General features: G+C 35.8%; 1 protein-coding gene and 1 long non-coding RNA gene across 2 annotated transcripts; both read right to left on the reverse strand.

Annotated features, from left to right (window-relative positions):
- Window positions 1–19426: 19426 nt before the first annotated feature.
- LOC131157928 (uncharacterized) lies at window positions 19427–58953 on the reverse strand. Its single transcript, XR_009137352.1, has 3 exons — window positions 58911–58953; window positions 26552–26617; window positions 19427–19569 (listed from the first exon to the last, which is right to left on the reverse strand). It is a non-coding gene; the product is annotated as an uncharacterized LOC131157928 (long non-coding RNA).
- A 40-nt stretch (window positions 58954–58993) lies between these two features.
- Window positions 58994–95506, reverse strand: LOC131157929 (alpha-galactosidase-like). The gene is made up of 15 exons (XM_058112397.1): window positions 95063–95506; window positions 94145–94203; window positions 92627–92683; window positions 92390–92424; window positions 92161–92264; window positions 91600–91675; window positions 85825–85883; window positions 85675–85740; window positions 85214–85297; window positions 77404–77468; window positions 77070–77152; window positions 76822–76912; window positions 76688–76737; window positions 59373–59513; window positions 58994–59254 (listed from the first exon to the last, which is right to left on the reverse strand). Exons 1-15 carry the CDS (start codon window positions 95248–95250, stop codon window positions 59159–59161), a joined length of 1254 nt encoding a protein of 417 aa, XP_057968380.1. The 5' UTR covers window positions 95251–95506; the 3' UTR covers window positions 58994–59158.
- Between the last annotated feature and the right edge of the window lie 48673 nt (window positions 95507–144179).

Here is a 144179-nt window from a genome sequence, read left to right on the forward strand (position 1 = left end):
ATCAAACAACTAGCTTTGGTACCCAGATTTTCTTGGGTCCAGGGGGGTTAGTGTTATGTTCTCCTTTGACTCTAAATACTTTCTTGATTTTGACATCTTTATTTTTGAAAGGATAGTCAAATTGTATGTGACCCAACCTTCTACATTTAAAGCATGTAGTATTTCTATAATAATTCTTAGTTGGAACATATGACTTTTACTCTCCTATAAAATAACTCATGTAAAGATGTCTATTCTTTAGATTTTCCTTCCCATTAAAGCCAAGTCCTTCCTTTTCTAGGGAATTTCTTTGAGATCCTAGGAGCTTTTCAAAATTATTTTGTCTCTCAGTAAATTTACAAATAATTTCAGATTTATTTTTCAAATCCTTTTCTAACTCCTCAATTTTCAAATCTTTATCTTTTATGAAAGATGCATGAGATTCATTTTGGCGTTCAACCAAATTTGAAAGTTCTTTGACTTTTCTTTTCAACTCAGAAATTTTCTTTATTTTCTTCTCAAGCATTTTAATAGAGTATAGGTATTCTTCTTTCAGTTCATCATATGAAAATCAAGTCATTTTCATTTTTAGACTCACTAAAATAATATGAAGATGATGAAAATGATGATTGTACCTCAAGGTCATCATGTGCCACTAGACACAGATTGGCAATTTCATCGTCACTTGATTCAGATTCTGAATCGCTAGTGCTGTGAGTATCCAGACCGACTTTCAGCGCCTTCTTCTTTTTCTTTATGGCTTTCACCAGTCTAGGGCACTTAGGCTTGATGTGTCCAACTTCTCGGTAGTTGTAGCATGTTGGAGGGTTCTCCTTCTTTTTCTTTATGCTTGACTCTCCTTTTTCTGATCTTGAGTTCCGAAATTTTCTGTTGAACTTCTTATTCTTTTTCAAGGATTTCATGAACTTCTTTGTTTGCAAGACCATTTCATCATCCGTTTCGGAATCAGTTCCTTCACTTGAGTAGCTTGAAGATGCCTAAGTGCAGTGACCTTCTTTGCTTTTCCTTGCTCAATCTTCCTCCCATTTATTGCCAGCTCATAGGTGATGAGCGATCCAATGAGTTTGTCCTCCAATATCACCTTGCGATTTTTCCCTTCTACTATTGCCATAACTTTTGCTTCCCACACTAGAGGTAATACCCTGAGTATTTTCCTGATCAACTTGCAAGTAGGGTAAGTCTTTCCAAGTGTATTTAAAGAATTAATGATGTGTGTGAATATAGTGCACAGGGATTGTATAGATTCATCAGTAGTCATTTTAAATGCTTCATATTCACTGGTGAGCATGTCTATCCTACTATCCTTGACTTCCTTAGTGTCTTCATATGTAACTAATTTTCCCAAATTTATTTAGTCGAGTTACATGTCATTACCCTATTAAATTCATTTACTTCTAATGCATAGAAAAGCAAGTTTATAGCAGTAGCATTGATTCGTACTGATTTTCAGTATTCCTCTATATATTCATCTTTAGTTTTAGGTACATTAGTCTTATCAATTACTTTCATGGGAATATGATTTCCCTTAGTCACTATTTTCCAAACCTTCTAATCTACATTCAGTAGATATACGCTCATCCTACATTTCCAGTAGGTGTAGTTTAAACTACAGAAAATTGGTGGTCTATTGGATGAGTGTCCCTTACCGAATGGAGTTACACCGATGTGTGCCATGTGATTTTTACAAATGAACGATTAATTCTATGCAAACTTGGCTCTAATACCAATTTTTGAATTAGGTGCAATCCCAATAAGGGGGCTGAATTGGGTATTTTAAAATTATTTGAATCTATTTACCACTTAATCCCTACTTGTATATTTAGCAAACCAATCTCAGGGAATTATAACAAAAACAAATTCAATTTACCAATGAGTTCTTATTACCTAATTAATTGTGCGAAATGTTATTCAACCTACGGATGCAATGCAAACAATAAAAATGTAGTGCTAAAAGTAAAGAGTAAGGGAAGAGAGAAGACAAACGCAGTTTTTACAAGGTTCAGCCAACTCGGCTTACGTCCTCGCCTTGAGCAACTACTCAAATATTTCACTAAAATACTTGCTCCTTAAATTGGGATGGAGCTTCCCTTACAATTTGCTGCTTACAAGAGGTACAACTCCATCCTACTCCATTGCTTACAAGAGATACAACTCTCTCCTCAAACCCTGATTCACACACCGAATCGTGAATACAATAGAATCTGTAAAAGCACTCAAAAAATTTTCCAAACAAAAGCTTGTGAGTTTAATTCAAATTCCTAATACATTAACATATGATGTAACTTGAAGCTCAGAGTGTATGAAACGATACAATCGTTTATGTATGATGTGCTTCAACACACAATTCTCTTTTTATCAAATCTCCCAAATTGTTTGTATGAATCAATAATTTGGAGAACTTAGGGTTCAATCTTTGAATACAAAAATAGCTTTAAAGATTGCAAATATTTGAAGTACACTTTGTCAAAAAAACAATATTTTTCTTAAGATGTCAATCTCAAAGTGATCTTGATAATATTTGACTTAAAGTATATATCTATATATCTATATGATGAAAATAGCAAAGATCAACAAACTTAATATTTGATTTTGAGAAAATATCCTTCAATATATTTATATAGTTACAAACATAAATGATCTTCAAATAAGTAGATTTGTTATATTGAAAATATCAACTCTTTGAATGAAATCTCACTTGAATCAAAAGTGTTTAATCAATACCTAAAGCTTTTCTCAAGTGGTAATCTTCTTAATGAAATGATTTGCTATATGCACACACAAGATCAACTTCTTAACAAGAATTCAAAAGTAGATTTTGCAATGATATACTCTATGAAAAATGGATATCAACAAGTAGATCAGCTTATATAAGAAGAACTCTATCCAAGTAACTCTTAACAAAAATATGATTTATCAAACCTCAATACTAGAATGAAAAACCAGAAGAGTAACTGGGTCCCGCTTAGATATTCTGAGTAGATTTGCCCAAAGTAGATGAATATAGAGTGAAGAGCAGGCAATCGTATAGCAATCATCATAAGTTTTTCTATTCTCTTTCAATAAGATGTGTTCTTCTCTTCTTGTGTGTCTTAGCTAACGTACAAGGGTTTAGATATTCATTATTTATAGTGTCTTACCTTTAGAATTGATCTCAATCGTTGGATCAAAGAGATAGCTCGCGAGTTCTATTAATAAAAATCAAAATTTTAAGTTTTCCCGCAAGTTCAGGCGACTGAGGTCAAAGCCCAGGCGACCAAAGTCCCTTAAAGCTTTGAAAATTTAACTTGGAGTACAGGGTCAGGCGCCTAAGGTACACTTCAAGCTCTTGAAGTGGCAAGTTCAGGCGCCTGAAGTCCTAAGTTCAGGCGATCGAAGTGCCTTGGCCAGGTTCTGTGTTTTCCAATAAATCTTCAGGTGACTGCACTTAATCTTCAAGCTCCTAAAGAAATTCTTCAGGCGACTAAGGTTGAGTTCAGGCAACCGAAGTCCCTATTTTTTGAATTTTTCTTTTCTAATCTAAAATTCTACTTTGCTCTCCTTCTTGGTCTTTTATAAAACATATTTTCCATGAATTTAAAAGTATTTATAAGTCCATGAAAGTCCCCTAATGATATATTTGAAATGCAGGAATCCTAAAGTCCTTCTAAGTTATGTTGAGCCTCAAATTAAATCATACAAAAATGTAAATACATGAGTTCTAAGTACCCATTCCCAAGATGTTCTTGAACTTTGCTGCTTGCATATTGATTCTCGTTCTCTTTGAGTTCTTTGGATCTTGCCAAGATATGTATGCTTTACTTTATGGCTTCCATGACTCGTTATCCTTCCGTACATGCTTGATATAGTTCCTGTTCAAAAACTCAATGGACATATCAAATACCAAGTGATTTATCATTATCAAAATCGTATTGGACTCATAAAGTCAACAAACCACACGTTGATTTAATATATTGTTTCTTCCCTTACTGAGATGTGTCTCACCCGAATACAAATTCATCTTCTTCAAGACCTCCACATGATCAAGCTTAGAGAAGCTCGGCGTTGTTATAGAATTTTTGGATATAGAAAGAAAAATGGTATAAACTTTGATGATACTTTTGGGATGTATAAGTCTTACGTTTTATGTTTTCTGTTTTAAGTCTTCTGAGTTGTGAATACTGGAAGTTGTAGATTATGTTTTTGGACATATGTATATATGTGAATACAGGATGATGAATGGTTTATTTTGGAATGTAGATAGAGATAGAAAACTCTGGTAATATATTGTTGAAAGATTATATTTATGTTTTTCGCTACGTAAATGATAATAGAATGTCAAGTATCGGGTAAATGAATGGATGACGTGGCACTCGGGTCGCACCACGTGGGTTCAGGGTGCCACAAAATACAGTTATTCAGGTATAACACACGGGGCTAGGTTTTTGAGTTTGGGGCGTTACAGGAGTGTTGGTTGTGCCTTGGTCAAACTATTCTAAAATTCGATGGTCAATAGGAACATAGAGACTCGACGAGGTCGCACCTGGTAAAAGTGATGGTCGAGCAATTGTTGACCCATTCTGGAAAAGTTTGAAATTTTTGAGGTTTTAGCGGCAAAAATGGTTGACCTAGTCGTACCTAGTGACTTGCTGGTCGAGCCTTGGTTGACCTATTTTTTGAAGAAGGCCACATTTTTCTAATTAAAGACCTTGAGGGGTGGACCTAGTCGCACCTAGAGAAGCCCTAGTCGCACATTTGACCGAAACACTAACCTAAGACCTACTTTAAGGACTTTAAACTCTAATGGCTCACTCGAAAAAATGAGCAACTTGAAAGTTATCCTAAGTATAGGAGTTCTGTTGTGTAATATTCAGTCCAAAGGCCAGATTGTCTCCTCAAGGAATGCAGTTTAATCCCAAATTTTACATATTTCCAATCGAAAATAAAAAGTTACTAAACACAGTTCAAATTCGGGTTTTTTAGGATGGTTGAGATTTCTTTTGATAAATTAAATGAACATGCAATTAAACCCTAATTCCTAACATGCACTGAATTAAATAACGAGAAATGGAAATCCTATAATTAACAAGGGAAAAATTGAAACACGCGTTGAACTTAGGAATAAAAACTAAAGGTGATAACTTTAACACGTAATTAAAACATGCAATAATAAAAACTCAATCAAACACATACGTGAAAAAGAAAAACCGAACTTTTAACAAAACTAAGAACTTGAATCAAAATCAAAACTTAAATGCAAACAAAAACTCGAACAAAAATTAACGCTTTAACAACTTAAATGATAACTGAACACGATAAAAATGGGAACTTCAATAAGATCAAACCTAAACTAAATCGAACTTCAACAACAAAATTTAAATCTTAAAGAAAACAACTAATTTAACTTCTAAAAACAATATACATATATATATATATATATATATATTTGTATTTTAGGAGATTAAACCAAAATTTAATCAATTAAAACTAACTTAAGCAAAATTTAAGTCTAAGGCTAATTATTAATTAAGAGAAAAAAAGGAATAGTAACCTTAATAATAGTCCTCAAACAAGATTAAAACTTTAATTAAAATTTTATTAAAAAAAAAAAGAAATACAATTATTCAAATAATTAAAAACCAAAACAAACAAGTAAATGAAAGAAGAAACGAAGAAAGTAAGATTGAGAAAAGAAGAGAATAGGCTGGCCGTGGCTCGAGTTCAGCAGCTGTGGCAGCAAGGTAGGAGGCTCAGCTGAAATTCTTGGTAGCAGCCAAGATGGAGGAGGCTCTCGGGGTGGCTAGCTGTGAACTGGAGGGAAATCAGGATACGGTAGCAGAAGCACTGCTGGTTGTCTCGGTAGAAGGCTCGACTAAAGTTTTTGGCAATAGCCAAGATGGAGGAGAGGCAGCCGCAGCAACAGCATCAGCAGCCAAGATGGTCTTCTAGAGTGGTCTAGATGTAGCAACCACACACAGCAGCAGGGCAGCAACTATGGAGGATCAGGGAATTAATGGAGAGAGAGAGAAAGAGAGAGAGAGAGAGAGAGAGAGAGAGAGAGAGAGAGAGAGAGAGAGAGAGAGAGAAGGAAGAGGAAGGGAAGGAGACAAGAAAAGGAGAAGAGAGAAAGGAAGAGAGGAGAGGAGCTGGGCCTGAGAGAAAAGGAAAAGAAAAGAGAAAGGAAGAGGGAAGAGAAAAGAGGGAAAAGAGAGAAGGGTCCGAGGGAGCTGGGTGCGGTTGAAGAAAAGAGAGGAATATATAGGAAGAAGGGGGGGGGGCTGGTGCCCTACACCAACCCAACAAGTATATCTGGACCTGGTTGCATGGCCAGGTCACATCAAGTGGGTTATTTTATATATTTTTTTCGTTTTCTTTTCCTTCTTTCTTTTTCTTTTTATTTCTTAGAAAACAGTGGCAACTTTGATCATCCTAGGGTCCATATCTCTCAAAGCTTGGAACACAAAAGTTATAAATAATCTTCTCTTCTTTCTCTAGGATTTCGAATCGTCTTAATCAGAGCTTGTACGGGAAAATTATATGTAAATTACGAACTGGTACCGGTTTTAGCTCCCAATAATTTTCCTGCGATAAAAAAATGTCAAAAATTCATAAATTGCTCAGTAAAATCCAAATATTACAAATAGGACACCGTGTTAAAATATTGAGAGTAATTAGGTATTTAATTAAAAATATAAACCCCAATGCATGAATTAAAGTACCCAATTACGCAGTTTAAGAGCGTAATCATCTAACATACCCTACAATGTACAACCTAAATACTCAAAGACTAAAGAAAACAAGAAAAACAAGTGGGTTGCCTCTTATAAGCTCTAAGTTTACCGTATTTAGCCAGATGCAATGAATCTTCATGTCGAACTCACCTAGGTTCGATAATAAAATCTCCTCCTCTAGTCCCTTGCTAACCCTCTTCTCACATGTCTAATGTAACGACCCCAAAAATAATAGGTGTGTAAGTGTAGTCCTATAATAATAATAATAATAATAATAATAATAATAATAATAATAATAATAATAATAATAATAATAATAATAATAATAATAAATTAAATAATAATTATTAATTAAATAATATAATATTCTATAATAATATATTAATATAATATAATGTAATATAATATATATATATATATATATATGTTCATCCTGAAGCTTCTCAGCTTCAGGAACTAAATTCCTAAGAACCCCCTAAGACCTCTCTCTCTCTCTCTCTCTCTCTCTCTCTCTCTCTCTCTCTTTCCTCAATTTTTCGGTGAAATGAGCACCGATTGAAGAACGGATAATATCTCTGGGTTCTAATTTTTACCTTGAACATTTTAATCGAAGTGGATTCGCCATTGGGGCGTCATTAGCACCACTCCTAGGATAAGGGTTTTGTGCTCCGAATGCTGCAAACATTGTTTCAGGATCCCTATAGGCATAACCTTGGTAAACAGGTAAGGGGAATAAATTATGTTAGGAATTTTAAGAAATTTAACCGTATAAATTAAAGCATGTGTTTACAAAAATATTATATATGTTCTTTTGAATATTCAGACATGCGAAAATAGTGGGTTGGAATTATTATATGTGTATTTTGGAATTTAATTAAACTACATGGATTTGATTAAATTATATTTTTGGAAGTATTTTGGAATTTAATTAAACTACAAGGATTTAAGTAAATTATATTTTTGGGAATATTTTGGAATTTAATTAAACTGCAGGGATTTTGATTAAATTAGATTTTTGAGAATATTTTGGAGTTAAATTAAACTATAGGGATTTGATTAAATTATATTTTTGGGAATATTTTGGAGTTAAATTGAACTACAAGGATTAAATTAGATTTTTGGGAATATTTTGGAGTTAAATTAAACTGCAGGGATTTGATTAAATCGGGTTTTCCTGAAATATAATGGAATTAAATTAAATAAGTGAAATTAATCATACTTTTGTTTTAAGAAAAAACATATTTTTTTCTAGGTAGTTATTATACTGTGGATTATCGCTCAAACTGTATGACATGAGTATAACTATTTTTATCACCTGAATAAGTTTGTTAGAATATTTTATGTTTATTAAGAACAAGTACGATATGATAATTATTTTTAGAAAATATTATAAATATTAAGGAATTATGATATGACAATTTAATTTTGTTTTATGGTAAGTTGAACGTTGCATCGAATTAAGAAATATGAAGTGATTGAATATAAATAGTCTGTGTGGCATATGAATAGCCTGTGTGGCATAGCCTGTATGACATATGAATAGTCGGTGTGGCATAGCTTGTATGGCATATGAATAGCCTATGGGGCATAGCTTGTATGACATATAAATAGCCTGTGTGGCATAGCCTGTATGGCATATGAATAGCCTATGGGGCATAGCTTGTATGACATATAAATAGCCTGTGTGGCATAGCCTGTATGGCATATAAATAGTCTATGTGGCATATAAATAACCCGTGTGGAATATAAATAGCATGTGCGGCATATAAATAGAAACAAATAGCATGTGTAGCATATAAATAACTATGGCATATAAATTGAAGCAGATGACCCATGTGGTGTTCTGTGAATATAGAAGTGCTATAGAGGTGCGAATTAAATTATCTGTGATATAATGAAAACCTACATTAGTAGATTTATCTGAACTGCATCATATTATTTATACCGATGACATATTTATTTAGGGGCAATATAAGAAATATATATAAATGATTATACAATAAAACTCATTTTCCACACACTGATAATAATGTATTTCTTCTTATTGGGAGGTGTCTCACCCCATGATTGTCCAATGTTTTTCAGATGCCTTATGGAGTATAACAATGATCAGAGTAACGTAGTGAAGCATGGGTGGGATAGAAGGTTGAATTTATAATAGATCTTTATAAAATTATGTTTTTGATGTGTTTAGAATTTTAGGGATGTTAATTTTGATATTGTGAATGATATTGTTATATTGGGTTAATTAGTGCTCTAGTAATTTGCATGTAAAGGTCTTCCACTGTCTGTATCAGTGATTGTTATAATATGAGATATTCAGGTTATTTTCAAGTAGTATTATAGAAATTGTACAAAATTTTTGAGTCATCACATCCAAAGCCTTCTCCTTAAGCTAGAGGTCGAGTCATAAAAAGCACCAATATGCTCATACGGGCCTCTAGACCTAATAAGAAGGGGCAATCAAGATGAAGCATAACCTCAAGAGGATCTTTCAAAAAAAATTAGGGGGCAACCTCCATAAAACACTCATCGATTATATCCACGTCCACACATTAGATGTGTGTTAGGAGGCAAGAAACACATTCAGCTAGAGCTTCATGTTGTCGAAGGATACATCCATGGTCCTAGTCCGACAATAGGTACAAGCATATGCTATAGCTAAAAATGGTTGACCTAGAAGGACAAGAATAAGATTTTTAGTTGGGTCAGTAGCTTCCATGTCCTAGGCAAGGAAATCAACAGGGTAACAGAACTTATCGACCTTCACTAATACATCCTCAACAACATCTTGGAGTTTTTTCATAGATCGGTCAGCGAAACTCAAGGTGACCGAGGTAGGCTTAAGCTATCCTAGACCAAATTGCTTGTAAACCGAGTAGGGAAGTAGGTTCACACTCGCTTCTAAGTTTAAAAAGGCCCCATCGATGGTGTAATCTTTGATTACACATGAGATGGTGGCAGCACCGGGGTCCTTAAGTTTTGGATGACCTAAAAGAATGGAGCTTGACACTCTTAATCAACCTAACTGTCTTGCTCATGTGCACCCGAGATTTGCGCTTTTGGGTGCATGCGTCCTTGAGGAATTTGGCATAAGCTGGCACTTGCTTAATTGCATCTAAGAAAGGAAGATTGACCTTTACTTGCTTAAATGTGTCCATCATAGACTCTATATTTGCTTCCTTCTTGGACTTGGAGTTAAGTGAAGAGTTGCGGGATATGGCATCGAAGGGACATAGTGGGGCAATGCTCCATCATCAAAGAACGTGGGCATCATGGGATTACTCACCAGAATGGAAGAAGAAGGGTTGAATGGTTCAACAACAAGATCTAACCTTATATTCTCCTTACCCTTACCTTGGTCCAACTTTTTCCCGACCTTGTTATCTACCTCCTTGTCACTCCTAAGGATGGTCATTGTTTGGGCTTGCTCATGATATGTTGAATTACTAGCAGCCGGGTCACTCTCTACCCTATATTGGCCTTTTGGGTTAACAAGGGGCCGACTCGGAAACTTACCCTTATCCTATCTACTCAAAGATGTAGCTAGTTGGCCCATGGTGGCCTCTGGTTTTTCTAGGGACTAAGAGTGAGAATGAAATAATTGTCGATTGACCTAACCAATATGATTGGTGTAATCCCAAGAGGGGGGAGGTGAATTGGAGATTTAAAAACTTCCTAAGTCAATTTAAGATCTCAAATAGTATTTCGCAACCTAGGGTCTTTCTAAGCAGTCTCAATTCCCCCAAATAATTAAGTATGCAAATATTTAAAACAAATATGACATTCTCTACAATTTAAATATTTGCATACAAACATCTCATCATATCCCATTTAGGATTTAAAGCATGTATGTGAAATGATTAGCCGCTAAATGTAAACATACACGTGAAGCATATCTCATTTAAAAATTAAAGGCATGTATGCAAAAATAATGACAACGATAAACAAATAAGCAAGCATGTGTAGAAATTAAAGTGCTAAAATTTAAATGAGAGAGAGAGAGAGAGAGAGAGAGAGAGAGAGAGAGAGAGACATGATATTTGTTATTGAGGTTTAGCCAACCGACCTATGTCCCCGCCTTGGGCATACCCCTGAAGTATTCCACTAGCCCTACTCGCTTAACGGGTGGAGTAGAAATCATTACAACCTCTCCTTATGGGGTAAGGTAAACCTCAGCTCACATTCACAAGGCTAAGCCCAACCTTTACAACCTCTCCTTACGAGGTGAGGAATACCCTAGCTTAATTAGCAGGCTGAGCCCAGCTGGTCTCCCTTACAGGGCAGAGACACCCCAGTTCAATTTATGGGCTAAACCCAACATGCCTCCCTTATGGGACAAAGACTCTCCAGTTCAATTTACGAACTGAACCTAATCGATACATAAAAAAAAAAACAGTTTTTTTCGTACATAATATATGCTTCTAAATATAAGCAGAGATGTACAACAATGAAGTTAAAAAATACACTCTCAAATATGATATGAAATATGAGCTCAGTAGAGTAAGTGTGTTATTCTCAAAATAATATTTTCAATCTTTGAAAGATGATGCACATAATGAATAGTCAAAGATTTGAACCTAACAAAATTTTCTTCAAAAATAATTTTCAATAAAAATCGGGAGAACCTAGGGTTTGCTTTCAAAGGGTAATTTGCACAAATATGATCTTTGATTAAAAAATGAAGTATGCAATGAGTAGCTCAAAGATTTTCAAATCCTTAAATGAAATCTCCAAAAATATTATCAAAACAAAGTATAGGGGATTTTTAGAGTTTAAGCTCAAAAAGGAATTTGTGCAATAAAGCAAGATGATCTTATGAATCTTGCAATGGAAGTGCAAAAGATTCACAAGCAAGAAGATGATTTCTCCAATAAACATTTATCAAGAAAACATGTGGAGAGAATCAAGATTTACTCTAAAAATGATTTTAAAACAATGAAAGAATTAATGAGAGTAAAATGCTTTTGATGATATGAATGCCCAAATAAAATACTCTCTTGTAAAATGAATTTTCAAAGAATGAATGAAAGAGAGTTGGAGAGAGTGAAAAATTTTGCCCCAAAAGAAAATTTTGTAATGAAATTTTGTATTGGGGAACTCTGATTATAAAATATTTGAGAGAGTTTTTGAAATTAATCAAAGTTACTAATTTAGCTAATGTGAGGGGTATTTATAGATTTTTGAAAAATTTGACCGTTTGGGGACACACTCGGTATTTTTCAAATTGTTTAATTAAAAATTAAACATGATTAGCACTGGAAAATAATCGGAACCCAAGAGGTTCGGTCGGCTGACCCTAGCCTCAGTCGGCTGACCTCACATAACGAAGTTGAATTTCTCAATGGGTTCGGTCGGCCAAGGAAAGGGCCGGTTGGCTGACCTAGGGCAATTTTTCTTTCTTCATAGGTTTGGTTGGCTGGCAAAATGACCGGTCAACCAAGCTTTGAAGGCCGGTCGGCCGAGGCAATTTTGAACTGAAAGTTTCGATTAGATGAGGAAGGTAGAAAGGCCAAGTTCAGAGGTCGGTCGAGTGTGGAAGCTAAGTTCAAAAATGGTTAGTCAACCGAGCTTAGTCAAACTTTAACTTCTAGACTATGTTTGGTCGACTAAGCTGATTATAACTCTAACTGGTCGGTCGACCAAGGTCAGTGAATTTCTCATTTTTTGCCTTTATTTAATTTTGAAAAACCCTTGTATGATTTTAGTATTTTAGAAATTGGTTTTTCTTGAGAGGTTGGATCCCTATGGTCAATCTATGGTCATATGAGCTTTAGTATTCATATCATGCATGTTGAATTAGGTGTAATCCCAAGAGGGGGGGGTGAATTGGGTGTTTAAAAAATTCTTCGACACTTTTTCACCGCTTAAACTCTTCTTATATATTTACCAATGAATTCTTGTTACTCAATTACTTATTTGTAAAGCTATCCAACCTATACATGTAATATACACAATTTAAATGTAGTGCTAAAAATAAAGATTAAAGGGAAGAGAGAGGACAAACACGGTTTTACGAGGTTCAGCCGACTTGGCCTACATCTTTGCCTTGAGCAACAACTCAAGGATTCACTAAATCCCTGCTCCTTAAATTAGGATGAAACTTCCCTTACAATCCGTTGCTTACAAGAGGTACAACTCCCTCCTACTCCGCTGCTTACAAGAGATATAGTTGTCTCTTCACACACTGGTTCACACACCAAATCGTGTATACAATAGAATCTGAAAAAATAACACTCAAAAATGCTTCTAACAAAAGCGTGTGAGTACAAATCAAATTCTTAATACATTAACATATGATATAGCTTGAAGTTCATGAATATATGAAAACGATACAATCGTTTTATGTATGATATGCTTCAACATACAAAACCTTTTTTTTTTATAACCAAAACTCCCACGTAATGATATATTTAAAATACTTTGGAGTATATTAGGGTTCTAGTTCACTTTGTAAAGATGCCCAAATATATTTGATTTGAACCTATTAATAAAAACTTTGTCTTGAATATTAAGTCAATCAACAATACAAAGTTTTCTTTCAAGTATTCAATCACAACACATCCTTGAATCAAGTAATGATCTTGTTAAAATAAATATGTATATGTATGTGCACGTTCAAGATCAACCTTTTAATCAAAATATATTTTTCAATAATAAGTTCTATGAACAATGCATATACTTGAATCAAAAACCAATCAACCAAACGCTAACAAACTTTCTCAAGTAATGATCTTTTCAAAAACCAATTTTTATACGTATGTGCACACTCAAGATCAAAACTTTTCTAATTGTAATCAAGAACAAGGAATAAGATGAGAAGTTATTGAAAAATAATAACTTGAATGATCAAACCTCAGTACTAGAATGAAAATCAATTGAGTGAATGAATGCCCTTGATTTCTAAAGTAGATTTGCCCAAAGAAGATGAATGAAGAATGAAGTGCAGACAATTAGCCCAAGTTTCTCTATATTCTTGCAATAAGGTGTGTTCTTCTCTTGTTGTGTGTCTTAGTTTAGTTATAGGGTTTAGATATTCAGTATATATAGTGTCTTACCCTTAGGATTGATCTCAATCATTGGATCAAGGAAATAGCTTGCGAGTTCATTTAATAAAAATCACAATTTTAAGTTTCCCGCAAGTTTAGGCACCTGAGGTCGAAGGCTCAAGTGACCAAAGTTCCGTAACCCTTTGAAAATTTAACTTAGGATGCAGGGTCAGGCACCTAAAGATAGGGTCAGGCTCCTAAAGTGGCGAGTTTAGGCATTTGAGGTCCCAAGGTCAAGCGACCGGAGTGCCTTAGCCAACTTGTTGTGTTTCCTATTAATTCTTCAGGCTACCGAACTTAATCTTTAGGCTCCTGAAGAAATTCTTCAAGCGACTAAGGTGGAGTTCAGGCTACCGAAGTCCCCTTTTTCTCAAATTTTCTTTTGTAGTTTAAAATTCTGCTTTGCTCCTTTTCTTGGGTCTTTTATAAAACAACTTTTTCATGATTTTAAAAATATTTCTAAATCCATGGAAGTTCCCTAATGATGTACATGAAATGCGTGAATCCTAAAATCATTCTAAGTTACGTTGAGTCTCAAATTAAATCATATGAAAATGCAAGTACATGAGTTCTAAATACCCATTCCCAAGATGTTCTTGAACTTTGTTGCTCGCATCTTGATTCTCGTAGTCTTTGAGTTCCATGGATCTTGCCAAGATTTGTTAGCTTTACTTTGTGACTTGCATGACTCGTTATCCTTCCGTGCATGCTTAATATGGCCCTATTCACAAACTCAATGCACAGATCAAATACCAAGTGATTTGTCATTATCAAAATAGGATTGGACTCGTAGAGTCAACAATGCAGATACATGCATTATTACAGATTGAATATAAAAATTAAATGCAATACAAATTAAAATAGATGTCTTCTTCTTCTTCTTCTTTGCTCTTCAGTCTTCATGGAATACGCTGAATCGTATAGGCTTTAAGTCCTCCAGGCTTCCATTTTTGTTCCCTTATGTGTGTGTTAGATTAAAGGACCTGTTCACATGCTAAATACACACATAAGAGACTTGTACTTTGTCAGCATTAAAACAGGGATTGAACTCAAAAAATCAACACTAACGATCAGCCTCCATACCCTTAAGGGCTTTCAACATCATCTCCTGCATCCATTGCTGAAGCAAACTTGCCTAAGTATTTTTACCAAATTTGAATAAATCAAATACAATAGCTATCACTTAGTTAGGACAAACTATCCTATACAGATTTCTCTTAATCTATCTCTCGATTAGCATGCAAAATACAATGGAGCTTGCACTTGAGGCAACCTCTCCTTTGACACTTTGGGTAAAAAATTAATAAGACTACAAATGCACATGACTAGAAAGCATTCACTTAATCCTCCTGAGGAGCATTAGGAAAAATTGGTGTAAATCTTGGGTAAAAATCCAAATTGAATCACAAGATCTTTTAGAATACTAAAAAATGTTTCTCAAAGTATAAAATTGCAAAACAGGAACCAAGAAAAGCTTTTGGGTTCTTGAGAGCATCAACAAATAGATTTTTGGTTCTTTATAAATTCAGCACACACTTCTTTCTTCCTTTACTTTAACTGATATATTCTAAAGGAAGGACTCGGTACTAATATAACTCTCTTTTCCTTTTCTTTCTCATAAAGTTTACCCATTTTCAGCTTTATTTTTTAGTGTTGTAGTAGCTCTCTTTAAGCATCACAATACATCAAGCTAAGCTTTCTCTTTTTAGCATAACGTACATATTAATAGACAACACAAGGAAAGGGTTGCTTCAAACCATAAAAATTTAATGTCCAGCTGCCAAACAACAAGAATTAAATGAGAGAAATGACAAATTATAATTAAACCAAATCATATATGATGATAACAACTTGAGTAAAGCATTAGATACATTTAAATTCAAATTCTAAGCATTGCGAACTCAAAAGACAAGAAGTGATTATGATTAACAAGAAAAAAACTATTTTCAAGAGCCAACAACCATATTTGATGCATAATGCAATTTAAATTCAAATTTATAGCTTATGAGAACACACTGAACAACACATGCCGCTAGGATGACAAGCACAAAATAGTTACAAGAAGGTTAGCCCCACAAAAGTTTAAATTCAAAGAAACACAAAGTCAACATATTGAAAATCATTTAATCTTAAAAACACAACACATATAATCCTTTTTTTTAGAATAATTTGTTTAGAAAATAGATCATAGTAATTTGAGCTCAAGAAAAAATCAATTCATTTTTTAAATTTCCAAACAACGATGCAAAACACGTTTGCTGGACAAGCATCTGTAGATGCTCAATTAAGCTTCTCCCAGAGCTTCTTATAAAGCTTTCTATGGCACCTCTCAAGAATCTTGTTACTTACATTGCTTCTCATGAAACTTCTTATGCATGCTTCTTGTAGATGTTTTCTATCGAGCTACTCATACATGAAAAGTAAATTTAAATACATATAATATAACACAAACTCACAATATAGTTTAAGAATAAAACTAGTGTTTTGGAAATCATCAAAACAAACGCATATGCTCACAAAGTATTTCAATATTTTCTTCCTTTTGATGATAACAAAACATATAAAAACAAGGTTCCTGGGAGGAATAAAAAATTGAATGTAGGCTCCCCTTAAGTATACTCCATCAAATAAATATTACAATTTTTCTTCACATTTCCTTCAATAATTTCTCCTCATTTTTTTATTTTTTATCTTGGAAAATAGTACATAAGGGAAGAAAAATATTTAGAAAGCTCACCTTTTGTATTTGCAAGAAAATAACGCAACATTCGTTAAAGAAAAAAACTAAAACATATAGTACATTAATTCATGTAATATAACAAAATAAACATATAGCAGCAATTAAATAACACAAGCACATAACACAACATTCATTGTAGCATAATCTTACCATCTCCCTTTGAATTTGTTCAATAGAAAAAATATTCAAGATTCTTAATCTAAATTTTCATTATAATGTCCTTTGATTAAAATTTTAAAAATTCCCTTTAACTCAAGCAACTTTTTTTGAAATGTTGCAGGTTTAAACTCATTACAAGAGCAATAGTGTAGACTCCCAAAAATTACAAATAAACTCTCACTAGTTTGAATCACTCATCCATTATCAATATATGTCATACTCTTGTATCATAAATTCAAATGTACCACATATATATTCATCAATCCTAAAATTTATGCATTATAAAGAAATCTTTCATATATAAGCAATTTAGACAATGTAAGCAGTATAGATACATACATATATATATATATATATATGAAATTTATAAGTAATTATATATATATTTGCATCAATTACATATATAAGTACTTTAGGAAGCAATCAAAATTGATTAAAAAGGCAATAGCACAACATCAATACTAGATACATGTCCCTCTAAATCCAAATTTATATTGCCAAATAGATACCATAAAATCACTTCAATAGTTATCAAATGAGATTCTTAAGGATTTGATTGAAATTTTGCACATAAGCGCAATAACTTCAAGTCTGTTATTATAATAAACCATTAATACCATGATCAAATTTATTGTCTACAATCTTTCTTTTTTTCATTATAATTCAACTTTATACATTTACTTATAGGTGTAGCGCCCTGATGTGCCACATGGGTCCGGAGTACTAGTAAAACATATAAGTCGATTTGATACCGTCTATAACGAGCCAACAAATATTAACTTGCTATAATTATAAATACTCTCTAATACCACATACATACATACATACATATATATATACATACATACATATATATATATATACATACATACATATATATATATATATATATATATATAGATATATTGCAACCCACCCTAACTAGGGGATCCCGGGTGCACCTATCATTAATGGAATTAAACCATACAGCAAAAAATACTAAAATCTCAAAACATTTACCAAAGTTCTAACTGTTCCCAAATACATACATACAACTACCTGTCTATATAATGCAACCCCTCAAAATAACAAAAGTTAATCGCTGGTAACTCACCAGCTTTGTCTATCACCCCCAAAAATCTAATCCCTGCCCCATAGTACACTAGACAAGGCTCCTTAAAGGACCTAAAAAATGATTTGTATAATGGGGTGAGACACTTCTCAGTAAGATGGATTATATAATTATCAGTATTTGGCTAGCATGAGTTCCCATGTGAATATAAAACTTCCATTATTTCACTGTATATAAAAATGACAATTTAAAACTGTACTGCACTATTTATCTGAAAATACAATATTTTCGAATAACAAAATGCTGGCTCAATATAGCCCATTTTATAGTAAATTTGCCCATATATGGATAAGAGACACAACCTGGACTGCTAAATTAGCATCGTCGTGCTATCACATACTCATACGACATGCTTCCCCCCATGACGAGTTGTGTAGCCCAAAGGCTGGACTCGGCCTATAGTCGGCCGACCCTAGCTGAGTTAGAAAAAAGGTTGCAAGTACGATTGTGCCTACCAGTGTTCACCTAGAACAGCATCGAATGGGACCCCCCGGCACTGACCTCGGGGGTAGTACTATGGCCCAGGTCTCCAATCGACTATCCCGTATCACACTTCCATGCTCGTGTGATTACACTCACTGCCAACATATAGCTACGGTACCATGCTCAAAATATCACATATCACATATCCACAGGATTCTAGAATCATATATAGCAAATTTACATAATAAAAACTGCATTATAACTCATTTCGTATAAAACCTGACATTCAATAAAACCCGGCCCCCTACCGTTATATCAAAACTCGACTCTCGACAGTTATATCAAAACTCGGCCCCTGGCCATTATATCAAAACTCAGCCCCCGATTGTTATATCAAAACTCGGTCCCCAGCCATTATATTTAAACTCAGCCCCTGGATGATATATCAAAACTCGGTGCCCAACTGTTTTATCAAAACTTGGTATATAGTCGTTATATCATACTATACAGTATCAGTAAAAACATTCTGCTCAGATATGCCATTTAAAAACTGTTCTCATGCCACACAATTTTCATCTAATAACCATAAATAAAAAAACTTATGGGGAACATACAAGTCGCAGAAAACAGGATTTGAGCATCTCCAGGGTTTTATTTAACTCAAACTACATATTTTATTGAAAATGGGAGATTTCAAACCATTTGTGTTAGTTTTCCCCAAAAACGTATAAAAGTCCAAACGACCATTTCCATATAATCAATTCATTCAGAATATCATATATATCGTTTTCGTAAAAATAAATTGCAATTTAATTGGTCGATAATTCAAAAACAACTAACATAATATAATCCCCTTATTTGTTCCTGAAGAAAATGCCTAAAACCTTCAAAACCACAAAAATCCAACCGCACGAATTTGCCAAAGATTGACGACCTACATGCAAGGAGAAGGAAGAGAGAACATGAGAGCACTAATGGAGAGTTCCCGAGCTAGAGAGAAAGAGAGAGAGAAAGAACCAAAACCCTAATTTTTAAAGAGAGAGAGAGAGAAAATGATAGATATGAATGAAAATGAATAATGTAACGACCTGCTATTTAACTGGGGGTTTTTTTTATATATATATTTATACTATAACATTTAAAATACTCTGATACCAAACTGAATTAAACTCAACCATCAACAACATAAGCATATATAATTATATACATTACCAGAGTGTCTAAATATTCCACAAATATTACATACTTCACTGTACTTTCAAAAACTACTCTTACTAATACCAGGGTTAACAAAATTGAACCCCGAAAACTCACTCTTAAAAAGGGCAGACTAACAGCTCCTCTATCTGCGAGCCTGCTCCGCTCGCTCAACTGGCTAACCTGAAAAATAATTCAACCCTGGGATGAGCCAAAGCTCAGTAAGAAGAAATATGCTATTACTAGTGTGTGGCAAATGAGTTACAATACTATGAAAATATGTTGCTATATAATCATGTATAACTGAACTTGTAAATACAGTACAAATAATAGAAACCACCCCCATTTCCATGTTGCTTAGCATATCTATATTTTGGGTTTCTACTTAAAATAATTCTAATATAAATAAGTATACTATCTATCTCTATAAATCTGTATATACATAATAATAACTGAAAAACTTCCATGTGGATAACTATATGTCATGATTTAACCCCTCATGACAGGGTTAAGCAGCCCGTACGCGGGATCTACCCTGGCTGGCCGACCAGGGTAAATCACTATACTCCCTTATTCAGATCGGCCACTCCTCAACCTATATCTAATGGGGGGCCTGTCCACATCTAGGCACAATCGACCTACTACCATATATTATCTGAATAGGTGGTTGCACTATGAACTGAAATATCTGTAGCTACAGTACCGTGCTCTATAAACTGTAATGGTCCAACAAGGTCTGATACTATATAATATATTTCTATATACAATTATCTGAATTACCATGATTCGGAAATAACTGTAATAACCATGACACTGAAATAAACTATAACTGTGTCAACTGTATTTCTGAACTGAACTGTAATCTGTAAGTCATGGTATTGGAAACTGTATAATCATGGTAGTGAAAACTATATAATCATGGTATTATGTAATTACTATAAAACATAACCACTAGCTGTATATTCAATAAAACATAGCCTAAAAATACTGTAAGACATACTTCTGTACTATATTTATATTCTCAAGTCACATAGTAATTTAATACATAATATTCAAAATTAATAAACTGTATAAAGTCCTGCTATGAATAATATCCTGGTAAAAATATACATTTCATTCTGGAAATTATTTTAAAACTCCCTAGCATAGCATATTTGCCTTACCTGTTTTCTGCTAAAAACCCCCTACTGTAGCGGGTCCTACACCCGCAGGGCTCTCCACTCAACACCCTGAAAACAACTTTTCCCAGAACAGAATATCAATATTTCTTTGCCTATATCATTTCTTACAACTTCCAAAAGGCCAAAAATTGACTAAAAGGCCTAACCCTGATTCTAGGATGAAATTCGACTCAATCCCACCAACGATCCGCCCCAGTAGACTTGAGGAGAACTCTGCTAAGAGCGTCGTGATATCCTTAGATCATTAATTTGGTAACTGAAGGGGCCAAAATCGAAGAGAGATAGAAGAGGGGTCGTAGGAGAGAGAGAGGAGAGAAAGCGGCACTGGATTTCTGAATTAATCCAAAGTTTTGCACTATTTATACTGAGGGATTCGTCGACGATCCATGTCACCTCATCAAGGAGTCCTGTAGAAATTTCATCGACGAATCTGCACCCTCGTCAACGAATTTCAGACTTCCCAAAAATCATTTCTCGGTATCTTCTCGTCGATGAGATGGGACCTCTTCGACAAGGTCCTAAAGAACCCTCATTGACGAATGCTTGGAAAGTTTCTAGGGTTATTATATCCAAAATGCAATGCCATCGATGAACGCTTCACGTTCGTCGACGAAGTCTACTGCCTTCTTCTATTTCTGTTCCCATTTCCCTTTCTCTTTATTATTTAAATAACATTATTCTTTGAGTCGTTACATTCTCCCCTCCTTAAAAAATTTCATCCTCAAAATTTACTATCTGTATTACCTTCTATCATCCCATAAAGGCAAATGGTCTACTTATTTTATTACCTGCCCTCACTTATGGCAGAGGAATACCGTGGTTACATTGGTAGTTTTGGGAGATTACAAGTATAAAAGAAAATTCCCCCAAAACCAAAATACTACCTATCCTATACACTACATTACAATTCAATTATGTCAAACAAAATAGAATTACTATTACTTTAATCATACATCACTACAGTATTCATTGAACAAGTGGGGATATTTCTGTCTCATCTTATCTTCGAGCTACCATGAGGCTTCCTCAATCGCGTGGTTTCTCCATAGAACCTTTACTAATGGTATCTTCTTGCTACGCAATTCTTATTCTTTTATGTCTAAGATCTGTACTGGAGCTTCCTGATATGCTAGATCCCCACTGAGTTCCAATTATGCATAGCTGATAATATGCGAAGGAACTAGGATGTATTTCCTTAGCATAAATACATGAAACATGCCGTGAATTTTGAATAGAGATGGCGGTAAAGCCGGTCGATAGGAAACTGACTTAATCTTCTCGAGTATCTCAAATAGGCCAATAAACCTAGGGCTCAACTTAGCCTTCTTCCCAAACCTCATGATTCCCTTTAGTATTGCTATTTTCAAAAATACATGATCACATACTCCAAATTCCAATTCCCGACGGCGAGTATCTGTGTAGCTTTTTTGCCGACTTTGTGCTGCACTGATTCAATCTCGAATGAGTTGAACTTTATCGTATGCCTGTTGAACTATCTCTGGTCCCCAAACTCGCCTCTCACTCAACTCACTCCAGTATAAAGGGGAACGACACTTTCTACCATAAAGTGCCTCAAAAGGAGCCATGCCAATGCTAGCTTAATAGTTGTTGTTGTAGGAAAATTCCACCAATGGCATATACTGAGTCCAGCTACCCCCGAAATCCAAAACACATGCTCACAACATGTCCTCGAGTACCTGAATAGTTCTCTCTATCTGACTATCAGTCTAAGGATGGAAAGCGGTGCTGAATGCTAGTTGAGTCCCTAGTGCCTCCTGCAAATTTCTCCAGAACCGCAATGTGAAATGTGGATCACGGTTTGAGACTATGGATACTGGAACTCCATGGGGTCGAACAATCTCTTGTATGTAAATCTCTACTAACCTATTCATAGGGTAGCTAACCTTAATAGGCAAAAAGTGCGCTGTCTTCATCAACCTATCAACAATTACCCTGATGGCATTCTGATCATACGACGCCGACGGTAACCCAGTAACAAAATCCATGGATATGTGGTCCTACTTCCATTTGAGAATGAAAAGTGGTTGCAATTGTCCTGCCGGCCTCTGGTGCTCAGCTTTAACCTTTTGGCACGTCAAACACTATTGCACAAATTCTGCTATTTCTCTCTTCATACCACTTCACTAGAAATATTCTCGCAGATCCCTATACATTTTCGTACTTCCAGGATCAACAATGTATAGAGATTTGTGTGCCTCCTCTAAAATTGTCCTCCTGATGCTGTCATCTACAGGCACACACAATCTGGTGCGAAATCTTAGAGCCCCATCGTCAGAAATGCTGAATTGTTCCCCCTGACCATCTTGTATTCTGGCTATCACTTCTGCCATTTCTGGATCATCCCTCTGTGCAGTTTTAATTCTCTCATAAAGTGTAGGCTATTCCACCAGATTGGAAATAAGCGCCTGAGGATCATCTTCCACTAACTCCACGCCGAGTCTTTCCAAGTCCATCTGAATGGGATGCTGAACTACCGCTGCTAGCTGTGCTGTGTCTCCTGATTTACGGCTCAAAGCATCAGCCACCATATTTGCTTTTCCTGGGTGGTAACTGATGGTGCATACGTAATCCTTGATGCGTTCTAACCATCTCCTCTAGCGCATATTCAACTCTTTCTGTGTGAAGATGTACTTTAGGCTCTTGTGATTAGAAAATATTTCACATTTCTCACCATATAAAAAATGTTTCCAAATCTTCAGTGCATAGACATCAGCATCTAATTCCAGATCGTGAGTAGGATAGTTCTTTTCATATTTTTTCAACTGCCTGAACACATACCACCACCACCCTACCATGCTACATCAGTACACCGCCAAGCCCTTTCAAAGACGTGTCACTATAGATAACATAACCATCACCTCCCGATGGAATCGTCAGTACTAGTGCAGTGACAAGCCGCTGCTTTAATTCCTAGAAGCTCTACTCGCATTCTTCATCCCACACAAATATGGCATTCTTCCTGGTCAACCATGTGAGTGGTCTTAATAAAGCTAAAAACCCCTCAATAAAACGACGGTAATAACCAACCAGTCCTAAGAAACTCCAAACTTCCTGGACATTCCTCGGCCTGGCCCAATTCACCACCGCGTCAATCTTGTTGGGATCCACTGAAATACAGTCCCTTGAGATCACATGACCTAAAAATGCAACCTTCTCAAGCCAGAACTCACACTTGCTAAACTTGGCATAGAGTTTCTCTTCCCTAAGCGTCTGCAGTACCTACCTCAAATGCTTCTCATAATCCTTAAAACTCCTCGAGTACACTAGTATATCATCAATGAAAACTATTACAAGCTGATCTAGATGCTGGTGAAAAACTCTATTCATCAAATCCATAAACACCACTAGGACATTCGTCAAACTAAACGGCATAACGAGGAATTCATAGTGCCCATACCTGGTCCTAAAAGTTGTCTTTGCAACATCCTCTGCTTTTACCCTCACTTGAGGATAACCTGATCTGAGGTCGATCTTGGAATATACCCGTGTACCCTAAAGTTGATAAAAAAAATTGTCAATACGGGGTAGAGGATACTTGTTCTTAATAGTAACCTTGTTAATTTCTCTATAATCAATACACATCCTCAAAGACCTGTCTTTCTTCTTTACAAACAACACTAGAGCTCCCTATGTGGGTCGTCTAAACCCCTATTTACCAAGTCTTGCAACTAATTCTTCAATTCTCCCAACTCAGCTGGAGCCATACGATAAGAAACCTTAGAAATCGGTGCCGTCCTTGGAGATAGATCTATGAAAAAATCCACCTCGCGTTCGGGAGGCAACCCTGGTAGCTCCTTTGGGAAAATATCTAGAAATTCTCGTACCACTGGGGTGCTATCTATCTTCAATTCATTTTTAGATACTTCTTTCACAAACGCTATAAACCCCTAACCTCCGTCCAAGAGTAATTGGCTTGCTTGCATAGCGGATACCAACTGCGACGGCACACGTACACGTGAACCAGCGAATCTCAATTCCAGCTCACTAAGGGGTCTGAAAATTACTTCTTTCTGATGACAATCAATGCTAGCGTGATTGGTAGCCAACCAGTCCATACCCTATATTATGTCAAACCCACATATATCAAATACAAACAAATTAGCTGGTAACACTTTCCCCTGAATTTCTATCGGATAGTTAAGTACCCTCTGACATATGATCACTGACCCTGATGGTGTAGCTACTGACAGCGTTATATCTAATGTCTAGGTTTCACTTTTAGATAATTTAACATGAGATGCAGAAATGAAAGAATGAGTAGCACCCGAGTCAAAAAGAACAATAAATGGATATGATAAAACAGTAAATGTACCTGTCACTACATCCGCAGCAACCTTAGCATCACCTGGTGTCAAAGCGTATACTTATGCTGGGGCCACATTCCTCTGCTAGCCACCACAAGGCACCTGATATCCTCCTTGAGCTGCCTAATGTCCTCCCTGATGGGGTCTGGGAGCTGGGACCTAGTCTGGATGACCTGGGCATTCACGTACCATGTGGCCAAGTCTCCCACAGCGATAACATACACCTTTGCCTACCCGATACTCTCCCAAATGATGTCTTCCGCACATCTGACATATTGGGTAACTCGGCATACCCTGATTCCCACAAGGTCCTGTTATCTGCCTCTGATCTCCTTTATCATGACCTCCTCTCCATGGACCCCTACTGGAGCCAATTTGAAAGCCTTGATGCGCAAACCTCTTCCTTTGACTTTGAGCCGCTATACTCCTCTGTATACCACTCTCGATGATCACAGCTTTGTCTACAACCTTCATAAATGTATGCGCTCTGAAGCCAATCACCTGCTCAAATAAATTTTGCCTTAGTCCTTCTTCAAACTTCCTTGCCTTTTTCTCTTCATCAGGTGCTAGATGTGGAGCAAAACGTGACAACTTCGTAAATCAAGCTGCGTACTAAGATACAGTCATTTGCCCCTATACCAGGTGCATAAACTCTGCTGCCTTCATGCTCCGAACGATAGTAGGGAAATACCGCTCGAAGAATAGCTCCTTGAATTTGTCCCACGTCACTGGCACTGGAACCGACCTCTGCTCCTCTATCACTCGCACTAACCTTCACCAGCGCTTCGTCTCCCCTATCAGTTTAAACGCCACAAATACCACCTTCTGTTCATCCGTACATTGAAGCACAACCAGCATCTCTTCGATATCCTGGACCCAATTCTCAGCTACAATCAGGTTATCTCCTCCAGCAAAGGATGGAGGCTTCATCTGCTTAAACTGCTCAATCGAACAGCCATGCTCCCCAGAGCTCTTGGCCATCTCAGCCATCACCTGCTGGGTGATGCTGCGTAGAACGACATCAGTATCGATACCTCCCATACTTGAAGGTACTGCTCCATCCCTCCCAGCATTTATACCGCTACTTCCTGGATCCATCCTGAAAACAAGAAACACACTTAAATACCTCATCTCCTACACTGACCTATCCTATACCAATTCAAAATTAACCTCCTTCCCTGACCTTAACTCAATATCTAGTTCTGTCACCTAGACACACGACCCGACAATAGTTTACTATGATTTTCCTGAAATCGTCACCACAGGAAAAGAATAGAAACCACCACGGTAATCTTGTACCTAGACCACAGAACAAACCTCAAATCCTTTCCTATACTATGGTATTGTTTCTGTTGCATTTTAAAGTCTACAGAACCTAGCAACCTAGGCTCTGATACCAAATAGTAACGACCTGCTATTTAATTGGGTTTTATTTTTTATTTTTATACCATAACATTTACAACGCTCTAATTCCAAACTGAATTAAACCCAACCATCAACTTATGTAGCGAGAAGCGGAAATCAAATAAACATAACCATATATAACTATATACAATACTAGAGTGTCTAAATATTCCACAAATATTACATACTTCACTGTACTTTCAAAAACTACTCTTACTAATACCTGGGCTAACAAAATTGAACCTTGAAACTCACCCTCAAAATGGGCACACTAATAGCTCATCTATCTGAGAGCCTGCTCCGCTCGCTCAACTGGCTCACCTGAAAAATAATTCAACACTGGGATGAGCCAAAGCTCACTAAGAAGAAATATGATATTGCTAGTGTGTGGCAAATGAGTTACAACACTATGAAAATCTGTTGTTATATAATCATGTATAACTGAACCTGTAAATACAGTACAAATAATAGAAACCACCCCGATTTCCATGTTGCTTAACATATCTATATTTTGGGTGTCTACTCAAAATACTTCTAATATAAATAAGTATACGTTTTGTCTCTATAAATTTGTATATACATAATAATAATTGAAAACTTCCTTGTGGATAACTGTGTGTCATGATTTAACCCCTCATGACAGGGTTGTGCAACCCGTAGGCGGGATCTACCCTGGCTGGCCGACTAGGGTAAATCACTATACTCCCTCAGTCAGATCGACTACTCCTCAACCCATATCTGATGGGGAGCTTGTCCACGTGTGGACACAATCGACCTACTATCACGTATTATCTGAATAGTTGGTTACACTATGAACTGAAATATTTATAGCTACAATACCATGCTCTGTAAACAGTAATGGTCCAACAAGGTCTGATACTATATAATATATTTCTATATACAACTATCTGAATTACCATGATTGTGAAATAACTATAATAACCATGACACTGAAATAAACTATAACTACTGAAATAACTGTAATAACCATGACACTGAAATAAACTACAACTATGTCAACTGTATTTCTGAACTAAACTATAATCTGTTAGTCATGGTACTAGAAACTATATAATCATGGTAGTAAAAACTATATAATTATAATATTCTGTAATTACTATAAAACATAACCACTGGCTGTATATTCAGTAAAACATACCCTGAAAATACTGTAAAACATGCTTCTGTACTGTATTTATATTCTCTAGCCACACAGTAATTTAATACATAATATTCATAATTAATAAACTGTATAAAGTCTTGCTATGAATAATATCCTAGTAAAAATATACATTTCATTCTGGAAATCATTTTAAAGCTCCCTAGCATAGCGTATTTCCCTTACCCGTTTACTGCTAAAAACCCCTTATTGTAGCGGGTCCTACACCCGTAGGGCTCTCCACTCAACATCCTGAAAACAACATTTGATAGAATAGAATATCAATATTTCATTGCCTACATCATTTCCTGCAACTTTCGGAAGGCCAAAAAATGACTAAAAGGTCTTACGCTGATTCTGGGAAGAAGTTCGACTCGATCCCACCGACAATCCGCCCCAGCTGACTTGAAGAGAACTCCACCAGAAGCATTGTGGTGGCCTCAGATCGTCGATCTGGTGACTGATGGGGCCGAAATCAAAGAAAGATAGAAGAGGGTCTGTAGAAGAGAGAGAGGAGAGAAAGCAGTGCTAGATTTCTGAATTAATCCGAAGTTTTGCACTGTTAATACTGCGGGATTCATCGACGAGCCACGTCACCTCGTCGACGAGTCTTGTAGAAAGTTCGTCAATGAATTTGCACCCTCATCGATGAATTTTAGACTTTCCAAAAATCCTCTCTCGGTATCTTCTCGTTGATGAGGTCTTGAAGAACCCTCGTCGACAAAACCCCTGTGTTCGTCGACGAGTGCTTGGAAAATTTCTAAGGTTATTATATCCAAAATGCGTGTTCATCGACGAAGTCTACTGCCTTCTTCTGTTTCTATTCCCATCTCCCTTTCTATTTATTATTTAAAAAACATTATTCTTCGATTCATTACAAATAATTTAGCCCTTAAGTAAACAGGCCCGTAGGAAAACTGTCGCCAGTTTTTCTGAGCTTGACCAATTCGGCCACGGTTTGGCCTTAAACTTGCTCTCAGTTGTTTACCTATAGGAAAACCATAGACAATTTTTATAACCCTCACAAAACCGGTGACGATTTGGTCCTGGCCAAACCAAATTTCCTTTTTTTCCTTTCCTTTCTCTTTTTATTTATTTATTCCTTTATTTTCTTCATTCGGGTTACTACAATCTCCCCTCCTTACAAAAATTTTGTCCTCAAAATTTGCCAACTGATTTTCATCACATTCACTGAATGATTACTGATTTGCTGATCCGACTCTAGGAAGAGCCGGTGACCACCCACATAGCAGCCCCGTCCCAAATTTATTAATTACCATCACTTATGGTGGAGGAATACCATGGTTACACATACTGTCTCGGGAGATTACAAAACCATACACACTCTCCGAAAGACCATCCATATACTAAAACCAAAAATGACAATTAACCCAGCAAACTTACTATAACACCCGATATATACAAAACTAACCCTTTCCTACCATTTTACTTACCTATTTAGCGTTGAGCCTCTCTGAACAACTATGGATAGTTCTTATATATTTCTATCTTTAATTCCCATGATGCTCCCTCCACTGCATGATTACGCCAAAGTACCTTTGCAAGCGGAATCCTCTTAGTACATAGCTCCTGCTTCTTATGGTCTAGGATCTATACTAGTATCTCCTCATAAGCCAAAGTGTTCTTAAGCTCCAAAGACTCGTAATTGATCACATGCGAATGATCCAGAATGCAATTCCTTAGCATGGACATGTGGAAGACATCATGAATCCTAGACAGTGCTGGGGGTAATGCTATTCTGTACACCACTAGACGAACTCTCTCCAGAATTTCGAATGGTCTGATGTATCTAGAGGTTAGCTTCCCCTTTTCCGCAAATATCATCACCCCTTTCATTGGAGCAATCCTAAAAAATATGGCATCACCTATCTCGAACTCCAGCTCTCGCCACTTATATCCGCATAGATTTTCTACTAACTCTACGCTGTCTTAATTCTTTCCCTGATAAGTTGGACCTTCTCAGAGGTCTACTGAACAAGCTCTGACCCAAAAATTTGCCACTCATCGACCTCATCCCAATAAGATAGAGATCAGAACCTTCGACCATATAGTGCCTCATACCTATCCCGATACTTCACGATAATTGTTATTGTATGCGAACTCAACTAAACGCAGATATTTAATCCAACACACACCCACAACATATCCTCTAGAATTTGAATGGTCCTCTCTGAATGACCATCAATCCATGAGTGAAAGCAATAGTGAAAGTGAGTTAAGATCCCAATGCACCCTATAGACTCTTCCAAAATCAGGAAGTAAACCGCAAGTCCCTATCTGAAATGATGGACATAGCCACACCATGCAATCTAACTATCTCCTGCACATAGAGTTCTTCTAGCCTATTCATGGAATAACTGACTTAAAATGGAACGAAATGGGCAGTATTCATCAGTTTGTCAACTACTACCTAGATAGCATTCTGTCCATGAAGTGTCGATGACAATCCCGTGACAAAGTCCATGGAAATGTGCTCCCACTTCTACTTAGGAATGAGAAGTGGTTGCAACGATCCTGCTAGCCTCTAGTGCTCAACCGTCACCTACTGACACATCAGGCATTGGTCAACAAAATAGGCAATCTCTCTTTTCATGTTGGACCACTAGAAAGATTCCCATAGATCCCTGTACATCTTTGTGCTCCTTGGATGCACTGCATATAGAAAGCAATGTGCCTCTTCCATAATGGTTCTTTTAATCTCAGCATCATTTGGTACGCATATCTTGTGTGAAATCTCAACACCCCATCATCCAAGACATTGAAATCTGCCTTCAACCCCTCTTATACTCCATTCACAATCTCTACCAGCTCTGCATATTTTGTCTAAGCCATCTTGATCCTTTCCCGTAAGGTCGGTTTCACTATTAGACTAGCAATGAATACTTGTCGATTTCCTTCAACTAACTCCATACCCAACCTTTCCAAGTCCATCCTAATCCGATGCTAAACTCTAACTACTGAGACTGATGCATTCACTAACTTCTGACTCAAAGCATTAGCTACCACATTAGTTTTTCCTAGTTGGTAATTGATGGTACTGTTGTAGTCATTTATCAACTTAAGCCATATCCTCTACCTCATGTTTAACTCCTTCTAAGTGAAAAATTACTTAAGAATCTTGTAATCAGTAAAGATCTCGTACCTTTCACCGTACACATAGTGCCTCCATATTTTTAATGCATAGACTACTGCTATCAATTCCATGTCATGCGTCGGATAGATCTTCTTATACTCCTTGAGTTGGCAAGAAGCATATATGTTAATCTTTCCTTATTACATTAAGACACGCCCAAGTGCCTTCTTAGATGCGTCACTGTAGATCACAAATCCACTCTCTCCTGATGGAATGGTCAACACTAGGGCAGTAACTAGTCACTGCTTTAGTCCCTGAAAACTCGACTCACACTCACCAATCCATTCAAACTTCATGTTCTTCCTCGTGAGTTGTGTCAGTGGACTTGATAGTTTAGAAAAAACCCACTACGAACCATTGGTAATATCCTGTCAAACCCAAGAAACTTCTAACCTCTTGCACATTCTTCGCTCTTTCCCAATCAACTACCACTTCTATCTTGATCGGGTCCATAGAAACACCTTCTCTAGACACTACATGTCCCAAAAATGCCACTTGCTCTAACCAGAATTCGCATTTCTTAAACTTTGCAAACAACTTTTTCCCCCTAAGTACCTAAAGTACCAACCTCAAATGAATTGCATGCTCCTCAAGACTCCTTGAAGAAACTAGGATGTCATAAAAAAAAAAAAAAAACAACCACAAATTGATCTAAGTACTCGAGAAACACCCTGTTCATCAGGTCTATGAATGTCGTAGGAGCATTGGTCAATCTGAAAGGCATAACCACAAATTCATAGTGGTCATACCTAGTATGGAAGGCTGTCTTTAGTACATCCTCTGTTTTAACCCTCACCTAATGATACCCAGATCATAGATCAATCTTGGAAAAGACCTATGTGCCCTATAACTGGTCAAGAAGATGATCAATTCGAGGTAACGAGTACTTATTTTTTATTATCACTTTGTTAATCTCTCTATAGTCGATGCGCATCCTCATTGACCCATCCTTCTTCTTTACAAACAACACTGGTACTCCCTCGGGTGATACATTTGGTTTGATAAACCCCTTGTTAAGAAGCTGCTACAGTTGCTCTTTTAATTCCTTTAGTTCAACTGGAGCCATTCTGTATGGAGCCTTAGAAATAGACACTGTCCCTGGAAGCAACTCAATGGCAAATTCCACCTCGCGATCAGGAGGTAATCCTAGTAAGTCCTCTAGAAAAACATCTAATAATTCCCTTACCACGGGAATATCCTCTAGTTTAAGCTCCTCCCTCGGTGCTTCTTTTACAAATGTTAGGTACCCTTGGCATCCCTCCAGAAGTAGTCACCTTGCCTGAATGGCTGAAAGGATCTGTGATGCAGAGCACACACACGACTCGACAAATATAAACTCCTGCTCCCCAGGAGATCGGAACACTGCTTCCTTCCAATGGTAGTCAATACTCGCATAACTGGCTACTAACCAATCCATCCCCAGAATGATATCAAAACCGAGCATGTCAAAGATAATTAGACTAGCAGGCATCATTCTCCCCTAAATCTCCACTGGGCAATCTTGGATCACTTTACTACACACTACCACTGACCTTGTCGGTGTGACCACCTCTAACTAGGCAACTAACGATTGTGTTTCTACCCCGTGCAATTTGATAAATCCTCGAGAAATGAAAGAATGCATCGCACCTAAATCAAACAATACAATGATTTTAATTGAAAGCATGTAAATGTTACTTATCACCACATCTCCTGCATTCTCAACATCGCTAGGAGTAAAGGAATACACCCACGCTTGGGTTATACCCTTTTGATAGTTTCCATGCGATGCCTGGTTACTTCCTCGATACTGCTACTGTGGAGGTGGGAAATTCAACGTCGCATGGAAATCTTGCATCATATTTCTAGGCTTACCACATTGTAAAAAATCACTCGGTCTGCCCCTACACTCCCCTAAATGCCTCTTGCTACACCTAGGGCAAACAGGGTATGCTGAGGTACCCTGAAATGCTCTACCACCTATATCTTGTCGTTGGCCTCTGCTGCTACCATACCTTCTCCAAGGACCCTACCTCGCACCCATATGATAACTAGAAGGTATTGGCCTTTTCTTTGGGTTATGAACCTCCACATCCGCCTATAGGCTCACCTCTGCCACAGTGGCCTTATCCACCAATGTAGTCAACTTCTGCACCTGTAACACAGCCACCTACTTTATAATCTCCTGCCTCAGACCCCTATCGAACTTCCAAACCTTCATGGACTCATCAGGAACCATATAGGGAGCAAAACGTGACAACTCCACAAATCAGGCGACGTACTACTGCTGAACAGTTAGCTATCCCTGAGTCAGGTTCAGAAACTTTTCGGCCTTTCCTTTGCTGACAGAGGCTTGAAAATACCGTTCAAAGAAAACCTCTCTGAAGTGGCTCTATGTCATTGCCTCCAGTACCAGTCTCTACTCCTTTAGCAGCTTTACTGCTTCCCATCATCTCCCGGCCTCTCCAGTAAGCTTAAACATGGCATAGAGCACCTTCTGCTCATCTATGCATCACAGTTTAACCAAGATCTTTTCATTTTCCTGAATCCAATTCTCTGCAAGGATCGGGTTGGTACTTCTTGCGAAGGTAGGAGGCTTCAGGCAAGTGAACTTCTAGATAGAATCTCCCAGCTCAACAGTGGGATGATCCTACCCCCGAGAACTCTGCATAATTTAGGCCATAAACTGCTACGTGAAATCCCAAAGCACCACTGTAGAGTTGTTGCCACCCTCATGGGCAACCCCTCACTACTACTCCCTATAACGATAATTTTACTATCCTTGGGATCTATCCTGAAGATAAAACCAAAATGAATTTAGAATTCTAATATCCTAACATGTTTGGTGAAATTATAACGCTAAAATGCTCACTATATATAAATTCCAAATACTGGCCTAAATCTTCTTCCCTGATTTACCACATACTCTACCAATTTCAAATTTTCGTTCTAATTTCAAGTTCCTACCCCTCCGCTTGGAAACAAAACCTTTGACGGATTGTCGTGGTTTTCTAAACCCATCAACTCATCCAAAAAAACATAGAAGTTCATCAAGGAATTTCTGCCTCCAAGCTTACGAAGAAAAACTCAAAATTCATATTCTACCAATTCCTATCCTCTTCCTACTTGAACCTATACTCTGGTAAGATCATCTGACCTAGTCTACAGAACCTAGTAACCTGGGCTCTGATACCACCTATAGCATCCTGACCCACCACGTGGGCCCGAAATGCTAGTAAAACATATAAGTCACTCTGATACCACCTGTAATGACCTAAAAAATATTAACCTGCTATAATTATAAATACTCTCTGATACCACATACATACATATATATATATATATATATATTGCAACCTGCCTGTTAGGTTTGGTGTATTCCCAAGAAGGGGGCTGAATTGGTATTTAAAACTTATTCCTAGGTTAATCTATTCAGAAGCAGTATTTACACAACCTAGGGTCTATCTATGCAGTTTCCAAATGTGCAGATAAATATGATGTGGAAATTAAATAATACGCATCATTCACACCATAACATACACGTACAGTAATTATAAAGTGTAGAAATATAAACAGACACACGATATATTATCGGGGTTCGGCCAACTGTGCCTACGTCCTCGCCTCTAGCTTGTAAGCCTGAGGATTCCACTAATGGCTCACTTAACGGGTGGAGCGGCACCGATTGCAACCAAGTCAATTAGCACAGGGCTGACCTCAACCTTTACAAACTCTCCTTGCGGGGCGGAGAAGGCCCTAGGTCAAATTCACAAGGCTGACCCCAACCTGATCCTTCCGGGCTAGATAAAACCCCCTCAGGCCAAGCCTGGAAATACAACAGTATTTTTCACAATAAACTGGTACAATGATTATGCTTTCTTGTAAAGTAGATATGTACCCCAATACGTGCAGTACACTTAATCAATCACATACACATCAACAATGTAGGTAGATGTAAGCTCAATAATGTGTATATACGTGCAAATAACACTCAACAAGATATGATCACAATAATGTTTAAGAGTGTTCCAAACAAGAAATACTTTGAAATTTAATCAAAGCACAAATCAATAGCTTATCAATATTCCAAACATATCAATCAGATATTCAAACTAGTTCAAGGAGATTTTATTCAATGAAATAGGCACACTACTAGTTTGAAAATATTTTGCTTGTTTGAAAATATCTTTGCACAACCAAAAACAAAGCTATTTGACTCTTGCAATAACAATGCAAATATCCTAAGCTTACTAGGTTATCCCAACACAAGATTTATAGTATGAAAATTTGTGGGATAAACCTAAGCTAAACTCCCCAAAAACATGATCTTAATAACACAAGCACACTGGGAGTATTAGTAATAGTGCAATCACAAGCACACTCACTAAGCTCTTACAATACCAAGATTTATCAAAGGAATGAGTATTTGAGGGCATTTGAGCAAAGTGGGATTTTCAAATAGAGAGGATTTTTTGCTAATTGTTTTTGGCTAATCTCACCCTAATCCTCACAAATGAACCTATATTTATAGGCTAGGTCAAAAATATAATTGTTTGAGACCTACTGGGTATTATTATAAAAGTTAAAAAATGTTTAAACATAATTAACCCAAGATAACCTGTATTTACCTTAGTTAAAAACTTTGTAACCCGGTTAGGTTCGAGTAGTTGAACCTTGGTTCGGCCGCCTGAACAGACACAGTCATAAAAGGTCTTTAAATAGGTTTGGTCACCTAAGTTATAGTTTGGTGGCCCAAATTAAAGTCAACAACATTTCTTCGTAAATTTGGGTGTCCGGTCATAGGTTTGGCTGCCCAAACTCGTGTGTTCGAATGCCTGGGGTCTGATTTGAACGTGAAGGTTTGGTCGAACGGGTTGGTGAAAATTTCCCTTTAAAGGGTTCGGGCGCCCGAGGGAAGGTATGCACAAATATGTTCAGTTGCCCAAGAGCCTAAGTCAACTGTTGACTTCTCAACAGTTTGGGAGCCCGAGGAGTTTTGAACTCATGGGGTTTGGTCGCCTGAGCTCTCTTAATTTCCTTAGAAATATTTAATTTAAGTTCATATTAATATGTGTGTAAGTGTTGGGACCTAGAGTCTCACTAGGGTCTTTTTGAAGGTCGTTTTGAGATAGTTCCAAAAATCCAGTGTGCCCTAAGGTCATTCAGCCCCTATATGCATAAGAGACACAACCTAGACTGCTAAATTAGCGTTGTCACGCTATCACATACTCATACGACATGCTTTCTCCTATAGCCTTCTGACCATAGTTAAGTCAGAAAAAATATTGTAAGTACGATTGTGCCTACCTGTGGTCACCCGAAACTACATCAGATGGGCCCCCCCGACACTAACCTCGGAGTAATACTATGGTCTAGGTCTCCAATCGATTATCCCATATCACACTTCCATGCCTGTGTGATTGCACTCACTCCCAACATATAACTATGGTACTATGCTCACAATATCACATATTGCATATCCACAGGGTTCTTGAATCATATATGGCAATTTACACAATGAAAACAGTATTATAACTCATTTTGTATAAAACCTAACATTCAATAATACCTGGCCCCCAACCTTCAAGTAAAACCTAGCCCCTGATCATTATATCAAAACTTAGCCCCCGACCGTTATATCAAAACTCGGCCCCCGGCTGTTATATCAAAACATGGCATGTAGCCGTCATATCATACTGCATAGTATCAGAGAAAACATTCTGCTCAAACATACCATTTAAAAATTGTTCTCATACCACACAATTTTCATTTGATAACCATAAATATATAAACTAACGGGGAACATACAAGTTGCAAAAAATAGGATTTGAGCATCTCTAGGGTCTTATTTAACTCAAACTACATATTTTATTGAAAATAGGAGATTTCAAATCATTTACATTAGTTTTCCCCAAAACGTATAAAATTCCAAACAACCATTTCCATATAACTGATTCGTTCAGAAAGTCATATATATATATATATATATATATATATATATCATTTATGTAAACATAAATTGCAATTCAATCAGCCCATAATTCAAAAAAAAATTACATAATATAATATCCTCACCTATTCTTGAATAAAATGCCTAAAACCTTCAAAACCACAAAAATCCAACCGCAAGAATCTGTTGAAGATCGACGACCTACATGCCAGGAGAAGGGAGAGAGAACTAGAGAGCACTAGCGGAGAGTTCCTGAGCTAAAGAGAGTGAAAGAACCAAAACCCTAATTTTTAAAAAGAGAGAGAGAGAGAGAGAGAGAGAGAGAGAGAGAGAGAGAGAGAGAGAGAGAGCAAATGATAGATATGAATAAAAATGAATAACTTAGCCCTTAAGTAAACATGCCCGTAGGAAAGCCGTCACCAATTTTTCTAGGTTTGACCAAACTGGTGACAGTTTGGCCTTAAACCTGCTCTCAGTTGTTTACCTGCAGGAAAACCATCAACAGTTTTTCTGACCCTCACAAAACCGGCCATGATTTGGTCCTAGTCAAACCAAATTTCCTCTTTTTCCTTTTCTTTCTCTTTTCTTTTATTTATTTCTTTATTTTCTTGGTTCAGGTTACTATAATTAGAGTCCCAAAAATTGTGTAGTTTCCAATTCAATTTACAAGCTCTTTTTCCTATTTGAATTGACTTACAAAAGTACCATCTTTATATTGCTTAATCTATAGCCCCAGAAAGTAGTTTAATTCACTAATTATGCTCATTTCAAATTTATTTTGCAAAAGAGAATTCTTTGCACAATAAGTTCCTTGTGCCAAATATAATATCTTCTACATGGATATGTACAATAATTATTTCTCTATATTTTTATTTAGTGAACAATTTTTTATCAACATTTCCTTTGGAAAATGATTTTCCATTAAAAAATTACTTATTCTTTCATATTATGCATGAGAACCCTACTTGACTCTGTAAAAAGCTTTATTTGAATACATGACACTTAAAACAAAAAATTAGTGACATATAGGCTTCTTCTTAAGTCAATGAGTTTTTCTCATCTATTGATAACAATTTAAAATCCATATAGCATGAGAAAGCAAACAAGATAGCTTCTGATCTAGCCACTAGTACAAAAGTTTCACCAAAATCTACACCCTTTTGTGTGCATGCTTGTGTTTATTATCTAACCTTCTTTATTATTATGTTCTATATTCATAAATTTTATTTTTGAAAATCCATTTAGCTCTAGTAACATAATGATTTTTAGGTTTAGATGCCCCAGTACACATATTATTTACTTCAGCTCTTCCCACTTAACTATCATCTAGAACACATTATGCTCATTTTCCTAAAAGGTCTTAAGTTAAAGCTAAGATCTAGTTTGCACCCAAAAAAAAAAAATCTTAAGATACATATAGCTTGTACACTAGGATTTTTAATCCCCTAAGACCATGTTTAGAAGATGAGAATAATTTTTTCTTACATACTGCATTAGGAATGTGTTAAGATTCTATATACATTTGTTCCTACATCTAGTCTTGCATTTGTTCTTATATTTGTCCTTGCTTTTATCCTTGTGTTTATCTTTGCATCAATCTTGCTTTTGTTCCTTCTTTCATTCTTGTTTACAAAGAACTATGACTTTCGCCATCTGCAAATTCTTTTCTTTCAACAAACGACTTTCATCATATCTTACATTAACATTTTCTTCTATGACAAAGGTTATTTTATTAAAGATTCTATATTACTTGCTGGAATGGAATATCCTAAAAGAATTTCTCTAATAAAAAAATTCGTGCCTTGAAAAGGAAGACAATAAAATTGGTAAAAAACTTGATTTTGTATTGAAAAAAGAATAGGTACAATCTTTGTATATTTTTATAGTGAAGTAAAATGTTCTTCTGATTCAATCTCCTCGAAAGTGGATCCACTAACTTAAGGGCTCAAGGTTATTCCTAAATGAGTCGACAGTGAACCTTCCAAACAATCAATTTGATGATTTATAGAAGATGAGTTTATTTGATTTTGGATCTTTAAAAATTCTATCAATTAAGGAACGGTAGTTGATCTTCCGAATGTTTAATTTTATGATCTGTGGAATGTGAATTTGTTTAATCTTTGATTTTTTTGATGAGGTCTTCCGATTTAAGGGCTCAAAAGAGCGTATTCTTAGTTAGAGCAAAGGTGGATCTCCTAGATGATGAAGTTGATGATTCAGCGAAAGATGAATTCGTAACCAATTTCCATGAGTGCATGTTTGATCATGAGCAGTGGATGCTTGGAAGAAGAATTGATCGGCTAATACTGATCAAAATTTGAGTATTCCTTTATTACCAAGGTTGCCAAAGAATGAAAGCTTGATCCTTAATTTTGTGCTTGTCTCTTCCTTTTTACAAGCTAAGTCCATTCTTCTTTTTCTTGTCATTTTTGGGATCCCATTTGGAGAAGCTAATCAAGGTTTTTATAGGCCAAGACTAGGGTTGGCTAAATCCCAATACCTCCCACATCTTGCCATGTGTCCTTGTTTATGGAGCTTGGGCTAATGAGCTAGCTAACTGTATATTGATTGGTTAAGCTCATGTCCCTTTGTTAAGCCCACCATACATGAGGCCCAATGTAAAATTTTATTAATTTGAGCCTATTTGTAAAATTAGTCAAATTTTTATATACTTTCTTTTAAAACTTGGACCGAATTTTTTTTTATGTCCACAAATGCCCCCATTTCAAGGCTTGTCTATGTGCAAGGTTATTGTGTAGTAAAGGCAATGCTTGAAGAATTTTTTAACGTTCATATTGATAATTAAGAGATATTTAATAAAACTTTAATGAATTTTAGTGCAAGTAAAAATAAAATCTTTTTTTTTTTCATGTGAATTGCTCCACGGGCTTAAGACAGTTAGAAGAGAACCTTATTTCCTTTTAGCTCTCCTTAATAAAAGCTCTACATTTACCCAAGGTTTAATGTGAAAAAAAGTCTCAAACCTAGATTCTTAACCTTATATATAAAGGGTATTCTTTTCACATATCTATAATTTGTAGATACAATTGAACAAAGGGCAATGTGGGTAAAGAGAATTAGTCGATTAACTGATCAGTATATCTTTTAGCAAGACAAAAGAGGTACTTTTCTTTCTTCTTATTTTCTCCTTCTTCTTTTTTTGGCTCAATCTTATAAGATCTATTATTATTCCTCCAAATATTTGGAAATTCAACTCACATATTAGAAAACCAAGACTCCGACAATGAAAACGAGAGATCGTAAATCCATCCCTCATGATCATCATTGTTGAAAAAATGCGCTTTGCTTGATTTTTCTCTTGACTCTGACATTGATAGTGTGGGATTATCCAAGCCATCTCTCACAAACACATAATTGGTAAATTGATCAGCATCGGATATTGATTAGCCTCTTCTACAACTTTGGTTGAACCAATTTCATCACATCCAAAATGAAAAAGGAAAAGGCGAGAAATGGGTTGGATGTACCACGTGTCATACATCTGTGGTGACACATGACAACATATGAACGGAAAGATTAATTTATTTATTTATTTATTTATTTTTTGTGGAAGAAACCAAGGAAACAACACATGGTAAGGTGATGTCATCACGACATCACCTGCCACGTGGTGCTATGCTATATGCTTAAAGTTGTTCATAGGTATCACTAACATAACAACAATCCAACCATCCATAGAAAACACAAAATGGACAACTTGGATCACGTCATGTCACTGGGTGATGTCACCTAGAATGCAATGACTAAGATGCGCCATATGTCACCACTCAGTAGGTGACAAGTGGCCTATTACAAGAAGAATAATTTAAAAAAAAAAAACTTAAATATATATTTTTATTTCTTTTTTTTCATTTATTTTATTTTTCATTTTTTCTCTTTTATTCTCTCTCACTCTCCTAATTTCTCTTTTCTTCCCCTCTGTTTAACTTGCATGACCTCCACAGAAGCAACTATCGCCACCACTACCGGTGGCCTTCGCTACCTCCAATGGTCTCAGGTAACCCTACCACTCTCTCTCTCTCTCTCTCTCTCTCTCTCTCTCTATCTCTCTCTCTCTCTCTCTCTCTCGCTCTCTCATCTTTCAATCTCTCTTTCTATATCTCTCCTCAATCTCTTTCTTTCTCAATCTCACATTTTTTTCACTGACAAATTCATTTCTCTCTCTTTTGATCTTCCTTTTTCATATCTCAATTCAAAACAAAGTAAAGAGCCTCGAACTCTTTGCAAATTAACCCTAGACCCATAGTTTAGATTAAATCCCAAAGGTGAACCCTCTTTGATCTTTACTTTATTCTCTGCATCCTTCTTCTTCTAATTTTTTTTTCTTTGAAGTTCTAGTGTTTTTCTCATGATTTATCGCAAGCCAAATACGGTCCTAGGGTTTGGGTTTAACTAGGGTTAGGTTTACTCTAACCTAGGTTAGATTTGGAGTTGAGTCAAGTGCTCAAGTTAGATTCACCATGGGCTAGGTTTTTGGACTTAAGGACTTGGAGCCTTAGGTTGAGTTATGGGCTCGGATTCAATTGGGCATGTGTAGTTTGGGCTCTAGGAACTTCAAGGTCTAAGTTAAATTTGGGCCTGAGCTTAAGTTAAGTTTGGGTTTGGGCTGGGTTGGAGTTAGTCTTGGGCCAAGGGGGTTTTAGGCCTAGGTCTAAGATTAGACCTAGGTTTGTGGATTAGGTCATGTTGACTTGGGTCAAGACTTAAGTTGGGTTAAGCAGACTCGGGTCTTCGAGTTATTTTCACTTGGATTTGGGTCAAGTTGACCCGAGTCTTTGGGTTGGTTTGACTCGGTTTGGGTATTTCTGACCCAAGTCCATGGGTGATTTAACCTAGGTATTCCGGTCTATTTGAGAGATTCTATAGGGATTTTTGGTTCAAATTTTTGAACGCTAGCGTGATATTTTGAGGATTAAATTTTAGGATTGTGAAAAATTAAAGGAAAAAGAATATATATATATATATATATATATAACTCTATTAAAAAATTGTATTTCTTACAACAATTTACAACCCCTGGACCACTACATCTAATGAAAGAAACTGGTTTCACGCTGCGCTTTGTTAGTTAGAGTTTGGAAAGCAAACTGAGTAGCTTCTCTTGTCCACTATGGCTGACTTGACTTGGTCTTTTCAAGGAACGCAGCCATCCCTCATGGTAGGAAAGCATCACCTCCTAGACAAGGTGCAATCGCGAGCTTTCTATAATAAATTTCCTACTTAGGAAGAGCCCTTCTCAAAGACAGGCGAGCCGAACCTTCATTAGTTGACTTGGGAATGGAATTTTTGTACTTGTAATTGGGGAACAATGGAATAAATACAAAATTAATCCTAAATTAATTTCTAGCTCCTTTCTATAATACGAGATTTGCTAACTTTTCTCAAAAGAAAATATCACGTAATTGGGGCCTTATGTTTGCTCCTTGATTTGTGGTCTTCCTCAACACTCCCCCTCAAGTTGGCGTGGACATTTATAACACTCAACTTGCTGAGTAGGTAGTTAAATTGTGCTACTCCAAGAGCTTTGGTAAATAAATCAATGAGTTGCTAGCTTGTGTGCATATGGATTGTTTGAATGGTCCCATTTTGGAGTTTTTCTCAAACCACATGACAATTTATCTCAATATGCTTGGTTCATTCATGAAACACTGGATTTGAGGCTATATGTATAGCAACTTTGTTATCACATTATAGTCTGACTAGTTGAGAATATGTAGCTGGAAGATCTAAGAATGAAGATTTAAACCAAGTGACCTCACAGCATGTAGAGGCCATAGGTCTATACTCTGCTTCAGCTGAGGAGCAAGAGACCATTGTTTGCTTCTTGGTCTTCCAGGAAATGAGTGATTTTTTGAGTAGGATACAATACCCGATGACTGATCTTCTAGTGTCCTTGTAGCATGCCCAATCTGCATCATAGTATGCATGGAGTTGAATTTCACTAGAAGTTGACAAGAAAAGCCCCTAGCCTAGAGATTTCTTAATGTACCACAAGACTCTGTGTGCTGCATCCAAGTGTGGTATACGTGGCTTGTCCATAAACTGACTTAGTACATGTACTAAATAGGCTAAGGTTTGTCCTGTGACAGCCAAATAAATCAGTTTTCCAATAAGATGTCTATATGATGAAGGGTCTGTAATGAGTTCACCTTCACTCTCGTTGAGTGCAAGGTTTTGTTCCATGGGAAAGTTGCTCGGCTTAGCTCCAAGGAAACCAGTGTCTTCCTGTATCTCAAGGGCATACTTCCTTTGAGACAGAAATATTCCCTTGGCTGAATGAGCTACTTCAATTCCCAAGAAATACTTGAGAATTCCCAAATCTTTGATCTTGAAGTGGTCACTTAGAAGTTTCTTGACTGCATTTATCTGCTCCAAACTATTTCTTGCAATGATAATATCATCCACATATACTAAAATGGCAGTGAAATTGTTCTTATGGGATCGGACAAAAAGTGAGTAATCTTCCTTGGACTGTGAATATCCTACATCAATAGGGGTGGATGAGAGCTTGGCATACCATTGCATCGAGGCTTGTTTAAGGCCATAGAGATACTTAATGAGCTTGCATACTCTAGTCTCTCCCTTTCATCCAAATCCCAGTGGAAGCTGCATGTATACTTCTTCTTCTAGATCTCCATAGAGGAAAGCATTGTTGACATCGAGGTGATGAAGATGCCGGTTATGCACAGAAGCAAGTTCAAAAATGGGTGACTTGAGCAAATGTTTTGGTGTAGTCAATGCCTTCTTATTGACTGTAGCCCTTGGCACTGAGGTGAGCCTTTTATCATTCGATGGAACCATCCGGATTGTATTTGATCTTATAGACCCATTTACATCCAATAGGCTTCTTACCAGGAGGGAGAGGAGTGAGGATCCAGGTATTGTTAAGCTCGAGAGGATCAATATCAACACGTATAACTGTACACTAGTTTGGATCGGTCATGGCCTGCAAGAAAGATTGTGATTTTTTGGCAAGAAAGATAGCCATGGTGAATAGGAGTTAAGTGGGAATAAGAAAGGTAATCAGTGAGAGGATAAGGAGTACCTGATGAATGGACTAGTGCAAAGTCAGATGATTGAGTGGGCGGTCGAGATGGTAGAACCTATTCCGCATGAAAATCCTTCAAGTTTGTCGGTGGCTTAGTGGGACGACTAGATCATTTGGGCACTGGAGAAGGAGATGTTAATGGTGATGGTGATGGTGATGGTGATGGTGATGGTGGCAATATAGGAGATGGTGATGGTGATGGTGACGGAATGGGAGACAAGTCATCTAGAATATGGTCAAAGGAAAATACAGGACAAGGTAGGACAAGTTCTGTGGGTTCAATTTTAGAAGAGGCAAAAGGAAAGATATCTTAATGAAAAATGACATCTCAGGAAAAAAATACTTTGTGTGTGATAATATTATAGAGTCAGTACCCCTTTTGACCATATGGGTAACCAAGGAAGACACATTGGATGGCTCGGGGGTCAAATTTGGCTGGGTTATGAGAGTGAGTGGAAGTAAAACACAAGCATCCAAATACTTTCAAGTGAGTAATAGCATCCCCCCAGAAGTGTGTAGGCATATGTGCTTGAAAGAGTGAGGATATGACGATGTTTGTGTTCAACCACTCCGTTTTATTGAGGAGTGGAGACGCAACTAGTTTGGTGGACAATACCCTTAGGTGCATAAAATGTGGGCATGTGAAACTCTGGCCCATTATCACTTCGTATGATTTTGATGGTGGCAAATAATTGGTTTTTCATTGAGATGAATGAAATATTGCAAGAGAGAATGGGTGTCAAATTTGTGGTGCATTAAATAAACCCAAGTACTACGGGTAAAATCGTCCATAATAGTGAGAAAATAACGTGCACCAATAATAGAAGGGGTGTGATAAGGCCCCTAAATGTCAACATGTAGTAATTCAAAAGGTTTATGGGGAGAAATAGAAATAGTTGGAAATGGAGCACAGGTCTGTTTAGCCAATGGGAAAATTAAACACGGTTGCAAATCAAAATTACAAATTTCTGGTTCTTTATTGGAAAGAAAAGACAATTTTTTATTGGACAAATGTCCTAAATGTTGATGCCAAATATGAGAAGTCATAGTGGAGGTGGCTGCCTAACAACAAGCTTTTCTGGTGTTTACAAAGCAGTAGAGGTCATCCCACTCAATTCCTATCCCAATCATCTTCATCGAGCCCAGGTCCTAAATAAAACAGAAATCAAAAGAAAAGATAATGAGACAATGGTGTATTTTGCATAACTTACGAATGGAAATTAGGTTGAAATGAAAGGTTGGAACACAAAGAACATTATTTAAAGTGAGAGTAGGAGAGAATCGAACTGATCCAATATGAGTAACGGTGGCATGGGAGCCATCTGGTAATTGAACTGTTCAACCATGGATTGGAAAAGATTGGGTCAGAATAGTAGGTGTGTAAACCATATGGTCGGTTGCACCATTGTCAAGAATCTATAGATGATCACTATTAGGTGTACCTTCCAATGAAGAGTTGACACTACCTACTTGGTGTGCCATGGATTGCGAAGGGGTGGAATCGTTGAGAATAGCCATGAGCAAAAATGAAAACTCTCAAATGAAACACTTTTTCTTCTTTTTTCCTTTTTTATTTTTAATTTTTGGAAGAATTGATTCTCCACTCAGTTGAACATTTATTTAAAATATTGGTTTGACTTGATCCTTTGGAAGAATTGATTCTCCACTCAATTGATAATTTTAACTATTTAAAATATTGATTTGCCTTTATCCATAAAGCTGTTAGTGGCTCACTTTGGAATTGCTCTTCAAAGTTAAATGGAAGTAATGGCGGGATTCAGAGCCCACTTTTGGCATGGGTTGGCTGGGCGTAGATCTGTAGGAGGTCATCTTCAACCCTGATTCAGAAAAATCAATGTGTTTTCTACTTTGTTGAAGACAACAACGTAGATGATCAGGAGATGATGTCAAATCGGATGACATATCTACAAAGGCACAGATCTAAAAAAGCAACAAGCTGATTAAGGAAGAAAACGTTGGAAAGTTGATGGAGACGTCGATGACAATGTCGAATACTTCATAAAAGAACAACAATAGAGATAACGACGTCGGAGGTCATTGATAGCAAAGACGAAGATCAGATAGGCAGCAAAGGAGTGACAGTTTTTTCGTTGTCATCAATGGTGAAGCTAGTGGTGAGATCACCGGACAATCGGAGCAAAGGTTTGATGAACTGGCTCTGATACCATGTGAAAAATTAAAATAAGAAGAATATATATATATATATATATATATATATATATATATATATATATATAAACTCTGTTCAAAAATTGCATTTCTTACAACAATTTACAACCCCTATTTATACTTGTAATTGGGGAACAATGGAATAAATACAAAATTAATCCTAAATTAATTTCTAGATCCTTTCTATAATAATGAGATTTGCTAATTTTTCTCAAAAGGAAATATCACGTAATTGGGGCCTCATTGTTAGCTTAACAAGGCTTTTACCTCTTGTTTTGATGGTAACAAATGAAGGAAAGGTTTAATGTGTTGTGTGTTCAAGTAATGATGTTTTCAGGAAACCTAAAAAGCCAAAACCAACAAAGCTTTGAAAGATCACCAACAAGCTCAAAGGTGTATGATGTATTATGAAGTGATCAAAAAGGGAAGCTCAAAGACAGTTGAAGATGGAATAAACTCAAAGCTCAAAGATAACCATGAAGTTTTCAAAGAACAAGAAGTGTTTATACTTTTTGGAAATCTTCATGTAAGTACTTCGAAGGTAAAAATGTCATTGTGAATGAAATGAAGCTCATTATGGGATATAAATGGACTTAGAGACTCTATTTTAAAAACCCCGAAAAAATATTTTTCAAAAGTAAGAAAGCAAGGAAGCTAAACATCTTTGAAAACGAGAGAAGAAAACAAATTTTTTACTATTCACGCGACTGAGGTTTTACCCTCAGGTGACTGGGGATTTATTGAAATAAATCAAAACAGGCAGTGTTGCTTCAGGCTCCTGACCCTGTATCTTCAGGCTCCTGAACCCACTTTAGGCGACTGAGGTTGCACCTCAGGCAATCGAAGTTCGGCAACGACAAGATTTTTCAAATTTAATTTACTTATGCCCTAATCTTTTTAGAAACTTGGAGGGCACTCCAAGTAAACTTGGGCAGAGTGTTTCTAAGCCTGTAAATACATGGTTTTTGAAAATCAAACTTATCAAGAATTGAATAACCTCTCAAAGCTTACTCTCTCTCTCTCAAAGCCCTCCTGCTATTGACTTGCTAACTGAATTGCTGCGAAATCACTGAGATATTTTTGAGTATATCAAGTCTTCTCTAAAGCATATGATTTGAGTTCTTGATCCTTATCAAGAGAAGTAAACCAGTGATATTTACATTGAGCTTCTTGCTTCATTCCTTTTGTATTTTTGAATTGAAGTATATTAGTCTTTCAATTGTACTAACCAGCTCTATTTGAGAGCATTCTTTGTACACATCTATTTGATTTATATCTTGTAGATATAGATGGTTTAAGGTTATTTGGATCATTGACTAAGCGTGAGGATATCGCTTAGAGAGGCGGGCTCTATCCTAATTAAAGGAGAGACCGAACGAGGGTACATCGTTTGGAGAGGCAGGCTCTAGCCTACTGAAGGAGTGTGTAATCAGTGTTGTTCCACCCGGCAAAGGAACTAATTTAGTTGAATCCTTTGGTGGTTTGCCAAAGGTGAGGACGTAGGCTAGGTATAAGCCGAACCTTGTACAAATCCCGATCTCACTCCCTTTTTTCCTTACTATTTATTTTCAGCACATAAATTTTGTGGATGGTTTTATTGGTAATCATATATACTACGTATATTTGGAAATCAAGTAAACTTAAAGTCTAATTTTGATTTGGGTTGTAGAAATAAAAAGGGAGTACGTTGGTTAAACCATACTTTGCGAAAACCAGAGGGGAGTACGTTACTTGGTTAACATCCCAAAGATAAATTAACTAAGAGTTTATTTGAATTCTGAATTTTGGGAAGAGTGTGAATATTTTGTTAAATATTAAATTGAGAAACAAATTACATTCTCTATAGGGCTTGAATCAAACTTTCATATTTTCAGGTTTGCAAATAAACAAGAGTTAGAATCTTGTTTCTTATATATCTTGGTTTGAATATTGTGTTTTGGATAATTGGTTTGGTTGATTGATTGGTTGCTTGATTTTTTAAATAGTTGTGTTGTTGATTGTATAAAAGAAACTAATTTCTTGTGTGATTGAAAAATTAAACAAACAAGTCAAGAATGTGTTAAAAGAAGTAAAATAGGTTAAGAAGTCTTCAAAGGAATTAAAAGAATTTTTTTTAAATCCAGTTCACCCCCCTCTTGGGACTACATCTTAGTTTTTAATTGGTATCAAAGAGGGGTTATAGCAAATCTTAATTAGTAGCTATAAAAAGATCTTAATGACTCATATAGGTGTAGCTCCTTTTGGAGATTGACAATCATCAACTAGGCCTCTTATCTTTTGTGTACATAACTACACTTTTTGCAAAAAAAACATATGCAAATATATCTTCAAACTATGAATTGGAAGGCTTGGGAGGTTGTCACAGATCGTGACCTAATTCCCTTTAAATTAGTACATGGAAAACAAGTTCCTAAGGAGAAAAATGATATGACATACTTAGATCATAAGATGTTGCAAGTTAATTCTAGTGCTATGAATGCTTTGTATTGTGCTTTAGATGCTAATGAATTTAATTGATTAATGGCTTGTAAAATGGCTAAGAAAATATAGGATAAGCTAGAAGTCACTTACGAAGGCACTATAGATGTTAGGAATAATAGGATTGATATGCTTACAAGCGAATATGAACCTTTTAAGATGAACCCAGGTGAATCTATAACTAGCATGTATACTAGGTTCACTCACATAATAAATTCCTTAAATGCCTTAGGAAAAACCTACACTACCTATGAGATAATAAGAAAAATTTAGAGGGCTGCCACCTATATGGGAACCAAAGGCCACTGCAATAACGGAAGGTAGGAACCTTAAAACCACTTCTTTAGATGAACTTGTAGGTTCTCTCCTCACATACAAAATGGCAATGAATAAAAGGAGTGGAAAAACCAAAGCCCAAGAATCAATAGCCTTTAAAGCCTCAAAAGAAAACTCTAGCAGTGAAGAAGAAATGGATGAAGATGAACTAGTCTTCATATCTAAGAAACTTGCAAAAATCCTTAGAAGGAAAAAAAAATTCAAAAGAAGAATCCAAAACTCTGAATCAGAAGAAGAAGAAATCAGCAAAAAGAAATCTAAAAATAAAACCCCCACATGTTATAATTGCAACAAAGCTGAACATATAAAACTGAAATGTCCACTACTAAAGAAAGAGTTTAAGAAGGAAAAAAAAAAGGCCATGAAAGCCACTACTTGGGACAACATGAGTACAAGTAGTTTGGAATATGAATCAAGTGACCAAGAGGTTGCTTATACTTGTTTCATGGCATGGGACGATGAGGAAGGCTCCTCATCCAAATCCTTAACTAATTCTAGTAGTGATTCTTCGAATGAATCCAATGATGAGTGTATGTCATCTTATGATGAATTACAAAATGATTTATTCAAAGTGCATATAATCAAAGTAACTAAACAAAGCATATCATTGAAAAATAAGAACGATGGAATAATGAAAGAGCTAGAATCAATTAAAAGTGCTGAAAATGATAAAGATTCAAAACTCAAGAAAATAGAAAATAAGTATGAAGCTGCAATAAAAGAATTAGAAGCTAAAAATCTTACTGAAAAAGAAAAAGAATTGAAAATCAAGAAATTACAAAGCAAGAATGAAAAGATGATAGAAGACCTTTGATTCCTATCTTCTATGGAATATGAGAAAGACATATATATTCCTAGATTAGATGATAAAATAAGAAAACTATCTCAAGAATTAGAGAAATCACAAAAGAAGGTTGATGACAAGAAAGACATTGAGATAAATGATCTCAAAAATCAAATTGAAGATAAAGAAAAGATCATTTACAACTTCACAAAAGGAAAGGAAAACTTTGACAAAATGAGAGGCTCACAAAGGATGACCTTAAACGAAGAAGACATTGGATTTAATGGGGTTGAAAATAAAAAGAAAAAGAATCTTTACATGGGTTATTTTTCGAAAGCTTCCAAAGATTATGCTAGCACATCTTCTGCCTACACTAACACCATATGCTATCAATGTAAGAAAAAGGGACATATAAAGTTTGAATGTCCATTTAAAAGAAAGGGCGAGAAGACTAAACAAATATGGAGAGTAAAAGAAACATCCCTTGATAAATCATCCAGACCTAAGAAAATATGGGTACCAAACTGAAATAAATAACTTCAATTAATATTAAATATTATGGAACTTTCATACAAATATAAAATAGAAAGTACAAGATACATGAAATTTGGATGTTCAAATGAAAATCAAAAGAAAAGAAAATCTGAGCTTATTACATAAGTTTTTACTAAAAGAAAGGGGTGTGTCTACAAAAAAAGAAACTTGAACCATTATACAATAAGGGAAGTAAGTTAGAAAGTTTTCAAAACAAGAAAATAAGGAAATTTCATAAATTAAAGAGCTTAGGTTGACTGAACTGATAAATTCAGGCACCTACATGTACTTTAGGCGCCTAAGCTCTAGATCTCAGGCGACTGAATAGCTACTGCCTGCTGAATTTCATTCCAGAAAATCCTTAGGCGAATGAACTTATTCTTCATGTGCTTGAAGTCGCGAATTCCTTATATATTAAACACAAAAAACCCTATTCTTTTCTAAACTGCAAGCTCCTGAACCGTATCCCATCACTCACCCAAAGTTTCAACACTAGATTCTCCTCAATCTCTTGCTTTAAAACCTTCAAATCAGAGTATCTTAACACTATCATACCTATTCTAGGGTTTGAAAGAAACTATTAGCTTGCTCCAAAAACTTCACGATGCCTTGAACAAAATAAATGACACATCGTGGTTCGTCTTCAGGCAGAGATGATACCAACATTGAGCAATGGTTGGTAACTCCTCATGCAAAGCATGTATATTGAACTCATCTTTGGTCTACAAATCCTATATTCGGTAAGATTCATGATGTTCAATTCTTCAACACTGAGTTTCCTAAAATCCTACCGTTATTCCATAACATAGGTTGGAAATTTTTCATTGTATACCAAGCTAAAGGACTCTTTCCAAACCTTGTTAAGATATTCTATGTTAATATAGTTCAAGGGGAGAATATCTTATCAAATGAAGTCAAGGGTAAGAAAATAGCTCTCACTCCTCAAACGTTAGCTCCCATTCTCCACATTACTCTAGGAGAGTTTGAATGCCCTACATTTGCCCAATCTTGGATACTTCAACAAGGTTTTACACCGGAAGAATTTTTACCGTTAATCATGGAGAATGAATCTACCTATTTTGGGCATCCACCACTCTATAGGAAACTCAACTTGAAAGCCTAGATCCTTCAAAAGATCACCACCAATAACATTCTACCACAAGCTGGATCATATGACCATCTCTCGTATATAGACTGCTTTTGTATTGTGGTGTTTGTTAAAGGGGAAGAAACTTGATTTGGCTAGCCTTATTATGAAACAGATTTGGGCTAAGATGGATGCAACTCGAGTCACTCTTCCATACGGGGGAGCTCTTAATATGATCTTTGCGAATCAGAATATCACATCTTCATCAGATTTTTTTATCAAAAATACTATGTATGACCTCTTTACCTCCATGACCCTCAAACAGATGGGATATGAAAAACGTAATTAGGAGTGGTTCTTAAAAGGAGATAGACAACGAAGAGCGGCAACTGCACCTTCTCATCCACCTCAGGCTTATGGATCTGCAACTCAAGCTCCTTCTTGGTTCATACCATTCTATAATGAATTCACATCCTTCAGCCGAGATGTGCGTGATGGTCTTAAGTCTCTACAGGATAACTTCTCTTCCTTAGATCAACATATTACACGCATTGAGTAGATACAGGGTAGTTCTTCTCATGGTGATCCTATGGACACTAGCTCCATACCTCGTAGTGATGACTCATCAGCAGAAGCATCTGAAGAAGATAAAGAAGGAGATGAAGAAGAAGAAGCGGATGCGGGTAATGAAGAATTTGAAGATGATGGTGATGATAAGAATGAAGATGAAGAAAAAGAGGAAGAAGATGATGCAAGTAATGCCTCTGATGGTGCTGATGATGAAGGACATGATGATTAAGTTTCTTAGCTTTTAAGATGTAAACTTAAACACAGCTCTTTTTGTGATGCATTGTATTGTTGTAGGTCACATCTTAGTGATGTGTTTTGGTTTGTACTACTTATGACTCTTTTACCTTGATGTGTATTTATATGGTTCTTTACTCTTTGTATTACAATTTTGTATCCCTTTTTGCATGATGTCAAAGGGGGAGAGATGGTTTAGAGAGCAAAAATATATGAATGGTTTAAAGAAATGGAAAATGCTGAGCTGAATGTTGAAAATGCAATATGCTATGAATGTTGACTATATGAAATATATGAGTTATGAATGTTGACTATATGCAATATATGAGCTATGCGAATGCCTTGATAAAAATATTGATAAATATACAATATTATAATATGTTATAAAGATTTGCAAATGCCTTGTTAAGTTTTGGACTACTTTATATATGTTATAAGGATTTGCAAGTACCTTGTTGACTTTGGGACTACTTTGTAAAACATTACTTGAATCTATGCTTATTGTAAGGGGGAGCGTTCTAAAAGTTTTTCTCAATTTTCGCTGGACTACTTTATAAAACATTACTTGAATCTATGCCTACTGTAAGGGGGAGCGTTCTAAAAGTTTTTCTCAATTTTTGCTCATTATTTGTCATCATCAAAAGGGGGAGATTGTAAGCCCAACAAGGCTTTCACCTCTTGTTTTGATGGCAACAAATGAAGGAAAGGTTTAATGTGTTTTGTCTTCATGTAATGATGTTTTCAGGAAACTTAAAAAGTCAAAACCAACAAAGCTTCAAAAGATTACCAACAAGCTCAAAGGTGTATGATGTATCATGAAGTGATAAAAAAGGGAAGCTCAAAGACGGTTGAAGATGGAATGAACTCAAAGTTCAAAGTTAACCATTAAGTTTTCAAAGAACAATAAGTTTTTATATTTTTAGGAAATCTTTATGTAAGTACTTCAAAGGTAAAAATGTCATTGTTAATGAAATGAAGCTCATTAGGGGATATAAATGGACTTAGAGACTCTATTTTAAAAACCCCGGAAAAATATTTTTCAAAAGTAAGAAAGCAAGGAAGCCAAACATCTTTGAAAACGAGAGAAGAAAACAAATTTTTTACTATTCACGTGACTAAGGTTTTAGCCTCAGGTGATTGGGGATTTATTGAAACAAATCAGAATAGACAATGTTGCTTCAAGCGCCTGACCCTATATCTTCAAGCTCCTGAAGCCACTTCAGGTGACTGAGGTTGCACCTCAGGCAACCGAAGTTCAGCAACGGCTCGATTTTTCAAACTTCTTGTTTTCAAATTTAATTTACTCGTGCCTTAATATTTTTAGAAACTTGGGGGGCACTCTAAGTAAACTTGGGCAGAGTGTTTCTAAGCCTATAAATACATGGTTTTTGAAAATCAAACTTACCAAGAATTGAATAACCTCTCAAACCTTACTCTCTCTCTCGAAGCCCTCTTGCTATTGACTTGCTGACTGAATTGCTGCGAAATCACTAAGATATTTTTGAGTATATCAAGTCTTCTCTAAAGCATATGATTTGAGTTCTTGATCCTTATCAAAAGAAGTAAACCGGTGATATTTACATTGAGCTTCTTGCTTCATTCCTTTAGTATTTTTGAATTAAATTATATTAGTTTTTCAATTGTACTAATCAGCTCTATTTGAGAGTATTCTTTGTACACATCTATTTGATTTGTATCTTGTAGATATTGACTGTTCAAGGTTATTTGGATCGTTGACTAAGCATGGCGATATAGCTTAGAGAGGCGGTTACTAGCCTAATTAAAGGAGTGACCGAATGAGGGTACATCATTTGGAGAGGCGGGCTCTAGCCTACTGAAGGAGTGTGTAATTGGTGTTGTTCCACCTGGAAAAGGAACTAATTTTGGTGAATCCTTTGGTGGTTTTCCAAAGGCGAGGACGTAGGCTAGGTATAAGCTGAACCTCGTAAAAATCCCAATCTCACTCTCTCTTTCCCTTACTCTTTATTTTCAGCACATATAAATTGCGTGGATGGTTTAATTGGTAATCATATATACTACGTATATTTGGAAATCAAGTAAAATTAAAGTCTAATTTTGATTTGGGTTGTGAAAACCGAAAGGGTGTAAGTTGGTTAAACCATACTTTGCGGAAACCATATAGGAGTACGTTACTTTATTAACATCCCAAAGATAAATTAACTAAGAGTTTATTTGAATTCTAAATTTTGGGAAGAGTGTGAATGTTTTTTTGAATATTAAATTGAGAAACAAATTACATTCTATACAGGGCTTGAATCAAACTTTCATATTTTCAGGGCTGCAAATAAACAAGAGCTGGAATCTTGTGTCTTATACATCTTGGTTTGAATAATGTGTTTTGGATAATTGGTTTGATTGATTGATTGGTTGCTTGATTGTTTAAATAGTTATGTTGTTGATTGTATAAAAGAAACTAAGTTCTTCTGTGATTGACAAATTAAACAAACAAGTCAAGAATGTGTTAAAAGAAGTAAAATAGGTTAAGAAGTCTTAAAAGGAATTAAGAGAAATTTTTTTGAAATCCAATTCACCCCCCCCCCCTCTTGGGACTACATCTTAGTTTTCACTCATTTTTGCTCATTGATTTGTGGTCTTCCTCAACAAGGATTCTACTTTGGATTTGACAAAGCTCTTGTTCTATTTGAGACCTTTTGGACATTTGGGTTCATGCAATCAAATGCATGCTTAGGGGCAAAGTCAAAATCTCATCTTTGTTTGGATCAAGCCCACCATTTTCAAAATTACTTTTATTTCAAATGTACTAATATTGAAATTCAATCATGGTCTTCACATAGTCATATAACCTTTAACAACTTTCATTCAATTAACCATGCATTATATTACAATGACCATAACAAATTTATGCATACAAGGGAGTTAAGGGTACTGACTTGTTAAGCTTTTCTCTCCACCTCCTTTTCTACTTCCACTCACTAAGCTTCTCTCTGCAGTCCTCTAAATCCTTTACTGCAACTCTCTAACTTTTGTTTTTATCCTTGTGTATTTATTTTATGTTCCTCTCAAATTATTCCTATCCTGACCTCTAAATTTATTTTAGCCCAACATTCTCTCCAGAATTTCTATGAATATCTTAAGCCAAAACTCCCTTTAATAGTCCCCTCTTAAGCTCTCCAAAGCTCTCTACGGGATTCTTACTCTCTCTCTCTCTCTCTCTCTCTCTCTCTCTCTCTCTCTCTCTCTCTCTCTCTCTCTCTCGGTAATTTCTACCAATGCCTCACCTAATTTATCATTTTCCAACCCCTATAAAGTTTGAACCTTTGCCCTTTTTATTGGCTAGCTAGCATGGGAACCAGCTCCATGGGAAAATGCAGAATGTAGTTGCCCATGGGCACTAGCCATATGGGAAAATGATGCATGAGAAAAGAGCACAACTGCATGCCATGGTTGCTCCCCATAAGCAACCAATTGGGAGAGGGTACCAAATCCAACTAAAGGTGTAACAACCTGGAAAATTTTAAATAATTTAAAATAATAAGGAAGATGGAAGGGGAAGAAGGAATAAATTCAAAAGGTGGCAGCAAGCATTCGTCGACGAATAGACTGGTTTCGTCGAGGAATATTCTTCTTAGCTCGTTGATGAGGGTACGTGTCTCGTCAACGAGGAATTACCGAAAGGTTTTTTTCGCATGACTAAAATTCGTCGACGAGTTGGCTATCTCGTCGACAAATTGTGCACTAGGACTCATCGACGAATCGACGTGTCTCGTCAATGAGTCCCTGCGTATAAATAGTGGATTTCTTTCATTTCTGTGAGAATTCTCTGCATGTTTTCTCTTTTTGTCACTAAAATTTGGCACTACCACCTTCTCTCTTCGATTTTCGGGCCGGATTTCCATCAGTGACAATCTGAGGCCACCACGACACTCCTAGAAGAGTTCTCTACTAATCTGCTAGAGTGGATCATCGGGAAGACTAGTTAGGAATTCATCCCAAATTCAAGGTAAGGCTTTTTATGAAAATTTTGGCTTTACCCTAGTTGTAGGAAATATTATACGCGAAGAAATACTGAAGTTTAGTTTTGGGAGATGTGGTTTTCAAGGTGTTGAACGGGAAACCCTGCGGGTGTGGGACTAGTTATTTTAAGAGGCTTTTCAGGAATTAGTTAAGGGGAAATATTTTATAATAGATTTTAGTAATTATTAAAATGACTAATTTTGGGTAAAAATCCTACATATACAGGTATAATTTTCTGAGCCAAACTGATATTGAAAATACTGTTTTAATAAGTATTAAATTGGGAAAAATTGTGTGGTTGAAACCATTTTGATCATTAAATGATTGTTGAGCTTAGTGGAATAAGAAAATTGTTGAGACTGTGAATGTCATTTGACTGAAATTCTTGTCTGGTTGAATACACTGATTGGATTGTGAACATTATTTGGTTGAAAATACTTGATGGTTGATTATACTGTGGTATTTTCGTGGACATGGTTGATTGGTTAGGTTTGTGATTAATCTGTGGTATGGTTCATGTAAATGACGATATAATGTTGGCAGTGGTATGAGGAGGTCGATATATGGACGTTTATACTGAGAGGTAAACATTGGCAGTGGTATAAGGAGGTTGTTTACCGATTTATCATGAATGGGGTGCTTGTTTTGTAATCTATGTGGTTTGAGCAGTCCTGTGTGAACATTTATACTATGCTTGATTAGTCCTGTGTGGACGTTGATGTTGTAATTAAGCAGTCCTGTGTGGACATTGATGTTGTGCGATTTGATTAGTCCTGTATGGACCAGTCCTATGTGGACGTTGATATTGTAGTTGAGCAAACCTATGTGGACATTGATTCTGTGTGATTTGATTAGTCTTGTGTGGACCAATCCTGTGTGGACACTGATGTTGTGTGATTTGATCTTGTGTGGATTGATTATGATATGGGCGTATGCATGAAATTCTGTGAAGTGATTATATTGCCTATGTACGAATGTTAATTACTTAAGTATTTAGGGTAAAGTAGATTACTCCACCCGAGGGCTTGCAGAGAAAGGCGAGTACGTTGGTAATTAATTGTGGGTACCAGAGTAGAGGGAAGTCACTTGTATGGGCGGGTGATCTTTCCTATTCTCAGTGATTTTACCTGAATACACAACCCGAGGGCTTACTGAGAAAGGTGAGTGCCCTGGTGTTAGCACTAGAGCAGAGGGAACCCACTTGTATGGGCGGGTGGATTTCCCTATTCTTGGAAACTAACATTAAAATACTGATTGGTTATAGGTATGTGATTGGATGACAAGGACATTGATCCTGTGCAATTATGGGCATGTTATCTGGCTTCTTGTGAACTGTGTGTACACCTGAGATGGATATTTTAAATCGTATCATAAATACTTCAGCCACACACTATTATAAATTATTTCTTCCTTACTGAGAGGTGTCTCACCCATCATATGTTAAGTCTTTTCAGGTTACCTAGGTGATCAAGCTTAGATAGTTCCAGGGCGGGGTAGTTTTGTAAGTTAAATATAGTAGATCAGATATGTATTTAGTTTATGTTCAATATATATTAATTCTGCATTTATAATATAAAGGATTAGGTTGTAATTTTTATGGATCAATGTATGTAAATATAGTACTCTAGTATTTTCTATTGAAGATATTTATTATTTCCGTTGTGTGAATGGTATCAGAGACGCGTGTTGGTCTCTTAATACACCGAGCCCCGCATAGCATGTCTAGGGCGTCACAAAAGGTCCCCCAAGTTGGGCTCATTTATGTCCTCAGCCCAAAATTGGTTTCCAATTTAAAATAAAAGTCCACAATGGGCCTTAATCACCCAAAATAAGGCCCATAGGCTTCAAATAACAAATTTAACCCAAAATGGGCCAAAAAAATGCCTTGATATGTGAACTTAAGATTGAAACCTTTTGTGCATGCAGATGATGCAGAAGGCCTACAGCAAGCAACCCCAAGAGTGATGATTCAGTTTTCTTTTGATATTTTCTTTCTTGTTGTACTTACTTGTGAATGAATGTATAAAGAACTTTGTACAAAATCCATAATTAATGAAATCTCCTCTCAAGGTAGTGAGGTCGAGAGAGTCAAAATAAGAGATTCAATTAGGTGAAGACCTTGAAAGGCACCTGTAACTAATGGCTAGAAAGAACTAAAATAAAAAACAAATCTAAAACCCCTAAAGCATTTTTATATAATCGTCGGATAGAATGGGTGTCTACAAGGCTTATACTTTTACAGAAGCCGAATGAAAGCCTTTTCAAAAAAGGTTATGTATTTTCAAGGGATGTACACACATGCCTACAAGGCAAGCATGAGAACCATCTAAGAGAATGGGTCTTTTAGGGTGATAACTCTTTAGATTCTCAAGAATAAGAATTCAAAGTGTTACCTTCCCTATGCTCAAGTGTGCTTTCGAACTTAATCTCTTTTGAAAAAATATTTCCCTTTATTTTTCCTTTTCAAAAAATAAAATATAGTGGAAACTTCATTTTCAAAGATACAAAGGATAAGTTGAATGTATCAATGCATGGTTTGGTACTCTAAGTTAATTTCAAAATGGTCACGAAATGTTGGCAACCTTACGAGTCTTCAAAAATTGATGTTGAAACCCCCAAACAAAATATGATGTCAATAATTATATACTAAAATGGATTCAACAATGGATCCAATAGCTTTGGTTTTACATGATTTCGTGACTTTTCAGATGAGGGTAGTCTCTATTTATATAGAATTTTCCAATATTAAAAGAAATGAAACCAAAGAACTAAAGTCTTGACTAGTTAAGTTTAAAGGTGAGGCTAGACTTGTACCTTCGTGGAAAGGGTGTGCAGGGAATGTTAGTACTCTCTCACCATTTAACTATACTATAGAACCTAACTCCACTAATATAGACCATGACTACGTGCTCCTTTGACCTAGTTGTATCTAGACAATCAATTAATTGGTAGTAATTATTTAGGTGATCTGAACGCACTTAGGATAAAACAAGCAATTGGAGACTCCATTGACTTATATTTTAACTCATTCTCACACCAAACCATTTCACGAGTTTGAGCTCATCATCCAAATCAAGGCAGTTTAAAGATTTACCTTTGGTAGGTGTTGGCCCTATCGTAGATTGCAACAATCCTCGTCATTCACAATCATATAAAAAGCACCACAAAAGCACTGCGTACGTAAATTTATATATTTATTCATTATTTATTCACCATTGTTGAGTAAGTTTTTTATTTAGTTATAATGTATAACTATATCAATTTAAAATTTAGAAATACACAATAAATAAATATTAGGATCCCTCTCTTTTGAACCACCCTCATTTACAAATTTTACTCATTTTACTCTCCTTGTACTGGGATCAAGACATACATCTTACAAGCATGGGAGTCCACATTGGCGGAGAGTTGTGTGCTTATGAAGGATTGGATTGAATGCTGCATACACCAACATTAATTCAAAATTTAGATATATGGAAATGATTTAAGGGCATGTTCTAGTCAAATTAACCATAGAAAATATTATAAAAAATTTTTCAATTATTATTGAAAATACCTCCCATAAGTCATATGCATTGACCACAGTTGTTGAATTAAGGCCTATTTCATACCAGAAAGCAGTAATATTAGCTTTTGAAGATCCTCTATTCCATAGCACAACTACAACCTTATTATCACTAAGTGGACCAGCCCAAACCTGCATTGTTTAAGAATAGCTGAGTACAAAATATAAAGGGATATATGCATAGTGTAAACTTCTCATATATAAAAATAATAGTTTCATAGAGTTATAGAAAATATAATGGTTAATCATGAGAACTTTGACCATGTTGAAGATTTCACACTTAACCTGGAGAGCAAGGCAAAAAAGGTATCTTATGGAAAAGCCTATCTTCTTTAATGTAGCACACACCTAACAAATCTCTCAATAGGACAAATGTGGCAAATACATACTAAAGTTGTGATGGTTTTACGACAAAGCATGTCTAGTCAACCTAAGATTTTCACTATTTAAGCATGTGTGCAAAAATGGATATGTAAAACTCATGGGAGTGCACATGCATACTTAAATTTTTTAAAGTATCTTTTATTATAATACCATTACTTATCTAACATCGCGATTAATTTACATGGGATTTCCATACTAAATAGTTAAAGTTCAAAACTTTACTTATCTAACATCCCAATTATTTTACAAAGGACTTTCATACTGTTATGTTTGGTGGCTCATTTCTTGAGTAGGTTAACATACACAAGGAATAGAACCATAGTTAATATTAGCAATCTAGGGGAAATTGCCAACGGTTTCTCTATACCGTCGACGGTTTGGATGAATTCCAAATTTATTGATCTCAATATTTTTTCGTCAAAACAACCATCGATGGCTCTCTAAATGTTACTTAGACGGTTTTCTCTCAGTATCTTAAACCATTGACAGCTTTTTTTTGGGTAGTGAGGCTTAATTCAAAATTTGAATACGAACGTTAGGTTGGTCGGGATTTGGGAGAAACCACCAAAGGGAACTTTATTTATACACTGGTTCGAGTGTATTTTCATAAGAAGATCATTGTAAGAAGTATTGTATTGTGTCCTTTGACACCAAGATAGTGAAACTTTGCCAATTGCTCCCATGGATGTAAGCAATGCCGAACCACGTAACTCCTTGTGTTCTTGTGTTATTTAGTTGTTTGCTTTCATATATACTGTGTGGGTGTGTTCCATATTCATTATTCATTGATTGTTGCATTGATATTCCACTATGCAAATTCAAGTTTATTCACAACAATTGGTATCACAGCGTTGTTGTTATAGCATCAAACACTTCATATGCAAAATTTGATATTGTCAAATTTGATGGAATCAGTAACTTCAGTTTGTGGCAGAGAAGAGTGAAAGATTTTCTTGTGCAACAAGGGATGGTGAAGGCCTTATATAGTGTTCAATCAGAAGGTATGGATGTAGCTAATTTGAAGGAATTAGAGGCAAAGGTTGTTATTACAATAAGATTGTGTTTGGCCAATGAAGTGCTTTATCACGTCATGGAGGAAGATTCTCCTACGATTATTTGGCAAAAGCTTGAAAGCCGATACATGTACAAATCCCTTTCGAAAAAAATTTTCCTTGAGAAAAGGCTTTATTGGCTTAAGATGGTGGAGGGCTTAAACTTGAACCAACACATCAACGCATTTAATCAAATCATAAGTGATTTAATGTGGGTTGATGTGAAATTTGAAAATAATGATAAGACGTTGATGCTACTGAATTCCTTGTTAGTGACTCACACATATAAGAACCTGGTTACCACTCTTACATGGGGGAAAGAGACCATAAATTTGGAATAGGTGACAAGTGTGTTGTTGGGGTTTCATCAAAGGATGAAATTCTGCAATAAAAATTCACATGGAGAAGGAGTTATGGTGAAAGGTGACCATGATCGTCAGAGAGAAAATTCAGAAATGGATCGAGTCAAAAAATCCCAAACTCAATCCAAGAATAAAAATGATATCTAGTGTTATAAGTACGATAAAGTTTGAATGTCCATTAAAGAGAAAGGGTGTGACAACTAAACAGGTTTGGAGAGAAGAAGAATCATCTACTGATAAACCATCCAAACCAAAGAAGGTATGGGTACCAAAATGATAGCCTAGTTCACGAACTAAAAACTCCAAAGATCTTAGGATTAATTATTCTCCATTTAGGAATTAAGAAGATTCATTCCTACTAAAATGAAATGGGTTAATGATGACTTAACAACCTATAGAGTTTGAGTTAGCTAATCGTAAAACAAGAAGAGATTCAGTAAAAGTTAAAATTGTGATCTGATAGTAGATAATTCTTAAAACATAAATTACTAATAGTTATGTCTACTATAGTAGAGACCTTGAGAAGCTAAGTAAAGATGATGAATTCAAAGAATCAATCTAAAGCCAAAGTCAATTGACCATATCATGGTTACAGTGCAAAAGATAAGATAGCATACTCAAGTTGATTAATTCCTCATGGATAGTAGTTATCTAAGTTCAGATCAGAAGCTAGTACTAAGAAATTAAAGAAGTTCACAAAGTCGCAATTAATACAAGAGTGTTGAACAAAATTAAAATGAATTATTACTTTCTTGAAGATTAATTTCCAGATTTATTGAGGACATTTAGTGTGAAAATCAAGAATATAAGAATAACATTGTTGGCCAAAATCAGAGGATGAATTGTACAAGGCTTAACTTCAAAATAATTAAATTCCAAGAGTCATATGCATCAATTGTTAATTTGGGAAGAAATATGAAATTTCGGGTATTGATAAGCAAAAGAATAATCTGAAATCAAAAGAGAGAAAATCTGAAGTAAACTAGGCTTATTGCATAGTAGAGAAGTAGTCTAGAAAGGAAAAATTAAATAAGTGTGAACTCAGCAAGTGAAGTCAAGCAACTGAGAATGAATCACAGTCGACTGAGCCCTCTCTAACTTTCTAAAGTTTTGAGGATCAGGTTTATCAGGTGACTGACTCTCTGAGGCACAGTCAACTGACTCATTACTGTTTTGTGAAAATTCAAATAAATACAATTGTCAGGAACTGAATTTTCGATATCAATTGACTGACTGACGGCTGTTTAAATACCAACAGTACGAAACCCTAATTTTTAAAACCCTCAGTCTACTAACCCTGCTTCTTCTCTCTTCCAAACCCTTTCCTCCTTCATTTACCAGCCTTCCCTCATATGAAATCTCTTGATTAATCTTCGAAGCTCATCATCCTACGTTGTTCTCACTTAATTTCATAGGACCTCACTAATTGTTTTGCTTGGAATCATCATGCCTAGAATGAAAACTACAACAAACAAAGGCTTTACTTCTAGAAAAGATGATAGCAACAACATAAAGAAATGTCTTGCGACTCCTCATGCAAAGAAGATGTATCGGGATCATATTCGATCTACTGAACCTATTTTCGGTAAGATCTTAGACACTACATTCTTCGAAAATGATTTTCTTGCCATTTTACCTATGTTCAAAGCATTAGGATGGAAGAAGTTTATTACATTTTAGGCAAAAGGCATGTATCCTAATCTAGTTAAAATCTTTTATGCCAATATGGTAAAAGGGGACATGGTAATCTCTACTGAAGTTATGGGAAAATTGATTGCTTTTACTCCACCAACATTAACATCCATTTTATATATCAAGCAAGGAGAATTTGAGTGTCCATCTCTTAGCCAATCTTGGATTATGGATCAAGATTTCTCTCTTGAGGAGTTTCTCCCACTAATTATAACTGAACCACCTATTCAGTTTAGTCATCCTCCTTTCTACAAACAACTAAACCTACAAGCTCAAATTCTCTAGAAGCTTATCACCTACAATATTTTACCACAGGTTGGATCACACGACCACATTTATTATCTTGATTGTTTCATTATGTGGTGCCTACTCAAAGGTAAAAAGCTTGACTTACCAAGCTTGATTTTGAAATGGATGATTTCTAGAGAAGAAGCTCGTAGAGTAATACTTCCGTATGGTGGAGTTCTAAACCTTGCCTTTGCACATCTCACTGTCGTTGCTCCATCCTCTTTGTTAATAAAAAGGACCCTTATGATTTTTTCTTATACCACACTTAAACAAATGGAATATGAAAAACATAAACAAGGTTTGTTTTCAAAAGGAAGGCGTATACGTTGAGCACCTCATCAAGTTCCTAAACCACAGCAAGCTGCTCCTTTGGCAGATGATACCCCTCCATGGTTCACTACATATCAATAGCAACTCTTTGCTATTTGTGATGAAGTTCATATTGGTTTTGGATCACTTCATGAACATTACTCTTCTCTTGATCAACAACTTGAACGAATTGAACTACATATGGCCGGATCATCATCTTCACACGGTAAAGCTCCAATGGAGATAAGTTCTAGCGATGCAGGTGAAGATGAAGAAGAAGAAGAGGAAGAGGAAGATGAAGATGAAGATGCAGTTGATGCTTAGATGTTTTCCTAAACTTAAACAAACTTTGGGTTGTAATATATGCACCAGATACATTTTTCTTATGCACTTATGACTTTTCTTATGCTCTTTTGGAGCTTAATTTTTTATGCATGATGAATGCTAAACTTATGACTTTGTGCTTATGATGGCTACATGCCTTAACATTCATATATATATATCTTCTCTGTTTGATTGATGTCAAAAGGGAGAAGGTTGAGCAAAAATTTAGCATTGATGAAAGCCTTATTAAGCATGATAAAGCATGATTTTGATGAACTAAAACTGAGCATGACATTACTTGAGTATATTATTGATCTTAAAATTTGAACTTGAATTGAATATGACATTGATATGAATTAAGAAACTGTGCATGATATTGATCTTTGAACTCTGAAGTTGAATTGTACATGATATTGAACTGAGCATGAAATTAATACATTGATGATATCCTGATATGCTCATTAATACTTTACAAATATTGTTAAGATTATGCTTATTATAAGGGGGGGCTTTATTAAGGCCTACCCACTTTTGCTACTTATTTGTCATCATCAAAAAGGGGGAGATTGTTGGCCTAACAAGACTTAGAATCCTATTTTGATGATAACAAATCAAGGGTACTTAACATATTTGGTTAAGTGAAGTTTTAGGACTCAAATGTTTTGACAAAGGATCGACATCTCAGGTGCTTGAAGTGTAGAGACCCGAGCCTAAAAAATAAAAGAAAAATAAATAAAAGAAAATGAAAATATATAAAAGAAAGGAAAATTAAGAAAAAGGAAGGCAAAGGGTTTGGCCAGGACCAAACCGTCGACGGTTTGGTGGGACTCAGAAAAATTGTCGATGGTTTTCTTGCATGTCCAAACTACTGAGAGCAGTACACGAGGGATTGGGTTTGGTGCAGGCCAAACCGTCGACGGTCTCGTATGAGATAGCTATTCTATAAATAGAGGTGAGATCATTTTTTTTAGAAAAATAGATTTCCTCTCTCTCTAAAAAGCTAGGGTTTCATATTTTTGGCTTTCTCCTTCTTGTCTCTCTCTCTCCTAAGCCTCCCAGATCACTCTCACGTGCTCTCTGATCCTCTCTCCCTCCTCCTGGTGCAAAGGTTCCCATTCCTCAGTGAGTTTCGGAAAGCTAGGGTTTTGCTTTCCTGTTCGTTTCGGGCTGTTTTTGGGAAAATAGGTAAGGTGAATAAATTATGCTAACTTTTTATTAAACTTGAACCAATTAAACTAGAATTTATGATTTTAGAAACGTTATGCTTGTTGTATTTTCAAAACAAAATAGATTGAAACTGAGTATTATGTGATATAATTTCTCTGGTCAAATTATTAGGGTATGATATGGCATTCAAACCGTGTGGCATGAGATTAATTTTTCATAATAAACTCATTGTGATTACCATGGTAAATAAATTGATATGTTTAGGTGATTTGTGTTGTGTGGTTATTTGGATATTTTACAATATAACATTGGCAAGCTTGAGGAGTTCATTATATTTCCCTAGATATAAATCACAATATAACATTGGTAGGCTTGAGGAGTTTGTCATATTGTCATTTATATAAATGGGGGTAAAACATTGGTAGGTCGGAGGAGTTATTTTTACTGAATTACTATGAATAGGTCATTGTGAAAGTGTAACAATGGATGTCGGTTGTGAAATACGTGCTGAGAATGATGGGGAGAGATGCTCAGTGCACATTTGTAGGATATGAAAGTCCCTGTGTGGGCCACATACTAAGAATTGCGCAGTAAAAAGTCCTTGTGTGGGCCACGTACTAAGAACGATGGGGAGGGATGCTCAGTACGCAGCGAGGAGGCCAAAAAGTAAAGGTGTGATGTAGAGATGTGCATTTCAATTATGGATGTGCGTGCATGAATATGAATTGAATGTATAGTAATTGTGATGTGATGTGGTATACATTTATGCAGATTGTACGGTATGGTTGATATTGAATGTGTGTGGGTTCTAGTTGGTAAATGAAAGCTAATTATAGCAAAGTATTAAATGTAATTTTATACTGTGGCATTATGTATGATTAAAGCAAGGTAAATCTCTATCCGAGGGCTTGCTGAGTAAGGTGAGTGCCCTAATAGGTATCTATTGTAGCTGCACTCGGGCTAAAGGGGCAAAGTTACATAAGGTATCACAGAAAAAGTGCATTACATGTATGGGTGTGTAAACTCCCCTATCCTCTAGAAACTCTTGGTGTAAATAATAGTGTATATGAATTGAATGCATCATGATTATGGATATGTTGTGGTGTGATCTATGATGGCGGACGTACTATGGTAATACATGTGATATATGTGTATGCGGATTTATGTGTTATGGATGAGGATGTATGTGCAAGTACTGTGTACAAGTGTCTGTTCAGTTATTTGATAATAATTAAACTGTTATATTTTAACTACAGTAAAACTCATCTGCCACACACTGATATAATTTATTCCATCCTTACTGAGTAGTGTCTCACCCCAGTGATTTATTAACTTTTCAGGTCCTTTTGGAGATTGGGCTTGAAAGCTTGGGCAGAGTTTAGTTTTTTTGTGTTTGTGAGAGAATGTAAGATACTGGAACATATATGTTTTTGTTTTAAATTCTGGTTATGTAATATGGACAGACAAAAATTCCTTTTTGGATGTGTAATATGGTACTCTAGTGTTATATTTGAGGATGTTTAATTATATTCTGCTCCTTGGATGATATTTATGGTATCAGAGATAGGTAAATGGAACACATAATAGTCGAGGCCCCACTTGGCGGGTTCGGGGCACTACAAAGTGGTATCAAAGCTTTAGGTTGTTAGGTTTTGCAGACTTTACGGTGGATTAATATCATATTATAGGTTCGAGTTAGGATGAGGATAGGAATGGGTAGATTAAGATACTGTTAGGAATTTTGAGTTGTGTTACGTAGCCTATAGCCAAAAATCCCTTGACGGACTTTTGTGATTTTCTGAATCAGTCGACGATTTCGAAAAACCATGGTAAATCCATTGACGGTGATGTTTCTAAGAAGAGAGACTGACATTTGATATTAAAACTCGAAGGTTAGGATGGTTGATTTATGTGAATAAGCCTTTTAAAGAGAATTTTGATAATTTAGGTGTTTTCATTTGATGATTGAGGTCAATTGGTTGTTTGATGTTTAAATTGAGGATTTGAATGTTAAACCGGTTTCTTCGCTTTATAACTCTACCAGTTATGTTAAGATATGGAAATTTTAGACTCGCCTATTCCCTATCTTCAAGATGGATCTCTGAGGTAAAGACATGGACGCTAGAGAGGATAATGATTTAGGGGCTTCTAGTGGGGATGAGATTGAAACCTCCAGATTACTGCGAGGTTTAGCTTGGCAGGTCAGAAAAAAAGATTAGGTAGTACCCCGAGGGATAGAAATGCCCCCCTATGAACTAGGGCTATTCGATCGACCAATTTACTCACTTGAAACCCTTAACTTTTTCAGGTGGTGCTGACCCAATCATGGCTGAGAATTGAGTGCAGGAGATGGAGAAAATACTAACAGTGTTGAGTTGCACTGAGGAGCAGAAGGTTCACTTCGACACCTTCAAGCTGACAAGAGAGGCCGAGTGATGGTGGCTAGCTGCGAAGCTACTGGAAGAGCAGCGGGCGGTACCCACAGTTATGACATGGAGTTGCTTCAAGGAGGTCTTCTATGACCTGTACTTCCCTGCCACCACCAGGGATGCAAAAGCGGAGGAATTTTTTAACCTAACTCAGGGGCACCTCACCGTTCAGTAGTACGCTGCTAGGTTCATGGAGCTTTATCACTTCGCCCCCTTTATTGTACCAAATGATTACCAAAAGGCGAGAAGGTTTGAAAGAGGCTTGAAACAGAGGATCCATGAGTAGGTGGCAATCTTGCTGGTACAAAACTTCTTGGAGCTGGTGGACAAAGACACTGCAGTAGAGTTGAAACTGTAGAGAGGTGCAGAGATGTTAGAGCAGAGGAAGAGACCTATGCCTCCTAGCTGCCATGCAGATTCCAGATAGTGTTCATGGAGGGGAGACAGGGATACTGTGGATAAGAGGTCAAATAGGGCTGATCAAGACTACCAAGAGAATTCATCACCCCCCACTATGCTAGATGTAATTGTAGGCATTGGGGGGAATGTCGGGGTGGGGGTACTGTGTGCTATCGATGTGGCAGGAAGGACCATGTATCTCGAGATTGTTGTGTACCGTCGAACAATGCACCCGCTCCTGATGAGAACCAAAGGATCAATCTGGTGCCTCACGGCGGCCTGGCACGTGTTTACACACTTACCCTAACCGAAGAAGATATTGCTCATGGCGTGCAGCAGGTAACGTGTTTATGAATTAAGTTAAGCAATAATTTTATTTAATACTGACATAATGTAGTTATTCGTATATATGGAGCACAATGAAATTTTGGTATAAGGTTAGTTAGTTAATAACACAGTTATGTCAAATAATTGATTAACGAATTTTGAGGACCAAATTTCTATAAGAGGGGGAGATTGTAGAGACCTAAACCCAAAAAATAAAATAAAAATAAATAAAATAAAAGTAAAATATATAAAGGAAAGGAAAAAATAAGAAAAAGGAAGGAAAATGGCTAGGCCAGGACCAAACCATCGACGGTTTGGTGGGACTCAGAAACTGTCGAAGGTTTTCCTGTAGGTCCAAACTGCTGAGAGCAGTACACGGGGGATTTGGGTTTGCCACAAGACAACAATTCTATAAATAGATGTTAGCTCATTTTTTTTTTAGAAACATAGATTTCCTCTCTCTCTCTCTCTCTCTCTCTCTCTCTAAAAAGCTAGGGTTTTAGATTTTTGGCTTTCTCCTTCGTGTCTCTCTCTCTCCTAAGCCTCCCGGATCACTCTCACATACTCTCTGATCCTTTCTCCCTCCTTATGGCACAAAGGTTCTCATTCCTCAGTGAGTTTCAGAAAGCTAAGGTTTTGCTTTCCCATTCGTTTCGGGCCATTTTGAGGAAAACAGGTAAGGGGAATAAATTATGCTAGCTTTGTATTAAACTTGAATTGATTAAACTAGAATTTATGATTTTAGAAATGTTATGCTAGTTGTATTTTCAAAATCAAACTAATGGAAACTAAGTATTATGTGATATAATTTCTCTGGTTAAATTATTAGGGTGTGATATGACATTCAAACCGTGTGGCATGAGATTAATTCTTCATAATAAATTGGTTGTCATTACTATGGTAAATAAATTGGTATTTTTAGGTGATTTTTTTTGTGAGGTTATTTAGGTATTTCACAATATAACGTTGGCAAGCCTGAGGAGTTCATTATATTTTTCTTGATATAAATCACAATATAATGTTGGCAGACCTAAGGAGTTTGTTATATTGTCATTTATATAAATGTGGGTAAAACATTGGTATGTCTAAGGAGTCCGTTTTACTTAATTACTATGGATAGGTCATCGTGAAAGTGTAACAGTGGATTTTTGTTGTGAAATACGTGCTAAGAACGATGGGGAGAGATGCTCAGTGCGCAGTTATGTGATATGAAAGTCCCTGTGTGGGCCACGTACTGAGAACGATGGGTAGGGATGCTTAGTGCATAGCGAGGAGGCCAAAAAGTAAAGGTGTGATGTAGAGATGTGCATTTCAATTACAGATATGTGTGCATAAATATGAATTGAATGTATGGTAATTGTGATGTGATGTGGTAGACATGTATGCAGATTCTGTGATATGGTTGATATTGAATGTGTGTGGGTTCTAGTTGGCAAATGAAAGTTATTATAGCAAAGTATTAAATGTAATTTTATACTATGGCGTTATGTATGATTGAAGCGAGGTAAACTCTCCACCCGAGGGCTTGCTGAGTAAGGTAAATGCTTTGATAGGTATCATTTGTAGCTGTACCCAGGCTAAATGGGCAAAGTTACATAAGGTATCAAAGCAAAAGTGCGTTACATATATGGGCATGTAAACTCCTCAATCCTTGGGAAGCTCTCGCTATAAATAGTAGTGTATGTGAATTTAATGCATCGTGATTATGGATATGTGGTGGTTTGATATGTGATGGTGGATGTACTATGGTAATACGTGTGATATATGTGTATGCAGACTTCTGTGTTCTAGATGAGGATGTATGTGCGAGAACTGTCTGCAAGTGTTTGTTCAGTTATTGGTGAATAATTAAACTCTTATATTTTGACTATAGTAAAACTCATATGCCACACACTGATATAATTTATTCCATTCTTACTGAAATGTGTCTCTCCCCAGCAATTTATTAACTTTTCTGGTCCTTCTGGAGATCAGGCTTGAAAGCCTGGGCAAGGTTGAGTTTTTTTGTGTTTGTAAGTGAATGTAAGATATTAGAACATATAAGTTTTTTTTTTTTTTTTTAATTCTAGTTATGTAATATGGACAGATGAAAATTCCTTTTTGGATGTGTAATATAGTACTCTAGTGTTATATTTGAGGATGTTTAATTATATTCCTCTCCTTGGATGATATTTATGGTATCAGAGATAGGTGAATGGAACACATAACGGTCAAGGCCCCACTTGGCGGGTTTGGGGCGCTACAAAGCGGTATCAAAGCTTTAGGTTGTTAGGTTTTGCAGACTTTACGGTAGATTAATATTAGATTATAGGTTCGAGTTAGGATGAGGATAGGAATGGGTAGATTAAGATACTATTAGGAATTTTGAGTTGTGTTCCGTAGCCTAGAGTCAGAAATCCCTTGACCGACTTTTGTGATTTTCTGAATCAGTCGACGATTTCGAAAAACCATGGTAAATCCATTGACGGTGATGTTTGTAAGAAGAGAGACTGACATTTGATATTAAAACTCGAAGGTTAGGATGGTTGATTTATGTGAATAAGCCTTTTAAAGAGAATTTTGATAATTTAAGTGTTGTCATTTGATGATTGAGGTCAATTGGTTGTTTGATGTTTAAATTGAGGATTTGAATGTTAAACCGGTTTCTTTGCTTTATAACTCTACCACTTATGTTAAGATATGGAAATTTTAGACTCGCCTGGTCTTCAAGATGGATCTCAGAGGTAAAGATGTGGAATCTGGAGGGATAATGATTTAGGGGCTTCCAAAGGGGATGAGATTGAAACCTCCAGATTGCTGCAAGGTTTTGCTTGGAAGGTCAGGGAAAAGATTAGGCAGGACCTTGAGGGACAGAAGTGACCCCTGTGAACTAGGGCTGTTTGATCGACCAATTTACTCACCTAAAACCCTCCACTTTTTCAGGTGGCACTAACCCAATCATGGCTGAGAATTGGGCGCAAGAGATGGAGAAGATATTGACAGTGCTGAGTCGCATTGAGAAGAAAAAGGTTCTCTTCGCCACCTTCAAGCTTATAGGAGAGGACGAGTGATGGTGGCTAAAGGCGAAGCTGCTAGAAGAGTAGCGGGCGGTACCCACAGTTGTGACATGGAGTCGCTTCAAGGAGGTCTTCTACGGCCTGTACTTCTCAGCCACCACTAGGCATACGAAGGCAGAGGAATTTCTTAACCTGACTCAGGGGCACCTCTCCATTCAGAAGTACACTACTAGGCTCATGGAGCTTTATCGCTTCGCCCCCTTCATGGTCCAACATGATTACCAAAAGGTGAGGAGGTTTGAAAGGGGCTTGAAATAAAGGACCCATGAGCAGGTGGTAGTCTTACAGGTACAGAACTTCTTGGAGATGGTGGACAGAGCCACCTTAGTAGAGTTAAGCCTATAGAGAGGTGCAGAGATGTCAGAGCAGAGGAAGAAACCTATGCCTCCCAGATCCAATACAAATGCTAAATAGGTCTCATGGAGGGGAGACAAGGATACTGTGGGTCAGAGGTCAGATAGGGCTAATCGAGACTACCAAGAAAATTCATCACCCCCCCACCGTGCTATATGTAATCGGAGGCATTACGAGGAATGCCAGGGTGGGGGTACTATAGGCTATCAGTGTAGCAGGTATAACCATATAGCTCGATATTGTTGTGTATCGTCGAACAATGCACCCACTCCTGATCAAAACTGGAGCAACAATCTAGTGCCTCGCGGCGGCCCGGTGGGTATTTAGACACTTACCCCAATCGAAGCAAATATTGCTCATGGCATGTCAGCAGGTAATGTGTTTATGAATTGAGTCAAAAAATAATTTTATTTAATACTGAGATAACGTAGTTATTTGTATATATGGAGTATGATGAAATTTTAGTATAAGGTTAGTTAAGTAATAACATAATTATGCCAAATAATTCATTTTCAAGGACCAAATTTCTATAAGAGGGGGAGATTGTAGAGACCTAAACCCATAAAATAAAATAAAAATAAATAAAAAAGGAAAATATATAAAGGAAAGGAAAAATAAGAAAAATGAAGGAAAAGGGTTTGGTTAGGACCAAATCGTCAACGATTCGGTGGGACTCAAAAAAATGTCGATGGTTTTCCTGCAAGTCCAAACTACCGAGAGTAGTACACAAGGGATTTGGGTTTGGCACAGGCCAAACCATCGACGGTTTCGTGCAGGACAACAATTTTATAAATAGATGTGAGCTCATTTTTTTTTATAAACATAGATTTCCTCTCTCTCTCTCTCTAAAAAGCTAGGGTTTCATATTTTTGGCTTTCTCCTTCATGTGTCTCCCTCCTAAGCCTCCCAAATCACTCTCAAGTGCTCTTTGAGCCTCTTTCCCTCCTCCTAAGCAAAGGTTCCCATTCCTTAGCGAGTTTTGAAAAGCTAGAGTTTTTCTTTCCCGTTCATTTCAGACCATTTTCGGGAAAACATGTAAGGAGAATAAATTATGCTAGCTTTTTATTAAACTTGAACTGATTAAACTGGAATTTATGATTTTAGAAACGTTATGCTAGTTGTATTTTCAAAATCAAACTGATTGAAACTGAGTATTATATGATATAATTTCTTTGGTTAAATTACTAAGGTAAGGTATGACATTCAAATCGTGTGGCATGAGATTAATTCTTCATAATAAACTGATTGTAATTACTATGGTGAATAAATTGATATGTTTGGGTGATTTGTTTTGTGTGGTTATTCATGTATTTCACAATATAACGTTGGCAGGCCTGAGGAGTTCGTTATATTTCCCATGATATAAATCACAATATAACATTGGCATACTTGAGGAGTTCATTATATTTTAATTTATATAAATGGGGGTAAAACATTGGCAGGCTTGAGGAGTTCGTTTTACTGAATTACTATGAATAGGTCATTGTGAAAGTGTAATAGTGGATGTTGGTTGTGAAATACGTGCTAAGAATGATAGGGAGAGATGCTCAGTGCACAGTTGTGTGATATGAAAGTCCCTGTGTTGGCCACATACTAAGAATTGCGCAGTAAAAAGTCCTTTTGTGTGCCACGTATTGAGAACGATGGGGAGGGATGCTCAGTATGCAGCGAGTAGGCTAGAAAGTAAAGGTGTGATGTAGAGATGTGCATTTCAATTATGGATGTGCGTGCATGAATATGAATTGAATGTATGGTAATTGTGCTATGATATGGTAGACGTGTATGCAAATTCTGCAATATGGTTGATATTGAATGTGTGTGGATTCTAGTTGGCAAATACATAAGGTATCAGAGCAAAGGGGCATTACATGTATAGGCGTGTAAACTCCTTAATCCTTGGGAAGCTCTTGCTATAAATAATAGTGTATGTGAATTGAATGCATCGTGATTATGAGTATGTTATGCTAAGATATGTTATGGTGGATGTACTATGGTAATACGTGTGATATATGTGTAAGTGAATTTCTGTGTTATGGATGAGGATGTATATGTGAGTACTGTCTACAAGTGTCTGTTCAATTATTGGTGAATAATTAAACTGTTATATTTTGACTATAATTGTCTGTTCAGTTATTGGTGAATAATTAAACTGTTATATTTTGACTATAATAAAACTCATCTGCCACACACTGATATAATTTATTCCATCTTTACTGAGGAGTGTCTCACCCCAGCGATTTATTAACTTTTCAGGTCCTTCTGGGGATCGGGCTTGAAAGCCTGGGCAGGGTTTAGTTTTTTTGTGTCTGTGAGTGAATGTAAGATACTGGAACATATAAGTTTTTTTTTTTTTAAATTATGGTTATGTAATATGGATAGATGAAAATTCCTTTTTGGACATGTAATATAGTACACAAGTGTTATGTTTGAGGATGTTTAATGGTATTCCACTCCTTGGATGATATTTATAGTATCAAAGATAGGTGCATGGAACACATAACGCCCCAGGCCCTACGTGGCAGGTTCGAGGCGTTACATGAACAGTTCATTAAAAGATTGTACTTAAAGCTAGAGGATCTAATGACTAGAAGATCTGATGAAGCTAGAAGATTATTGAAGAAAAAAGTCAAGATACATAAAGAATGGAAGCAAATGCATGAAGACTTAGTACTTATAAAGTTATAGTTTATAAAGAGTCTCATCTAAGTACTTCATACGTTCTCAATATAGATGTTTGAAGCTCTTAGGAATGATGATTGACATAAAGACTTGTTTTTGAAAACCATGGAAAATACTTTTAAAAGTTTCATTAAGTTTTCCTAGATCAAAGGTTAAAGTTTTTGGAATCAAAGTTTTGAGAAACATATAAGCTACAAGGAGAGGCGACTGAAGGAGTTGCATCAGACGACTGGCATTTTATGCTGACAAAAGTTAAGAAAATAAAGTCGAGACAGGCAACTAACCTTCAGGTTATAGTCGACTGATTCAATATTGTGTTTTCAAAATTTGCTAAACTGTAAAGGCTCAGGTGACTGACCCTTGTGTCACAATCGACTAATATTCGTATTTTTAAATTTAAAACAGTTAGGGAAAGTTTCCAAAATTGATTTTTTAACTCCCAAACTTTGAGATTACTTAGGAAATACTGCAAGTAACTTGGGGAAACATAAATATGCTTTATAACTCTATAAATACTTGTTGTTTTCACTACATACAACAATCAACAACAATCAAGCACATACTGATTACAAGTTCAAAGCTTTCTTGCTGAAATATTTTCTAAAGTCTTGCTGTGCTCTTGTACTAATATAACACACGGTTTCTGATCATTTTCTACTGAGATTTTCAAATAAAATCATAACCCCAGTGATATTAATCTAAGCTTCACTCTTTTATATTGATTTTCAATTGTGCAAATTTTCTCTAACTGAGCGTGTTCTAGTACGAACAAAGAAAGTTTCTTGTTTTCTTATATTCTTGACGATTTAGGGATATTGTATCGTTGCCTAGCAAGAAGGGGTATTCTTATTGGAGAGGGATCTCCACCTCATCCAGAGAGAGGTTGTAACTTTTCCTAGTAAAAAGTTGGAAAGGAAAATCCTCACAGTGGTTGATTGGGGCAATGATGTAGGCTGCTGGCCAAACCTTGTAAAAATATGATTTTTAACTCTTCTTCCCTACTCTCTTTAATTTACTGCAAGTATATAACCTGCGTGTATGATTATTAAGCACTTGCTGCACATTGGAAGTTGTGAAATACTAAGTGTGGTTCATATTTAAAATTAGCATACTATCTTGTTGGTTGTTGATTGGTTTAATGAATTTAGAAGTAATATTGAATACTAATTTTGAATATCATAAGTTGAAGTTCATTTTGTTAAATTAATTTAAGGAAAGTTGCAGACTTTATAAAATTAATCTTTTTAAATATATCTTTGATATTATCTCTATTCTTTGTTGAAGAAAAAAAAAATATGATTCTGAATATAAAAAGGTTCTAAGATTTCTAAATAATAATATATTGATACTTGTTCTCAGAATTCAACAATTGATTTTTAAGAGAATGAAACATTACAATGTCATATTAAGAGTTGTTGAATGTTCTTGTGTGATTGCTGAATAACAATTTGTTGGATTAATACCTAACTAAGAAATTTGTAAAACATAGTCACACAGAAATTTTTAAAAACCCAATTCATCCCCTCCTCTTGGGAGTATACCTAAATTCTCAATTATTTGAAAATGCATATTCAGACGGTGGACCAGCCCAAGCAACCGATCGACTGACCCCTTTCGATTTGAAAAAGTAGTCGTTGGCAAGTAGTCGACCAACCTCTGCAAGTGGTCGACCACCAAATTCCAAGAGTGCAATTTTCTATAGTCACTCTTGATTACCCTCGAGATTTCAAGTATTTTGGTGTGTCTTTACAAAACAAGTTTTTGCAAAGTTTTCAAAATATTTTGGAGCTATAAATCCATGAAGCGGCATTTGGATGTTCCCCAACCTTTGTTAAACAATGTCAAGGTGGGTTTGTGTTCTCCCTCCAAAAATCCAGAGCTTTTAAAATGAGTCTTAAGGTTTTCCTTCTAAAGAAACTAAAAATGTTTTTTTAGAAAATTTAACTTTTAATGAACCATCATGATATTTTTGTTGAATGGATTAAAAAGTCTCTTTTCTAAAAGATATACCATGGGATTTCAAGTTGGGTTTTATGGTTTTCCAACAAAGAAACCAAATCATGCAAATTCACGAGTTTTCATAAAAGAAATAACCTAAAAAATGTTTTTAACTTTGAAATTAAAAATGCTGTTTGAAAACAACAGATGACTTGATTCCTCTTTTAAACTATTACCTTCCCTATTCACAAAGGTACTCCTAACCTTGATCTCTTTTTAAAAGATTTTCATTTATTTTTATTTTTTAAAAACTAAAATAAAGTGGCGACTTCGATCCATTTTCTAAGATAAAAGAACAAGTCAAAGAACCAGTGGTTTGGTTAAATAGCTCCTTAAAACCTAATGTGAACATGTATGCATATATAATAGTGACATTCGACTATAAATTTAGTTACTGTAGGAACGCAATGTGCAAGATTGACTTAAACTTAATATAACTTTAGCAACAGTAAAATACTACTAGAATTGAACCATGTTAGAATTTACCTCCAAATCTCCATCTTTTTTCACCTTTTTCCCTTGAACTCCAAGTTTATCTAAACACAAATATTAATGAAAATTTGGTCACAATTCAATGTAGAACTTTCATAATATGAGATATGTAAAATTTAAACTCTTACCTTGGTTCACTGCGATAACTTTCTTGTTGCTAAGTATTTCAAGGGTGACATTGTCTATTGCACGAATATCACACCCAATCAAAAGAGGAGCCTAACAAAATATAATATACATCATTTCAAAAAAGAAAAAAAAACTAACAAACAAACATAAAAAGCAGTAGCGATAATAGTAGTAATAGTAGTAGTAGTAGTAGTAGTAGTGATTGTTGTTTTTGTTTTTCTTCTTCTTATTGTTGTTCTTATGTTACCTTAGCTAATGCCCATATGCTGAAATGTGAACGGTACTCTTCCTTGTTCATGCCTCCATTGCCAACTTCAAGCATATCAGGATCTGAATGAAGTAATGATAGAAAGAAATATTATCTTTCTTTTCTTTTTTTGGTACACAATTATCTAATAGTTATTTTTTGGGTTCATTGAAGTATTAGACTTATGCTATAGAATATGTGTCTTATGAAAATTAATAAAATAATACACTAACTTTTCATGATAGTGTACTGAATGAATGAAACCTCTCACTATTCACAGCATATAGATATGTATGTATACTGAAAAAATACATTGAGAAGATTTTAATTATACCGTTCCATCCACCAGGTCCAGCATAAGATGCCCATTTGTCATTTTGATCTGCACAGGATGTCATACTGGCCCAAAGAACATTAAATTTTCATCTTCAAAAGGGGAGAAAGCAATGAAAATTACGTACGTCCACACCCATCTCCTAATTATGCACAAGAGTTATATAACTTCAAGGGTCTAAAGAAGACAACAATATGTTACGAGATACTATTTCAGTGCTTTGAATTCGTCTTGTGCTCACTTGAATATATAATAATTTAATGATACGCATGCACATGTAGTGTTAGGAATACTATTCTTAATTTTATGATACTAATAAATATGTTACATGTAATGTGCATGATTACTAGTTATTGCTAGTAATTTATAAGTAATTGATTTTGAATCATGTATTTAAGAATTTATAACATGATTTTCTAGCCTTCTCCTCCTTATTTATCTATTTCTAGTGAGTTAGGATTGTCCAAGATGGCCTGAGAAGGCCTAAGGCTTGTTGCCCAAAAATTGGGAATTTTAAAATTTATTTACCCTATATTTGGAAAAATTTTGAATTTGGATTTATATTAAATTTGGATAAGATGTAATATAAAATTGTATTAAAATTTATTCAATTCCATTAAAATTTAAATTTAAGATCTAAAATTCGTACTCCTAAACATAAAGTTAAGGTTTTTTTCTTCTTAAATTCTTTTAGGCCTTCCTAAATTTATTTAGGATTTTTTACTACCTAAATTTTGTTCACTACCAAATTAACATTTGTAGGTCTGGCTTGCATTAGCAGCATAGTGTCTCTATGATGATCTTCAAGATCCTCTGGTAATTGGCAACACCAAAGTGTCCTATATGGACACGCCAAAAAGATATTTGTAACAAATGGGTGCCCAAAAACCTTTTGAATATGGGTGTGTGGACATGATTGGTTATGAAAATGGTAAATGAACTTGTTATGCCAAGTGTCCTCCCTCTCGTCAAAGGTTTTTTTGACATCAGGATAAGATTCATAGAAGTCATTAAAAAAAAAAGGGGACAAAAGGAGATGAGAGAATGAGAGAGAGAGAGAGAGAGAGAGAGAGAGAGAGGCACTAGGTCTAGTAGCACTAGGCTAGTTGTATTAGATGTGTAAAATTAGTTTAGAGGTCTCTTTACAATAGAAATTATACATATTTATTCCCCCTCCAAGTCAAATCTACATGAATTCTAACTCCAAATTATCAATTTTTGGACATTAACCCTAATGTAAAAAGATATTAATCATGAATTTGGGAAGTTTCCAAATACTAAGAAGCCTAACTATTTTAGTTGACTTCTCTCCTCTGGTCTCATCAAGTTGGCCCCTTGTAACTTCTCAAATGCTCAAGTAATAAGTGATTCACCTCCTAATTTCCTACTTGCCACTTCGCTAAGGGTTAGAACCTTATCACCATAATCAAAGGGGATGCACAAAGATTGCATGTGTGTGATTCCTATGATGGAAGACAAGAGATGGAAAATGTCATGTCTATTAAGAATCTAAGGGTCAATTTATAGTTCATCAGCTTGAGTCAACTTGGTTATTGTTTTAGACACTATGTTTTCTTACTTGCTTTCATCATTTTCCTTTTGAAATTTTGAATCCTTAACGTTAGTAACGATGGAACTCAAAAGTGTGGCAATTAGTCCTTTTTAGCGTCTTGAGGTGAGAATCACAGCCTCTATAGTTGCTAGATTTTCAATATTTCAAAATTCATAACAAATAAGTTGGAAATGAATAATGAATCACGATTGACTGAATTCAAGAGTAACCATTAGCTAATTAGGCACCATTCATGGAACTACTATGTAGGGGAATTAACACCTTCCTTTTGTATAATCCTATGCCTAAATCAAATCTTGGTTTCTCAAGTTGGGACTACCTAAAAATAGGCTTAGCTTAGAGAGCAAATAATCAATAGTAATTACGTCACTAACCAACTCTTGGAAAATGACAAGTTAGTGTCAAATTCATTGAACTTAGAACTCTATCATCTTACCATGCTCTCTAGATTACTACTCAAGTCAAGGAGTTAGACCCTCCTATCTGCACTTGGTGAAAATTATCATATTTTGTGAATAAAATACAATATAATCATAATAATTAATATTTGTCAAAAGTATTAAAACCCATGTGTTGATATATCAAATGAGCGTCACAAAAAATGTTAAAAAATATAAAACATTTAAAATATCTCTTCAAAATTATGGACATGTGAATGAAGTGATCAAATGCATACTGAAAAGCATTCAAAGAGTGACCACATGTCTATGGGCATGACAAGGATATAGCTACAATACCCTCATATAGAATTTCTACGTTATGCACACAAACAATACACGCACATTAAATTTGCAATATAATTATCTAGTCTGACATGTTTTAAACAAACTAATAATACTTTGCACAATTATATTTATTTTGTTATGTTATGTATATAGATTTATTAATAGATCACACGATTCTTAAAATAAAATTTTGAAAGGGGAAAAGTTATGTAGTATCGTTTGTACCATCATACATTCCTTGAGATATGGTAACAATTGCCTAGCTATGGCATTCCCTTGGGAATGTGGAAAGTAAGGTGAGTCACTTAACGCAACATCACCTTAAGAATTACAATGAAAGGTCCCCTAGCCAGTGCAATGCAATGTCAATGCCCATTTTCAACCGGATGTAATTTACCTCGATTTGCATGCATAAGAAGGTTTTGAGCCTCTCTGTACCTTTTGCAATTTAATTGTGTTTTGGGGCCTTTTTAAGCCTCAATTTGATTATTTAAGCCCTTATTTGAGTTAGGATAGCCTACATTGGGCTAATTTATTCTTTTGGGCATCTCCAAGCACCCTAAGTGGGCAAGTAAGCAATTTTCCTTTCTCCCAATTAGGGACACTTTTGGGGTCTTTTTTTTTTAAGCTCAACCCCCTTTGCCTATAAATAAGAGGCTAGGGATGGGGAAAATACACACATACGCGAGAGAGAGAGAGAGAGAGAGAGAGAGAGAGAGAGAGAGAGAGAGAGAGAGAGAGAGAGAGAGAGAGAGAGAGAGAGAGAGCACTCTTGGACATACATTCAAGAGCTTACACATAAAAAATGGTAGGGAGAAGAGACTACGTGAAGGAGAGGGATAAAGGAAGAAATTTACATTCATCCTTAGAGAGAGAATACTAAAAAAGATATTGTTCCATACTATCTTTTGAGTATTGCATTTGTATTGCAATATCTTAAGAAGCTATATTTGTTTTTGGGTTGCAAAAACATTTTCAAAAACATACTCAAATATCTTGTGTGATTTATATTGACATATTTTTTGAAAGATATTTGTGTTTGTGATATTGATCTTTGTTGTAATATTTATTCACTTACATCTATCTTCTGAGTATTGCATTTGTATTACAATATCTTAGGAAGCTTACATTTGTTTTTGGGTTGCAAAAACATTTTCAAAAACATACTCAAATATCTTGTGTGATTTATATTGACATATTTATTGAAAAGATATTTATGTTTGTGATATTGATCTTTGTTACAATATTTATTCACTTACATATCATTTGCTGAATACAAAGATTACATATCTTTTGTAAACCAAGCATATACATTATCTAATATTTACGTGATTGAGATATCCTGCTGATTGATATCCTTGAGGCTTGCTTGACATCTTTGTGTGAATAAGATTGATTGAATATCTTGAGAAACAAAGATTGTTTGTTGACACTCTCACGCACACATTACACTGATAGCAAATATTTTGAGAGTTGAAATATTAGACCACACTAAGCTTACATATTAAATCATATTTTGGTGTATGTGACTGAGCGTATCTGGGTACACATCTGCTTTACTTGAAAGCATAATCACTGTACCATTCTATTTAATTGCAAATCTGTTGTATTTCCAGGCACAGGCTTGAAGAGGGAGACTAGCCCTTTGAAATAGTCCCAAATTGGCTTAGACCCGGTTAGGAAAACTAGGTGCCCCATCCTGTTAAGGCGTATAGGTTGAGATTAGCCCCGCTAATTGATCTAGTTGTAAAGGTTGAGGTCAGTCCTGTGCTAATTGACCTAATTGTAATCGGTGCTGCTCCACCCTTAAGTGAGCTTTTAGTGGAATCCTCGAGCTTGCAAGTTAGAGGCAGGAACGTAAGCACAGTTGGCCAAACCCCGATAATACATCGTGTCTGTTTACACTTCTGCACTTTATATTTACCGCACGTGTATGTTATGGTATAAATGATGTACATGATTTAAATTTCTGTATATTATATCGATCGGCGCATTAGAGATTGCTTAGAAAGACCCTAGGTTATAATATCTTGCTAACATCCAGTTTTACCTAGGAGAAAAGTTTAAAAATTTTAATTCACCCCCCCCCCCCTCTTGGGAATACACCAATTCTGACAGACCTGAATCCAACTCGACACTTAATTATTGCCTTGTCATTCACGAGGTTGCCTAGTAACCAAGTGACGTGGACGAATTATTGCCTAGTCACTTAAGGGACAAAAAGGGAAGGATGTCTAGGTGAGGTGAGTCACTCATTTATCAACCATCCAAGAAAATTACAAGTAGCCACCTAGGTGACAGAGGTCACCCAATCATAAGGTGATAGAAAGTTGCTTAGTCATTCAAGAGGTTGCCTAATCATTAGGTGATAATGTGAATAAGCATTGGGTACGCATGTCAACTATAATAAAATTTCTTTCATTCTAATAATTTGACCTTTAATGTCTAAAATTAGTCTAAATATATGATTATATTTTTTATGTTTAGAAACATCCTTTATTATTAGGGTTTAATATTTTGAATTTATGTTTGTAACCATAGAATTAATTTAAGTGTGGCTTGAGAAGTGTGTAGATACTTGTAATGGTTATTGTAAGAGACATGTCCCAATCAATTCAATACATATAATGCAATAGCCCAATTATAAAACAAGTTGCAATGCCTTTTATCCCCTTTATCCCTTTATCTCTTTGTCTTTTTTTTTATTTTTTAATTATTATCTTTGATATATCCCTTCCTATTTCATTTTTCTCCCTCTTCTAATATAAATCCTTTCACTTCCCTATCCTTCTCTTTTTCATGATTTTTATGAATTTTATGATTCTCATTATCCTTACCTTAACATCTTTGATGGGGGTTGGCAAAATGAGCTCATTTATAACCTATTCACCATCTCTCCATCTCAACCATATCATCACTTTAAAGGTACTTGATTTTTTTATCAAACATCTTTTTGACATGCCTAGGCCAAAAACTTTATGTCATCAGTTATTAAAGATGCAAAGTAAATCTACTATGTCTTCGAAGCCAATCGAACTCATCAATGCTAGCTTGGCTATGATTCGACAACAATTGGTGGTAGCAATGTTTTCAAGTGGCCAGTCACACCTCTCATGAGGTAACAACCACAAAGAAGATGATCATGGATGATCTACAAACTGAGATGATATCCTAGATGATGAAAAGGTCAATCCCATCACCAACAAGAAGCATAGAATTGCCTTTGTGTCTAACCATATTAAGGATAAGTATGATTAAGAATCATCCAAATATAAAAAATATAAGAACCCCTCTTTGGCTGAGAATTTAAAGCTTGTTGATGACGTAGGCCAGAGTGATCTTGAGAACAAAAATAATCTCAAGACGAATTTGGAGATTGGCAATGAAAATTTTTTGTTAGGTAAAGACCATACCTTGGCCTAGCCTAAATCTAGTATCGAGTAAGCCTCTTCTATCCTCCACTCATGGTAAATCAAAGCCTACTCTGAGTCCAATATACTTAGGGGTATTGCCTACATATAATTTGATCGACCAGGAAACTATTCGATCTAGGAAGACAATGAAGGTAACACATTCTTCGTTGAAATATATATATATATATATATATATATATATATATATATATATGAACCAATGTCCAAGTCATACTACATGGTAACCTTTTGGCCTAAGAATATAGCGAAATAAAATATTTCATGAACAAAAGACGTAAAATTTGTGATGGGACAAAACTCAGGTCATGATTCACAATTGCCAATATATAAGCATTACAAGCAACTATATGGAGCAACCTTGGAGGGCATTGTTTGTGCTATCTTTTGTGCAACCCTTGAGATATGGTAACAATTATCTAGGTTTGACATTTTCTTGGGTGCAAACATGGCAAGTAAATTTAGTCACTTACAGCAATGTCGCCTTAAGAATTACTACAAGAGATCACCTAGCCCATGCAATTCAATTATCACCCCGTCATCTAGGAGGTCGCCTAGCTCCAGGTAAGGCGAATGAATTATTGCCAAGTCACCTAAGGAATGAAATGGAAGGACGACTAGGTGAGGCAAGTCACTCATCTCTCAACCATCTAAAAATCACAAGTGGCCATCCAGGCGACAAAGTTCACATAGTTATAAGGTGATAAAAAGTCACATAGTCATTTAATAGGTTGCTTAATCATTTGACAACAAGGTAGATAAGCATTAGGTACGTATCTCAACTACAATAAAGTTTTTGTCAACTATAATAATTGGAACTTCATTTTTTAAAAATAGTCATACTTTATGATTAGTTTTTTAATGTTTTGAAATATCATTTATTATTAGGGTTTAAGATTTTGAAAATATGCTTCTAACTATAAAATTAATGTAGGTTTGACTAGAGAATGGTGTAAATATGTGTAATAGTTATTGCAATAGACATTTCTCAATCAAATCAACACATATAATGCAATAGCCCAAAACTAAAACAGGTCCCCACCCATTGCGTACCTTTATACCCTTTATCTCTTTATCTCTTTACTTCCTTTCGTCTTTAATATATCCCATCTTATCTCCTTTTACCACTCTTTTAATCTAAATCATTGCACCTTCTTATCCTTCTACCTCCTATGATTTTCTACAAATTGCATGATTTTTATTACCTTTATTCTCAAACCTCTGACAGGGGTGAACATAATGAGTCCATTCACAACCCATTCACCATCTCCCTAACTTAATCACATCATTACTTCAAATTGTCCTTAATTTTTTTATCAAACAAGTACAGATGAGTATACATGTCATATAAGAGAATTGTCAATAACATAGAGAATGTTAAAAACGCATATGGAAACGTATTAAAGTATTATTTTTCAAAAGAATATCCATTTAAAAGAAAAAAAAAATTTTCATCTTTGTATTTGTTATAGAGATTTTGTAGGTATTTAACTTTTATAAGATACACACATGTTGCATTTGAAAATTTTTAATTACAAAAAAAATTCTATACGAGCAAGATGATTTTTAATTGTATTTATAAACTTTACATTTTCTTTCAAGAGCACTTTGTACTACACATATGCAAGCCATGCTAAGGTCCTAATTGCATGGGGCTGAAGGATATTCCATTAATTTATTTCCCCCCAACTCTAGTTAAGTCATAATTTTGGTTTATATAGATTGAAATATTATTTAAATGTACATACTACAACGTGGTATAATGAGACCATTTTAATACAAAACTTCTCTATGTTTTAGTAGTTAAATATTTATACAAATTTGACTTTCATCACTCGAAAATACATCTATTTTTATGATTCTATTCTAAATATTTATGTTTTGATAGCCAAGTTTATAGTTTATTAAAATTTCATTAATATTTTTTAATTTAGTTGAACTTAATTATGTTAAAAATATTTTGTCCTATATTTATAAAAAAAATTTATTCACAAAATTATTTACACTCCTCATGTTTTTTATATTATTATGCTAGCATAAATGAAATGACAAAATAAAATTCTTATTATTGTGTTACCTACCTTTCCCACTTGTCTTCAATGTCTCCTGTTGTTCTCCAACTATTCCCAATGCTTGGGGCCCAAGTGGCAGGGTTTTCTTGTCCCCTGCAAATTTAATATATCATTTCTTTAATAAAAGTGAGGAAATATTTTTTAGAGATGATCCAATTCATTATTTAGTATTTTTATAGAGATGAATTATAATTATAAATTTGAAAATATATAAATCAATAAAAATTTTACATAGATTGGTACTAAATTTGTTTGGGTTTTTTAATTTAAAATTTGTAGTTTGAAGTGCTATATGAATGCAGTTCACTATTTGCTTTAAAAAAAAAAAACACATGAATTTTTATTGTGAATAGTCAAATCATGATGAATATATTTGGAGAGAAAGTGTTTTTATTTTTTGATTTTTTTTTTTGAAAAGAGCAATAAGTATCCACAAAAACAATTAAACGCAACAGAATATTTTAACTCACCATTCGCAGAGAGAAAAAAATATAGGCCTTCCAGAATTTAATAAAGCTTTGCTCATTTTAGGATACCTATTTTACATAGAAATGATAATAATTAGAAATTTATATTAAAAAGACAATTAAAAAGTATAAGTTCTTAACATGACAAAGTACCTCTTTTTCGGACTTATGTCCTTGTTGTTGCAATTATCATACTTCAAATAATCAATCCCCTGAATGAAAAAATTATATATATAGGTTCTTTGCAATAAGAAACATGAGATATTTTAAGATAATAAAAAACTTGAATTTCTTTTGATTGTAACATAATAAAATCTATAGTAGTTCTAAGAACAAAATTTTAAAATGTCGTATTTGTCAATAAATAAAGCATACATAATGTGCTGAAAATATGTGTAAGTTATACACACACACATGTATAAAACTTAGGTTGTAATGCAATCAATGTTAAAATCTTTTAACAAACAATCGGTCTCAAGTCCAAGTGAATGAGGAAGGTTGTGCTAGGTAATTAACAACTAACGTAAAACATGTCAGATCACTATATTATGAATCCTAATCTATTATTTGTTAGGGAATCATTTACAAGTGATATGTTGCACTTAAACTGTCCAAATGTAGTAAAAAGTGTGCAAGGGTGGCCTAAGTTGTTGCCTCGAAGTAATGCACTTGGGTACGGTGTCAAATATGTGAGGGTTCTCGCATCATTCTAGGCATGAGCAGGTGAAGAAGTTTAGGAGATTATGATTAGATTAGTAACTTGGAATACATGGACATTTACGGGTAAAAGCATGGAGATTATGGGCACCGCAATTGTAAGAAAAATTAATTTAATTTGCCTTCAATAAAAACATTAAAAAAAAAAAAAAATGGTGTAGGAATTATTGTAGCCAAATACTAAAAAGATAGTGTTGTAGATGTCAAAAGTGAAGGGGCATGTTAGCGCTCCAAGTTTTCATTAGCCTAATTTTGATAATAACAAACTATTATAGAATAATGACTTTATGATTAAGTTGTTTTCAATAGGATTATATCATTGAAATTAAAGACTTGAGAGAAGAGTTGAATAGTAAAAGTTTCATTTATTTGTACTTTATGCTCTCAATTGTATTGTATTTTAACTTGTAAAATTCTAAGAATATATAAGAGATATCATAAATAGACGTAAACTAGAAAATTAGAATTAAAAGAATTAAAAGATTTCATTTACTTCTTTCATTTAAATGCTTTCCTTTATCTGTTTTCATTTAATTTCAATGCAAGTTTACATCTTTGTGAATGATGATACCCTAGGGGATAGGAAAGACTGGTTAGGGATTTAGTAATCTATATGGATTAGGCTATGGTTCATGTACGGGTTGGATTTGTGATCGTTGAGATAGAGTATACCCTGGTTCCTAACTGTGCTCCGAACGTTTGGTGCACCTTCGCTACTCTATGCCCTCAAATGGTCCACTTAGTCGTTATCCTAAAACGGATAGTTGATCGGACAAATAACTTGCGCCAAACGACAGTCTAGGTGTGATTCATGATCTTAGATTCGCTTTGTAGAAGTAGGGATAATTTAGAATTTACATACTTTCAATAGATTGTTAAAAAAACCTTGTCGCGATGTCCCGGACCCGGCCCAAAGAACCAATCTCTGGTTAAAAATGGGTTCGGCTTGCGAACTGGGAAAAATAAATGTGTATTTTGAAAATGTGAATTTTCGTGGAAAACTATGTGTGGTGGAGTCGCCACTAACCTTTTAAAGTGTGGTTAGAACACTTGATTGCTACCCCATTAGGGATAGAATCGGTCTGTGTCACCAAAGTCGGGTTTGGGAGTATGGTTACGCAAGGGGAAGGTATTAGCACCCCCTACACGCCCGTTCTTACGAACAGTACCAGATTAATAAAGAGTTTTCCTGAAATAAATGTAATATGTCTTTAAAGATTACTCCCTTTTAAAAGTCAAAAAAATGAAAATACTATATAGGTATTCCCTCATAACCGAGGCAATCCAATACCCCAAAGAGCCAATGCTATTGGTCGCAATCATCGGGAAGGAAAATCAAAAATAGGATACAAAATACGCTCCCAGGGATTTTGAAAACTATAGGTTTTTTTTAAAGTATCAAAAATACTATTTCGGGAGGTTTTTGAAATTTGCTCGGGATTGGAATGATTTTTTCTTGTGCCTAAAAAGATATTTTTGTGATTTTTTCTAAGTGTGAAAATGATTTTTGTGATTTTTCCTGAACTTTCAAAATAACACAAATGAAATCAGTTGAAATCAAAATGTGAAAATATTTTTGGAATTTTTTAAAATTTCGTGATTTTTGTGAATTTTATGGATACAACAATAATATACAAGCAAAATGGAGAAAACCGGGGTGAACCAGTTCGGGAATGGTGAGTCGGTCAAACGTTGACTGGTTTGGGGAAAAACCAGTTTAAGGTCTTAGTTGAGACCATTGATTTTTCGGGGTTTTCCAATGTTCTTTCGAATACAACAGAATTTTAGACAACAATCCTGAAAGTCATAGTTTTAAAGATATGACTTTAGAATATATTTTTGAAAATTTTGAATGTAGGGAAACAGATATAACCTTTGCCAAACTTGTTGGAAACTTTCTTGGATTTTCTTCAAAAATTTTCAAATGTAAATAAGTTTCAAAGCCTTAAAAATTTTTGAATTTTCTTTGAAAATTTTTTTGAATTTTTGTGTCTTTTATGAAATTTTTTTTTTATTTTTGTTTTTATGGGTTAAAAGGAAGCTATTTAAAGTAAAAAAAAAGTGAAATAAAATCAAATAAACCAACAAAGGCCGATTAGGGAAAAGGGGGCAGAGATGTAACATAGGAAGAGAAAGTTCATTGGTTTTACCTATCGTCTTTTTCTCCTCCGGTCTTCTTCTCCTGTCTGTGAATTTGCAGGGGTTAGTCTACAGCACCTTCCCGAGGGTTGTTCTTGAGTTCTGACTCGAGGCACTACGGAGTGCCTTCTTCAAATGGGGTGACTCAGCACCAATAGGAAACAGGATCAGTCGACCTCTTGATCTTCACTCAAAAAAAACTAGCTTCACAAACTTATAATAGAAAACTTCAATATTTGAAATCTTCTCCTTACCACCACCAAGAACTCTCCCCTTTTGTGCTTGGAATGAGAGGGCTATTTATAGACTTAACTTGGGGTAAGCATGGGAAAGAAGACATAAGGGAGTAATGATGGGGGGAACCAAGTATGGGGGGAAGAATGATGAAGGGAAATTAGCATGAGAAGAATGATAAAAGGAGATAACATGACATGTGGTGAGTGATGATGGGGGGAACAAAGTATGGGATGATGAATGATGAAGGGAACATAGTATGGGAAGAATGATAAAGGGAGGAAACATGACATGTGGTAAGAGATGATGGGGGGAACAAAATATGAGATGAAGAATGATGAAGAAAATATAGTATGGAAGGAATGATAAAGAGAGGAAACATGACATGTGGTGAGTGATGATGGGAGAAACAAAGTATGGGATGAAGAATGATGAAGGGAATATGGTATGGGAAGAATGATAAAGGGAGGAAACATGACATGTGTTGAGTGATGATGGGGGAACAAAGTATGCTTGCATTTGACAAATTAAAATAAATAATAATAATAATAATAATAATAATAATAATAATAATAATAATAATATCAGGGTCCTAGAAGCTGTGCAGAGCCCATTGGAGATGTGTGGGACCCACGCGCCATGTGGGGTCCACAAGCCGTTTGAGGGTTACAGGAACCCGAGCTATCAAGGCACCGGATATGTGGATCTGAGCTAGTGTACCAAAGGGGGTAACATGTATCGGTTGTAGGAATCTGAGCTAGCGTACCAAGAGAGGTGAGCCCACAAAACATGTGGGGCCCAATGAAGATATGTGGGGCCCACAAGCTATGTAGGGTCCACGAGCCATTTGAGGGTTATAGGAACTCGAGCTAGCAGGTGCAAGCATGCCAAAAGAGGTAACGTGCATCGGACGTAGGGATTCGAGCTAGCGTACCAGAGGGTGTAACGTGCATCGGATGTAGGAATCCGAGCTAGCGTACCAGAGGAGGTAACGTGCATCGGATGTAGGAATCCGAGCTAGCGTACCAGAGGGGGTAACGTGCATCGAATGTAGGAATCCGAACTAGCGGTCCAGAGGGGGTAACGTGCATCGGATGTAGGAATCCAAGCTAGCGTACTAGAGGGGATAACGTATATTGGATGTAGGAATCCGAGCTAGCGTACCAGAGGGGGTAACGTGCATCGGATGTAGGAATCCGAGCTAGCATACCAGAGGGGGTAACGTGCATCAGATGTAGGAATTCGACTAGCGTACTAGAGGGGGTAATGTGCATCGGATGTAGGAATCCGAGCTAGCGTACCAGAAGATGTGAGGCCCACAAGCCATGTGGGGCCCACAAGCAATGTGGGGTCCACGAACCATTAAAAGGTTATAGGAACACGGGCTAGCAGGCAGAAGCATGCCAAAGGAGGTAACGTGCATTGGATGTAAGAATCCGAGCTAGCGTACCAAATGGGGTAACGTGCACCGAATGTATGAATCCGAGCTAGCATACCAGAGGGGGAAACATGCATCGGATGTAGGAATTCGAGCTAGCGTACCAGAGGGGGTAACGTGCATCGGATGTAGGAATCCGAACTAGCGTACCAAGAGATGTGGGGCCCACAACACATGTGGGGCCCAATGGAGATATGTGGGGCCCATAAGCAATGTGAGACTTACAAAGATGTGTGGGGTCCACAAGCAGTGTGGGACCTACAAGGATGTGCGGGGTCCACAAGCAGTGAGGGACCTACAAGGATGTGCGGGGTCCACAAACACCATGGGACCTACAAGAATGTGTGGGGTCCACAACCGTGTGGGAAGGTTTTGACATGAGGTCTCCTCGGAAAGGCCTGGTTAAAATTGGGGTGTCTACAAACCTTTTAAAAATCTCTCCTTTTTACTTTCTTTTACACAAAGTTATAATAAATTAGATTAGAAGTGGTGAATAATTGCACTTGGGTCACTAAGGATCGATACCCGACTTATTCACTATTCTACTGAACTTGGGAGTAGTTAGGTTTATAAATTTTATTTTTGATAGTTGAGGACCCAAGCCTTGGCTAAATGAAATCCTACTAGTTTAGAAAAATCTTGAGCAATATTTTGATTATTCATTGAGAATTTCTGATGTAAGCATGAAATTGTACATCATTCCTTATAAGGAAATTGAAAAAAAAAAAAAATGTAATGCATAGAATTAAAGCAGGTTTGGTAAAATGGAGAAGTACCATGTGATTGTAGAATACCCTTAAAATTAACAGGGAAGTTAAATATGATGGCTACAAAATCCGTTATGCTATGGATAAAAATGTTAGGGGACTAAAAAACAACATATCCTAAAAGTAAAAGTTTTCAAGATGAGAATGTTAAGATGGATGAGTGATATAAAGTTGAAAAATAAATTAAGGATGAATATATTTGCGATAAGTTACGTATAGTTTATATAGAAGATGAAATAAGGGACAAACAACATAGGTGGTTTGGGTACCTACAACATATGCCAAATAGGGCGCCAGTAAGTAAGAGTGAATTAGTTACTGTGAAGTGCAGTACAAGGGATAGGGGTAGACATAACATAACTTGAAATGAGATAGTAAATAAGGATTTAATAGCATTGAATATGTCGAAAGATATTGCCCATGATTGCATAAATTGGCAAAAAAGATTCCTATAATGGACTCCACCTAATGAGGTTTAAGGCTTGATTTGTTGTTGTTGTTATTATGTGTGTGTGTGTGTGTGTGTGTGTGTCAACAAGCATAATAATTTTAAATCTTTCTAAGAGACTAACTATTAATTTATAAAATTATGCCCAAGAAGCAACTACTAGTTATGAATTTATGAAATCATACCCAAGAAGCAAAAGTTTTGGCATCTTGCTCTTCATAGCCAAGTGATCCAGGCATCTTAGTACTGCATGTTAAATTTCTACAAACAAATAATAAGCAAATTAGCACACGCGCGCGCGCACACTTATATACTATTAATTAAATAATTCTCAAAACATGTTTCTTAGTGACTTATTGAGAATAGCATAGAAAGGTCTTTAAATATTCATCAATCATTGTAAAATTGACTCGCTTCCCTTACTAAATATATGATGCCTACAGAAGTGTGAATAATGAATTGCATTATTTCTACAATTTACCATGTGACTTTCATTTACTTTCATGATCACTTACTATTTCCACTTACTTTGTATTTGATGGTTTAGAATTTATTCATGCAGTGAAACTACGAATTGCTTTTATCTATCTGGCATCTAGTTAAGCAAATGTTATTTAACCAAACATACATATACTTTATGGTTAAAAAAATTCCAAGTAGAATCTTATTTACACTTTTTCACACTTTTGATAGATATATACTTAGAAATATGGGACATGTAAATGAAATTGGCATTTGGTACATACCCAGCATCAGAGTAGATTCCAATCTTTAACCCTTTGCTATGCACATAATCCGCTAGAGCCTTTATTCCAGAGGGAAATGTGGAAGCTTTAGCAACTAAATTTCCCTGCCACAGCACATCATATATATACATATATATACTCAATTCAAATATGATGTCCACTGCCCCCAACTCCTTTTTCTAATTCACATTTCTTAAGTTATATACTATATAGTAGATTATTCAAGTACCTCGGAATCTCTATTAAGTTCTCCCCAACAGTCATCTGATAGATCGAACGTAAAAACGATTAGACATTTGAAACATAACGTATTCATTAATTTTTACCTGAGAGTCTGAAACTGTTATCAATCTTTGTTAAAGTTTAGATTGCGGATTAAAATTCATGCATATTTGGACAAAAACATAATAGAATATCATACTGAATTTGAACTTGTGATAGAACATAAGCAGCACACATATGGTACCTAAATTTATGTAAAGATATCCCAAAGCAGCGAGCCCTGTTGAGACCATTGCATCCGCTGTTGATCAAAAGAAGAAATAATAATAAAAGTTGGAGTTAATTATAGAAGCAGTCAAACCGACAGGACATCCCATGGCCATGGTCTCAATTAGTGGTACAGACTTTGTATTGTAGTTCTATTAATTTACTATTCTTGTTGGAAATTGAATTATTTATAAAAAGAATAAAAATATAGATAAATAATAAGGTATTTTGTGTTCTGTCGATAAATTTAAGTCCTCTTCTATTAAGAACCCATTGACGGATTTCATTTTCAAGAAACCTTTTTCTTTCTAAAATTAGAAATCGAAAAGAAGAATGATAATGGTAAGAGAAGAAGAGGACAAATAAATTTGGCTAGCGATGCAGGATTACAAATGTACTCACTAATTCTCAAGCATGGGTTCAATAGACAGATGAGAAAAAAACAAAGTATAGGAGTAAGGTTTTCTTCCTTTGGGTGAATTGTTTGGGTGTGGCTCATTCATTGAAATTTTGTGACTATTTTCTTTTAATAATTAGATTTTTAAATTTATTGAGGAAAGAAAAAGAAAATATAAAATGAAAACTATTTTCTCAAACAAATATTTATTATTATTGATTTAGTTCAAATAAATATTGTGAAAATAAAAGAATTAATCAATTTTTTTAATTTTTTAAAACACTAAAATAGGAAATGAAAACTATTTTCTCTATTAAACGGCCACGGAATATTTTTGTTAACTTGATAATAAAGTTAAATGTATAATAAAATAATTTAGTTGATGGATTGGATTGTGAAGGGAGGACTTAATAGGTTTCAAAGATTTTAGCCCAAAAAAGAAAAAATAAAAATCTATCCTTCATTTGAACTAAGAAAAAACTATCTTACTGTATGTATAGCTTTAGCTACGGAAAAATCTGCTACTACTATACCACTATTACCAACAACCTCTCCCTCTTCCCCCCCAAAAAAATAAAAAAAGTAAAATCACCATCACTTCCATCACTACCACTGTTATTTGAATTAAAGAATGGTATAACATTACAAGATAAATTAAAGAATGTACATATTCACGGTAAGTTAGATGTAACTTCTATAGAAATAAGATAAGGGAATGACAACTCAAATGGTATGGACACTTGCAACGTGAGTCACACAGTACACCAGAGAGGAAAAGTGAGTTAATTACTGTAAGGATTTAATATCGTTGAATCTATTAAAAGAAATGGTTCATAATAGCATAAATTGACAGAAAATGATTCATATAACCGACCGGACTTAAGGATTAATTTTGTTGTTATTGTATGATAACAAGGATCCATTGATTGTATAATGCAGTGTATAAAAATAAGATTTGTAGGGCTTAAATTTAGACTTGTGTGGACTTATACGAAATTCAATATAATTTTATATTACTGCATATGCTTTCTTAAATTCATAGAAATTTAAATTCCAAACTTTCAAGCTTATTAAGATAATTATTAAAATTAAGATTACCTGTTTGTCTGATCAATGTCTCGTCAATATTACACTGGAAGTGGTTCCAACTATTCCATCTGATTAGTTATTGCCACACAAAATGAGCAGTATTAGTTATTTAATTAATTAATTATTAAATATAATTAAAAGAATATGCGTATGCAAAGGCTGAAAAGGTATGAAAAATAAAAGATAAGTTATTTTTATATTATATATAATGAAGCCCGTGAGTTATATGCTGTCTTATATATACGTCTAGGCCACGCACACCGTGCTAAATATAGAAAAGAATTATAATAAATGGATTTCGTGGTTCCACTATAATCATTAAGCCTTGTTTTGATTTTTAAAACAAAATAAATGTTAATTATATTACTTTCTGTTAAAAAAATATGCATTAAAATATTCACAAAAAGAATTTATTGAATTTAAATATTAATTTATTAGATGCATTCTACCTAAATCTGACGTTTTTTAATTGTCCATCATGACTTTCGATTGTTGGCCATGACTCTCCTTGTTGATTCATTTTTCTAGACTCACTTGCAGCTGTGTTGATAGGCTCAAGTATGAAATCACAAAAGACTTGTATGATTCATCTTCTTTTTGAATTTGTTTTTCTGTGAGCTACCACCAACAAAGAAGGCAGAAAGAAAAAATCTTCGACTTCTTTAGCAAAGGGTATGATGCAATTCAACAACAACAAAAAAAAAAAAGAGAGTAGGAAATTCGATCTTAGCATTCAATTAATGACATCCTCTATAGGAAGGGGTAATTATTGAAGCAATAAACTCAGGGATCTCCAAATTCGTAAATGGGTCTTGAGTTTGAGTATCAAACAGAGAATTCAACGAAAGTATGCATATTTAAAAAGAAGAGAAGAAGGGAAATGAAGAGATGAATAAATAAGGAAGGTAGGTAGGAAATGAAGCATACCCCATTGGGGGTGTTAGACCCAGCCCATTAGCCAAAACACTCCTCCTCCTGCTCTGGATCTCAGACCTCCTACCCTTTATATTCGTCTGTAGGGGATGATGTTGATCAGCAGCGGTTGCACAGGACTTCATCAGCAGCAAGAAGCAGCAGGTAGTAAGTATCTTACACATCGGTAATCCCATCCCCATGTGTATATATATATATATATATATATATATATCACACACTCACACAAGTTCAAATACAAGGAAGAAGGAACCGGACTACTGGCTTCGATCTCAACAACTTCAGTATTAGTGTATATATATATATATGCTGCGTTTCTCAGCAGTACATATATATATATATATATATATATGAGAGAGAGAGAGAGAGAGAGAGAGAGATATAGCTGTCTCTAGCTATATCCTATTGCAATTTTCTGAGTTTAGCACTAAATAAATCTATCTCGCTGCTGCTACCTGTCATATATATATTCAAATATGCACGCATATATCCGTATATCTTTATTATTAGTAGTAAAAAAATTTTAAAACTTGATATTTTTGTATGCTTTCAGGGAGACTTTAAAAAACGCATAATACACGCTTCCTCGCACATAAATATATACACTTTTTGATATTTTTAATATATATATATATGTGGACATATTTATATGTTTTATTATTAATTCATTATTATTAAATTTTTACAATTGATGTTTTTGATTTTTTATATATACAAAAAATAATAATTTCATAAAATAATAAGAAATACAGCTAAATATTAGCTAGCGTGGCCTTCTAAAACTTAGGTGTCTATCAATCTAGTGTAGACTTAATGTGAACATTATTGATCTAAGGCAACATCTATGCTTATATCATCATCATCATCATCGAGCCTAAAGTTACATTTTTCAACTAGTATTTGGCATATGCAAAACTAGAATGAGACCTACCCATATGCAAGATGTGGCATCTCACTTGAATTTTGTGTGTTTAAAATACTAATAAAAACACGTTCGTTGCACATGAAATATTTTATTTTATTACTATTTAATTTAAAAGCACAACTACTGGCTTCGATCTCAACAACCTCAGTATTAGTGTATATATATATATATATGAGCGAGCGAGAGAGAGAGAGAGAGAGAGATAGCTGTCTCTAGCTATATCCTATTGCAATTTTCTGAGTTTAGTACTAAATAAATCTATCTCGCTACTGCTACCTGCCATATATATATATTCAAATATGCACGCATATATCCGTATATCTTTATTATTAGTAGTAAAAAAATTTTAAAACTTGATATTTTTGTATGCTTTCAGGGAGACTTTAAAAAACGCATAATACACGCTTCCTCGCACATAAATATATACACTTTTTGTTATTTTTAATATATATATATATATGGACATATTTATATGTTTTATTATTAATTCATTATTATTAAATTTTTACAATTGATGTTTTTGATTTTTTATATATACAAAAAATAATAATTTCATAAAATAATAAGAAATACAGCTAAATATTAGCTAGCGTGGCCTTCTAAAACTTAGGTGTCTATTGGTCTAGTGTAGACTTAATATGAACATTATTGATCTAAGGCAACATCTATGCTTATATCATCATCATCATCATCATCGAGCCTAAAGTTACATTTTTCAACTAGTATTTGGCATATGCAAAACTAGAATGAGACCTACCCATATGCAAGATGTGGCATCTCACTTGAATTTTGTGTGTTTATAATACTAATAAAAACACGTTCGTTGCACATGAAATATTTTATTTTATTACTATTTAATTTAAAAGCACAACTACTGGCTTCGATCTCAACAACCTCAGTATTAGTGTATATATATATATATATATATATATATATATGAGGGAGAGAGAGAGAGAGAGAGAGAGAGAGAGAGATAGCTGTCTCTAGGTATATCCTATTACAATTTTCTAAGTTTAGTACTAAATAAATCTATCTCGCTACTGCTACCTGCCATATATATATTCAAATATGCATGCATATATCCGTATATCTTTATTATTAGTAGTAAAAAAATTTTAAAACTTGATATTTTTGTATGCTTTCAGGGAGATTTTAAAAAATGCATAATACACGCTTCCTCGCACATAAATATATACACTTTTTGATATTTTTAACATATATATATATAGACATATTTATATGTTTTATTATTAATTCATTATTATTAAATTTTTACAATTGATGTTTTTGATTTTTTATATATACAAAAAATAATAATTTCATAAAATAATAAGAAATACAGCTAAATATTAGCTAGCGTGGCCTTCTAAAACTTAGGTGTCTATCAGTCTAGTGTAGACTTAATGTGAACATTATTGATCTAAGGCAACATCTATGCTTATATCATCATCATCATCATCATCGAGCCTAAAGTTACATTTTTCAACTAGTATTTGGCATATGCAAAACTCGAATGAGACCTACCTATATGCAAGATGTGGCATCTCACTTGAATTTTGTGTGTTTAAAATACTAATAAAAACACGCTCGTTGCACATGAAATATTTTATTTTATTATTATTTAATTTAAAAACACAATCTCTAAGTTTGGAGGAAAATGAGTGTCGACATCCCAATTTTAACCAGACCTCCCCAAGAAAACTTGGCGCAATAAAAATTGACTTGAATCCTGGGATTGGGAAGATCCGATTGAGTCCAGTGTTTTTAATTGAGTCTCGGTATTTTAAATTGAGTCATGGTATTTTTAATTGAATCCCAGTATTTTTAATTGAGTCCCGTTGAATTTTAATTGAGTCCCATATTTTTTTAAGTAGCCAAGTTCATGTAACAACCTGCTATTTAACTGGGTTATATATATATACTATGATATTTAACATGCTCTGACACCATACTAGATTACACCCAATCATCAACCTAAGCAGCGAGAAGCAGAAATTAAGTAAACATAACCATATATAATTATATACAATACCAGAGTGCTAAAGTGTTTCCCAAAATATACATATATGTCTGTTTTCCAGAATACCCTCAATTGGCTAGGGTTATATAAAATATTCCCAAAAATACTCACACAACTATCAAGGCAATATCGAGGCCCCTCTACCTGCGAGCCAGGTCTGCGAGTCAGGTCTGCTCGCCTAAAAAATGTTAAAGTAATTGGGATGAGCCAACGCTCAGTAAGACGAAATATATTATTACTAGTGTGTGACAAATGAGTTACAATACTATAAAAATCTATTTCTATAATATCATGTATAACTGGATCTGTAAATATAGTACAAGTAATAGAAACCACCACCATTTACATGTTGCTTAATATATCAGTATTTTAGGGTGCTATTTAAAATAGTACATAAGTATATTCTTTGTCTCTGTAAATTTGTATATACATAATAATAATTGAAAACTTCTCTGTGGATAACTGTGTGTCATGATTTAACCCCTCATGATATGGTTGTGCGGCCCGTAGACGGGATCTACCCTGCCTGGCCGACCAGGGTAAACCACTATACTCTCTCGGTTTGATCTGCCTTCCTCAACCCATATCTGATGGGGAGCTTGTCCATGTCATACGATCGACCTACTACCACATATTATCTAAATAGGTGGTTGCACTCTGTAAACTGTATGTAGCTATGGTACCGTGCTCTGTAATTGTATGGTCTAACAGGGTCTAATACTATATAAAATATTTCTATATACAACTAGCTGTTTTACCATGATTCAGTAATAACTGTATAAACCATGACACTGTAATAACTGTAATTGTATCATCTATATTTCTGAACTAAACTGAAATATGTAAGTCATGGTACTGAAAACTGTATAATCATGATACTGTAAACTGTATAATCATGGTACTGTAAACTGTATAATCATGGTACTATAAACTGTACAATATCCAGTGGCTATATATTCTGTAAATCATATCCTGAAAATACTATAAAACTTGTTTCTTTACTATACATATATCCTCAAGCCACACAAAAGTTTTAAACATATTATACATAATAATAAACTGTATAAATTTCTATCATGAATAATCATCTGATAAAAACGTATAATTTATACTGAAACATGGTAAAATTGTCTAGCATAACATATTTCCCTTACCTGTTTCCTGCTAAAATCCCCTACTATAACGGGTCCAACACCCGCAGGGTTCACCACTCAACACCCTGAAAACCATAAATTTCCAAAAAAAATATCAATATTTCTTTGCCTGCATCATTTCTTACAACTACTAGAAAGTCAAATTCCGAATAAACACCTTACCCTAGATTTGGGATGAATTCCAACTTCGTTTCACCAACGATCTGCTCCTGCAAACTTGAAGAGAACTCCGCTAGGAACGTCGTGGTGGCCTCGAATCGTCGATCCGGTGACTGATGGGGCCGAAATCAAAGAGAGATGGAGGGGGAGCCGTAGAGGAGAGAGAGAGAGAGGGTTTTAGCTAAAATTTCTATGTGAAAATCTAAGCTAAACACTATTTATACTGTGGAATTCATCGACGAGCCATGTCATCTCGTCGACGAGTCCTTAAGAAATTTTGTCGACAAACCTTACTACCTCGTCGACGAATTTTAGAAGGCCTTAAACTCCTCTCGGTATTTTCTCGTCGACGAAGCTCGCCCTCGTCGACGAGGTCCTATTGTACCCTTATAGACGAATCCCCTGTATTCGTCGACGAGGTCCTGTTGTACCCTCGTAAACGAACCCCCTGTATTCATCGATGAGGCCCTGATAAATTTATTGGGTATTTTTCAAAGTACGATGTCGTTGACGAACGCTCTACTGCCTCCTTCTGTTCCTGTTTCCATTTTCCTCCCTCTTTATTATTAAAATACTATTATTCTTTGGGTCACTACAATTCGGGTCCTCCGTCTTTCGGGGATTGAGTTTTAAAACCTAGGACTTTCCTTTGGGGGAAGAAAAAAATTGGAGAACAAAGATAAATGTATAAGAAATTCAAAAATAAAAAATATGGGAATGCATGTGCAAAAAAATGATTCTCTCCCAAAATCCCAATAACAAAACCGCGCAGGGGGGAGATATTCTTCTATAACAAACTTTAGGCGCCAAACGAATTGTTGGAAAAAGTCTCGTTGCATGCCTACAAAAGGGCTACCAGGCACGTAATCAAAGGTCGGGGGGATATTTTTTTAGTCACTATTCATTCACCACCTTGGCTCTTTCCTTATTTCATTCTCTCGCACTCTCCTACTCTCCCCCTCATTCTTCTGCACATCTCCATCTCATCTCTCTCTGTTCGCCGACAACCATCCCCACCACTGCTGTTCTAAATCATCTCGGCCACACCAGCTGTAGCCCTTTTGTTAGAATTGGTGTATTCCCAAGAAGGGGGGTGAATTGGAATTTAAAACTTTTTCTCCTAGGTTAATTTATCCAACAACAGTATATACAAAACCTAGGGTTAGTTTATGCAATTTCCAAATGCGTAGATAAATATAATGTGGGAAATTAAGTCATACGCATCATTCACCCATAACATACATGTGCGGTAAAAATAGAATACAGAAATATAAACAAACACACGATATATTATCGGGGTTCGGCCAACTGTGCCTACGTCCCCACCTATAGCTCGCAAGCCCGAAGATTCCACTAAACGCTCACTTAAGGGTGGAGCGGCACCGATTACAACTAGGTCAAATTAACACATGGCTGACCTCAACCTTAACCAGGTCAATTAGCGGGACTGACCTCAACCTACACGCCTTAACAGGACGACGCACCTAAATTTCCTAACCGGGTCTAAGTCAATCCGGGATTATTCTAGGGCTAGTCTCCCCTTTCAGGCCCGTGCCTGGAAATACAACAAATGTGTATTTAATCAAATGGTACAGTGATTGTGCTTTCGTGTAAAACAGATATGTACCCAAATACGCGCAATAACATACACTACAATATGATTCAATATGTAAGCTCAGTGTGGTCTAGATAGTTCAACTCTCAAAGGTATGTTCTATCAGTGTAATGCGTACGTGAGAGTGTCAAACAAGCAATCTTTGTTTCACAATATATTTAGCCAATAAGTTCACACAAAGATGCCAAGTCTCAAGTATTTCAATCAGTAGGATGTCTCAAGCATGTAAGTATCAAATGATGTATGGTTTGCAAAAGAGGTGTAATCTTTGTATTCAGCAAATAGTATATGAGTGAAAGAATATTGCAACAAAGATCACTATCACATGAACAAATATCTTCTCAAAGTTATATCAAAATAAATACCACAAGATATTTGAAAATGTTTTGAAAATTATTTTGCAACCAAAAACAAGTACAATCTTCTCAAGATATTGCAATGAAGGTGCAAGTTTAGAAGATCTATCAAAGTCTTCTTAGGATAGACTTATCAATGAAGTCCCCTAAGAATCCTTAGGTTTGGATCTCAAGAAAATGGTGTCAAACAAATAGAACAAGGAGAGCAAACATTTCTAAAACAAACACTCAATCAACTTACAAATGATGTAGGCACTAATAGATGATAAGCATGAGTGAATGAGGCTCAAAAATGAGTAGTATAAGCTTTTGGATTTTCAGAAAATTTTTCCCTAATCAAAGTAGCTAATGACCTTAAATTTTCACAAATGATCTCATATATATAGACATGGAAGGAAATATGATCGTTAGGGACCTATTGGGTATTATTAAGAAAGTTTAATGATGTTTCAAATATTTTAACCCTGTTTAAAAAATATTTAACTGCGGTAAAAATCAGGGCAAACCGATAGGTCCGGTCGACCAAAAAGGTTTCGGTCAACCAGGACTCAAATGGTTCGGTCAACCAGGAGTATTTTGAACTAAATGGTCGGTTAACCAAAGTCCTCTTCCAAAGGTGATTTTCCTATTTTACTGAGATTTGGTCGATCGGGCCATTTTGAAGTGGCTGGTTTGGTTGACCAAACCGTTGGGATTTCACCCAAGGACCCTCGGTCGACCAGGTAGTTGGAGTACAAAACTGGTTTGGTCAACCAGATGGTCAAAATCTTGACCCAGGGAGGTTTCGGTCGACCGGGACGTTTTGAACTACCTGGTTCAATAAGACAATCATGAGGAACAATAAGAGTGTTGCTTGGTTTGAGCTGTTAACTAACAATAAAGTCCCTCAGTGTTGTGGAACAATTCCAATGTTTGCTTCAAATGGCGTTGGTGCTTGCATTCAAGCATCTGAATTGATTGACTCAGCTGAGATTTCTAATAAACACATGGTGGGCTACTTCACTGGTAAACACCCAGGTAAGTCTACTTTGAATTTGTTGGTTAGTTCTTGGAAAGTGCATGTAGAAGCTATCCAACATGAGAAGGGTTGGATTATCTTTAAGTTTCAAAATGATGTGGATCTTCGTAATGTGCTGGAAAATGGTCCATGCATAATTTATGGAAGGTCATTGCCCTTAAAGAAGATGCCCAAGTATTTTTAGTATGATTTTGAATAGAGGACTACATTACCTATGTGGGTTCAGTTAAAGAATTTCCTATTTGAGTTGTGGACTCCAATGGCCTTAGGGAGAATTTGTTTAGAGATTGGAAAGGCCACTATTTGCAGATAAATTACCAACAAATAAGGATAGGCTTTCATACGCTTGAATTCTTGTTGAAGTTGACATTGCTAAGGAAGTTAAACATAGTGTCATGGTGTGGCTCCCCGATGATATGTCAATAACTCAGGAGGTGGTGTATAAGAGTCTGCCTAGATACTGCAAAAGATGTAAAGCTATTGGCCACTCAGAGGGTTTATGCAAACCTAGGAAAGAAAATAAGGGAACTTCAGGAGTTAAAAACAAAGGGAAAGGTTCTGTTCCTGAGGTTAATTTAGGGAAAGTTAATACTGAAGTTGACGATGTTGTATGTAATCAGTGGGAGGGTCTCCCTCAGAATGCTGATGTTTAGATTGAAGAAGTGTCAAAAGTTGTTATTACTGAATGAAACATGAATATCCCTATTGCTTCTCTCCTTGTGGTTAACACTGAAACAGATGAGGGACTAGGTAGTGTTCAGAATCAAGGAATAAAAGCTTCTGCAACAGATAAAAGGAAGGAGGTTTCCGTTATAGCCGTGATGTCATTCAAGGAGGACAACTTGGTGGAGATTTCTATTGTAGTTGTCCTACCAGGTGGTCATCCAAAAATGGAATTGCAAAGAGTCCCATAATAGACAAGGGTAAGATCATGAGTAAAGACTCAAATGCTTTAAAAGGGAAGGGAAGGGTCATAGAAGAGGGATTTGTGCAAGTGAAGAGCAAAAAGAAAACAAAGATGGGTATGATTTCTAAGCAAGCTATCAAGAAAGGAGGCTCATGCCTCCAACTTACCCCATGAAGATCTCTACATGGAACATAAGGGGCTTTAATAAGTCCCTAAAACAAAATGCGATCCAAGACCTTATCCGAAGGAGTAAAATAGATGTGCTTTGTTGGCTGGAAACAAAACTTTCAACAAACAGTTAGGAGGGTTTGTTGAATAAAATATTCAGAATGTGGGAACAGATGAACAACTTTAACCATCACAGGGCTAGAAGGATTCTAGTGCTCTGGAATTCCTAGAAAGTTTAGCTGCAGGTTATTGACATGCTCAAGTAATTCATTGTACTCTTAAATGTTCAGTTTCTACAAAAAGATTTACTGTGAGCTTTGTTTATGGTTTTAACTCCATTGTGGCTAGAAGATCACTATGACAGGATCTAGTTCACTCTAGTAATCGAAATGTAGGGCCATGGCTGCTTTTAGGGGATTTTAATTGTGTTTTGTCAGCTGATGAGAAAAGGTATGGGCAACCTATTTCTGCTTATGAAATCAAAGACATCAAGGAATGTTTTTTGATTTGGGACTCTCAGATTTGAGGTCTACTGGCTGTCCTCTTGCCTGAGCATGCCCAGTGTATATTGTACATATCCATTTTGATCAATATTATTTACCATTAACTGATAAAAAAAAGTGATAAGTGGAAATAATCGACATAGTAGATACCATTAATATTTGTTCAAATTCTAAACACAAGTTTAATAATAAATTTAGCTTTTAAGAATATTTTAAAAATCATCAAACTTCTTAGAATATAATAGAAATTTAAAATTTTATCATTGTGAAAGCTTAGCACATTGAAGCACTACATAAAAATGACTTTTATTTTTGGTGCGGCGGATTCCACTTTCCCACGTGATGTGTGTGCCATTGGAGGATAGGAAAATATTATTATTGGGTGGGTCTTCGAAAGTAATGATCCCGAAACACACAATGTGGTGGGCGGTGGGATGACGTGGATGGCATATGAGGCTAGGCGCAGGGCTTTTGTTGGGGAGCAAAATACGCGGACGATACGGAACGTGAGATCCTGTGTCGTTTCCCGAGCGCGAAAGGGCCTCCGGTTGTCTTCTTTCGTCAGATTCAACGTAGAGGCTCTTTATGGAAGCGGATAAAATTACATTGCAACGCAGGCAACATGCATCTCCAAAGTGCCATGCCACCTCTGTACAGGCCATACTCATCCATGTGTACAAAAAACGATGAGTTTTTTTTTTTTAATTAAATTATTTAATAATAATTTGAATAGAACTTTATTTTTAAAATTAACGCGTCTAAAAAAACGGTCAATGACCTAATATTGTTTAAAGAAAAGACGTTGTATTACTATTTTAGACGAAACTTGCTGACGCGTGACGCTTAAAAAAGGTTATCCCAAGTAGTGTTTTTTGCTCACTTAAGTCGCATCTTCCTCCTTCCTCTCTGTTTACAATTTGCAGAAGAGGTAGAGAGTGAAGAGAACCAAGAGGGGGGCACCGATGGACGTGACGCGATTTTGCCAGTGAATGTTGTGTTCGAAAAGTAGACTCTTCTACTCTCGTAAGTTGCTTTGGGGAGATATGCTGGTGTCCAAATCACATTCTTCTTTGGGGTTAATATGACGATGCTTTAAAGGTTTAACAAATTCATGTCGAGAAAACAAAAATAAAAATAAAAAAATAGTTATGTAAATAATGTAGGAAAATAAATTACTGTTGAGAGTATATTCAGAGTTGGTTGCCCTAAATCCATTTTTTGATCCAAAAAAAGAAACACACCTAACCAGGGGCGTGATGGATGTAATGCCCCGACCTAGGTTTGTCAGGGAGCACTGCGTGTCTCCTCCTCTACCTAGACCAAATAATAGGGGGACGGGTCTTATCAGACTAATGACCACAGACTAACACATGTCATTTTCAGTGTGTTTTGTCCTCACTCACACACTTCTTGAGAAAACTTCCCAAAATATCACTCATCCCAATATTACTCCAAGTCAAGTATGCTTAATCATGGAGTTCCTATGGGAAGACTCCCGAAAAAAAATGTGCACCTTGTTGATATGAGTATTTTAAGCATTTCTTCCACAGGGTATCACAATCTCCCCCACTTACAGAACGCAATGTCCTCGTTGCAAACCCACATTTCCAAACGCAGGCGATGTGAATCTCATCACACTTCCGACTGGGGTAAATGCTCTAATACCATTTTACAACTTACAGTCACAACTGAAGCATATTAAGACACTTATCTTACTCATTAAGCCCTTAGGTGGTTAATTTATCTCGTACTTACACAGTCACGCAAAGGTTTACTAGCAGAAGTTCCCGAAAATAGGGAAGATTACCCGTCCATACAAGTAGCTTCCCTCTGCCCTAATACGTTATGCAGCCTAATATAGCTACATCTTATACCTATCAGGGCACTTGCCTTTCTAAGCAAGCCCTCAAGTGAAGAGTATACCTCGCCCAAAAAACATATAATACTACTATATATAATACATTTCTTTCTTTCCTCTGTATTTGTTATCACTGTATTATTCACTTCACATTTCACTTTTCACATTCACATTCATATTCTACATTTCTCATTTGCATATTCATGTCTGCTTTCTCATATTCTGTTTTCATATCATTCTCGTATGCTGTTCTTATATCCGTTGTTCCCATATCTTCTATTTTCGTGTCTTCCGTTCTCATATTATCAATGGTTAAATTAACAATTATGCATTTAGAACTCTCTATACCGGTGAAAAATCATAATCATGCTTCCGCCCCATGACGGGTTATACGGCCTGAAGGCTGGACTTAACCTTGGTTAGCCCACCAGAGTTAAATTAACCACATTCTACAATATGTAGATCCGATTGGCTATTCCCATACTGGTCTAGACTCTAGGGGGACACTACCCTTCCCAGCACAATCGACCATCCCATATCCACACTTTCTCTAAGAGGTGTGGGTGCACTAGCGCTACCATACATATCCGCAGCAATATTGTGCCCTTTTTTGGTCCACCAGAGTTCTCAAACCATACATTGTAATCTAACATTACCAAACACGTGCAAAATAAATCGTATCACATTTTAATTCTCAATATATTTCTAGTATTTCCTACACCTCATACATATATCATAGTTCAACAAAAAAACTTCATTTTACTCATGCCACATAATTTAACAACATATATTCATACATTCACTAAAAATAAGCCAACCCATAATCATCATTAATATACTGAAAATATACATTTAATTTCTTACACAATTAACAAAAAAATCTACCATTTTAACTTTTCATTTTCACAAATAATATCTAATAGCACAACCCTAAGCGCAAAAATTTACAATTCAAACGGTTGGCTTTACAGAACTCATGTGAAAATCATATACATACATACATAATATTCCCATTTTTCACCGATTATTTCCTCAAAAATCCTGATTTAATATATTCCTTTTACCTAATTTCCTAAACTACGCCAGCAGGAACCCCAAAATGATGCCTATGGCACTCACCCGAACCCTGAATCAAAAACCCTAATTTAATTAGATAAACCCTAAATAACCTATTATTTCAACATTTTCTCAACCTATAAACCTCGAATAAACATTTAAAACCCAAAAAAATAGGAATCCCAAGCCTTACCTCAACTTTGGAGCGATTCCTGAAAAGTCCAGTTTAGAAATATGCTCTGCTAGATGTGTAGAGAAAATCTCCCCTAGAACATCGTAGTGGTTTTCGTTTGTTGATTCGGGTTAAGGTAAGGAAATATGGGTTCGCTAGAGGCTGTTGTGTTCTGTAAGTGGGGCAAATGTGATATCCCATGGAAGAAAGGTTTAAAAAGGATTTGATGTTATTACCCATATCAACAAGGTACACCTTTCTTTTCGGAAGCCTTCCCATAAGAACTTCACAGTTAAGCGTGTTTGGCTTAGGGTAATCTTCGGATGGGTGACCTTTTAGGAAGTTTTCTCAAGAAGTGTGTGAGTGATGATAAAACACACACTAAAAAGAACATGTGTTGGTCTGTGAGGCCAATCATTAGTCCGATAAGGAATGCCCCCCCCGGGTCTGCCAAGGAGCACGGTGTCTCTCCTCCTCTATCTGGACCAGACAATAGGGGCAAGCCTTATCAGACTAATGACTAGCCCCACAGACCAACATTGTGACGACCTGCTTAATTTTTATATTTTTTTTAATATAATAAAATCAATATCACAAAACTCAGCAGATCATAATCCACCCGAACCCATAGGTACCAGGGATATATCAGAAACACAATGCGGAAGCCTAAGCAGCAGGAAACATACAATCATATACATTTCATTATACCATACATCACAATACCAGAGTTACTAAAACCACTGTATTTATATACACACAGTACACAACCCAAAAGATATCTTAGGGCCATCCCACAAAATACATCCGACCCCATCAAAACACTTACCCTTCTGGAAGGGCAGATCAGCCGTACTAGATCAGCAGGGTTTTACCCGCTCTCCTATCAGGGGCTCCTAAAATGTTTATGAAATTTGGGGTGAGACACTTCTCAGTAAAGGAAATAAACTAACACTGGTGTGTGGCAACATGAGCATTTCTATGGTATACATATAATTATAAACATAACCAGTAAAACTGTATATATATCATTTCTAGGAAAACATGTATAATCAAAACATGGCAGAACATAATGGTTTTCATAACATAATTCATCTCATATAAATAATAATACAAAACAAACATCCCTAGAAGGTTAGCTGGCTATTGTCATGCATTACCCCCATATGACTGGGTTGTGTGGCTCGATGGCGGGACCTAACAATGGTTGGCCAACCACAGCCAAGTCAAAAGTACAGTCTGTAAGTCCAATGGGTTTGCCAGACCTGGTCCGTACACTAGGGGCACTCACACACTTCTTAAAACCACATCGACCATTCAATCTCACACCACTCCATACAGCAACGTTAATACAAATATCATGATCATGATGACCATAGACACATAGCAGCGGTACCGTGCACGTGCTAGCCTAGACCAAGCCAACCCGGTTCTGATATCATATAACATATACTGAAACTGTGATACATGGATATTTCATATCATTAATTATCAATTCAATCATATCATTTTGCATATATACGTATATCATGAAAATCATCGGCTCATACGCCAACAAATCATATCCATAGCTCAACCCGTATGCTGGCAAATCATATCCATAGCCCGGCCCGTATGTCAGCAAATCATATACATAGCATGGCCCGTATCACAACAAAACATATCCATAACTCGGCCCGTACGCCAACAAATCATACACATAGCTCGGCCCGTACGTCGACAAATATATCAAAATCTCATCCTATATGCCGATTTTCCATTATAAAAAATCCATATCATTAACACATTCCCATAAAATAGTTTTTCATTATAATTTCTACTTATGACACAGTAAACAGGTTTTTCATATATCTAACATACCATCATTTTCAACAGTATTTCCCAAATACAAATCATATAAAAATATATTTATTTTTTGAAATCAAATGCTATAATATTATACATACTTTTCACAAAATACTAGCTTAGTTTATCCCCTTACCTGAGTCTTGAGAAGCCCCTAAGAGAAATACTCCTGCACTTGCAGGGTTCCCTATTCAATACCCTGAAAATGACATTTCCCAGAACTAAAGTTTAGTATTTCTACGCATACTACGCTTTCTACAACTGTCAAGAAACCAAATACTAGGTAGAGATCCTTACCTCGGATTTGGGATGGTTTCCAACTTAGCCCCACCGACGATCTGCTCCGGCAGATTTGGAGAGAACTTTCCCAAGAGCGTCATGGTGGCTTCAGATCGTCGAACCGGCGGAAATCTGGCCCAAAAACTTAGAGAGAAGGAGGAGAAACCGAAGGATGAGAGAGAGAGAGAGAGAGAGAGAGAGAGAGAGATTCTGGGTAGAAAATTTCGGCCAAAAATGGCTTTTAGGCCTATTTAAACTGTGGCCTATGTCAACGAGCCACGTCATCTCGTCGACGAGGCCAAGAAGAAGACTCATCGATGAACCTCAACCCTAGTCGACAAATTTCAGACTTCCAAAATCCTCTCTCGGTATCTTTTCTTCGACGAGACAGAATTTCGTCAACAAGATCCTAAAGAACCCTCGTCAACGAGGCCCGGAGAATTTCTTGGGATTATCCCATCCAAAATGCAACGTTGTCGACAAAGTCGGCTGCCTCCTTTTGTTCATGTTTCCATTTTCCTTTCTTTTTATTATTTAAATACCATTATTTCTCCCGGGTTACTACAAACACATGTCCTTTTCAGTATGTTTTGTTCTTACTCACACACTACCTAACAAAACTTCCCAAAAGGTCATCCATCCAAAGATTACTCCAAGCCAAGCACGCTTAACTGTGGAGTTCTTATGGGAAGGCTCCTAAAAAGAAAGGTGAACTTTGTTGATATGGGTAGTAACATCTAATCCTTTTAAGTCTTTCTTCCATGGGGTATCACAATGGAAATGAGAGATGTGATGTGTTCCTAAAATGTATTATTTTAGGCTTGTGATGCCCTGATTTTCATACCATTTTTTTTCAATACAACAAATAATAAATTTTCATCAAACATACTCAAACATCAGCCACGTCAAAAACTCTGATACCATTTAAACATAACCTGATCCGAAGTGGGATACCAGGTAATCAGTCAATCATATAAAATACTGTTAGACCTACAAGGCTTAACATCCTGTTCTTATGCTAACAAACAAGTGAAACTTAACATATTTGGTTAAGTGATGGCATTCCAGGACTCAACTATGAGAAAGCAAGGTCAAGTGTTCAGAAGGATTCATAAAAGCTTATATTTCAAATAAGGACGATCATATAAAGCTTAAGGCATGGATTCCAAAAGGATCTATTAAAGCTTGAAGAATATGAGAGCATGAATATTAAAGATCTTAAAGTATATCAAAGTTTGAAGCAAAGCAAGAGAACTCAAAAACAAGCATGAAGACTCAAGCACATAGAATGTCAAATGTCCTAAGAAGTCTTTATGTAAGTGCTTCATAGTTTAAATATCTCTTAAAATATGATGAAGCTCATTAGGATGCAACAAAGACTTGGAGACTAGTTTTTTAAAACCCTAAAAAATGTTTTTGAAAAGTCACATTTAAGTTTTTCAAATAACAAATGGTTTAAAATTTTAAAAAATAGTAGTTTTGAAAAAAATTAACTAGTCAGCCGACTGACCATAATATTCTGAAATTTCTCAACCGAATGATAAAAATAACAAGTTGAATAACTGCCCAACCGACTAACCATTTTGACCTATGATCAGTCAGCCGACTGACAAGACGAGCTGACTGATACTTTTGAATTGTGTTCAGTCAGTTGACTGAAAATTTAATGGAATTAATTTCTGGCAGACAGAAAGGTCTCAATCGCTTGTCTAGCCAACTGACCCTATATAAAATTGTAACGACCCGGCCCTTTATACAGACCAGCACCGTTAAACCAAATACAATTTACCTGTACCTGTTCAAGATACATAGACAACCCGCCCTAAATAGGGATATGCGTGTGTAACTCATACATAACAGGAATGTAAATGTTGCAGAAAAACATAAACATTCATCGGGATTTCTAATAGACATATACCAGAGTTTACTGTTGTATCCTAAAATACATTTATACAAACTTAAAACATATCCTATTAATACAACCCCAAAAGGATATTCCAACTAAGTTCAATATACACATAAACTACTTACGTATGCTACAACCAAAAACAATTCTCCCAGTCCCTTAAGCAACTAGGACCGATGTCCTGATAAACCTAAAAACAAAGGTTGTACAATGGGGTGAGACACTTCTCAGTAAGGAATAAGGTGTTACAATAGTGTGTGACCACATATGCATATTTGAATAAAAACCCATATATATGTATGTACATCATTTCTTTACAATACTATAATATACATAAGATTTATTTGCACATTCTAGAATTTAAATCATGCATATGAATATTAGAACAACTACCAACTTGTTATGACATGTTTTTCTTATTTACCCCGTGGCACGGGTTGTGCACTGATATCTCTAACAATGCCCTGTTCGTGCAGGCATTTGTCAAACATCAAATATATAGTCCGACTACCCCCATCTGGTCTATTATTTCACCAGTGGTTTCATTACTCCTGCAAGATGACTATCTATGTACCCACACTGATTTACATGTGCAGTTACACTGTACCCTTCCAGCTGAAGAATTCCACGCCATTGGGAGTATCTTTCAACTCCATTATTGAAGCTTTTTCAACTTCTCACATTAGAGTATCTTTCAACCCCTTTTACTGGAGTATTTTTCAACTCCTTTGGTGGCAAGTTGTGGCTCCCTTTATCATATATACAATGTATGATGAAAACATAATAATCTGTGCAATTTCAGTATTTTCACAACTTATTCAATCACATCGGGTATAAACCGACACACACCCTCTCGGTTTACCTTTTTTTTTTTTTTTTTAAGGTATAAAGCTCGGTATATAACCAGCACTTGTTTTCCACATTTCAGTATAGCAAGTTGGAACTCCGGTTCCAATATCTCATATATATATATATATATATAGTATAGAATGTTCATACATTTCCATTTCAATATATATTACACAAGTTTAATCCAAAACCCGCATATATATAGTATAGAATGTTCATACATTTCCATTTCAATATATATTACACAAGTTTAATCCAAAACCCGCTAAATGATAAAAAATTTATTTAAATGGAAAAGTAAAGTATTTAAGCATCTCCTACTACAGTTTAAATGCAAATAAGTGATTTTCGAAAAATTTGGAGGTCATACGCCAAAATCTTCGTTTTTACCAAAAATAGTAAAATCGTAAAACTGACATTTCTACTTGGTAGAATTTAGCAAATAAGCAATTAAATCATGCATATAAGTATAACCTAACTTTTTAGCTATTTAGTTTTCCAAAAATGTTGTTGCAATCAAATTCCCCTTACCTAAATCCTGAAAATGAAATCATTTACGAAACGGTCCAAACCGACAACCCGGGATCCCCGAAACCTAAAAACCACATAACATAACTTCTCTAAAATCTAGACTACTATATAACTGCTTAATCATAAATGAAATCAGATTCTTACCTCGATTTTTGGAAAACCCAAAAATCTCTGAAACGACAATCCGACCCGCTATAGTTGCCAAGTTTTCTCTTCTGATCCACGCAAGAACTTCTATTTTTAGAAACGGATGTCGAACGGTGAAGAATCTTAGAGAGAGAGAGAGAGAGAGAAATGCAAGTTAGAGAGAGGGGGAGAGCTTTTGGGAGCAAACTTAGCCCTTAAGCAACCAAAATGGATATTTATAGGGCTTTTGACTAAGTCAAACTCGTCGACGAGGTGGCGCCTTCATTGACGAATCCACCACACAGCTTGTCGACGAGGCCATACCTTCGTCACCGACCCCAGTTCAGATATTTTTACTGACCCGCTTGGTATCTCCTGATCGACGAGACTCTGAAATTCGTCGATGAGACACTGAAGGGACCTCGTAGACGAATGTGACATCTTCGTCGATGAACCCTCCTTAAAACGGGTTTGGGTCACTACAAAAATACTTACCCAGTCGCCTGTCCAACCGACTGACCCTACAGGAATTCAAATTTTGAACTTCAACAGGAAAATTCTAAAAATTAGTTTTTCAAATGTGAACATTATAAAAACTTGGTAGACACTCCAAGTAACTTGGGGAACAAGGAAACTCATCCTAAAAAGTCTATTAATACTCCTTTAACCCAAGGAATCAAATAACCAAGAAAAAAGCAAGCAATCAAGCATCTTACTTTCAATCTCTCACAAAGCTCACTCTTGCTCATACTCTTGCTAGGAGAATTCTACTGAATTGTTGTTGATCAAAAGCCACAGTTCTAACTTGCTACTGAGTTTTTCAAATTCTAAGAAAGAACCTCTAGTGATATCTTATCTTGAGCTTCAATTCTATTTCATCTTGATATTTAAATTCTGAAGTACGTAGTGCCGAATTTGTACTAATTTTCTCTATTTGAGAGTGTTCTTGTATGCAGCATTTATTTCATATTTCTTGTAGTTCTTAGACAATTCAAGGTGTTTGCATTATTAACCAAGTGTGGGGTATCGCTTGGAGAGGTGATTACTCTAGCCTATTGAAAGAGTGCCCAAGCGTGGGGTATCGCTTGGAGAGGTGATTACTCTAGCCTACTGAAGGAGTGTGTAACAGTTTTGTTCCACACGAAAAGGAACATGTATAGTGGAATCCTTAGGTGGTTTTTCTAAGGTGAGGATGTAGGCTAAGGATAAGCCGAAACTCATAAAAACCTGGTGTTACTCTCTTTCCCTTACTCTCTTTATTTTCAACATAGATTAACAGCGTGGATGATTTATATTTCTCAATCATAAAAACTACGTGGATTGGATTTTAAATAAGCTAAAGTTTAATTTGTTTTTGGGATTGCGGAAACTGAAAGTGAGTACGTTGGTTGATCAATAATTTGGGGAAACCTTAAAGGAGTACGTTGATTGAATAACAACCCAAAACCTATTAATTGAAGGATTATTTGAAATCTGATTTTGGAAAGAGTGTGGATGTTATATTGATTATCATAAAGAAAGATCAATTACATTAACCACAGGGCTTGAATCAAATTTCATTTAATACAGGGCTTGAAACAATTACACACACAGGGCTGTCAATAAAAGCTGAGAATTGTCAAAGTACTGAATATTGAATTTTGTGGATTGAACACTTTGGTTGATTGATTGGCTGAATGTTTAAGTTTTGAATTACTTGAGTTGTGTTGTGATTAGTTGTGGATTGAATAAAGAACTAAGGATTAGCTGTATGATTGCTGAAATAACAATAGGTTAAGAATTCACGAAAAGAATTAAAAGAAAATTTTAAAAACCAATTCACCCCCCCCCCCTCTTGGGGCTACACCTTGGTTTTTAATTGGTATCAGAGCAAGGTTGTAGCAAATCCTAACTAATAGCTACATAAAGATCTAGATGGCACAAATAGGAGTAGCTCCCTTTCGAGAGGGTCAATCGTCTACTAGGTCTCCCATCTTTTGTGGTTTAAATTATACATTTTGGAAACAAAGAATGAGAATTTATCTTCAAACAATGGATTGGAAGACTTGGAAGGTTGTCACACATGGTGACTTAATTCCTACTAAAACCGTAGATGGCAAGGAAATCCCTAAAGATGAAAAAGAGATTAATGATTTAGATCATAAGATGTTACAAGTAAATTTAAGTGCTATGAATGCACTATATTGTGCCTTAGATGATAATGAGTTTAAAAGAGTCATGGAATGTAAGTCAGCCAAAGAAATTTGGGATAAACTTGAGGTAAACTACGAAGGTACCATAGATGATAGAGAGAATGAATCAAGACACCACGAGGTTACTTGCTATATGGCATGGGATGATGAGGAAAGCTCCTCATCCAAATCAATTAATGATTCCTACAGTGATTCATCTAATGATTCCGATGATGAAAGTATGTCTTCCTATGATGAACTACAAAATGAATTATTCAAAGCTCATAAAATGTTAGTCAAAGTAAGTAAATAATATACTTCGTTGAAAAATAAGAATGAAGGTACAATGAAGGAGTTGGAATCCCTTAAACTTACTGAAAGAGAAAAAGATTTAAAAATCAAGAGATTAGAAAGTAGGAATGAAAAGTTGATGAAGGAATTAGAAGACTTAAGATCCTAGTACTCTATAGAAAATGAGAAAGATCAATATTTTTATGAATTAGAGAATAAAATTAGAAAAATATCTCAAAATCAAGAAAAGAGTAAAAATATACAAAATTCAGAAATTTATGATCTTAAGAGAGAAATTGAGGATCAAGCCAAAATCATCTACAACTTGACAAAAGGAAAAGAAAACTTGACAAAATGATTGGGGTACAAAGAATGTCCTTAAATAAAGAAGGCATATGATTTAATGGGGTTGAGAATATAAAGAAAAAGAATCTCTACATGGGATACTTTACAAAAGCCTTTAAAGATTATGCTAGCACCTCTTCAAATGCTTACACTCACACCACATGCTTCCTATGTAAGAAGAAGGGACATATAAAGTTTGAATGTCCATTAAAGAGAAAGGGTTTGAAAACTAAACAAGTTTGGAAATTAAAAGAAACATTCCTTGTTAAACCATCCGGACCCAAGAAAGTATGGGTACCAAATAAGAAATTAGTTCTCTTGTTAGGAATTAAGAAAGCTAAAATCATGATAAAAATGGATTAGTAATAACTTAAAAAGAAAACTCTCCTTGTTCAAATCTATGGAAAATTATTTCTTAATACAAGGATATTAAACTAATTGAAAATCTCAAAGAAGAGTTTAAGAGCTTATTGACAACTATAACATTGAGATAAATAAAAACAAAAATAATATTATTGGCCTTAATCAATGAATGAATCATACAAGGCTTAACTTAGAAAGTATTAAGATTTGAAAAGCAATATGAATTTTGGGTGTTCATATGAAATCAAAAGAAACGAAAATCTTAAGCAAATTGAGCTTATTGCATGAGTATTTTGATAAAGAAGAGAACTTGGCAGAGAAATCATGAAAGAAACAAACTTTAAAAGAAAACAAAGGCCAGTCGACTGACCATAAGCTCAGCTGACTGACTAAACAACACCTTAAGGAGAAAGGATAGGTTAGCCGATTGACCATAATCTCAGCTGACTGACTGAAGGTAAAATTTTTAAACAAGTTTTAATGGAATTTAAATTTAATATGAAATATATTTGAGAATAAGAGATACTTGAGCAACATAAGAACAATTTAAGCAAAGGTGTAGTACAATGCACATGATAATGATATACTCCATGCTTAAATGAAATGCTGATATGTTATATACTTCTATGCTACACACTTACATGCTAATATCTTGATAATGCCAAAGACATGAAAATGATCTGACTTATATTGATGATTTATGACTCACTATATATTGAAAATATGAGCATGAAGTTATTGAGCATGATTTAGAGATATGATTTGATTAATTCTTGACCATGCAAGCTAATGATGGATCACATGGATAAATTGAAAAATTGGCATCTAAATAAATTAGTATCCATGAGCAGTGCATAATGTGACATTAGCATTAGTATCTATGAAGTATATTGGTATCCATGAATATATCAATTAATATTTTAGCATGACAAGCATAATTATATCCATGAGCATGTTATGACATTGACATGATATTGGTATTTAATATTAGTATCCATGAGCACATACATGATATGAATCAATGTTTGAAACATGGGATGATAAATTTAAAAACACAATTGGTGTCAAATCTGAATGTATTAAATTCAGGCGGAGTCATATGACTCATTGCTTGTATTATGATTTCTCCCTAATTTTTCAATTGATATCATGAATTAATGAAATGTTCAATTAGTATTATTCTTTATTGGTATCATGAATTAATGAAATTTTCAAAGAGGGATAATGTTGTTAGTAAAGATGTTACAACACATATATGAATTACAAATATGAAATATACATGACTATTTGACTATTGAAGCAACACATGTCATATTGAAAAATAATGAATTGAGTGTGTATGTATGCTTAATATGCATGTTTGATATTCATATGCTCAAAATATGATTTGATTTGAATTTAATCATTTTTGATATCTTACTCTTTTTTATTGATGTTAAAAGGGGGAGAAATTTTGAGCAAAAATTGAGCATGGTATTGAAAAATTTGAACATGATATATGTATCAAAAGGGGGAGAAGTATTTGATATTGAATGATCTTGAACTTGAGTGATGTAATGAGCATGATAATAAAAGAGTTTTTGAAATTGATCTTGAAATTACTAAGTTTGTTAAGATGATGCTTATTATAGGGGGGAGTCTTTTTAAGGCTCACTCAAATTTTTGCTCCTTATTTGTCATCATCAAAAAGAGGGAGATTGTTTGCCCTCCAAGGCTTAACATCCTGTTTTGATGCTAAAAAACGAGTGGAACTTAACATATTTGGTTAAGCAATGACATTTTGGGACTCAACTATGAGAAAGTAAGGTTAAATGTTCATAAGGATTCATGAAAGCTTATATTTCAAAGAAGGATGATCATATGAAGCTTAAGGCATGGATTCCAAGAGGATCTATTAAAGCTTGAAGAATATAAGAGTATGGATATTAAAGAGCTTAAAGTATATCAAAGTTTGAAGCAAAGCAAGAGAGCTCAAAAACAAGCATGAAGACTCAAGCACTTACAATGTCAAATGTCCTAAGAAGTCTTTATGTAAGTGCTTCATATTTTAAATATCTCTTGAAATATGCTGAAGCTCATTAGGATGCAAAAAGACTTAGAGATAGGTTTTTTAAAACCCTGGAAAATGTTTTTCAAAAAGTCATATTTTACATATCTCTTGGTAGATTGATTGGCTGAATGTTTAAGTTTTGAATTAGTTGAGTTGTGTTGTGATTAGTTGTGAATTAAATAAAGAACTAAGGATTGGTTGTATGATTACTGAAATAACAAGAGGCTAAGAATTCACGAAAAGAATTAAAAAAAAAATTTTAATCCAATTCACCCCCCTCTTGGGACTACACCTTGGTTTTCAATACATACTTAACAGCAAAAGTCCATGTTTACATACCATTTGGAATACAAATAATCAGAGTACTAAACATCCATAAACATCTCCAAAAATCCATAACATAACCCAGGGAATTACACAAATACATTCCGCAACACAAAATACTTACCCTGTCTATCATGGTACTAGCTCCCCTTTATCTCAGAGCTCTATCTTTTGGCCTGTTACGATTCCTTAAAATATTTAAATATTTGGATAGGACAACTCTCCGTAAGACGGAATAAATTATTCACAGTGTGTGGCAGTATGAGTTCAATTACATTATAAGCCATTCCATTTTAATAAATATAACAGCTAGGAGAATATATGTACCCATAATCATATATGGACGTAAAACATATTTTCAAAGCTCTCTTATCATTTTCATATCATATACATACTTTCTCATTTCTCAAAATCATATTCACATTTTATTTCATAGACTATTCTTTCTCATATTCATATTTCAATAGCTTTCATAAGCTTTTCTTTCTCGTTCTCATTTTCACATTCTAACCCATGGGTATCCTCATATAAATATCTTAATGTATCTATAACCTATGGTTGTTCATTATCACGTCCGTAATAAGTAATCATAATCCAGCACATGAGTATCCACCAGTAACAAAATCCACAACGTGTCTGTAACTCATGGCTGCCGTAAGGATATTCTCCATGCCATGCTTTCCCCCATGGTCAGGGTTGTACGGCCCGAAGGCTAGATCTAAACCGCGGTTGGCCTACCCGGTTAGATCAAAACAATATAACCACGTGTCTATAGTACAATTGGCCTGCCTACTTTTAGTTTGGACACCAGATGAAAAAACCACCCTTCTCACTAGCCCAATCGACTGCCACGCCACACTCTCCACAAGATCATGTGGTTGCACTAACACCTCGCTAGCAATAGTATCGTGCTCTTTATCAACAATAGCCCATCAGGGTACTCATTTCCACATTTCAAATTCACATTTCTTTATTCTCAGTTTAGTATTCACAATTTAGTAGTCACATTTCAATATTCACAATTCAGTATCTAGTATTCAATATTCACATTCATTTCATCATATCTGTGATATTCTCATCATTTTTTGTACACATTCCATTCTCATAATAAATATCTCATTTCTCGTATCTCAACATTTCTCAGTAAAAACATATCAATGCCACATTTCATAATTTCCCAGTAAATTGTACATATATATATATATATATATATATATATATATATATATATATATATATATATAAACATTTCTTGATTTTTCCATAAAATCATTATGTATACCACTTTTCATCATTTCCATATAACAATCTTATTTCATCACAATTATGTATGTAAAACATAATCAAATTTCTATAACTTTATTTCTGTATAAAAAAGTTCAGTATATATATATATATATATTTCATTATCTCATTTTCCTCAACTCAAATCATATATCCCAATTTCAATTACATTACCAGTATAAAACTATTATATCATATTTCTCACACCACACATTTTTTGTCTAATATTTATAACATATTAAACACAGGTAAAATACCATATTTCATTTTTCACATACTTTAAATCAACAATTCCTTTCCCAAAAATAGTTGCTATAATTTATTCCCCTTACCTGGCCTATTGAGAGGCCTGTTAACAACCCTATCTCATGCCTGGAGCGTTCAAAACTCAAAACCCTAACATTCACATTTTTCCTACATCAACCAACTCATTTCCCAGAATATTTCTCATTTAACACTTCCTAGGCCCTATATACTCCAAATAAATACTTAAACCCTAAAATACCTTATTTCCCCTGATTTTGGGATGGTGCACAAGGTCTCCAAATCAACAATCTGCTCTGGGTAAGTTGTAAAGAATCTCCCCACGAGCCCCATGGTAACTTCTGATCATCAATTCGGACGAGAATCAGGCTAGAAATGAAGAGAGAAGGGGGAGAAACCGAACCTAGAGAGAGAGAGAGAATAGAGAAATTAGTTTTTTATGCTGAAACCCGATTTTAGCATATTTATAGATCGTTGGCCACGTGACTTCGTCCACGAGACACGTGGACTCATCGACGAACCAAATAAGGGCATTTGTCGAAGAAGGTAATGGGTTCGTCGACAAAACCTTAATAGCCTAAAATTCTCCACTCTCGGTATCTCTTCGTCGACGAGGCACGCGTCCTTCGTCGATGAGGCCTAGAGGGACATTCGTTGATGAAGATCGTTGGTTCATCGACGAACCCCTACTGATCCCCCTTTTTTTCCCTTCTCTTTCATTTCTTTTCTTTTATTACTTTCATAACTTAATTTTTTGGGTCTCTACATTCTCCCCTCCTTATAAAATTTCTTTCTCGAAATTGCTATTTATCACCTTTCCATCCTTGAAGAAAACACCTCAATTTTTATAAATTTCCCTCACTTATGGTGGAGGAATACCGTGGTTACAGAAAAAGGATTCTAGGAGATTACAATCATGTACTATACTACATTCAAAAGAAAACTCCCCCAAAATCATTCATAATCAAAACCCAAAGACTACCTATCCTATACTAATCAAATCAAAATACATACCTTACTATTCACTTTCTTTTTCCCAATTCAATCCTGGGTTTCACGAAACAAATGTGGGCATCTCTAATGCATCTGTTCCTCTAATTCCCATGAAGTTTCCTCTACTGCATGATTGCGCCATAACACTTTTACTAGTGGAATCTTCTTTGTTCGCAGCTCTTGTTCCTTCCAGTTTAAAGTCTATACCGGCACCTCCTTATAAGATAAGGCATCATCAAGTTCTAGTGCTTCATAACTGATCACATAGGAGGGATCTGGGACGCATTTCCTTAACATGGAGACGTGAAATACACCGTGAATTCTAAACAAAATCGGTGGTAACGCCAATCTATATGCAACTGGACCCACTCTTTCAAGAATCTTGAATGGTCCAATATACCTAAGGTTTAGTTTACCATTCCTCTCAAATCTAATAACTCTTTTCATTGGTGCCACTTTTAGAAATACGTGATCTCCTACGTCAAACTCCAACTCACACCGGCTAGTATCTACATAACTCTTCTGTTGACTCTATATTGTTCTAATCCTATCTTTGATGAGTCTGACTTTATCATTGAGTATGTTATATTAGCTCTAGCCCCAATACTCTTCTGTTGATCCTATATTGTTCTGACTTTATCGGCACCTCTTGCCATATAATGCTTTATATAGTGCCGTCCCAATACTGGTATGATAGCTGTTATTGTAAGCAAACTCAACTAGTGGCATGAACTGTGTCCAGCTGCCTCTGAAATCCAGCACACATGCTCGTAGCATATCCCCTAGTATTTATATCATCCTCTTCATTTAGCCATTTGTCATAGGTTGAAATGTTGTGTTGAACATCAACAAAGAACCCATGGCCTTCTGCAAACTCCTCCAAAATTGGGATGTAAACCGTGGGTCTCGGTCTAACACAATGGACACTAGCACACCATGCAGTCTAACTATTTCCTAAATATACAAATCCGCTAGTCTGCTCTAGGAGTAGTTAACTCCGATAGGCGGGAAATGGGCGGTCTTCGTAAATCGGTCTACAACTATCCAAATTGCATCCTGTCCATGTAATGCTGGTGGAAATCCTATGACAAAACCCATCGCTATATGTTCCCATTTCCACTCAAGGATATAGAGTGGCTGTAATGATCCCGCCAATCTCTGATGCTCTGTTTTTACTTGCTGGCATGTCAAACACTGTGCTACAAACTTGGTGATTTCTTTTTTCATATTGCTTCACCAAAAAGACTTCTGAAGATCCCTATATATTTTAGTGCTACCAGGGTGTACAGTATACAGGGATTGGTGTGCCTCTTCCAGAATAACTTCCTTAATATTAAGGTCGATAGGTACACACAACTTGGTACGAAACCTCTAGGCTCCATCATCTTAGATACTGAAATCTACCTCCTGATCATTTTGTACTTTATTTATAAGCTCTACTAACTCTGCATCACCCCTCTGAGCCGCTTTAATTCTTTCCTGTAAGGTTGGCTGTAATACCAGATTGGCAATAAATGCCTGATGATCACCCTCTACAAGTTCCACACCAAGCCTTTCTAAATCCATCTGGATTGGATGTTGTATCACCACTGCAGATATTGATGCTCCCATTTATTTTCAGCTCAAAGCATCAGCCACCACATTAGCCTTTCCTAGGTGGTAGCTGATGGTGCAGTCATAATATTTTATTAGCTCCACCCATCTCCTCTACCTCATGTTTAATTCTTTTCGAGTGAAGAAGTATTTCAATCTCTTATGATCAGTGAAAATATCTCACCTACCCCCATAGAGATAATGTCTCCAAATTTTCAGTGCGTAGACCACCGCTGCTATCTCCAAATCAAAAGTAAGGTAATTCTTCTTATATTCTTTCAACTATTGAGAGGCATATGCTACAATTCTCCCCTGCTGGATCAAAACACATCCGAGCCCTTTATGTGACACATCACTGTAAATTACGAAACCCCCTTCCCCTGAAGGAATCTTCAACATAGGCGTAGTGATGAGCGGCTGCTTTAGCTCCTGAAAGCTTTATTCACATTCATCTATCCACTCGAATTTCACACCTTTTCTGGTTAATTTAGTCAATGGACCCGACAATTTAGAAAAACCTCAACAAATCTGTGATAGTATCCAACCAATCCCAGGAAACTTATGATCTCTTGCACATTTTTTGGTTGTACAAGTCTACAACCACCTCAATCTTACTTGGATCTACTGAAATACCACCCCTGGATACCACGTGTCCAAGGAAGGTAACTTGCTCCAGCTAGAACTTGCACCTTTTGAATTTCGCATATAGTTTTCTTTCTCTCAACACCTGAAGCACTATCCTCAGATGTTCCTAGTGCTCCTTTAGGCTCTTTGAGTACACCAGTATGTCGTCAATAAACACCACTATGAACTGATCTAAATACTAGTGGAAGACCCAGTTCGTCAAATCCATAAATACTGCGGAAGCATTTTTCAGTCCAAATGGCATAACCAAGAATTCATAGTGGCCATATCAAGTTTTGAATGCTGCCTTTCGAACATCCTCTACTCTAACCTTTACCTAATGATATCCAGATCGTAGATCTATCTTTGAAAAAATCTGTGTCCCCTATAACTGATCAAATAAATCATTGATGTGGGGAAACAAGTATTTATTCTTGATAGTCACTTTATTAATTTCTTTGTAGTCAATGCACATTCTCATCGACCCATCGTAAAAATTGGCGCTCCTCAAGGCAACACATTGGGCCAAATAAACCCTTTATCTAATAGTTCCTGCAACTATTCCTTCAATTCCGTCGTGCCATTTTGTACAGCGCTTTTGAAATCGGCGCTGTCCCTGGAACTAGATAAATAGCAAACTCTACCTCTCGATCAGGAGGTAGTCCTGGCAACTCCTCAGCAAAAATATCAAGAAAATCCCTCACCACTGGGATATCATGTAACCTCAATTCCCCTTCTAATATCTCCTTCACACAAGCCAAATATCCCTGACAATCCTCTAGCAACAACCACCTCGCCTGAATGGCCAATAACAATTGTGGTGGGGTGCGCACACATGATCCCACAAATCTGTATTCCTGTCCTTCTAGAGGTCTGAATACTACCTCTCTCAGATAATAATCAATACTGGAATAGTGGGTAGCTAGCCAGTCCATCCCCATAATCACTCTGAATCCATGCATATCCAACACCACCAAGTTAGCTAATAAAGACCTCCCTTGAATATAGACTGGACAGTTCCTGAGTACCTTCTTACTTATTCCTACAACTCCTGTCAGCGTAGCTACTAACAAACTAACATCCAACTACTGAGTTTCTAACCCACACAACTTAACAAATTTCGAGACAATAAAAGAATAAGTCGCCCCTGAATCAAACAAAGCAGTAGCTTTATATGACAATATTAAAATAGTACCTGTCACGACATCTCCTGCTGCCTCTGCATCTCCTGGTGTCAGCGCATAAACTCATGTCGGGGCTGTAGTCCTCTACTGTCTGCCTCGAGTTACCTGGTGACCTTCTCAGTATGGTATAGGAGCAGGTGTAATAACTGGCAATGCTCGATAGTCTCTTGTCATATGCCTAAGATGATGGCATCGATAACAAACAATCTCCCTGACCCGACACTTCCTCGGGTGTCTCCTATAGCATATGAGACAAAGAGGGGGCATCTTTTTACCCTATACTGCCTAATCTCCCACTCCCTATCTCCATCCTCCTCTGCTATATTGCTTCCTCCAAGGCCCTCAGCTGGACCTTGCTTGAAAATCTGGAGGCATGTGCCTCTTTCCCTAGCTCTGTGCTGCAGTGCTTCTCTGCAGGCCATTCTCAATCACTACAACTCTATCCACTATCTCTGCAAAAGTCTAGGCTTGAAAGCCTATAACCTACTCAAATAAACTCTATCTCAGGCCCTCCTCGAACTTCCTAGCCTTCTTTTCCTCATCCAACACCAAATATGGGCCAAACCGGGATAACTTGACAAATCTGGCTGCATACTGCTATACCTTCATGTGTCCCTGCGTCAAGTGCAAGAACTCTACTACCTTTGCACTTCTAGTAGTAGCGGGGAAGTATCTCTCGAAAAAGATCTCCCTGAAGTGGCTCCACGTCACCGCTACAGGGTCAGGTCTCTGCTTCTCTAGTAGTCTCGTTGATCTCCACTAGCGTTTTTCTTCCCCAATCAATTTAAATGTCGCAAACAGTACCTTCTGCTCATTTATACATGGGAGAACTACCAACATGTCCTTTATATCCTGGACCCTATTCTTTGCCATGAGTGGGTCAGCTCCTCCAAAGAATGACGGGGGTCTCACACGCGTGAACTGCTTAATCATGCAGCTCCGCTCCTCTAAACCTCTAGCTATCTCTGCAATCACCTACTGGGTGATGCTACGTAGTACTGCATCAGGATCTTCGCCACCCATACTGTAAGGTCCTGCATCATCACCTCCAGTATGTACACTACTACTCCCTAGATCCATCCTGAAAATAATGTTAAAACAGTCTTAGAACTCTATCATCTCAACATCACTAATTAACTCAACATACTAAACTCGTAAAATATTCCTCTATAATCATCCATATCCAATATCCTCGTATTTCCCCAATTTAAGATTCAGTCCTACCACTCACAAACAAGAACCGATGATAGTATCCATGGTTTCCTTGAAATCGTCACCCCGGGAAAATCACAGAAATAACCATGGAACTCCTGCCTCCAGGTCGCAAGATAGAACCCCAAATTTCAATCTCATCCTCTAACAACAACTAACTCATATCTCAATCTACCCATCTCTTATTCTCCTCATAATCCATTCCTATACTCTAGTATTGTATTTCGTTGTTTACTAAAGTCTGCAGAACTTAGCAACCTATGCTCTAATACCAAACTATGACGCCCCGATTTTCATACCATTTTTTTTTCCATATAACAAATAATAATTTTCATCAAACATACTTAAACATCGGCCACGTCAAAAACTCTGATACCATTTAAACATAACCTGACCCAAAGTGGGATACTAGGTAATCAGTCCATTATACAAAGTACATACCTAACAACGGAATTCCATGTTTACATAATATTTGGAATACAAATAACCAGAGTACTAAGCATCCATAAACATCTCGAAAAATCCATAACATAACCCAAGGAATTACATAAACACATTCCCCAACACAAAATGCTTACCTTATCTATCAAGGTACTAGCTCTCCTCTATATCGGAGCTCTATCTCCTGGCCTATAATGATTCCCAAAAATATTTAAATATTTGGGTGAGGAAACTCTCAATTAGATGGAATAAATTATTCACAGTGTGTGCTAGTATGAGTTTAATTGCATTATAACACATTCCATTTTAATAAATATAACAGCTGGGAGAAAATATATATTTGTGTGTGTGTGTGTGTGAGTTGAGTGTGTGTGTGTGTGTGTGTACTCATAATCATATATGGATGTAAAACATATTTTCAAAGATATCTTATTATTTTCCTATCATATACATACTTTCTCATTTCTCAAAATCATATTCACATTTTCTTTCACAGACTATTCTTTCTCATATTCATATTTCAATAGCTTTCATAAGCTTTTCTTTCTCGTTCTCATTTCATATTCTAGCCCGTGGGTATCCTCTTATAAATATCTTAACGTGTCTGTAACCTATGGTTGTTCATTATCGTGTCTGTAATGAGTAATCATAATCCAGAACATGAGCATCTGCCAGTAACAAAATCTACAACATGTCTATAACTCATGGTTGCCTTGAGGATATTCTCCAGGCCATGCTTCCCCCTATGGTCAAGGTGGTGTGGCCCGAAGGTTGGATTTAAACCACAGTTGACCTACCCGGTTAAATCAAAACAATATAACCATGTGTCTGTAGTACAATTGACCTACCTACTCTTGGTCTAGATGCCAGGTGAAGAAACTACCCTTATCACTGGCCCAATCAACTGCCATGCCACACTCTCCACGAGAGCATGTGGTTGCACTAACACCTCGTTAGCAGCGGTACCGTGCTCTCTATCAATAACAGCCCATTAGGGTACTCATTTCCACATTTCGAATTCACATTTTGTTATTCTCAATTCAATATTCATAATTTAGTAGTCACATTTCAGTATTCACAATTCAATATTTAGTATTCACAATTCAATATTCACATTCATTTCATCATATATGTGGTATTCTCATCATTTTCTGTACACATTCCATTCTCATAATAAATATCTCATTTCTCGTATTTCAACATTTCTCAATAAAAACATATCAATACAACATTTCATTATTTCCCAGTAAATTGCAAACACACACACACACACACACACACACACATATATATATATATATATATACATACATACATACATACATACATATGTATGTATGTATGTATGTATGTATATACACATTTATTCATTTTTCCATAAAATCATTCTATATACCACTTTTCATCATTTCCATATAACAATCTCATTTCATCACAATTATGCATATAAAACATAATTAAATTTCTATAACTTCATTTCTATGTAAAAAAAGTTCAAAATATATATATATATATATATATATATATATATTTCATAATCACATTTTCCTCAACTCGAATCATAGATCCCAATTTTAATTACATTCCTAGCATAAACCTGTTATATCATATTTCTCATGCCACACAATTTTCGTCTAATATTTATAACATATTAATCACACGTAAAATACCATATTTCAATTTTCACATACTTTAAATTAGCAATTTCTTTCCCAAAAATAGCTACTATAATTTATTCCCCTTGCTTGGCTTACTGAGAGGCGTGTTAACAACCCAATCCCACGCATGCAGCATTCAAAACTCAAAGCCTCGACATTCACATTTTTCCCAAATCAATCAACTCATTTCCCAAAATTTTTCTCATTTAACACTTCCTAGTTCCTATATACTCGAAATAAATACTTAAACCCTAAAATATCTTACTTGCCCTAATTTTAGGATGGTGCCCAAGGTCTCCAAATTAACAATCTGCTCCGGTTAAGTTGTAGAGAATCTCCCCATGAGCCCCGTGATAACTTCTGATCATCGATTTGGGTGAGGATTGGGCTAGAAATGGAGAGAGAAGGGGGAGAAATCGAACCTAGAAAGAGAGAGAGAGAGAGAGAGAGAGAGAGAGAGAGAGAGAGAGAGAGAGAGAAATGAGAGAAATGAGTTTTTTTATGCTGAAACCCGATTTTAGCATATTTATAGATCGTTGGCCACGTGGCTTCGTTGATGAGACCCGTGAACTTGTCGATGAACCACAGTAGGGCGTTCATCAACGAAGGTAATGGGTTTGTCGATGAACGCTTAATAACCTAAAATTATCTACTCTCAGTATCTCTTCATCAACAAGACACGTATCCTTCGTCGACGAGGCCTAAAGGGACATTCGTTGACGAAGACCATTGGTTCATCAATGAACCCCTGCTAATCCCCCTTTTTTTCCTTCTCTTTTATTACTTTCATAACTTTTGACCTAATAGGTCACACCCAGTTTTGATTATGACAAATACTCGGGTATTTAATATCTGTCAAGTTGTTGTGCAGGTTTTCATTGATAATATCATATGATGGCACTCGGAGAGTCAAAGAAATATGAAGACCCTTTTTGCTTTCATGTGTTGTATTTTTTCATTCAATTAGGTCTGTAATAGTAATTAGGATATCGGTCTGTAATAATCTCTGCATGTTATGCATTTAGGTTTTGTAAGCTCAAAATGATCGTAGAATGACCATAGGGGCTGAATGACCTTAGGGCACCCTTCGATCGACCGACGCCAAGTTTTTGGGTGTACATGAAAAGACCCTAGGTTCCTACACATTGTGCACAAAGTCCCCATAATCACTTACATTATTAGGAGAAAGAATTGAATTAAAAATTGGACTTAATAGGAAAATATGTGAGAGGTTGAGCGACCGAACCCCTAGAGTTCAAAACTCCTCAGGTGCCCAAACTGCTGGAAAGTCAATAGTTTGACTTAGGTTTGGGCTACCAAACCAAGAATGAACATATCTCCCTCGGGCGACCGAACCTCTGTCAAGGTGCTTTTCACCAACTTGGGCACTCGAACCTTTGCATTCAAAAAGGGCTCGGGCGACCGAATTTGGTTAATCGAACTTAATTTCAGGCACTTGAATCGTGCAGAAAATGTTTTTTAGTTTTTCATCAGGCAACCAAACCTAGACTTGGGTGACTGAACTGTTTGAAAATGCTTCTTTAACAAATTCTATTCAGGCACCCAAACCTTAGACCAAGCACCCAAACTTCTCAGGTTAAATTAATTTTTACAGGGGTTAAAATTAAGTAAACCGGGTTAATTTTCCTAATTGATTTTAAAACAAATTTAATAATACCCATAAAGTCCCCAACAGTTATAATTTTGTCGTTCTCTATATATAGGGGCTCATTTGCAAAATTAAGGTGAGATTAGCCAAAATAATTAGCCAAAAATCCTCTCTTTTGAAAATACTTTTTTTGTCCAAATACTCTCAAATTTCTATTCCCTTGATACATTTTAGTATTGCGAGAGTATATTGGTTATGCTAGTATTGCTAATACTCCCAGTGTGCTTGTATAATTGAAATATTGTTTTGGGGGAGTTTAGCTTAGATTTATCCCACTGATTTTCATACTATAAATCTTGTGTTGGGATAACTTAGTAAGCTTAGGATATTTGCATTGTTATTGCAAGTGTCCAATAGCTTTGCTTTTGGTTATGCAAATACTTTTACAAGCTATAATATTTTTCAAACTACTCCTGTGCTCATTACATTGAAGGAAAATATTTTGAGTTAGTTTAAATATTTGATTAGCTTCTTTGAAACCCTGATTATTATTGAGATTTGATATATATTGTTTCAAAGACTCTTGAGCATATTAGCGATTGTATCTTGTTGAGTGTAGCTTGCACAAAAATACACATCACTGAGCTTACATTTACCTATATTGTTGATGTGTGGTTGATTGATTATACTGTGCATATTGGGTACATATCTGCTTTACTTGAGAAGTATAATCATTGTACCGGTTATATTGTGAAGCATACTGTAACCACCTGCTATCTAACTTTGGTTTTTTCTTTTTTTTTTTATACTATAACATTTATGATGCTCTGATACCAAACTGAATTAAATCCAACCATCAACCTAAGTAGCGAGAAGCGGAAATCAAATAAACATAACCATATATAATTATATACAATACCAGAGTGCTAACATGTTTCCGAAAATATATATATATATATATATATATATGATTGTTTCCCAAAATACCCTCAACTGGCTGGGGCTATACAAAAATACTCCCTAAAATACTCACTCTACTGTCAGGGCAATACTGAGGCCCCTCTATCTGCAAGCCTGATCTGCTCGCCTACCTGGATCACCTGAAAAATGTTAAAATAATGGGATGAGCCAATGTTCAGTAAGACAAAATATGCTATTACTAGTGTGTGGCAGTTGAGTTACAATACTGTGAAAATCTATTACTATATAATCATGTATCACTGAATCTGTAAATACAATACCAGTAATATAAACCATCACCTTTTCCCTGTTACTTAATATACATATACTTTACATTTCTAAAAAAATTACTTCTAATATATATATTTTCTGTCTCTGTAAATCTATATATACATAATAATAACTGAAAACTTTCCTATGGATAACTGTGTGTCATGATTTAACCCCTCATGATAAGGTTGTGCGGCCCGTAGGCGGGATCTACCCTAGTTGGCCGACTAGGATAAACCACTATACTCCATCAGTCTGATCAACCCTCTTTAACCCATATCTAATGGGGAGCCTGTCCACTTGTAGGCTCTATACGATCGACTATTATACCACGTATTATCTGAATAGGTGGTTGCACTCTATATACTGTATGTAGCAATGGTACCGTGCTCTGTAATCTGTAATGGTCCAATAGGGTCTGTTACTATAAAATACGTTTCTATATATAACTATCTGTTTTACCATAATTCTATAATAATTGTATTAACCCTGACACTGTGATAATTTGTATCTGTATAAACTGTATTTCTGAAATAAACTGTAAAACTGTATGTCATGGTACTATAAATTGTATCTGTATCAACTGTATAATCATGGTATTTTGTAATTACTATAAAATATTTCCTCTATCTATATAATATGTAAAACATAACTCTGAAAAATATTGTAAAGCATGTTTTTGTACTATATTTATATTCTCAAGCCACATAGTAATTTTAAAACATATTAATCATACATGATAAATTATATAAATTTTCTGCTGTGAATAATAATATGGTAGAATATACACATTTCATATTGAAATCATTTTAAATCTGCCGAGCATAGCATATTTCCCTTATCCGATTTTTGCTAAAATCTCTCTACTGTAACAGGTCCTACACTCGTAGAGTTCTCCACTCAACACCCTGAAAACCATAAATCCCAGAACAAAATATTACTATTTCTACATTTACATCATTTCCTAACACTTCCAAAAAACCTAATTTTGAATAAAAGACCCTACCCTAAATCTGGGATGAATTCCAACTTCATCCCACCGACGATCCGCTCCAGCAGACTTGGAGGGAACTTCGCCAGGAGCATCATGGTGGCCTCAGATCATCGATTTAGCGGCTAATGGGGCTGAAATAAAAGAAAAATGGGAGAGGGACCGTAGAAAGAGAAGAGGGAGAGTCCTTGCCAAAATTTATGCGTGAAAACTGAGTTTAAGCACTATTTATACTGTGGGATTCATCAACGAGCCACGTCATCTCGTCGAAGAGTCCTGTAGAAAGTTTTTCAATGAATCTACACCCTCGTCAACGACTTTCAGACATCCCAAAAACCCTTTTTCGGTATCTTCTAGTCGACGAGACGACACCTCGTCGATGAGATCCTGAAAACTCTTATTGACAAAACCCCTGTGTTTGTCGATGAGGCCTAGGAAATTTCTTGGAATTATCACCTCCAAAATGCAATGTCGTCGACAAATGAGAAGCGTTCGTCGACGAAGTCAGCTGCCTCCTTCTGTTACTGTTTCCATTTTCCTCCCTCTTTATTACTTAAATACCATTATTATTTGGGTCGTTACATATACTGTTGTATTTCCAGGCATGCCCTGAGGGGGTTTGATCTAGACCGGAAGGATCAGGTTGGGGTCAGCCCTGTGAACTTGACCTAGGGCCTTCTCTGCCCCACAAGGAGAGTTTGTAAAGGTTGAGGTCAGCCCTGTGCTAATTGACCTAGTTGTATTAGGTGCCGCTCTACCCGTTAAGTGAGCCATTAGTGGAATCCTCGGGATTGAGAGCTAGAGGCGGAGACGTAGGCACAGTTGGCTAAACCCCGATAACATATCGTGTGTCTACTTATATTTCTGCACTTTATATTTACTGTACATGTATGTTATATTGTGAATGTTGCGCATGACTTAATTTCTGCATATCATTATCTCCACAATTGGTGAATCATTAGATAGACCCTATGTAGTGACCCAAAGAATAATATTATTTTAATAATAAAGAGGGAGGAAAATGGAAACAGGAACAGAAGGAGGCAGTAGACTTCGTGGATGAACGCTCCGCATTCATCGATCACATTGCATTTTGGGGATAAACAAAATTTCAAGAAAATTGCCAAGCTTCATCGATGAACACAGGGTTTCGTTGATGAGAAAATACCGAGAGATGGTTTAGGTTACTCTGAATTTCGTCAACGAATACGGGGTTTCGTCTACAAATTTACTGAAGGATTCATCGACAAAGTGACGTGTCTTGTCGACGAATATAGCCCTATAAATAGCTAAAAACCGAATTTTTATCCATTTTCAACGCCGCTCTCTCTCTCCCCTCTCTCTCTCTATGTCCCTTTCTCACTTCTCTCTTCGTTTCTGGGCTTGCTCCTCTCCGAATCAAAGATCTGAGGCTACCATGATGCTCCTGGCGGAGTTCTCTGCAAGTCTGCCGAAGCGGATCATCGGGAAAACGAAGTTGGAATTCATCCCAAATTCAGGGTAAGGCCTTTTAGCCCATTTTTGGCCTTATGACAGTTATAGGAAATGAGGTAGACAAAGAAATACTAATATTCTGTTCTGACAAATATTGTTTTCAGGGTGTTGTGTAGGAGGCCCTATGGGTGTTAGGCCAGTAAACCATATAGGCTTTTTAGTAGTCAGGTAAGGGAAATATGCTATCCTAGGAAATTTTGAAATATTATACAGTTTATGTAATTATGAAAATTATGTATTAAAGTATAGTGTAACTTGAGAATAAGAATATAATACGGGGTTATATTTTATGAATTTCAGTATCATGATTATACGAATTTTACTACCATGATTTTATAAATTTCAGTATCATGATTTTACGAATTTTAGTACCATGATTATACGAATCTCAGTACCATGTTTATACGAATTTTAGTATTATGATTATGCAGTCTTCAGTATTATGATTATGCAATTCTCAGTGTCATGATGTATTAATTACAGTTACACCATATTCAGCATCATGGTTATTACGGTTATTTCAGAATCATGGTAAATCAGATAGTTGTATACAGAGATATAATATATAGTATCAGACCCTGTTGGACTATGCAGTTACAGAGTACGGTACCGTTGCTACAAATATTATGTTATGTTATGAGTGCAACCACCTATTTAGATAATACGTGGGAGTAGGTCGATCACCTACGCCCTTGACGTGGACAGGCTCCCCATCAGATATGGGTTGAGGTGGGCAGATCAGACCGATGGAGTATAGTGATTTATTCCTGGTTGGCTATCCAGGGTAAATTCCGCCTACTGGCTGCACAACCCTGTCATGAGGGGTTAAATCATAACACATAGTTATCCACAGGGAAAGCTTTCAGTTACTATTACGTATGTATAGATTTCAGAAATAGGGAACATACTTATGCATAATAGAATTATTGTGGATAGTAACCTACAATACTATTATTTTAAGCAACATGGAAAGGGGGTGAATTTTATGATTTATATTTTAATTACTTATTTAGTTAGACATGTTTATATGAAAATAGATTCTCATAATACTGTAACTCATTTGTCACACACTAGTAATAACATATTTCGTCTTACTGAGCGTTGGCTCATCCTATTGTTGAATCATTTTTCAGGTGATCCAGGTAGGCGAGTAGACCAAGCTCGCAGATAAAGGGGCTTTAGTAGTGCCCTGTCAGTGAAGTGAGTATTGTGGAGGATTTTTGTATATCCCAGTATAGTTGAGGGTATTTTGGGAAACAGATATATGTGTATATTTTGAGAAACATGTTAGTACTCTGGTATTGTATGGTATTGGTATTGTATATATATTTTCATATGGTTATGTCTATGTGATTTCCGCTTCTCGCTGCTTAGGCTAATGATTGGGTTTACTCCCATAAGGGTATCAGAGCATGCCATATGTCATAGTATATATAAAATAAAATAAAAAACCAGTTTATTAAGCAGATCGTTATAGTTTGGTATCAGAGCCTAGGTTGCTAGGTTCTGTAGACTTTAGAGTAGAGTAAAAGCAATACCAAAATATAGGAAAAGGATTTGGAGTTTGTTTTGTGTCTGGGTACAGGATTTCCATGGTGGTTTCTGTGTTTTTCCTGGGGTGACAATTTCAGGAAAACCACAGTAAACTATTGTCGGGTCGTGTGTCTAGGTGACAAAACTGGATATTGGATTAAGGTCAGGGAAGGTAGTTAATTGTGAGTTGGTACAGGATAGGTCCGTATAGGAGATAATTTGCTTAAGTATATTTCTTGTTTTCAGGAAGCAGTGGCACGAATGCTGGAGAGGATAGGCCAGGACCTTCTAGCATAGGTGGAGGAGAGACAGATGTTGTACTGCGTAGTGTTACTCAGCAGGTGATGATGGCCAGAAGCTCTGGGGAGCGTGGCTATTTGATTGAGCAGTTTACGTGAATGAAGCCCCCATCCTTTTCTGGAGGAGATGACCCAATTGTAGCTGAGAATTGGTTCTAGGACATTGAAGAGACATTAGCGGTGCTTCCATGTATGGATGAACAGAAAGTAGCATTTGCAACATTTAAGCTGACAGGGGAGGCGAAGCGCTGGTGGAGAGCAGCGCGTCTGATAGAAGAGCAGAGGCTGGTTCCAACTCCAGTCACGTGGGACCGATTCAAGGATCTATTCTTCGAGTGGTATTTCCCTGCTATCGTTCGAAGTGCGAAGGCAGCAGAGTTTCTGCATTTGGTACAGGGGCAGATGATTGTATCCCAGTACATGGCTTGGTTTGTCGAGTTGTTGCGTTTTGTTCCACATCTAGCACTTGACGAAGAGAAAAAAGGAAGGAAGTTTGAAAAAGGACTGAGGCAGAATCTATTTGAGCAAGTGATTGGTTTCAGGGCTCAGAAATTCACAAAGATTGTAGACAGAGCTACGATTATTGAGAGTGGCATTTAGAGGGGTGTAGCAGCTCAGAGTCAGATGAAGAGGCCTGCGCCTCAAGGTTTTCAGGCTGGCTCTAGTAGGGGCCAATGGAGAGGAGGTCGTGATAGGGGAGACTAGAGGCAGATGGAAGGACCTCGTGGGAACCAGGATGCACCGATGTATCCGGTGTGTCAGACATGCAGGAGACATCATTTGGGGGAGTGCCGGGCAAGCAGAGGTGTATATTATCATTGTGGAAGACCCGACCATATGATACGTGAATGCCCAGTTCAGCGGGACTAGGTCCTAGCTCCCAGACTCGATCAGGGAGGACATCAAGCAGCTCGGGGAGGATACCAGGCGCGTCGTGGTGGCCAGCAAAGGAATGGCCCCAGTGCGACTATATGCTTTGACATTGGGTGATGTAGAGGCTGTTACGGATGTGGTGACAGGTACATGTACTGTTTCATCATATCCAATTATTGTTCTTTTTGACTCGGGTGCTACTCATTCTTTCATTTTTACATCTTATGTTAAATTATCTGAGAGTGAGACCCAGTCATTAGATATAGCACTGTTGGTAGCTACACCATCAAGATCAGTGATCAGATGTCAGAGGGTACTTACGGGCTATCCAATAGAAATTCAGGAGAAAGTACTACCGGCAGATCTAATTGTGTTTGATATGTTTGGGTTCGATATAATAATGGGTATGGACTGGTTGGCTGCCAATAACGCCAGCATTGATTGTTTCTAGAAAGAGGTAATTTTCAGACCTCCTGGAGAGCAGGAATTCAGATTCGTTTGTTCACGGGAGCTTGCTCCAACGCAGTTAGTGTCAACCGTGTAGGCAAGTGGATTACTCTTGGATGGAGGTCAGGAATTTATAGCATTTGTGAAAGAAGCATCAAAAAATGAATCGAAGATTGATAGCACTCTAGTAGTACAAGAATTTCTAGATGTTTTTCCAGAAGAGTTGCCAGGGTTGCCTCTTGTGCGCGAGGTAGATTTTCCTATAAATTTACCTCCAAGGACCACGCTAATTTCTAAAGTTCCCTACCGTTTGGCTCCAGCTGAGTTGGGAGAATTAAAGGAATAGTTGCAAGACTTACTGAATAAGGGGTTTATACGACCCAGTGTGTCGCCATGGGGAGCTCCAGTGTTGTTCGTAAAGAAGAAATACGGGTCCATGAGGATGTGTATTGATTATAGAGCGACAAATAAAGTTACTATTAAGAACAAATATCCTCTACCCCATATAGACGATTTGTTTCATCAACTCCAGGGTACATGGGTATATTCCAAGATTGACCTCAGATCCGGGTATCATCAAGTGAGAGTAAAAGCGGAGGACGTCACGAAGACAGCTTTCAGGACCAAGTACGGGCATTATGAATTTATCATTATACTGTTTGGTCTGACGAATGCCTCGGCCATGTTCATGGACTTGATGAACAAAGTTTTTCACAAGTATCTAGATCAGTTTGTAGTAGTTTTTATTGATGATATACTGGTGTACTCGAGGAGTTTTGAGGAGCATGAGGTGCATTTGAGGCAGGTGTTGCAGACTCTCAGGGAAGAGAAGCTTTATGCTAAGTTTAGCAAGTGTGAGTTCTGGCTTGAGAAGGTAGTACTTTTAGGCCATGTGATCTCAGGGGACGGTATTTCAGTGGATCCCAGCAAGATTGATGCGGTGGTAAATTGGGCTAGGCCGAGAAATGTGCAGGAAGTTAGAAGTTTCTTAGGACTGGCAGGTTATTACCGCCGATTTGTGGAGGGATTTTCAGCTTTGTCAAGTTCTCTCACGCGGTTGACTAGGAAAAATGCCAGATTCGTATGGGATGAAGAATGTGAGCAGAGCTTCCAGGAATTAAAGCAACGGCTCGTCACTGCACCAGTTCTGATGATTCTATCGGGAGGCGATGGTCATGTTATTTACAGCGACGCGTCTTTGAAAGGGTTTGGTTGTGTTCTGATGCAGCATGGTAGGGTGATAGCATAGGCGTCCAAGTAGTTGAAAAAGTACGAAAAGAACTACCCTACTCACGATCTAGAATTGGCTACGGTTGTACATGCATTGATCTGGAGACATTATTTATATGGTGAGAGGTGTGAGATATTTTCTGATTATAAGAGTCTCAAGTATTTCTTCACATAGAAAGAATTGAATATGCGACAGAGGAGGTGGTTGGAGCTTATCAAGGATTATGACTGTACCATCAGTTACTACCCAGGTAAAGCAAATGTGGTAGCTGATGCACTAAGCCGTAAATCAGGTGACACAACACAACTAGCAGCAATAGTTCAATATCCGATTCTAATGGACTTAGAGAGACTCTGTGTGGAATTAGTGGAGGATGATCCCAGGCGCTTATTTCCAATTTGGTTGTACTGCCCATATTATATGAAAAGATTAAAGCTGCTCAGAGAAATGATCTAGAGTTAGTGGAGGTGGTTACTAGAGTACAGGATAGTCAGGGAGAGGAGTTTAGCATTTCTGATGATGGGGCTCTGAGATTTTGCACCAGATTGTGTGTGCTTGCAGATGATAGCATCAAGAGGACAATTCTAGAGGAGGCACACAGATCTCTATGCACTGTTCATCCTGGTAGTACGAAAATGTATAGGGACCTACGAGATTATTTCTGGTGGACTCGCATGAAGAGGGAGATAGCAGAGTTCGTGCAGTAGTGTTTGACATGCCAGCAGATTAAGGCTGAGCACTAGAGACCGACTGGTCAGTTGCAGCCACTCTTCATTCCCAAGTAGAGGTGGGACCATGTATCCATGAATTTTGTTACTGGCTACTACCAATGTCACACGGTCAGAATGCTATCTAGGTAATAGTTGATAGATTGAAGAAAACAGCACACTTCCTGTCTATTAAGATTAGCTACTCTATGAACAGGTTAGCAGAGATTTACATACAGGAGATTGTTCGACCCCATGGAGTGCCGGTATCCATAGTCTCGGACCATGATCCATGTTTTACATCACGGTTCTGGAGAAGTTTGCAGGAGGCACTAAGGACTTAGCTAGCATTCAGCACAGCTTTTCACCCTCAAACCGATGGTCAGACTGAGAGAACCATCCAGGTATTGAAAGATATGCTTCGTGCCTGTGTGCTAGACTTTAGAGGTAGCTAGATTCAGTTTTTGCCGCTAGTTGAATTTGCTTATAATAACATTTATCAGATTAGCATCGGCATGGCACCCTACGAGGCATTATATAATAGGAGATGCTAATCTCTTCTTTTATGGGATGAAGTAGGCAAAACGCGAGTATTGGGTCCAGAGATAACTCAGCAAGCATGTGATAAAGTCCGACTTATTCGTGATAGGATCAGTGTAGCGCAGATTCGGCAGAAAAGCTACACGGATACTCGCCGCCGAGGACTGGAATTTGAAGTAGGTGATTATGTATTTCTGAAAATAACTCCACTGAAGGGGATCTTGAGATTTGGGAGGAAGGGTAAGTTGAGCCCTAGGTTTATTGGCCCCTTTAAGATACTTGAGAAGATTGGGTCAGTAGCCTACCGGCTAACTTTACTGCCATCTCTATTTCGAGTTCATGACGTATTTCACATTTCTATGCTAAGGAAATATGTCCTAGACCCTTCCCATATTATCAGCCATGCAGAATTGGAAGTCAGTGAGGCTTTAGTGTATAAGAAGTACCAGTACAAATTTTGGACAGAAAGGTTCAGACTTTACATACTAAAGAAATACATTTAGTTAAAGTTTTGTGGAGGAATCACGCCATAGAGGAAGCTTCTTGGGAACTCGAGAAGCAGATCAGACAGAGATACCCGCAGTTGTTCCAAGAAGAATAGAGATGCCCAGGTAAGGTATAATAGTTAGATAAGTTTCTTTTGCAAGTACATGTATTGATTTTGATTAGTATAAAGTTTTTTCTTTTATACGTGTAATTTCCCAAAACATAGTGTTGGCCTAGCAAGCTCTTTCAATTGATTTTGGTGATAACAAACAAAAGATGATTTAACTTAAAAAAAGTTGAGTTTTGATGTTTCAAGAAATAGGAATCAAGTGTGATTCAAAGCAAAGCTCAAATTTAGATCAAGTATGATTTATGAGAAGAATAAGTGTAAGTCAAGTATGAAGATATCTTCTCAAAGATTCATGAAGGGTTTGATATTGTTGAAGCTCAAGAAAATTGTTTAAAATATCTCAAGAGATGAGAGGACTCAAGCTTGAAGGCCTAGGAAACATATATGTAAGTATTTCAAAAGGCAAAATATCTTTGAAATATATTTTGAAGCTTTTTCTAAGAGATTATTAATGTTTAAAGACTTATTTAATCAAACATTTATTTCATGAGAGAACAAAAGAGTTTTTTTAAAAAAAAGAAAGTAAAGAAGACTGAAGTAGAGAGAGACTTCAGTTGACTGAACATTGAGTTCAGACATCTAAAGAATTACTTCAGTCAACCGAAGAATAAGTTCAGCTGACTGAAGAATTTTTAGAACAGGCAGAGGGTTGCAGCAGTAACTTCAGTCGACAGAACCTGTGACCTCAGTCAACTGAACCTGCGATTTTAGTCATCTGAACTCTGACTTCAGATGACTGACCCTGTATCCTGTTTTAATTTTTGAAAGTATAAGACACTTCAGCCGACTAAACCTGTGACCTCAGTCAACTGAACCTGCGATTTCAATCATCTGAACTCTGACTTCAGTTGACTGACCCTATATCTAGTTCAAATTTTTAAGGGTTTAAGGAACTTTAGTTAACTCACCACGATACTTCAGTCAACTGAACACTGTTCAACGGACAAAATTTTAAAATTCTTATTTTTAAAATATAGTCGTTTGAAACTCAAATTTTCTAAATAACTTGAGAAACTTGTTAAGGAAACTCTTACAACAAGGGAACCCAATTGAAAGCCTATAAATATATGGTTCTTGTGAATTAAGATTTTCATCCAAGTATTGAAAACTCTCTTAAAGCTCTCTTGTTCTAATATCTCTTACTCAATCTCTTGCAAAGCTTAACGTATTGTTATTCTGATATTTTGTTCATCAAATCCTGAGGAATTACTGATTTCTCATCTGGAGAAAAGGATTTTGGTGAATTCTTTGAAAAGCTTCAAAAGTTTATTTCATTGTTGATATTTTATCTTTTGGAGTACATAGTTCTTATCTGTACTAATCTACTCTTTGAGTGAGCTTCTCTTGTACATCAGGTTTTGATATTTCTTTTGTAGATGTTGAACGTTTCCAAGCTGTTGGAACGTTGACCAAGCAAGGATATATTGTTTGGAGAAGGCGGGCTCTAGCCTTGACCAAAGGAGTGATTGTAAATAGGTTTTGTTCCACCCGGTAACGGAACTACAATAGTGGAAACCTTTGGTATTTTGCCAAGGGCGAGGACGTAGGCTGCGTTAAGTCGAACCTCGTAAAAATCTTGTGTCTTTCTCTCTATTTTATATACATTATTTTCTGTGTTGTATGATTTCAAAGTGCAGGTAATAAGTTTTAAAGAGAAAGAAATAAAGATTTTTGGTATTTTAGAAAGTACGTTTTTGATTAACCGTTTGCGGTAACCCAAAAGGGAGTACGTTGGTTAATCTGCGGAAATCTTAATCAAGAAAGGTACATACCGGAAGTTAATTCAAAGCAAGTGATACATATTCACAGGGAAATCAACAAAATATATATTATCCTTGATTAAGTAATTAAATTGTTTAAAATTTATTGATTATCTTGTTTGGTTAAATTACAAGTATTCTAAGGTGTGTCTATATATTATTTGTTGTGCTCTATCTAGTATCTAAAAAATAAGATTAAAAAGTATTAAAATTAAAAAGATTCCAATTCACCCCCCCTCTTGGAAGCTATTCCTAATTTCAATTGGTATCAGAGCTTGTTATAGAGATTCCTAACAAGAAACTATAAAAAATCTAAATGGCAAATATTGGAGTAGCACCCTTTGGTGAAGGCTAATCATCAACCTGTCCACCAATCTTTTGTGGACACAATTATACTTTCTCTAAAAAGAGAATGGAAATATATCTCCAACACATGGATTGGAAAGCTTGGGAAGTAGTCTTAGATGGAAATCTTATCCCTACTAAAATAGTTGATGGAAAACATATTCCAAAAGAAAAGAAAGATATGACTGACCTAGACTATAAAATGCTACAAATAAATGCAAGTGCTATAAATGCATTATATTGTGCATTGGATGCTAATGAGTTTAACCAAGTCATGGCCTGCAAAACAGCTAAAGAAATTTGGGATAAACTAGAAGTAACTTATGAAGGTACTATTGATGTTAGAGATAACAGGATAGACATGTTAACAAATGAATACGAAACTTTTAAAATGAATTCTAATGAAACCATATCAAGCATGTATACTAGGTTTACTCACATAATAAACTCCTTAAGTGCCTTAGGAAAAACCTATTCTACTTATGAAATGATCAGAAAAATTTTAAGAGGCCTACCTTCCATTTGGGAACCAAAGGCCACAGCTATCACAGAAGGGAGAAATTTAAAGACTACTTCACTAGATGAACTTATAGGGTGACTTCTCACGTATGAAATGGCATTGAAGGAAAGAAATCCTGAATCTAAGCATAAAAAATCTATTGCTCTAAAAGCATCTAGCCATAGCACTAGTGAAGAGGAAAGTGAAATAAGTGACTTAGATCAAGATGAGTTGGCTTTTATTACTAAGAGACTAGGAAAATTTTTTAGAAGAAATAAAAGGCTTCCTAAAAAGTTTAATAAAAAGAAAACTGAAAAAGGAGAGACAAGTAGGAAAGAAAGTAAAGGTAAGAATGATTTATCAATTTGTTATCATTGCAAAAAACCAGGGCATATCAAACTTGACTGTCCATCATTCAAGAAAGACAAGAAGAAAAAGAAGGAAGTAATGAAAGCTACTTGGGATGACTCGAGCTCTAGCGAAACTGAAATCGAATCAAGTGAACAGGAGATGGCAAATATATGCTTCATGGCAAACAATGAAGAGGTAAATTCTTATTACTCTTCATCTGAATCTCAAAATGAGTCTTGTGATGAGTCATGTGACAGCTTGCCCTCTTATAAGGAATTACAAGCTGAGTTATTCTCACTCCATAAAAGATTTATAAAAGTGTCTAAACGAAACATGATTTTGAAAGATAAAAATCAAGAGCTAGCAAAACAACTTGAATCATTCAAAGTTATTGAAGAAGAAAGACATACTTATAATAAGCAGCTGGAAGAAGAATTAAATGTAGTAAAACAAAAGTTAGATAAAACTCATAAAGAAGGTTTAAATAAGAAAGATTTAAAAATAAATGAACTCAAAAAGGAAATTGAGGATAAAGAAAAGATAATCTATGATTTTACCAAAGGAAAAGAAAACTTTGAAAAGATGATTGGACAACAAAGACTTCATGGAAACAAAGAAGGAATAGGCTACAATGGTAAGACAAACAAAAAGAATGAAAAGCTATATATGGGATATTTTGTTAAGGAAGCCAAGTTTTATGCTAGTACCTCATCAAATAACAAACATGAACACATCACTTGTTATATGTGTAAAACTAAAGGACATGTGATGTTTAATTGTCCATTAAAAAGAAAATATGTTAAAATCCAAGGAGAATGGAAAGCAAATAATGGAACTAATAACAAAATAAAGAAAGTCAAAAGAATTGGGGTACCAGAAACTAACATATAGTGTCCCTCATTGAAGTTTTGCCTTAGGACAACAATATCAACGGACAAATGGTACTTGGACAGCGGTTGCTCAAGGCATATGACCGGCGACAAGACCAAGTTTTCTACTCTTAAACAAAAGGATGGGGGATACGTAACCTTTGGCGACAATGCCAAAGGTAAAATTATTGGTATTGGAAAAATTAGTAAAGAATCTTCACTTACTATAGATAATGTGTTATTAGTGGAAGGACTAAAACATAACCTTTTAAGTATTAGTCAATTAAGTGATAAAGGTTTTGAAGTAATTTTCATGAAGGAAAAATGTATTATTCAAAATCCCAAAAACAAAGAAATCCTGTTTATGGCTTATAGAATAAATAATGTATATTGTATAACTCTTGAGAAAATAAAAATCAAAACATAACTTGTTTAACAGCTATGAATGAAGTAGGTTGGTTATGGCATAGGAAACTAGGTCATGCTAGCATGGAGTTACTATCAAAATTATCTAAGAAAAATCTTGTAAAAGGACTACCAAATACTAAATTCATAAAAGATAAGTTGTGTGATGCATGTCAAAAGGGAAAAAAAGTAAAAACTAGTTTTAAAAAGAAAAAATACATATCCACTAAAAGACCTTTAGAACTCTTGCATCTAGATTTATTTGGTCCAACTAGAACCTTAAGCATAGGTGGCAAGCAATATGCTTTTGTTATAGTAGATGATTATTCAAGATACACTTGGGTAATATTTTTAGCAAACAAAGATGAAGCATGTAACCATTTAATAAACTTATGTAAGAAATTACAAAATGAGAAAGGTTACAATGTAACAAGTTTTAGAAGTGACCAAGGAAGAGAGTTTAAAAATAAGGAAATTGAAAGATTTTGTAATGAATATGGAATAACTCATAATTTTTCTACACCTAAAACTCCACAACAAAATGGAGTTGTTGAACGAAAAAACAGAACTCTACAAGAAATGGCGAGAACAATGCTAAATGAAAATAATTTGCCTAAATACTTTTGGGCAGAAGCTGTAAATACAGCATGCTATATTGTAAATAGGGTTTCAATAAGATCAAAATTAGATAAAACACCTCATGAACTTTAGAAAGTTAGAAAACCTAATATTTCCTACTTTCATGTTTTTGGTTGTAAGTGCTTTATATTAAATACTAAAGATGATCTAGGAAAATTTGATGCAAAATCAAATGAAGGTATCTTCTTAGGTTATTCAACAAGTAGTAAAGCTTATAGGATTTTCAACAAAAGAACTTTTACGATCATGGAATCAATTCATATAACTTTTGATGAAACGAATAGTTTAGACATTAAAGACATGAATGATGAAAAAGAAGTTATTCTTCAAAAAGAAAAAGATATTGATATAAAGGAAGAAAAGAATAATGTAGTCTCAAATGAAAACTTTGTAGGAAATCTAAACCTTCCTAAAGAATGGAAATATAACAAA

The sequence above is a fragment of the Malania oleifera genome, chromosome 6 (assembly GCF_029873635.1).
Source record: "Malania oleifera isolate guangnan ecotype guangnan chromosome 6, ASM2987363v1, whole genome shotgun sequence".
NCBI lineage: Eukaryota > Viridiplantae > Streptophyta > Magnoliopsida > Santalales > Ximeniaceae > Malania > Malania oleifera.

What these genes read in the sequence shown, in the direction of transcription:
- LOC131157929 (XM_058112397.1), bottom strand. Translation starts at nt 95,250, where the DNA reads ATGGGGATGGGATTACCGATGTGTAAGATACTTACTACCTGCTGCTTC. An exon ending in GGTCTAACACCCCCAATGGG is followed by an intron (nt 94,204 to 95,062) that starts GTATGCTTCATT and finishes ATAACTAATCAG; the next exon opens with ATGGAATAGTTGGAACCACT. An exon ending in ATTGAAGACAAGTGGGAAAG is followed by an intron (nt 77,469 to 85,213) that starts GTAGGTAACACA and finishes TCTTTGGGCCAG; the next exon opens with TATGACATCCTGTGCAGATC.